Raw genomic sequence first — 144,179 nt, forward strand, 5'->3', positions numbered from 1 at the left:
CCAGAGGTTGATTTACGTTGGTCTAAATCACCACCGCACTCAGCATATGAATAGCCAGCGATACGCAAATCATTTCCCAGATAGCATAAACGATAATCCACAGTGCTTTTTAGATATCTCAATATCCTTTTGATAGCTTTCTAGTGTTTTTTTCTTGGAATCAACTGATATCAACTAACCAACCTAACAACAAAGCATATATCAGGGCAAGTACACATTATTGCATACATGAGACTTCCAACCGCACTTGAATAAGGTACTAGGGACATTTCATTTCTTTTGTTTTGAGTCTTTAAACACAAACCTTGGCTCAACAAATCGTCGTTTGACACAGGATTATTTACAGGTTTACAGTTTGCCATGTTGAATTATTCTAGAATCTTTTGGATATAACGCTTTTGTGACAGAGACAAAAGTCTCTTAGAACGATCCCTTTTGATTTTTATGTCTAAAATATAATCTACTTCACCCATATCCTTTATGTCGAAATTTACAGATAACCAATTTTTAATGATCATCACATATTCCAAATCACTTTTAGTTATCAGTACATCATCCACATAAAGAGATAGAATTACAAATTTGTCATCATACTTTTTCACATAGACACAGTGGTCTTGTTCTAACATTTTAAAATTATAAGACAATACTGCCTTATGAAATTTTAAATACCATTGTCTTAATGACTATTTTAGGCCATATATTGATTTTTGAAGCTTGCATACATTGTGTTCTTGGCGTTTCACCACAAAACCTACAGGCTGATCCATGTAAATTGTTTTATCAAGCTCTCCATTAAGAAAAGTCGTTTTAACATCCATCTGATGCAATTCTAGATATAAGTGTGCTATTATAGCTAGAATGATACGGATTAAAGTAAACCTCACAACAGGTGAAAATGTTTCTTCATAATTTATGTCTTCTTATTGGATATAGTCTTTTGCTACTAAGCAAGCATTGTATCTATCTATTGAGTCATCCATCTTTCGTTTAATTTTGAGAATCCATTTATTCCCAATGGGTTTTCAACTCGGCGGTAAGTCTACTAGACTCCAAACTCGGTTAATTTCTATGGATTTTATTTCTTCCTCTAATGCCTCTCACCACTTTTCTTTATTGAGGGATGATAGAGTTTCTTTGATATTTTTAGGCTCATCGTCTTTAGGAGGAGCAGTTATGAAAACTTTATTTTCAATTTCAAAACGTCTCTTAAGGATTCGAAAACATTTTCTCGTACATAATTGAGGATTTTTGCTCCCACTATCAAAAATAGGTTAGAGCATAATCTCATTGCTCTCGCTATTTGGAACAGGTAAAGAAATCATCTTTTCTGACACAACTAATTGTCATTGAGATTAACCTTCTCCACATTCCTTTTTCATCTCATATAGATGAAGCCTTTTATCAATATCACCATTTTTAGGAAATTCATTTTCTATGAATGTTGTATCTGTAGATTCTATTTCAGTCATTTTTCTATCAGAGTCTTCTCCTATGAACACGTACCCTTTGGAGTGTTTAAAATATCTTGTAAAGATACATTTCTTGCCGCTTGGTCCCTATATGGAATGTGTCATAAATATATGCAACAGATTCCCAAAGGCGCATCATATTTAATTCAAGTTTCCTACTTGTTTATAACTCATAAAGAGTGAAAGTTACTAACTTAATGGGTATACAGTTAAGCATATAAGTCACAGTCAATAAAACATCTCCCCAATACGAAATTAGAATATTCGCTTGCACCATCATAAACTTAGCCATTTCTAACAAAGTTCGGTTCCCTATCTCCCTTATACCATTTTGTTGCGAAGTTTTGGGAATCGTTAATTCCTCATAATTCTTTTTCCACTACATAATTCCTTAAATTCGATAAATAAATATTCATGACCTCAATCAATTCTCAAGGCTTTTATTCTTTTGTTTAACTGATTTTCAACCTCATTTATATAATGTCTAAAACAATCCATTACTTCTAACTTATAGGAGATCAAATAGACATACCCAAAACGTGAATAATCATCTATAAAAGTAATGAAATATAATGGTCCTTTTTCTAGCTCTGACATTCATAGGGCCACAAATATCTGAGTGTACAAGTTGTAAAGAAATTTCAGCTCTAATAGTTTTACCAAAAAGTTTTTTAGTAGTTTTTCCTGCTAGACAATGCTCACAAATAGGTATATCTAATTTTGTGACAAGTCCTAATAAACCTTCACGGGCCAGTTTGTTCATTCTTTCTTGGTCAATATGTCTTAGTCTAGCATGCCATTTATTTCTATTCATATCCAGGCTATTAGGAGTTGCAAATAACGAAAAACTAACAGAATTATCATTATCACAACATAAGGTGTCCAACACCATAAAACCTTTTAATAGAAATCCAGATCTATAAAACACATTATCATAATAATGTTTAATCAAGTTTCCAAAAAAGTTTAGCAATATCCTAGTTTCAATAGAACCATTACAGGGACCGAATTTTGTCAAATTTCTGGAGCATATAAAATATTATATAGGTTAAGGCTGGACTTGAACCGAGCCCATTCGAGCTTAGCTTGAACGAGCCAGCCCTATAGGAGCTCAAGCTACTTGCCAAATTTTTCAATTAAAAATTTTAATACAAAACGACGTTGTTTTGACCAATATGTATTAAAACGACATTGTTTTAATAACAAAAAACAACTCAAATTGAATTCAAACCAAGTTTGAGTTTGGCTTTCATGAACTTGAACTCGAGCTTAGCTATATGTAAATCGAGTTGAGCTTTAGCTCAAGTGAGCTAGAGCTCGGCTCGGCTCAAATCTAGCCCTAATGTAGATACAAGGTTTGACCACTGTGCAAAACCAATTTGCATTTGCCCATTCTTTTTACTTCAACTTTGGTATTATTACCTACATATATCCACTATGTTTCATGGCTCTTGAGTCCACAGTCCACAGTCCACATAGGATGAGATTCATTTAAAAAAATGATACTAGAAATATAAATCTCATAATTTGAAATAAAATAACGTAATATCTTTTTCAGCTCCGTACATTCATGGGCGAAGTGACCTTTATTCCCACAATTATAACAAATCAATCTTGACTTATCTCTTTTCCCAGAGCGTTTGTCTCTTTTGCGTTTGAACCATTTATTCTTATTCACAGGTCCTTGGACGATATCTTTTCCTTTTCTGGATTTTTGTCATTTTCTTTTATAACCAAAAAACTTCCTCGAACTAAACTTAGCAACATATGCATAAACATTTGGTCCAGCTGCTTCTAGGCACTCAACTTCCAGTTCAAGATAACGAGCAATATCATCAAAAGTCCTAATATTGTCATTATGAGTCATTTCACTTTCAAGTGCTTCCAACTCTCAAGTAGAGATCGTATAATAGCCTGCACTTATTGTTCATCAGTCAGTTCATGTCCATCTTTCTTCAGCTCAGTTATCATGGTTTGACATTTCCCTTAGATGTTGCTTCATTGGTTTATCGATAACTTTCTTATATGTATCGAACTTGATGGTCAATTGCCTTAGTTTGGAGATGGTCATTCCTCCAAACTTTTCTTTCAATGCCACCAACATAGCATTTGCAGTTTTAAATTGCTCATTCTAATAAGCAATATCATCATTCATTGAGCTGATAAGAATACCTCTTGCAATCAAATCTTTCTTTTTTCAGGCATTATAAGAATCCATATCACATTTATGTTGCGCATTGTTAGGATTCTGCCCCTCAGCCAACTAGGGCTCTTCCATGACCTAATTAATAGCCTCCAAGGCATCCTATTCACCTAAGATATAGTGCATTATCATTCTCTATATTTTATAATTGTCCCCAATCAGTTTTTCTCCCTTATTCAAATTGAAAATAGTGTTTTTCAAAACAATTTCTATATATAACTACAGAGATATATCAACACAGCACCAATAATAAGATATATACACATTTTATTGTCGCAATTGTGCATTAGAAATTAAAATATTTCACATAATGCATAGAGTCGAAAGTTTACTATATTCCCAATCATCGTTTATGATACAAATGTTCTACATTTTAACAATTAATCTAATCGCGTCAACATATATTCTAGACAAGACTAATTAAATTTTACCAGTCTCAAAATTCCCATAAATAATCATATATATTATATCAACATAGAGTTCAATATATCCATAATTCAAAAAAGTTCAACACAATAACATATTAACAAATTAAACAAATAAGCATGAAATTAAATATAAGCATGAAATTCTAACATTTCAATAACTATGACCATCTTGACTTGAACTAAAATCTAAACTCTCATTGATCCGTGGTTTATAATTGTTAAAATATGACATTTTAACAATCAATCATTCTTCAACTCAATACCAATCTCGGGGACAATAAAACTCTTTTGTTTTTTTTTAACAATCTTTGGAGTAACTTTATCCAATATAAAGTTTCTGCTTTGTTTGCGATAGCCAACATGCTTCGCACTCTGCTGATTTGGGAAAATAGAAAGAGATGTTGATTTTTTTATATTCATAACAATGTTCCACTCTTCTGCCTTTTGTAACTCATACAAACAATCCCAGAAGTTCAATACCTTCTTGTCGTCTCAGATAATATTGGTGATTATATTGGTCCAATGATCAGACAACAACATCAATAGTCCATATATCCTTTCATTATGAGTTAGTATATGCCCTCATTTCTCAATTCTAATATTCTCCCAGTCATGGTCCCAATGTAAGTGAAGAAGTTATGTTTCGGATTCATCTTATAGTTTAGATAGTAGTCTTTAGTCCAAATGTGAGTGACCAACAAATGGACAATAATAAATTACACATGCCTAACAATATAAATAACACATGTTCATATGTTTAGCAATGTCTAATTCAAAACCATGATCAAAATAACACCTATAAGTGTTCAATTCATGCATCAATAGATTACACAAAATAGAATTTGAGTTAATACAAGCTGTCAGACATAAATAGAGGCATGCACGTGCTCTCACTCATCGCAAAACTAGTTTATGCACTAGCACGCACCGGAGAACATTGCTCACATGCCGGGAACATAACTCATGCGTCGCCACATGTCGGAACGCGCCTTCACAAGCTAGTTATAATTCACATGCACTGATCAAACGTCGACCGTTGACTGGTCTACCATTTGACTGTTGACCATTGACCAATCAAATGTTTGACTGGTCTACTATGCATTAGGACCTAGGTTGGGTAGACCCAATTGACCCATTGACCGATAGGTTTTGACCAACCCATTGATTAATCAATTGCAACCCGTGATTGTAGCATGAACCTTAAGTTTTTTATGACAAAATTGGTCATCTTTCGGTCGCCCAATGACAACAATTTCATAGGACTTTTGAAGCCCGTGGCACACAGATTCATATCCATAAAAGTTTCGATGAAAAAGTCACCAAATTTCAACGAATTAGATACATAAGCATCATTGTTTTGGGTGAAAAATAAGCCACTGAAATTCGTCCAATTTCATGCGAATTTGGTGCAATTTTTTCTAACTAAACATGCATCTCATATCCAGAATTCATCCTAACATGATTCTAGGCATCAATTTCACAAAATTCCAACGAATTCATGAATAATCAAAATACGTCCGTACACATTATATATAAAAATATTGTTCACGCAAATTAATTTCTAAACATGCTTCTAAATCATGTTTATATCACCAACATCACAATTGCACAGATAAAACCATGCTCTGATACCAATGTAAGTGGAAATAACATAAATCTAGGATCATAGAAAAATATACCCGATTTAGAAATTTGAAACTTTGGTGATGATTAGTGATGCAATGCGATCGTGTCAGAATCCATTACACATTTTGCTTGATTCACTTTCTTATTTTCTGTAAAATTTCTTCCAGATGACAGAGTATTGGAGAAAAGAGTTTTGTAATTTTTGCATAAAAGGTTATCTCTCAAATAGAAGTTACGCTTATTTATATTAAAAGTGAGAGTGACAGTTAACTTCAATAAATGTCAAGGGTAAAAGGATAATTCTCATATATAAGAGGGTTAATTTTGCTTTTTAACCCGAATAGATTGGATCAACCCATCATGGGTGGACCAAATCCAATATCTCTTAATTAATTAAATTTCAAAAAGTAAACTTTTTTACATTTCTCGTAAAGTGTATATAGGCAATCAAATCACGCATTATATTGTATATCAAAAATTTAATTTTTTATATCATATATAAAATATTGTATCATATTGTATGATACAACTTTTAAAAAATAAAATATTAATGATATATCATCATTTTAGAAAATATTACAAATACCCTTTGAAATTTTAAGATTTTTTATACACACTCTTACTACATCATTATTTTCTCTTAAAAGTATATTGATCTATATTAGTAATATGTATCGTATCACAGGATACGTATCGTATTATTAATTCAATACATTTTATAATATATATCATTTTCTATATGTATCGTATTATATTGTAATATACAAATAACCTTGAGTGTATGCATCATGTATGTGTTTCTCTCCTAGCTTAGATTATTCCATCCCACCCCTAGCATACAATAATTCAGGATTTTTAGAATTTGTGCTACCTTTTGAGATACAATAAAATTATGTGTACACAATTTTAAATACATAATTAAAATTATTATGTAATTTAATAATTTTAAATTAAAAATAAAGTAACATATAATTATATGATATATTATTTGTCTATTCAATTATATACTTAAAATTATATTCAAACATTACTCTTTAAGATAACATTATAGAAAGATTAATGTAATAATTAAACCACAATTGAGATGGTCATAGAAATTCAATTCCCAGCGTATGAGTTTGGGCTAAAGGATTATTTTTCATCTAAGTTTTAGCTCAATCTCAAGCACACCCATGCGTTTTCAAAGACTCAAACACCTACCAATGAACTAATTCCTATTAAAGCTAAAAATAAAATTATTATTTTACCAATAATAATAAAATATATATAATTTTTTTTATCCCCCCCAAATGTTGAAAACTTTATTTCACCCTCAACCTCAACTTTGAAAAATAACTCCCCTTCCCCCCAAATCTCTAAGGTTTTCTCCCTTCTCCGATCTCCATCAACAGTGGCCACCTCTGTCTTCACCTTTAGCTTGGCAGTCCCCTTCCTTAGTAAAGGACGTCGATGGAGACGAGACAAGACAGGAGACAATGAATCTTCTGTCTCCGTCAACAAAGAGAAGGGGACAAATCGTTTCCATCTCTTCCTCAATGAAAAGACAAGCCTACTTCGTCTCATCTCATCTTCGTCGACAAAGGGGAAGTTCTTTGTCTTCATCAACATCCTCTGTCGTGGAAGGGGATGATCAAGCTAAAAATTAAGACGGTGGTGGCCACCGTCGATAGAGACCAAAGAGGGGAAAGTTACTTTTCAAAGTTAGAGATAAAGGTTGAAATGCCAATTTTTAAAATTTAAGAGGGAAAATAAGATTAAATTATATATTTTTTTAATATTATTGATAAAATGACTATTTTACCTTTATCCTTAACGGAAAATTCTAATGGCAATTAATGTATAAATAGATATTTGGATTTTTAAAGAGATGTGAATATGCTTTTAAAATTGAATTAAAACTTAGGTGAGAAATAGTTCTTCAACCTACAAGCTAGTGTCTGTATAGATCAATTTTATGGTTGACCAACAAAATTTTCATAATGGGCCGATGGACACAATTAGCGCACTTAAGCTCGGCCCATGAAGTTGTTCTTTTGGTTTGTGTCTGTTCATTTCCAAAATTTACCGAAAAAAAAAATGTTAGGGTTTACATCTCTTACCAGTTCACTATTTCCAAAACTTGTCCCAATTCTTCACCATAACAATTATAATCCGCTTCTCAAACTCAAAACCCAGAAAGTCCCTTCAAGATTCATCCTTTCTGCGCAAAATCCCAAGAAAAACAACTTAAAAACCAGCGAGAAAGACAAAAAGCAGGGCGATCAACAGCAGCCAAATGGGTCTATTAATGGCGATGATTCGAAGGAAGATCGACGGAGCCTGTTTAATTTAAAGTGGGGAGAGATTTTTGACCCGGACCCGGATAACATATTCGCCGTCGGATTGACGGGAGTGTTGACATGGGCAAGTGTACAAGTGTTGTGGCAATTATTGGTAATATCGTCAGCTATTCTTGTTGCAGCTTTGAAATATTCTTTCATTGCAGCTCTTCTCATCGTCATTCTCATTACTCTTCTCTGATTTAAACAATTCCTGCAATGTATGTTTCTATTATCTTCATTGTATTATTCAAGTTCAAGTAAAATTAAATTCGTGGCTTCCAAGATATCAAGATTGTAAATATGTATGGAAGAATGTACTTTTGAGGGCCTTATTACACGAATGATATGTAGTGCAGTGCTGCCTAAGTCTTAATCATTACTCTCATATTTGAAAACCCCTACCTTTGTCACAACTGAAATAAGAGATTAACAGAGCATTTGGGATATCTTTGACAGCTTGTTCTATTTATTGGAAGAAATGAGAAGGAATCAAAATGTGATTTTGTTTTGTAGGCATGCTATTGCTAGGTGCCAAAGTCTGCTAATTAAACTGAGAAGATTGAGTTTTCCAGCTACAATGTTCTTGTGGAAAGAAATGGAAATGATTGTATTTCAAAAGCATAATCCAAGTGAACCAGACATTAACAATGTTAAATTTGTAGTCAAAGTATAATTTATACAATCCAAGAAGTTAAATTTGTAATCACGAAACTTAATTTACACAATCCTAAATGCTACAGTAGGAAAAAATCTATAGTTTGTCCAAAGCCAGAAAACTGGAAGGTTATAAACTATAGTCTCCGTCTGCCGCCGGCCTTGGTTGTTAATTGTTCAATCTCCAGAGAACTTCATTTTATTACTTTTTATCATATGACAAATCAACCTGGAGGAATCTGGTGCCGATATTGTGCCATAAGGTAGCACCTATTCTTCATCAAACTTTATCTTCTTTGGAGTTGGCTGGGCACTACCCACCTGTAGAACAACATAAAGAATCATTAAAGAATAAATTCTCAAATTCTTCACAGTAATGCCGCAATTGCAACATTAGATTAAAATATTCTTTATTCCAAGGAATAAGAATAACCTCAATGAAAGCTCACTCAAATGAAACAAATAATTGCAAAAAAAAAAAATTAGATGTTAACTATGTGACTGCATATTATTATATAATAAATTATCGTAGAAGAACATATCTGCAAGCCGCACATCCCTGTCCTATTACCGCTATGCAATTTACATTTTTCTTATTAAGAAGAAGCACTATGCAATACACATGACCCACCTGAATATCACACATTGAAGTCAATCAACCAACATGAGTCCATTTACCTTCTATTTGAGCAGTGAACAACCTAGTTTGTCCTCATTTAAAGCTTTTGTTTGGCCCACAAGTTCCTTCTTTGTTAGGTCAACTACACCATTAAAATTTAAAAGACATCTAATCTTAATACTATCTTACTGCAAATAAGCATCAAGACTCTTATTTGATATTCTCCAAAACTAGACCATTAAAATTTAGAAGACATCTAATCTAAATAGAATCTTACTGCAAATAAGCATCAAGACTCTTATTTGATATTTTCCAAAGAGTGATTTTGTGTTCTCTCTTTTTTTTTTTTTTTCAGTCACTGCCCTAATAAATGCAATCTGCCACAGAAAATAAAAATGAAAGAAATTTGCTACTTACAATTTCTGGGCACTCATACTCGATACCAGCATCTTTTATCCTCTTGCGCCGCTTCTGGTCACGCTTTAAAATTTTCTGTACCAACTTGCTGTGCTCTTCCAAAGTTCTTTCCTGAACAATAATTGTAAAAAGTGTTTTTAAAGAGGATTATTTTTCTTACTTCCACTTGTTCATATGACAATTTGCTAGAAAAAATTTCAATTATCTACAATGGATTACCTTGTTTTGTTGCATCCGTTGCAATTGAACCCTATCCACTGGCTTGTATCGATAATTAAAACCTTTCCACCTATATGTCAAATGGGAAAGCAAAGAGGCATATACCATCAGCAGCCCATTTGTAGAATGTACAAGAAGAGTGGCATATGCTTCTCCATGTACATTTTCATAATATAAGTAACACGTGAGGAATTTTAACAATGAAACACACATCTACCTGATGGCATACAAGGCAATTTGGTTATCTTAACATCTTCATACCTACTCTCACCTAATTTCGATGGACACTTGTACCAGGGTCAAGTATGATACGAGATAAACAAATTGAATTAAAGCGAATGTTTTCCATAACCAAGGAGCAACTGAAAGTAGTAAGTAGGTAGAATTCTTGGAGTTCAACATACATACACTTAGGTAAATTGAAATACCCAAGCATAAGATGTGGATATCTTAACTATCAAAGGTGGGCACCAAGGGCTAACACCTTCCACAAGCAAACTCATTCAGTCATTGGGAGAGGCAAATGAATGGAAACATAGGAATATTTGAAAGAAGTTTCCCTCATGGAATGCTCTCCTCCAAGGGGTCAGACATTTTTAAGGAAGAATCACGTGGTCATAAAGATTTGATGGTGAAATTTATTAATTCTAGTTGTATGCATCATTCTGGCAAAAAGGTATAAGCACATCATGATGGACTAAGATTGTTTCAATCACTTGTAGATGATACATACCACCAACCAATACCATACTCCTATCAAACCCATCCCAACACCCGAAAAGAAATCCAAACAAATTAAAATGGATAAAAGATTAAAAACAAGTAATTCACTTCTGCCTCTATATTATCTGTTGTACTCCCACTCAATTTCTAGTATAAGACAACAGTATGCTTTCTTTATTTTTTGAGACCCGATATCCTTCAATCACATATTAAGAAACCTCAAAAACTCACGAGATAATTAAACGCTTACAATTTGGGATGAACATGCTCTGGAGGAATAAGATGCACTTGCAAAAGGTGCTCAAACAAGAGATAACCATGCATAGTATCAGCCACAACTTCTGCTACCTGCACTCAGAAAATATATTTAAGAACAGAGGAACAAAATATCCTAATTACTACAAACATCAAATCCCAGTGTCACGAATATAACCTCAGGATCCTTAAATTCAAGAAAGCCAAAATGCTTTGACTTGCCGGTCTGAAAAACATTAAGTAAGCAGAGTGAGTTGATGCCAACTAAAGAAGACAAACATAACAAAACTACAAAGAAAACATGATTACCAATTTGTTAAAAATTCCTATAATCTGAAACAGAATTTGATTTTAAAAAAAGACAATGGAAAGGAGAGCACAAGAGAGATAAGGCTTATGCACTACTTAAATAACACCCTAATGCACTAACCTTTTTATTCCTTGCAATTCTTAACCTCTTGATTACGCCAAATTGGCCAAAGAAAGCTGTGACAAACAAGTCAAATAGCAATAATCAATGAGCCCATCACTCCTGCATCTCTGACTCTCTTTTCCATCAAAGCTTAAAACATACATACCTTGCATTTCCTTTTCATAGAACCCATGTGGAATCCGACCAATGTACAAAACTGTGGCTTTATTTACTGGTAGTTTTTCCTCAGGAAGCTTAAGCCCAGGCCCTCCCTCAAGTGGCTTTAATAAATACACAAAAGCGTAGTGAAAAAATGAAACACTAAAGTCACATACATAAGGTAAATCAACTAGAATTGAACCATGCGGTACCAAAAGTGCTTTGTGTGCTACAGGAGTGTTGTAAAAAATAGTTTAGTAAAAGCAGTTTTCTCCAAAGCATACAATATTATTCTATGTAAAAAAAACCCACTTACCGAATGTATAGCAAGATGCAGACATTCAAGTATATACAAATACCAGAGCACATTTCGAAAATCATAACCAAGTGAGAAGCACTTAAATTATCCCAAAAATCACTTTCATCTAGAAAACCCTTTGGAATAACTTATAACAGAGCCAAAACTCGTAGTAACCTGTACTCTTTATACCCAAAAAAATCCTTGTCGAAAGCACATTTTCTTATCCAAAAAAAAAAAAAACCAACACATCCTCCTATTTAAGCTTAACTGAAACAACAACATTTATAAAACAATGAAAATTAGCATACCAAGAAATCAGCAGCTTCTTTCGAGTCACTCTGGATTGATAACTGTAAAGAAGCTTTCTTTGAGTTCCTCTTCAAGGCTTTCTTTTCTTTGGCCCCCATTTCACTAACAAAAACAAACCCAGAAACATGTAACTCTCACAAAACGAGGCTAATTAAAACAGTTCAATACTCAACTCTACCAACAAAAACTTAATTCTTATAAACCGTAAACATAGTAAATTGTAGACATCGAAGCAACAAGACACTAAACCCAATTATAAAAAAAAAAAATTATTTCTTCGTCTTGCTCACCTGAAGAGAAAAACAGAGTGGAGGCACTCAGAGTCGCGTGCCGGATTTCGAGGCTAGGGTTTTGTATATAAACCTTTTGCGATTTTTTGCGTTGGGCTTGAGCTGATTGGGCTTTTATTCTTAAATTTGGTGTTTTAAAAAGGCTATTAACAGAGATGGGCTTTTCTGCTTTATTTGATTTTTACTTTTCAAATTCTTACTTGTTTGCATGGTTAAGAATGTCCTCATGTCAATTTTATATTATTTTATGATATAAGAAAATATTTGAAGGGAAGCAAAGGGTCCTATATTCTGGCAACACAATTTCTCGTAACTGAGTCTTTGAAAATGCAAGAGAACTTTTTTGTTAGGATCCCAAATGTAAGGTATAGGATGGGACTTGGATCTCACATTGGAAAGTATAAGCAACTAGTATAGGATTTATATGGTCTTGGGCTCTCCCACCTCAATAGCTAGTTTTTGAGGTGTGATTCTCCTAAGGTTTGTATTATTTGATATCAGAGTCATCACCATATCTTCCAGTTACAATCGTGCAGCGTGGGTGGTGACGCCAGCATTGCAGTGTTCGCCCGAGACTAGCAGGAAGTTAGCGCACAGCCAGTCCGCGTGGGCATCGGGGCTGCGGAGCGTGGTGGTATGTTAAGATCCCAAATATAAGGTATGAGACTTAGATCCCACATTGAAAAGTATGGGCAACTAGTGTGGGGTTTATATGGCCTTGGGCTCTCCCATCTCAATAGTTAGCTTTTGAGGTGTGGTTCTCCTAAGGTTTGTATCATTTTTGCAAGATTTTGTCTCACAATTTTAGGTCATCCTTATGCAAAGGGAAAATACAATGCTATATCATGTTTTCCGGTAGGTCAGCTATTTCCACGTGGTTTTTGCAGGAAGGGCAAATGACTGTTTCCCACCTAAGGTTTAATGCAAACTTAATTTTTTAACTGTTAATTATCGAAAATTTAAATACCCACCTATCTATTAAATTTTATTATTATTGTCAAAGGTAATAAAAATATTTTAAAAACTATAAATTCATCACATCCCCCCCCCCTTACACAGGTTTGAAAACTAATAATTTATCCTACCTTTTCTCACCCAAAGTTTGAAAATTTTACATTCTCTTCTAAGGTTTTTACAGTAGTTACTGACAGCCAAAGACAATGGTGACGACAACATTCTCCCTCTAGCTTCTCTCTCAGCCACAATCCATTTTCGACCATCATCGATTATCCTTTCCCCTTTCCGACTTTTGCACAATGAGATCGAGATCTAGGTCTCTTCATCGCATGACAAAGAGATCTTAGTCTCTTCATGTCACCATTGTGCGACAAAGAGATTTTGGTCTTGTCGTGTAACGAAGGGACCTAAATTTGTTCGTTGTGCGACAAAGAGATCTAGATCTCGGTCTCGTCAAGCGTTCACTGGTAAGGAGAGAAGACGACCAATGATGGTTAGAAATGGACTACAACTAAGAGAAAAGTTGAGAGGGACGAAAAATATTGTTGTCACTGTTGTCTCCAGGTTCCAATAACTATTGCAAAAACTAGAAGGGGAATGTAAATTTTTTAAACTTTGAGTGGGGGAACTTTGTTAGTTTTTAAACCTGGGAGTTAAAAATGTGATAAATTTTTAGTTTTTAAAATATTTTTATTAAATTACAATTTTACTTCTAACAATAATAGTGAAAATTAATAGAATGATAGATATTTGAATTTTTGATAGTTAACAGATCAAAAATTAGGTTTATACTAAATTGTGGGTGGAAAATAGTCATTTGGCCTTTTAAAAATAATATGTTAAAAGGTAATCTCATCAATTTATAGAATTATATTATATGATCAATAAGAATTACACTATTAGTACTTTTATTATAGAATTTTCATTGTAGGCGGTTAAATAAGTTTTGTTAAATGAAAAAAATAAAATTTAAATGTTTATGGTATGTTTTATCCTTGCAATTGCAATTGCTTTTGAGAAAAATAAATAAATTTTAATAATGTACAAATTTTAATTAAATGAAATAAAACATTAAATTAAATAGAGACGTGGAGGAATAATGAGAAAGAACTCGAGAAGCAAGCTGCAACTGCCACGCGGAAGGTCAAGGGGAAGCATTTGGTTGAACTAAAAGATAGAGCTCTAGAGAAGTCCATGATAAAGTTGGATAAGAACGACAATAGGGTTTCGATTCTAGTACCAAAGTTAAAGGAGCCAAAGTTGTTGGTGACAACTGAATGAGTAATGAAGGCAAGCAAGAGAAGGCCAAGGAGGTGAAGGCAAAAACGACTTATTAATGGACCATGGAGAAAATGTTTGTAGCGAATAACTTACCAATGGACCGTTAGGGGTCGTGGGTTCAATTGGTGGGTGGTTTGCAGGGCTATTGTGGCGGGGTGTATTGTTGTTTGTGACAATGTGTATGTACTATTAATCTTGGCTATGACAACATATTAGACTTCAAGAATTAATAAAACTAATGAAATATTAAAACTTTTAAAAAAAATTGCTCGAATTGGAATATCTATCATAACTTATGAAACTTTGACTTATCTAATACAGTGATGATAGATTTTATTACTGTGTTTTAGAGTTTATTCGTCCAACCAATCTAACTAGGGTTTTTGGTTACCCAAAATAAAAACCCATATTAATAATGGGAGAACTATCAACATGTTAATGGAGTGAACTTACAAAAAAAAAAAAAACCATGATAGTGGTGGTAGGGTGTTTGGTGGTGATAGTGTGTGGATGTTGTTGGCTTTAGCCATGGCATGGTGATGGGATGGTGGTGGTGGTAGTTTGTGGGTGGTGTGGCTTTGGCAAGGTTAATGGTAAGGAATTAGTGTGGTGCGGGAGAGAAACGAAGATGAGAGCAAAGAGACACATGATTTCACTTAAGACAAGTTGTAATTTACATCATTTTTTTATTTTAATGTTATCATAAAAGTATAAAAATAATTAAATTCGTTACACTAATATTAAATTTCAAAAATCAACAATTTATTCTTTTTTTTATTTATCTTAACTTAAAATTTAAGGTAATTTACTAAATCATCCTAAAAAATGTAAAACACCGTTGGAAATTAGGGTTTGGAAAAATATTGAGGCAAACATGTCCATGGCCAACCCATGGAATTTTCAAGCCCAACACCAAACCCTATATATATAGAATCAGATCGGACCTTAATCAGGTAAGCTTATTTAAACAAATTTTTTTAAAAAAATTTAAAAGTAAATTATTTTTAAATTATTAAAACCAAAAAGAGTACCACGAACATTTTATTTACAATCTCTCATTTGGGGCGAAGGAATATTGTGGTTACATAATGAAAAATATTATAACATAACACAAATAAATTAATTTATATACCTTATAATTACAAACATAAATAATATATATATATATATATATATATATATATATATATATATCATACAATTTATCTAAATAAACATTTAATATAAGATCTATTTGTAATATTTTGTAATGATAAAAATAAAATTATAAACACAGAGACTTATTATTTGTAAATTTAGACAGTTTCCAAAAGAGAGTTAATGAGAGAAAGTGAATTAAGAATATAATGAAAAAATTGAAATTAAAATATTTGTAAATAAAATTTTAAAATATAGAAAATTTGGATTGTTTATATAAAAAAATTAAAAAAATATTTCTACTTACTGGAAAAGCCAATTGTCATTTACTCATTTTTTTAATTTTTTAAAATTCTTAATAGTGATAGGTTGAGCCAAGCTAACCCATGGGTTTAGACACATAGAGTGTGGGGCTAGGGCCAGGGCCATGCACATGATAAAACCCAACACGATACTGTAGAGTGTCAGGGCAGGCCTATGGGCTTATCGAGCTAGGCTTAGGGCTTTAATTAGATCCATGGGCTAGCCCGGGCCGACCTGATACTGTTTATAAAATTTAAAAAATTTATTTTTAATTTTTTCCTTGCTTCTGCCAGATTCTGCTTCTGCAAAATGGCAAAAGCCGTTGGCAATAGCTACTGGCCCATGACCAGTAGTTGTTGCTTAATTTTTTTTTAATTTTTTAATTAATTTATTTTTTCTCTATAAAAACTTATTCAATTTTTCATTTTCATTTTCAATTACAATTACAAATTTCTCAAACTCTCAATCTCAATTATTTTATTATATCTTTAATCTCATTTTATTTTAATTTTATTATTACAAAATATTACAAATAAATCCAATATCAAATAAATTCAACCATTTGAATATTATCATGATAGTGCTGATGATATTATTGATAATGCACAAGATGGAATAGGTAGAGTACCAACGGGTGAAAGTGGTACAAGTACAAGTTTGTATTATTCGACAAAGAGAAAAAGAAAACAAACGTCAATGGTATGAGAGTACTTCAATAGAATAAAGGAAACAATAGACAGAAAATTAATTCGTCGAGCAATATATAAACATTGTGATTTTTGTTTAATATGTGCAAGTACAAGTGGGACAAGATATCTTCGCCGACATGTGTAACATCTCTCCCTAAAAATACTACCCACCAAAGGAGAAATGTTACGAATTAATATCCGGAACGTCTATTTTTTTTTTAAATACTTTAACATGAACGCATCACTAAAAGTGTTTAAAAATTATTTTAAGAAAATTGAAAATCTGGAAGCGAATAAAAAATGTATATACTCATATGAAAACTCATCTGAAAGTATCTGAAAATGTGGAGTAATCATATACAACTGTACCATCATCTCAAGAACATGCGACTATATGCATGTAATATAAACCAAAGATAACCTGCTCCAGCCAGATCTACCTACGTTGACCTAATTATGCCTCGCAGCTACCTCAATCACCTGTACCTGCAATCATGACAGAAAAGGAAGTGAGAGATAAGAACACTCAGTTAGGGGAAAGAATCCAACAAACTATCTCATTTCCTGTTCTAACTCACTTTTGGGACTCAACCTCATATCCTAACTTCTATAGGAGATTGAAAAGGTAATCTAATTCATTCTTTACTATTTGGGTCATACTTTATCCCATTTTGTGTCTACTTGATACTTTCTAGAAGCTAACTATAGGGATTTGACATTTTTCTAAGTTCGAGCTCTCTTTCTTTCTTTCACTATACCATTTCTGAATTTGAATTAAGATTTACTGCAAGCGGACCCTACTGAGGGTCTATGTCCTACTACAAATGTGTCATACTGCAAACGTGCCCTACTGTGGGCGGTGTAATGTAAAGTGCCCCCTCATAGTTTATAGCATGCATGCGGGTCTTATATCTTACTAATTTTGCTTCCATCTAAATTTATTCATAGCTTACTAGACATTACTTTTTGGGATGACGCTTGAATCTTGAACCCCAAATTCCTTTTTTTGCTTTTCTTTCTTTTCTTCTTTTTTTCTTTTTCTCTCCTTTTTTTCCTTTCCTTTCCTTTCTTTTCTTTCTTTTCCTTTCCAAAACTGTGAAATATTGTTCACAACCCTGTTTATTTGACAGGACAGTATTCATTTTTATACAATTTTACAATCCAAACGGTTTCTACTTCATATAAGCTATATATATTTGAAAAGAGTATTCAAAGAGCTTTCCAACAAGCTATAACAACACTCATAATTCATTAGATAAGGCAATCAAAATGTGAGATGAAATCAGTGGCAAAAATTGCCTCATCTATTTATTTGGTAAAGCAGTCATTGTGGTTCATACAATATTTAATAGTCCAAATGATCTCCAATTCATACAAGTTATATATCACTGAAAAGATAATTCAAAGAGCTTTCCAACAAGATATAATAACACTTATAAATCCTTAGATAAGATAATAAAAAAATAAGATGAAATCAGTGGCAAAAACTGCCTCCTCTGTTTATTTGGTAAAGCACTCCTTGTGGTTCATACAATAGTTTATAGTCCAAATGATCTCTAATTCATACAAGCTATATATCATTGAAAAGATAATTCAAATATCTTTCCAACAAGATATAATAGAACTCACAAAGCATTAGATAAAATAGTCAAAACGTGAGATGAAATCAATGGCAAAAACTGTCTCTTCTGTTTATTTGGTAAAACAGTCCTTATGGTTCATGCAATATTTAACAGTCCAAATGATCTCTAATTCATACAAGTTATATATCCTTAGAAAGATGATTCAAAGAGATTTTCATCAAGCTATAATAGCACTCATAATTCATTAAATAAGACAGCCAAAATATGGGACGAAACCAATGGTAAAACTGTAAATATTATCCAACTCTCTGCCATTAACAAAATCACACACATAGGCACCCCAAATGGCAAAACAACATTTCTCAACTTCAAGATCATCATTTATAACATAGATCCAAGGAACCAAAAGCCTAAAACATGTAACATATCAAAGATGATACCTCTTACCTTGTTTCAAGTCAAATCTTTGCAAGTTAGCTTCCTCTTCTTTGTTTTGCGTCCTTTATCACCAAAACCATTTTAAATCAACACCAAAACACACTAACATATTCACATAACATGCATATAAACATAGATAAAGGGAAAGGAAGGAGATTTTTTGGTTACCAAGGCTTTCAAAGTGCTTCTTTGTTTTCTTTACTTATTTTGTCTTCCAAAACTCCTTCAATTCATTCATTTATCTTCACAAAACAAAAGAAAATGGCATGAAGAGGGCTGCTGCTGGAAGAGGCAGAGAAGATGATGGAAAAAAGGGTGAAAGTTGCTTTTTTTTACTTTTCTCTCTTTATATAATCTTGATCTCTTTTTCTTTTTTTTTTAATTTCTTTATGCATATCTATATATTTATATAGATATATATATATATAAAACACACACACATACATGTGAATATATATATCTATATTTAAAATTAGAAATATCTCAAAACAGGGTCAAAAGACATAAATACCCCTGAAACATACCTGAAGATATCACAACATGTTACTGATTACTATAAAAAAATTTCACGTGAGCTTAGAGGACAAAAATTACTTGCATTCACCAGATCGCAATCTATTGGTCCAGGTGCCACTTCAACAGGAGGTCCGAGTGGTTCCGAACATATGAGAGAAATGTCGACTTTTACGTACGATCAAATGAAGATACAAGATTACATAACCAAGTACGTAGTTACTTCTGGTCAACTTTTTAGTTATGCAAACGATGAAATTTTAAAATAGATGATGCAAAATAGTATTCAACCAACATTTAGAAGAATTCCTAAGTCAATTCTTAGGTCATATGTATTGAGAAATTATGAATTAATGAAAATAAAAATTATTGGAGAATTAAGTAATTTTAATGATGTTATTTCAATAACTTCTAATTTATGGATTGCTATAAATCAACATATAAGGTATCTTTGTGCAACTGCCCATTATATTAATTCTAATTGGCAATTATGCAAAAAAAATTATTGCATTTAGAAATTTAAAATATCTGCATGATGGTCTTACAATTTATCGTGCATTAGCAAATATTTTTTAAGAATATAAAATTAATAATTCTATTTTTCTATTACTTTTGATAATGCTAAAAATAATGATAAAGTTATTGAATATATGTATAATCATTTATCTTCTTTATTTAATGGAAAATTATTTTATGTTAGGTGTGTATGTCATATTATTAATTTAATTGCTCAAAAAGGTTTGAGTTTGGCAAAAAAAATTTAGAAATAATTAAACATGTCATTGCATACATTTCATCATCCCCGTCACGAGTACAAACACATCATAAATTATGTAGATCAATGGGGTTAATAAGAAAAAAATTAAAAATATATATTAGAATTAGGTGAAATTCAACATATCTCATGTTGAAAGTATGCGAAGGGTATAAAGTTTCTATAACACGATATTTCAATACCAAACCAAAAGATTTGCAAGATCCTATTTTTTTGACAGATCAAGATTGGGAAATAGTTATGACTTTAATGAACTTGTTAAAGCCATTAAAGACACCACCGATCATTGCTTAGGTATGTATTATCCAATAACTTGTTCTATAATATATAGTATGATAGAAATAAGTGATATTTTTAAAAAACATAGGTATCATCACTCTCATCATACTTTTCAAAATATATGTATGCAAATGAAACAAAAATTTTAAAAATATTGGAGTGAAATTCCTTTACTATATTCTGCAGCTACTATTTTAGATCATAGGGCAAAAACTAATGGATTACAAAATTTATTTGATGTTATTAATGAAAATTTATCAATTAATAGCAATGTAAATTCTGTTGAATATGTTCAAATTTTTTTACTTGATATGTATAGTATTTATGAACAAAAATATGAAAAAATTGGACAAAGTTCTACATCAGAGGTAAGTTCTGGTAGTTTAGGTAAAAAAAAGTCACGCATATGGTCTCTGTTGTGCAAAGGTAAACAAACTACTAGTCAAAGTACAAATTATAGTCAATTTTATAATTATATCAATATCGACCATTATCCTGAAATTATTCAAAGATATAATGTTAAAAAACTAGATGTTTTGGCATGGTGACAAGACAAGGCAGAAACTTTTTCTATGCTTGCATCCATGACCCAAGATCTACTAACACTTCTGGTGTCAATTGTAGCATCGAAATCCGCTTTTAGTGCGGGTGGATGCGTGCTGAATGATAGACGATCCAATTTACATATGGGCGAAGCAATAATGTGCATGAAGGATTGGGTCAAAGCTGATTTCAAATTACAGAATCGTGTGACAGAAGATGTTGTTGAAGAATTCAAAGATTTGAATGTAGAAGATGAGTAGATAAATGTTATATAGTAGATATATTTTATTTATGTTTTGTAATTTATACAGTGTGTAAATTAATTTATTTGTACTATGCTATCAATTTATAATATTTTTCATTATGTACCCACGATATTTCTTCATCACAAGTGAGAGATTATAAATAAAATATTCGGGGTACTGTCCTCGGTTTTAATAATTTAAAAATAATTTATGTTTAAATTTTTTTTTAAATATTGATTAAATGGGTCGGTCGAGCCCGACATGACCTAATTAAAGCCCAGTCCAATCTAATTAAGATCTGTTATTATATGGGTCGAGCCTTTATATTTCAATAGGTTGACCCAGTCCGAAGACCCATTACTGTTTGGGCCTCCGCCCGACCCGACCCATCAACCCAATGGGCCGAACTGGAGCCAATCCGATCCAGGCCATTGACATCTCTACATGGGTCTAATATTCAATCTAGCACTGGATTTGAGCTAAGTTGAACTCGAGCTAAAACTCAAACTCAAACTTAGTTTGATTTGTATATAACAGAGCTCGAGTTTGAGCTCGAGCTCGTGAAAGTCAAACTTAAACTCGACTCAAATTCGTTTAAACTCATTTTAAGCTCAAATTTTTAACTATTTTGTTATTAAAATAACGTCATTTTAATACATATTAATCAAAACAATGTCGTTTTGTATCAAAATTTTTAATTAAAAAATTGGACGAGTAACTCGAGTTCAAACAGGGTTGGCTTATTACAGACTCATTCGATTCAAACTCGAATGAACTTGGGCTCACAACCCCATCTGAAAGGCCTATGAGTTGAGCTCTGACATTACCATATCAGGCCGAGCCTAAATTTTAGGCTTTAGGCTAGACCCCATGGGCCTAATATTCAGGCTCACAACCCCATCTGAAAGGCCTATGAGTTGAGCCCTAACGTTACCATATTAGGCTGAGCCTAAATTTTAGGCTTTAGGCTAGACCTCCATTTAACACACACACAAAAAGACTATAAAATCATATAAACATCTTTGTTGCCTTTGCAAATGTTACAATGAATTCGAATTAAAAAATTTTCGGATTCAATTTAATAATAAACGTTAAAAAAGAGAAAGAAAAGAAAATACCCTAACAAGAAAATATAATATTTTAAAATTTAATCATGAAAAAAATTGTTAATATATAAATAAAATATTTTTAATATATTTCTAAAGAGTGATTTTACTTTTGAAACTACCTTATTACAAATGAAAGTTTGGATTTTCCATATTTAGTGGATATTAACTAGGGAATATAATAAAACTTGGGTGGGAATAAGTCTTTTGGCCTTTTTTATATTATCTAATTAATTCATATTGATAGTTAAAGCTTAATAGAAATGAAAATAATCCAAATTTGGCTCTTGCACCAGAACCAGACTCGCACTAGAAGAATTTACCGGGCACGGAACCTGCAAAAACTTTCTTATTTTACCATGTTTAGCAAGCCTCACCAAATGTGTCACAATGAATCCTCTTGCACCTTAGAACAGGTAGACTTTGCAGTTAAATACAATGCCATCCCACAGGCAGGACTGAAGCATTCGCAATGACACAAACCCAGAAACAAAATGACCCAACTTTACACCATCTCTCAGTTTATGATGATTTACAGTTCAGGCAAGTTGGATTGAAGATGTATGACTGAGACTGATGGATGCTCTAACAATGGTACGTGAGACCACTGAGCTCTCTGCATCGTGCATTGATATTAAGCTGGGATGGCATATGAAAATGAACATCCTGTGTTAGCTGTCTCACCTTAGATCAATTCACTAAAAAGTAAAATATGCATGGAAAACATACATTAAAGCCTTTGATACTGCTAAAATACTATATTTTGAAAGACGATAAAGAAAGAAAGAGTGATTGTGAACCCACACTAGATAAAAAAATCAGTACATCTGAGAGTACATATAAACATGAGGGCAGTTCACCTGTATAATTAGAGAAGAGAGCCTTAATACCACATGAACAATTATTCATATGGGATTTAGCAATTAGTCAATACGTTTGGGCCAACTGGGCTAAAAAAGGGAACTCATGAGCAATTGCTGCAAAATTTCTATAACACGCAAGAAAGAAGGACGGCTGGTGGGGTCACTGCAGTATGATAAAAGTGCATTTATCAGAGAGGTAAAGCATCAAATTATTGTGTAAAATTGTGTCTAATCCAGAGAAAAAAAAAAATCGAAGATGACAGTTTGGCAGTCAATTCAAGTGGCTGTAAACTTACTCTGCCCAGCAACTCTCAATCAAGGTAGCCAGTGCACGATGCACGCTGTCTGGAATCTCAAGCCTTTGACCCCTGAAGGCAACAGCTCCAATAACCTGAAAAAATGATATGCCATATTTAATGAGCTACATTTCTATGATGAAACAAGTTGACTCTTCTGTATCACCTCACTTTCACAATGCAGTACTTTGAAGAATGGAAAAGCTAGATGCATAACTAATTGATAAGTCAAAGCAGGTAGAGTTGCATCCCTCTCCACTGACAAGCCCGATTTATCAGTTGTTGAGTCAGTTACAGTCGTACTCTTTTGAAATTACATGCTTCCATTTCAGTCTGGGCCAAGATTTATCAGCAAGTTGCGGAAATGGTGTTCTAGTTTATTTTCTGATAAGCCATGTGACATCAAATCTTCATACAGATTGAACCTATTGTTTCTACAGAATCCATTTTTGGCCATCAGCTTCCAACTGCTCCAAAGTAACAGTTAATGACCTTGTAACTAATCTCCCTTTAACTCCAGTGGACTTTGTTTCTTACAGTGCCACATTTATATTACAGTCATCTTCAAAGAGCTTATTTACACTGATTATTGGTTTATGAATCTAAAATCATCAATGGAGATCAATTTCTGCTTGTTTTCCTTTGACCATAATATATTCATTAAGAAATTATGATTAGGAAGCCACACGATAGATGAATGACCTGCATAGGAGTTAAGTTCTTCCAAGGTTGCTGAAGAGTTACAAGTTCCCACAAGATCACGCCAAAGCTGAAGACATCTGATTTTTCATTTGATCTCTCCTCACGGAGAACTTCTGGTGCCATCCACTCCGGCTAATAAAAAAGGCAGGTTTCAGTATCTGAACTCATCCATGCTTCCTTTGTCTAACAATTACAGAAATCTGAGAGTAACATTCCTAAAAGCTTAAAAATAACTTACAGTCCCTACAGCAGTCTTTGATGAGAGATAAGTGTTTGCCTTTGAACGAGAAAGACCAAAATCACAGACCTGGATGATATATTCACCATATTTGAAGATAAGTAAATGCCCAAGTTACCATGTTTCAAAGTTCAGTTTAAAAAGCATTTAAAGTTCTCTATTTTCTACTGAAACAGACAGACTAATTAGTTGACACATAGTAGAGCACCATTTAAGTTTCAGCAGTGAGATTAATGGATTATTTCCTCAGATCATAAAGACAATATTCATGAATGAACTGTAAGCTTTTTCGTCGAAAACTTCTTCAAAGATCCTAAACCCTGTTTTAGAGGCCAAAAGGAAAGTTAACAATTGAATTCTATTTCATGAAATATTAGTAATTTCCTCAGAAACTTCTGCAGTTCTTCCTTTGAATCAATAGACATAGTTGGATGCTTTTAGTGCATTTTCACAAGAACAATATTTTCTCACTTAGCATTAAAACTTCTCAAATTCAAAGCAGAACAAATTTCCCATATTGTGATTCAATCTCACAAACAATAGCAAAAATTACTTTTATAGTTTTTACATTTTAAAAATGAATTTTGGATCCCAAAATTTTTTAAAACTCCCAACCAAATGTATTTTCTAAGAGACAGGTAGACATGCACAGGTTGGATTCCCTGTTGTATTATCAACACAAACAAGAATTGTTTCACCTTATCTACACTGTATTTTGACTTTAAAGAAAAAGATAAAGGTCTGAAGTTAGAATGCTTTTCTAACACTCACCTTAACAGTGTAATTACTGTCAACCAAAAGATTTGGAGACTTTAAATCTCGATGTACAATAGGAGGCCTACACTGATGAAGATAATTCATCCCCTTTGCCTGTACAGAGAAATAACCATTCTCAATTTAAAGGAAACTACATATTCATGTCTAATGTGAAACAGAATTAAACAAATAATATAACATACCACATCATAAGCCATATTTAAGCGAAGCTTCATATCCAACACTTCGGGCATCTGCAATAGATTAAACAAGCTGCCTCTGCAATCCAAAATATAAAATTCAATCAGTGATAAATAAAACCGATAGAGGAGCTTCATTTCTGATGGCATAAATGAAGAAAATATAAAAGAAAATCATTACAAAAAATCTTGATACCTTGATAAATATTCTGTAACTATTGACAAGTTTGGGGGCTGGGTAACAGCACCCATAAAGAGAACAATATTAGGATGTCGTAATCGTTTCATGATAGCAACCTAACAAATAATTGCAGAAATAAATGATATTAAACAACTGGCAAAAGTAAACATTATTAAAAAGAAGAAAAGAACTAGAGTTATATCCACGTTCCAAAGTGTTTCCATATTTCTTATATATTTTCCCAAAGCATAAAGTAGCTTCAGCATACCTCCCTTAAAAATTCCTCAAAACGATCTGCATGGAATTCTTGCTCCACAAGAATTTTGACAGCAACATCCTAAGAGCATGAAATGTAAAATTAAACAAGTGAATTCTCTGCTGCACTATAACCAGGACAAAATCTAAGTCTTATTATTCCACTGTTGAAAAACATCAAAATGCATTGTCTAAACACCTGCATTCATTATTACAGTAAACAGATAGGCAGCATCATGAGAAGGAACATAAAAAGGAAAATCATTTGATAAGCCCAGAACTCTGTAAACTACTCCAAGGATGCAAGCAAATAGAGAATATTCACTACAGTGTTTAATCTCAAATTTAAATGATAAGTAATTTGATATCACCTTAGAATTAACAAAACAAATAAAACAACTGTTACTTAAAGAAAAATAGTTTAAGAAGACATGCAAAGATGGAACCATAAAAACTAGATAAACATTCATGGATGCAAGTAGAGATAGAAAGTGTCGTGTTGTGCCAGCACTGCACTGCCTATACAATTCATCAAACATAATATTAGACATCACAAATAAAAGAAATATATAGTTTGTTTTATGCTTACAAAATTACGCCATTCAGCAAGATGGACAGTTCCATAAGAACCTGAAAAGCATTCCAAAAAAATCAGAATCCTGCATGGGAAGTCTCTTACAATATTTATGCATCCTGAAGCATAGTCATGCATGAAAAGTTATTTGCATGCATCAACTATTTCTATAGCCTAGACTGTTGATGTCAATGTAATAACACAAACCTTTCCCAATTTTCTTCTTTAAAACAAGTTCACTCCATGGGATGTCCAAGCCTTCCTCAAGATAAAGTTCACTATTTGATGTAGACAAGACTGACTGAGTTGCTTCCAAACTTGGCGGAGCAGGACCTCTCTCAAAGTGTGATGACTTAATGGCATTCGAATTAAATAAGTTTAGTACCTGCATATCTCTATTAGGGGTAACATTGCAAGCAGCTCCGTGGAACAGCGGTGACACTGAAGATACAAGATTCTTGCTTGAAGCAGAAACAACATGATTCTTGTCATAAAATTTCAAGTCAAATGTTTTAGCAAACCATGGATGAGTTTTATCATCTTGACCACTAGCAGCACCTGTCATGATGAAAAGAAAGGGCAGAAATATATCACTAGTGGAGCATGTCAACTATAGGTCTCATTGTTCATGTTTCAGTTAAATCTTTGGCTGCTGCCAAGCGTTAACGCTTCAAGCCATAAAACACAGAGACATAGGATATGGCAAAAGCAATCAAAGATTCACCTGACAAAAAATCATCCTGTGCAATGTCAAGTGATTGGTTGTCAGAGAAATACAGTTTGGCTAATGTCCTGAAGTTCCCGGCGGTCTTTACGGCTTTAAACCTTGGATGACATAAGGGTGAAGAAACTAAGACAGAAGCAGAACCGTTGAGAGAGGAATCAGGCTGACTTAAGACTCCAGGCTCCCCAAACAAATCAACCAAATACTCCCTAGAAAGAATATGCATTAATATACTTCCACAAAGAGACAAACTAAAGTTCCTATTAAGTCTAACTACTTCATATGTTTAGCCTTTTCTAGAAATTTGGTAATGGATTTAAAATACACACACACACACATACGTATTATATTACGATTATAGTAGTCAAATCGTGTATCAAAAACCTAATTTTCCATATCGTATATTGTATTGTATCGTATGATACGCCTTTTAAAAAATAAAATGATAAAAAAATTATAACTAACTCGCTATACCTTATGATACGTATGGTTTTTCACCTGTATCATATTGTATCGTAGGATACATTTATATATTGTAAGATAATAATAACTATGATTACAATTGTATTGAATTCTTGTTCATGCACATAATTTGTAACCTTTTATCAGCTAATAGACAATTACTTCAGCAAAATTAAAAACCAGGCAATGTTAACACAGTTCTGAACAGATAGGTCTTTTCACATATATGGTGTATCTTCAATTACTTTCAATAATTAAGTGTTTATTCCCCTTCAATTATCAACCTTTATCCTCCAATATGGTAAACAAGTCAATGAATTAACCTTTATCATCTTATAATATGGCTCGGGTGAAAATAATCACAACCTAATAATCTGTATTGTTAACTTCTCCAAAGCAATATAGCTCTAAATATCACCTATTCAACTTCATAAATTGCCCTTAGATTTTTTTAACCTATGAATTTTTCAACTACTTGCACAGCTGTAAACCTTTGTTGTCATGCATTTTTTATAAGATTTAAATAATATGCACCCTTTTAACTCATCACAGTTTAGTCAATCAAATCGATTTTATAAGTTTTTTTTACTGATTGTCATCCTAATTACCTCTTCATTCCTATATGTTTAAACTTCCTTCTTGCACTTTTGAAGCATCTCTATTTAATGATCAACTTCCCTGCACTGTCTAAGCTTGTTGCTCTGAAATGTTTGGATACTTATGATGAATTTCAACACAACATACCTGTCACAACCAATTTTTACAAGGCAGGAGGAAGCATGATCCCTCCGACAATATTTGCAGCCCGTAGCAATTCGGCAAGGTAAGTTAACTAAGTCAGCTAACACCTGAAAAATTAAAATTACTGGAAAGTTTCATCCCATAAGACCTCTTCTTGAGCTATTAGTCATAAAGAAATTGAAACATAGGGTGATACTCATGAGCCAGTAAATAAAAGTTAGAGATTTACTTTAAATAACAGTGCACGATGGACACAGAGGCCAACCGATAAGCTTCCAATAGGAAGTATTACTGAGCTTAGGCAGTCTTCCAGAGTTTCAGCACGCTCTTTCCACTGTTTCCCAATTTCTTCTTCATTAGACGCTGCACCCCTTATGATAATAATGAAAGCTTGCTCAGAAGAAAAGTAGGATGAAGAATTCAAGATGAAGTCAGTGATAACAGAAAGCAGACAACTTACCCCAGCTGATTACAAACAAGATTTGCAAGGTGATGAACAACATCTTCAGCAGTGATCCAGTTACACGAAGCAGACAGCACTCTGTTATGTATGTCCCTCAAACCGGTATCCCTAGATTTATCGATCAAAACCACTTTTATTGACAAATCGTTACCAGGACGAACAGCATTCAACGATTCATAAGATGGGATAAGACCAATGTCGTGTTGATCAGTACTAATGGTCCATGCATATGGATCCATCCCATGTATCAGGTAAAAACCATCCGGTATTCTGTCAAAATATGACAGACAACCATTCACCTGAAGCAGACGACCATGTAAACAGCATAAATATGAAGCATACAAATTGCCAAATCAAGGCAAATGTTGATCACCAATCATAACCATTGTATGCAAAATCCTGCTGTATCGTTTTCCACACATTATAAGGAAATCTTAAGAACAATATAATAATGGCTATAACTAAATTTAAAAATCATATGTTGAACAATCTGGCGATTCAGCAAATCAATTAGAGCAATGAATACAGTTTATGCTTCTTTGTCTTGCATGACAAAAATCAAGTCTATGACTAACTCCGGTTATCAAACCCAACATTCAGCTGTCCAAAAATTGTAAATTCAAAATTGTGATTCTTCATTTTTTACATTCAATTACTGTCTCTTCCTTCACAACAATTCTCCACAACACTCATTTTCTTAAATGGGACCACTTAAATCAAGAACTAAAGACAAGCAACAATTAATAAATAACTTATTACCACTTGCCAGACAATGGAAATTCAACTCCCCCTCACTTTCCCAGAATTTAAAAAAAAAAAAAAAAATTGGTCTTTCTCACCAATAAAAAATCCAAAACTAGAAACAAAAACACAAAAATCACTTTAAAAAATGTCATTTTCTGAGTCCAAATTTTCTCAACATTCAACATACTAGAAATCGAAAAGTATTCTTGAGTCCTATGCAATAATATCCCACATCTTCTCGGCCAGCCAAATAGCATATTAACCCAAAAAAATTGGGGAAAAACAAAAACAATGACAAAACTTCAAAATTACAGAAAAAAGCAAATACCCAGAAGCGATGAGAGAGAGTCTCAACAGAATCAGTTGCATTTTCAGCGGAATCAAAAACTAAGAAATTAGGATCAACAGCAGAAGCAGCTTGAGAGGAGAGCCGAAGAGCCAGAGCCAACTGCAACTGATAACTCTCTTCAGTCTGCAGAGCCCAGCTCTTAAACGATGACGCGGTAGTCGTCTTCCCAACTCCCTCCAGAGAATCCATCAACAATCAACAATTCAAAATTCAACAATAAGAACCCATTCATTCTTCAGCCAAACCCCAAAGTCAGCCATAATTAAAAAGAAAAAGTGCTTTTGGAAAGTTAAAAAGGAGACTTTAATTAGTGTGGGCGTGTGGTGAGGAACGATAATTTTAGAAGAGGGAAAGAATTTGGCTGAATAAAGTAGCTTTCATTATGATGGATTTCAAATTAAATGTAATGAAGCATATGTCTTGTTTCCGTGTTAAGGTGAGTTGAGTGTGAGTCAAGAGTCCGGTCTGAACGAGTTAGATTGCTGTAACAACTAACGAGTGTCTCAGGGACCCAGCCAGCTTCAAATCTGTCTCGGTGCAGTGCATCAGGATAGCATTTTATCTGCTGCATCTCTCCTCATCTTCCTTTGTTGCTATTAATTTGATATCAGCCGTTTGATGTTGATGCAAAATTTGTTATGGTAAAGTTTGAATGAGATCTGCTTATTACAATTGATTTTGTGTGAATCATAACCCCAAAGTATAATTTTTAAAGAACCAAAGATTATTCTACTTTTTAAATTGTATTTAACGTTGAAAATTTATTTTCAAATTAAAATTAAAAAAATGTAAAAAAAATTATACCCCTAATAAACATTTAAATAATTTTAAATTAATAATAAAATTATATAATAATATTTTATCTAACGATTTAATTAAAAACTCAAAATCAGGCATATAAAATAATGCGAAAATATTAGGAGAACGATTATTATCGTGCTTGTTATAATTAGGAGAATGATTATTGCCCTGTTTTTCTATATTAATTAAATGAATAAATCTGATAATAATTAGATTTACAATCAAATACATTAACAATCACTGTATTAGATAAATTAAAATTTTATAAATATAAAAAAAATTTAAATTTAAATTTTTTTCTTAAAAGTTATAACGTTTTATCAATTTTGCTAACTCAAAGAATCATTTTTATTTCATATTTTAAAAATAACATTTTCTCACCTTTCGTTTAGGTGTGAATTTAAGCAAAATTAAGTTCAAATTTAGATATATTTGAACTCAAATTTGATAAAAAGATGTCGAATTTAAACTTAAATTTAAGCTTGATCAATTTTAAAAATCATGGGTTTGAGTTTAAACTAGACTTAAATACAATAGAAAATATATTTTTTAATTTATTATTTTTAAAAGTTTATATTATTTAATAAAAGAAAATATCATAAAAAAGTTAAAATTGTATAAAAAAATATAATTTCTCATTGGAGTATGAGAAGGTGGATTGAGTTTGACAGAGTGCACTCAAACTTTATATGCAAATAATATATTAATTAAAATAAACAAAAAAAAATATTTGCTTCTAAATTTTTTTAGATAAATTTTTAATAAATGTATATTTTTGAATAAATTCAATATTTATTCTAATAATATCTTTACTATATAATGATTGCTTTTCTTCAGTTATATTTTTTCTTTGATAATGTATTTTTTTAACTTTTTTTAACAATATACTTCAGTATCATCACATTAATTATAAGTTTGACAATTTATAGATCGAAATATTCATAGACTTGTTTTAAAATAGGTCGATTTTTTATTTGATTATTGATATGTCCAAATCAAAACAAAAAACAGAAATAAATACAAATAAAATGCAAGTGCAAGTGTAAGTAAAAGTGTGAACGATAGTAAGAGCAAGAGCAAAAGTGTGAATAAGAGTGAGAGTGGGAGTAACTCACTCTCACCCGCACTCGCACTTTATTTACATCTGTTTTGTTTTTCCTTCTGATTTGGATATATTAACAATCAAACAAAAAATAACCTGTTTAAAATAAGTTTGTAAATATTTCAATTTATAAGTTATCAAACTTACAATTAATGTGATGATGTTGAAGTGTGTTATAAAAAAAAACCTTGTTGAAAAAAAAAAGACTAAAGAAAGGTAATTACCAAAGAGTAAAAACATTATTGAAATAAATACTGAGTTTGCTTAAAAAAGTATGTTCATTAATAGTTTGTCTAAACAGGTTTATACGCAATTTTTTTTATCTATTTTAATTAATATTTCCAAATACTATAATAATATTGTGTGAGTGAAACGATATAAGCAATTATAATTTATTTATATATTTAAGGTCAAAGGACTTATTCCCATCCAAAATTTATTACATTCTCAAATTGATACCTTTTAATTATTAAAAACCTAAACGCCCATTTATGGACGATTAATATTAACGCACAAATTATGTTTTAGAGGTAAAATTATCATTTAATATTAAAAATAATAAAATATTATCCAATTTTAATCTAAGTTTAAAAAATTAATAATTTTTCTGATTTTTTCGTTGTTGTCACCAATCGATTCTCTCTTCCTCCCATTTTTTCCTTTTTTCTAGCAGCTTCTCCTTGTCTTCATTTAGTAACGAAGTGACAATTGTCCACAAGACGAAAATCCAATGACAATGATGAGGAGAAGCCAAAGGAAAAGAGGAAAAAAGGAGAGGGAGAGAGAATCAGCTAATGACGATACTAAAAAAAATGGAGAGAGAAAATTAAAAAAAAACCTTAAAAAAAAATATAATATTTCAAACTTTAATCTAGAAGAAAAATTATTACTTTTCTAAATTTAAAAAAGAATTTGATAATTTTAATTAGTTTTATTAGTTTTATCTTATTATGGATAAATATTTAAATTTTTAATATTTAACGAATATTAATTTAGAAATACAACATATTTTGGGTGTGGAAATAAAACTTTGGCCTATATTTAATGAAATAAACTTGAGTTTCTGCTATAAAACGTCAACATCCGAATCATATCCCATCCCAACAAACGTAACATAGATGTACAAGTTGCCTAAGAATAATTTTCAAAACCAGTATAAGCATTTTCTCTTACCGATGAACTTTTAATTTTGGGAAAATTTTCATCCTCAGATTAAACTTTGTACGAAGCTTAATTTATTTCTAAAAAACCTTATTTAAAATTTATCGAAAACTACCCTCAAAAGATTGCAACATTTATCAATAAACATTATTTCAAGCAACCTATTTATATATTACTGTATCAAATAAATTAAAATTTTATAAATATAACAAAAATTTAAATTCAAGTAAGTGATAAATCAGAATTTTATAAACATAATAAAAGTTTGAACTTAAGTCTTTTTTTTTTTTAATTTTAATGTTCTATCGATTTTGTTACTCTGAAGTCAAATAATTGTTTTCTTGTTCTAGTGAGAAATAAAACATCATAATCTCCACCAAACATTTCTCAGCTTTTATCACATATAATATCAACTCACTCAAAACTGAAACCATATATCGAGTGAAAATCCAACACTAGAAATTTTAATTTTTGACAAAGAAAAGATTACTTCCTTCTCGTTATACATTCCTCTCATCTTACATTCCTCTCGTCCTACCAAACTAGAGGTTAAATTCAGTGTTAAAAAATACTTTTTAGCATAATAGAGAAACTAAAAATTACTCTAATAATCTATTTTTTATTACTTATATTACTTTATTTTATTACCAATGATAATGTGACAAGTAATATAAAAAGTAATCCTCACCCGTAGATATTAAAAAATTACTAAGATAATCTTGATTTTATTATAACTGTAACCTTATTTATTAATTTTTTTGATAAAAATAATCTCATTTTTAATTAATATAACAAATAGCATAAAAAATATTTTAGAATAATTATACTTAAGAAAATTTAAGTAAAATGATATATTAATATTTTTTTATTACCTCTAATCAAATATAATAATTATTTATACTTATCAAATTTATCAAACATAGTAATACTTTATATTCAGTAATCTTCAAAGTAATTTTTTAATTTTAATAATAAAATATTTCCTAAACCGAACACCCTCATAGGGTATTATGTGGGTTTTTTAACACATGCGCACAAAGCACAAATAATATTTACTTATTTCCACTTATTTTATGTGAAAAGAAAAAAAAATCAAATTCCATATTTGAAATCAATAAATCTATGGATGCTTATAATTAGACCAATTTAGGTACTAATAGCGATATATTTCTATATGATTGGACAAATTTAAATAAATAAGAAAATAATTATAATGATATATTATTATTAGTACGTAAATTAATATTCATTTTATGCACTTAACATCATTCATCCTAAATAATACGTGTAATATATTTATCAAGATAAGATCACAAGGTGTACAAAACAAGGATCAAAATCAATTATTGATGCCCCAAAGATAATGTTATCCCTTCCGAAGTATAATAACAATACCACAATCTTGGAAAACCCTAGAAAATGTGAAATCAAAACAAAGATGGGCAAGCACTTTGGTGGGATTATGACTAGTTCCCACCCGAACTATGTCCAATTGACATGTTGCCTCCCTTGAAGTTGAAAATGACATTTCTCCACCTTCCATTAAAAACCAAATATTGGTTTTGATGATCAAAAGGTATTTTTGTCAATCTGTACTATATAAAAAGTATAAGATTAATATTATATACACCATTTAGTGAATTTCATATAAATGACAATCTTATTGTCAATAAAACAAATTTTCTAATAAACAATGGTGTATATAATCTTTAAATTTGAGATCATCAAAGTGTTTTGTTCACCAATTACATAGTTTGATACTATTTAATGTAGTCTTTAAGTTACAATTATAAGAATGATAGTTTTTTACTACATCAATAAGTGTATTAAAATTATAGTAGATCAACATAAGATTCATCACTTACTAGTATAAAATATGATATCTCATTGTTATTTGATGAATGACAATAACCATTTAAATATTTGACCACATTGGAATTGAATTGTAATTCAATCTAACACTATTCTATTGTTGTTCCAAAAATCAAATTATGTAATTCAAAGAAGGCCAAAGGACTTATTCCCACCCAAACTATGTTGAATTATCAAAGTTCTTCCTGTTAACTTTGAAAATCTTGTTTACCTACCCATAAACCGTTAAACTTAACTGAGTCTGTTGGTCATATCATTTTCCCTCCCAAACCCTAAAAACTAACACTTTCCCCCCAACCCAAGTTTCTAAAAATTGCATTCCCCCCCCGTAAGGTTTCCAAATTTCAGATCCAATTTTTTTGACGATGATTGGTGATCTCCAAACACCTACTTTTCCTCTCCGACGGCCCCTCATTCCAGTCGTACACTTTTGACGCTACTAGGCATTATCGTCGACAAAGACGATGTGTCTTTGTCTCTTCGTCTAGATGAAGACTCATCGTCTTTGTCAACAAAGACACCTAAGAGGGGAGGACGTCGCACAATCGAAAAGAGGAGACGTCGGGAAGGAAGAGACGTCACTTGGAGATCATCAGTCATCATCGAATTCAATCCAAAAGTTTGGAAACCCTAAAGGAAAAATGTTGTTTTTGAAAACTTGGGTTGGGGGAAAATTGTTAATTGTTAGGGTTTGGGGATAAAAAAGAAATTAAATTTAAGTTTATTTTTAATATTACAAATAAAATAACGATTTTGCCCCTAGATTCGTTAACCTGACATTTGTTTTAACTGTCTATGGGTACGTAAATGGGCTTTTTAAAGTTAACGGTTGGAAATTTACAGAAAAAGCATACCTTGTGTGGGAAATAGTCCTTTGGCCTTCAAAGAATGTTATGTGGTAGACACTACTTTTATACATTAAGTTTGATGAGATATTGGTTGATGTAACTAGTTATTGATAAGTTCATGTCTTCCACTAACTCTTCATCATTTGAGTGGTTATGAACTTTGTTGGAGGTCAGTCTTAGTATATGAATGAGGGGTTGATTGATTATAGATCAATCATGATTCTGTCCGTTAACAATATGACAAGGAACTTGTGGATCACATAGCTTTGGGTTTGTATAAAGTGAACCATATTTGGTTTCTAGAATAGTGATTTTGATCTAACTTGTTGACACAAAGTGAGATTTACCCTTATTTTTTAGGGTCAAATTATAATCACCCAATATAAGAAGATTGGGATGATGTTACAAGAAGTTGACTAAGTTTTGACCAAAGATTAAACTTGTTTAGGGTTAATGAATGCCCATTCTATTGATTAGAATGTCAATTCCTTTTTGTTATATAATCTAACAATTTTGCCCTAGTCACATATTTTTTTATATCACTCAAAGTACAGTATATAAACCCTCTACTCTTCAATTCTTCCTCTTTAGATCACCCTATTAGATGTTCCTAGTCCTTTCATGGCTTCCTTCTTCATCAAAGATTGTTTTGTTGCTTCCATGTGGTTGAATAGGCATCGTTCTAAGCTTGATCGAACAAGTGAAGATTCCAATAGGACTCTTTTAAAGAGGAAAAGCCATACATTTCAATATGTTATTCCAAACACTTTCATGAATGTTTTAAATGCATTTTTTATTTGATCTTGGATGTATTCAGGTGAATTTTATATTATTTTAGCTGTAATTCAATAAGACTCTGATCCCAAGTACCAACATACTATCACTGAATTCATTTTAAACAAACACCTGGAGAAGTAAGTAAAACAGACAATAGAAAAAACAAAAACATGATTTAACATTTGTGTTCAGCTGATAATAAAAGGTAATATAACGTCACAATCATATGCTATGATCTCATAAACCTTTAAAAGTATATTCTTATCCAAATGGTAACAAGGAACCTTTATAGAGTATAAGAAACAACTTAAGTACTATATTCATTAGGATGTGCAACTTTAGATGATGTGCTTCAGCTTTGTTATGATTAAATTTACATACAAGTAGCGCTGTGGTTCAACCTAAATTATTAAGGCTTTCAAATTATATTACAAAACATGATGAACATTTTGAAATTACATAAAATAAATATTGTCAATAAAAGAATCTCACCAATGATTCTAATTGTTCTGAAAGTAACAGTAGCTCAATAAAGTCATTTACATACTTGGGTCAACATGAAAATGCAGTAGGCCTGAGACAAGGAATCACAACTCTATATCTTTAGTCTAGCTTATTGTTAGAGTGAAAGTGTATACCAAAAAGAAGACCAAGAGAGAGTGAGTAACATGTGGCCGACAAGCTAGAAGAAAGGAAGACAACCAAACAAGTTTAAAGAGTCCTTCAAGTCAGAAACAACAGAGGACAGAAGCAAGGGAATTGTATTTGATCTTGAGAAATTCAAGTGGTGAGATGACAAATCCTAATTAGTAGAAATGAGACAAATGAGTGGGAGAGTAGATATAATCTTGCAGAAAGGAAGTATGGGAGAAGAGTTCTTTTAGGAAAAAATAATAAGTAGGAGAGTACAACCTCTCAAAAGCTGTTGTAGTTCAGCAATTGGTTTGGTGAAACTACTACAGAGTGTGTTTTAGAATGTGTTGATTATTGTTTTGTGTAATTTTTTGGAAATCAATATTGTAACACTGAATTAGAAAAATGCTTCTACAATGAATATATATTAATTTTGGGAATTATGTTACATTGTGTGATTTATATTGCACTGTTACATTGGAGCTATTCCAATTATATTGTGTAGCATACTGGTTCTAAGGGAGCTATAGTCTAGAGTTGGTATCTGGTAAGAGCTTCCTCTTCTTTGGGTTGAAATCTGTCACTTACCAGGTCTGTATCACCCTAGTATCAGAGCATGACTTGGATGGAGACCAGGGTGGACAAAATAGAGGCAGAGTTAATCTCGGTAAAGGAAGGGATGAAGGTCATCCAATCGGAGTTAAAGGACAGTCATATCAGGATAGAAAAAATGGAATCCAATATGGAAACCATCAAAGAATTCTTAAGAGAAATGAGAGAAGCATCCGTTGCACGAGAGAGTAATGATAAGGGAAAAGCCCCAATGGGAACCAATCCATCACCAATCCAAACCCACCTACCAAAGGTGCCAATGATATCGTCCCCTGAAAGAACTGAAGAGGTGAATATGGAGAAATGGAAACCAATAAAGAAGAGAGAGAGGAAAGAGTAAGAGGGGGAGATAGTAAAAGATATCTTCAGTACAAGTGGTTAGAATTGCCTCTCTTCAGTAGTGATGGAGCGTTAGATTGGGTATCCAAGGTTAAACGCTACTTTCAAGTCAATAGATTAACGAAACAAGAGAAGTTAATGACGGTCGATGTCAGTACAGAAGGAGATGCCTTACACTGGTTGTAGTGGCGCAAAAAGCATCAACCGTTTGCCAATTGGGAAATGTTCAAGCAAGAGTTGTTGGAATGATTCCCACCACCTGATGAGCGCTCAGTAGAGGAATAGTTATTCGTCCTCTAACAAACGAGATCGATACAAGAATATCACAGTAGGTTCGAGTTGCTTTTAGCGACCGTCAATGATATTTCTAAAGATACCATGAAAGTCATATTCATGAATGGCCTGTCAAAGGAGATTCAATTCAAAGTGAGGATGTTTCATCCTCGGACGTTGTCAGAGATGATAACAAGGGCATTACAAGTGGAGAAGAAAAACCAGATTATTTATGAAAGGTATATGCTTTGTATTGAAATAAGCTTAAACAGGGGACAAATACAAACGACTCGACCCATATACCCAACACCTTCTAATCCAATTTTCATCTCACCCAACCTAAATCCTTCAGCCATAAATTCCAGACCCAATATTCCAACGAACTTAGCCTCAGCCCCAGCAACATTTCATACCCAGCCCAAAGACTCAGCCAACCTATCATTTAACCCAAATTTTGGCCCAACAAGAGCCCAAATTGAGACTCGCCCACCTTTTTACAACAAAACAATTCAGCCTTCCACACAGACCAACACTTATTCACGTCCAACAGCCAGCACAACTGCGACTTCTTTGTTTCCTTGACGAGAGAGCAATTTTTGACGACTTTCAAACGAAGAATTTAGAGTTAAGGTTGAAAAAAGGGCTTTGTTTCTGATGTGATGAAAAGTTTTCCCCAAGTCATCGCTGTCATTATCTCCAATTGAGAATTATGATAGTTAGAGAAGAAGAAATTGAAGGAGAAATGAAAAAGGTTGTAGAAAAAGAATCTTCTGTAGAAATTTCAGAAGAAGAAACCAATTTGAATAGTAGTTCAGTGGTGGGGTTTAACTCACCCAAAATAATGAAACTTTTGGGAGAAATAAACAACAAAGGGGTAGTCATTCTGGTGGACAATGACACAACTCACAATTTTCTCTCAGATAAATTAGTGCAAGAGTTGGGCTTACAAGTTTAGGTTGCTAAATACTCTATGGTACTTGAGAACGATCAAAAAATTCGAGGAATGGGTTGTTGTGAGGGAGTCGAATTAAGGTTGTAGGGGCTCTCAATGTCACTCAATTTTCTTCCCTTTCCCTTAGGAGGCGTAGATGTCATACTTGGGGTTGAATGGTTAAAACAATTGGGGGAGGTCAAAACCAATTGGAATAATCTTTGTATGAGATTTTGGTGGGATGGTAAAAAGGTGGAATTAAAGGGGGACTCTTCTCTGGCTAGACTGGAATCTTCTCTCAAAACTATGTGTAAACTACTAAGCGACGGAGGATAAGGATTCTGGGTTAAATTGGGAATAATGGCAAAACACAATAAGGCTGAAGAACCTGCAATACCCCCAAAGATTCAAGAGCTTTTGGGACAATTTGAAACTCTGTTTCAGGAGCTTCAAGGACTCTCACCATAAAGAAATCATGACCATGTTATTCGATTATTACCAGGCTCCCAACCTCCGAATCTACGACCCTACCGGTACCTATATTTTCAAAAGAACGAGATTGAGAAAATAGTGAAAAAGATGTTGGCAACAGGGGTGGTTCGACCCAGTGTGAGTCCATTCTCCAGCCCGATGATTTTAGTGCTAAAAAAGGATGGGGGTTGGCGATTCTGCATCGACTACCAAGCTTCCAATCGCATCACTGTTCCTGATAAATTTTTGATTCCCACCATTGATGAATTATTGGATGAATTAAAGGGTGCGAAAGTATTCATTAAACTCGACCTAAAGTCTAGATAACATCAAATAAGAGTTCGTGAAGAGGATGTTGAAAAAATAGCCTTTCAAACCCACGAAGGGCACTATGAATTTCTCGTCATGCCGTTTGGATTAACCAATGCCCTTGCCACATTTCAAAGTTTGATGAACGAGATCTTCAAGCCTCATCTACGAAAATTTGTCCTTATTTTTTTTGATGATGTATTGATCTACAGTCGAATATTTCAAAACCCTTTGGGGCATTTGAGGGCTGTTTTGCAACTACTCTAAGATTATGGTTAGGTGATCAACAAAAAGAAATGCTCGTTTGGACAGAACTGGATCAAATATTTAGGTCACATTGTATCAAAACAAAGAGTAAAAACTTACCCAAAAAAAATAAAAGATATGGAGGTTTGGCCTGTTCCAAGTTATCTGAGGGATTTAAAGGGGTTTTTGGGATTGACAGGTTACTATCGGAGGTTCGTAAGGGGTTATGGAAAAATCATCGAACCCTTAATGAAATTATTAAAGAAAAATGCTTTTCATTGGGGATTGGAAGCACAGCGAGCTTTTAATGCCCTTAAAATTGCCATGGTTTCCGCTCCTGTTTTGGCCATCCCAAACTTTTCTAAATAATTTGTAATCGAGACAGATGCATCCGGAACGGGATTAGGGGTTGTACTTATACAAGACGGTCGACCTATTGCGTATTTAAGCAAAACTCTTTCATTAAGGAATCATAACAAATCTTTGTACGAGAGAGAACTAATGGCAATTGTGTTAGCTTTCCAAAAATGGCGTCATTATCTTCTCAGGCGGTATTTCAAAATTTAAACCGACCAAAAGAGCTTGAAGTTTCTGACAAAGCAAAAGATTACTGGCCATGAGCAGCAAAAATGGTTAGTAAAAATGTTAGGATTCGATTTCAAAATTATATATCATCTTGGATACAAAAATAAGGCTGCAGATGTCTTATCAAGGAACCCCAAATTTGTCTTAGAATGTGGAGCTGTGACGGTAGTCCAATTAGGAGAAGCCAAAGGCCTGCAATAGGAAATGGAGAATGACAAAAAATTAACAGGTATTATTCAAAACCTATTAAACAACCCTACTTCCCACGTTGGCTATTCTTTAAGATAGGGCAAGTTGCTATACAAAGGCAGATTAGTGGTGCCAAAATGTTACAGGTTTATTCTTTCTTTCATTGTTGAGTTTCACTCATCATCTTATGGTGGACATTCTGGTTTTTTCAGAACCTATAAAAGGCTAAATTCTATTCTGTATTGGGAGGGTATGAAGAAAGATGTAAAGAGCTTTGTGGCAGAATGTGATGTGTGTTAAAGGATGAAATATGAGGCATGTCATCAGTGGGCTTACTATAGCCACTACCTGTCCCGTCCAATACGTGGGAGAACTTAACTATTGATTTCATCGAAGGCCTTCTGAAGGTAAAAGGAAAAAGTGTTATTTTGGTGATAGTGGATAGATTAACGAAATACGAGCATTTTATCGCACTACACCACCCGTTCAATGCCAAAGACATGGCAGAGGTGTTTATCAAAGAGGTGGTTCACCTCCATAGGTTCCCATGAAGCATAGTTACAGACCAAGATCGTATTTTTTTGAGTCATTTTTGGATAAAAATTTTCAAGGCTGCTGGAACTATCTTAAAATATAGTACGGCCTACCATCCTCAGACGGATGGTCAAACTGAAGTCGTGAATTAAAATTTAGAAACGTACCTTCACTGCTTTTGTTCAAGGCAGCCCAAAAATTGGCCTCGGTGGCTGGCATGGGCAGAATATTAGTATAACACGTCATTTCATAACTTAACCAGCATGACTCTGTTTAAGGCTGTCTATGGGAGAGATCCCCCTCCCCTTTTGAGATGGGTGGAAGAAGAATACAGGATTGAAGAAGTGAATTTCATGATTAAAGAGAGGAACTTAATTCTGGATGAATTAAAAAGCAATTTACACATGGCTTAAGAGAGAATGAGGAAGGCAGCCAACAAACATCGAAGGGACATCGAATTTCCAATAGGCGATTGGCTTTTCCTTAAGTTACAACCATGCCGTTTTCGTTCATTGGCATCTCGTCCAAATGATAAACTCAACCCCCGTTTTTATGGACCATTTCAAGTGATTAAAAAAATAGGTGCAGTGGCTTATGAATTAAAACTACCTGAGAATGCAAAAATACACTCTGTTTTTCACATTTCTTAGCTGAAGAAGTAAATAGGATCTGCTTTACTACCTCAACCCTTACCTGACTGCCTCAGTGAAGAAATGGAGCTGCAAACTCAACCAGAAACAATATTGGCATATAGATATTCCGAACAAGGGGACTTAGAGCTGCTGACAAAATGGCGAGGATTGTCGGACTGTGAGAATTCTTGGGAGCTATATGATAATCTCAAACACTTTTTTCCCAATTTGCACCTTGAGGACAAGGTGCCTCTTGATAGGAGGGGCAATGTTAGGATGAAGGTGTATACCGAAAAGAAGACCAAGAGAGAGAGAGTGACATGTGGCCGACAAGCTGGAAGAATCCTTCAAGTCAAAAACAGCAGAGGACAGAAGCAAGGGAATTGTATTTGATCCTGGGAAATTTAAGTAATGAGGTGCAAATCCTAATTGGCAGAAAAGAGACAAAGGAGTAGGAGAGTAGATATAATCTTGCAGAAAGGAAGTATGGGAAGAGAGTTTTTTGAGGAAAAAACAATATGTAGGGAGAGTACAACCTCTTTTGCAGGAGTGTATTTTGGAATGTGTTGATTATTGTGGTTCAGCAATTGGTTTGGTGAAACCATTGCAGAAGTGTATTTTGGAATGTGTTGATTATTGTTTTGTGTAATTTTCTGGAAATCAATATTGTAACACTGAATTAGAAAAATGTTTTTGTAATTGTAACTAAATTGCTGAATAAAATGAATATATATTAATTCTAGGAATTCTATTACATTGAGTGATTTACATTGCACTGTTACATTGGAGCTATTCCGACTATATTGTGTAACATACTGGTTCTAAGAGAGTTATAGTCTGGAGCTGGTATCTGGTAGGAGCCTTCTCTTCTCTGGGTTGAAATCTCTCACTCACCAAGTCTGTATCACTTACCCTTTCACTGCAACCAATTCCAATCCATTTTAACTTAAAAAAAATACACTGATAGCATATGATGCATATGTTTATGTTAAAAAATAACACCTTGCACAAGGATACCTGATGTGTCCAATGAGGATTAAAAAAAGTCAATAGCAGAGAAAAAGACGACTTCAAACATTGCTTCCCTATTAATTATTAAAGTTGTATAGGAGATAATATGCCTATGCACTTCATATTTCAGCTTGTATTCAGGATTGCTGTAGAGTTAAACATGTCTTGCAACTGCATCATGGACATGTTCTTTTCTTCCAACAAATGAAAACCTTAGCTGCTTCTTCGGCCTCCTAAAGAAGAATGGAATCAGTGTTGTTGAAGCTCAGGTAAGCAACTCATAACATCTGGTTCAATGAATATACTACCGAGGAAGCCATTTCAACAGTGCAGAAATACAGGCGAACAATATTTGTAGGAATTAGACTGAGCTTTTTTAAGTTTTCAGACTATTAGGGGTCATAATTTTATCAATATAAACTTTTTTTCCTTTTTTCCACCCTGAACAGTGCTCTAAAATTCTACCAGATGCTAAACTTTTTCTCTTCAGCTTGTTCTGACTTCTCCCATTTTTGATAGGTATTTTCACGAACTGAAGATAATGAGAGCAGTGAAAACAGAAATTCTGCAAGAAGATCTTGCACAGGATTGAAAGCTAAAAGGAAACCAGTTCATACCAATTAGGGAACCATCTATTTTTGAAATGGTCAACAGAAGCAGGACCAAAAATTGGTGTGTTGCCGATTACCCTCAGAATTTAAGAACACAAGCTCTGGAATATGTTAACCTCCCACCCAGGAATGCTGCAACACAACAAACCTCTGAAATTCCTGCTGATAACAAATCCTTAACAAAGTTATGCAGCCTAATTTGACCTCATGTCTAAGAGTTATCTATACTTCTAACTTGTTGCTCTACTTTGCATGTCAACTATTATTGACATAGATATCAGCTACAATGAATTCATGTGGGCATATTTTATCACATGCAACGAGCAATTTAAGTGAAATGTATTGTCACCAAATATTTACCCTTCAAACTTCTAGGCTTACTCAAAGTGGAGTGAGAAGATGGCGTCAGGTTCATATCCTGAATCAAACAAGTGTGCTGTCAAACCATGCATAATTTCACACAGGTTAATTCCTTGAAATTGTGCATAATGACTTGCAGAAAAATAATGTATTTTGTTCTTAAGCTCAGTCCAGCTATATCCAGTATCTTTCTTCAATGCTTTTTCTTTCATTATTTTTCTCACTTGGGCAGTTTCATCCCACATTTTAGCTTCTGCATACACATTTGACAGCATGATAAGAGCTGCAGCATCTTCTGGATCAATACTCAAAATCTTCTCTGCAGCATATCTTCCCAGAACTACATCTTTGTGGGTTTTGCAACCTGACAAGAGACATCGCCAAACCACTTTATCAGGTTCTATAGGAAAACTCTTTATAAATTCATAAGCTCTTCCTGTCTGTCCACTACGGGCAAAAAGACTGACCATAACTGCCATATGATCCATCCTTGGGGCAATAAAGTGGTCAGTGATCATGGAATTGAAATGATGCCATCCTTCCTCCACAAGTCCCATGTTTCCACAGGCAGATAATACCCCAATAAATGTAATATCATTGGGTTTGATCTTATTTCTCTGCATCAAGCTATAAATTTCTAATGCTTCCCTCCCTAATCCATGTTGAGCATATCCCACAAGCATAGTATTCCAAGAAACCAAGTTCTTAGAATTTAGAAAATCAAAAACTTTACGAGCGTCAAGCAATTTTCCGCATTTTGCATACATGTCTATGAGAGCAGTTCCAACAACTACATTAGAAACAAATCCGGGTTTTATAATGCAGCAATGGGTTTGCTTGCCCCATCCAATAGCTGGGACATCACTACAAATATTCAAAATGCTAGAATAAGTATAAAGATTAGGATAATGTCCATCAGAAAGCATATTATTCAGATGCTCAATGGCCTCTTCATAATGACCTAATCCAACATGTCCCGATATAAGGGCATTCCATGAGACGATATCATGCTCATCCATTTCTTCAAAGATTTTCATCGACTCCTCAAGAAGTCCGCATTTTGAGTAGAAGTCCAAAACTGCATTATTAACAAATGTAAACGAACTGCATCCTGTTTTAATTATCAAAGAATGAAGTTGTTTCCCAGCTTCAACATCCTTTGTATCTGCAAAGGCTCCAAGCACACATGAAAATGTCCGTTCACTAGGTGTAAGGCCTGAAGAATACAACTTGACAAAAAGATCAATAGCTTCTCCTGCTTTGCCAAATTGAACATATCCTCCTATCAATGTACTCCAAGCTGACAAGTCTGGCTGCTCTAACCCCAAAAACACCCTACAAGCCATTTCCAATTCTCCACACTTTGAATACAAATTAATCAAACCTGTGACAATAAATTTATCAAACTCAAGACAACACTTCAACACTAACGAATGAACTTGTATCCCAACCTTCAAGTTCCCCAATGCAGCACAAGCACCCAATACACTAGCACCAGAAAACTCATTAAAAACCACTCCAGCCTTCCTCGACAACACAAAAAGATTCAAACTATGTACATGTTCTCCATGCTGGCAATAACTTGACAACAGCGAAGTCCAAGAAACCAAATTTGGCTCCAAAGTTGCATCAAAAACAAATTGCGCCGACCTCAACAAACCACATTTCCCATACATATTAACCAAACAGTTACTAACATGACTATTCAACTCCAATCCACTCCGATATAATTTCCCGTGAATCTCCTTACCAGTTCTCCCATCACTTATACTTGCACAAGCAGAAACAGCCCCAACATAAGTGTAATAATTCGGTTCAAACCCATGAAAAACCATCAACCGAAAGTAAAATAACGCTGTATTGGGCATATGCTTTTGAGAAAAGCTGGAAATTAAGGCACTCCAAGATATGACATTTCGTTCAGGCATTCTATCGAACATCTTCTGAGCGTCTTCCATTCGGTTGACTTTAATGTACATCAACAGTAAATGGTTGTTTGCGTAAACATCTGGGTGAAATCCAGATGTGATGATATTGGCGTGAAGTGCTCGGCCTTTGGGAATGCATTTTGTATCGCCCAAGTGGCGCAGAAGACGAGAGAGTGACATTCAGAACAACATGTCTAAACCAAACATTAGAAAATATTGCAGGGCTTCTGGTGATTATGGGCTGTGGGGTTTATGTTAAGCCAAATCACTGTTCCACCCTAACGCCAAAAGTTTACCCCTTTAAGTTTAAAAAGTTTATTTTCCCCCCTCTATCAAAGATTAGCCAATAGTTTCAATAGCCAAATGATTTTTGTCAGTTCGTAATATACGCAAACTACATTTTATCCAATAACTTCTTAAGCGATTTTATTCCTCGCCGTTGAGATATTCCAAAGGTAAATTCTCACTATAATTATGTTCCTCTAATCTTTTTCTTAATGGTAATCTCATCTTCTAATACGACTGAAGATTTATTGAGCGGTGAGCAACTTTAGAAGATGATGATTTAATCCGTCTAAATAATTGGGATATGAGATTGCAGAAGAGTAACATTGCAACAAACATTCTTCACACCCAAAAAAAAAAAAAAAACCTTTATGATAAGGCAAAAATGATAGTAGAAGGGAACAATGCGAAGCTGGAGGTATAGTGGTTCAGGCGAAAGCAAATGATGGAGGTGGAGTGAGGCATTGGTGAGGTTAATGGAGTCAGGTGCTGGTGGTGCGAGGGTGCAGAAGAGCGACGCACGTGAAAAAGAGATAACGTAGAAATTGGAAAAGCGAGGCCCAGCTGCGCATATGAAGAGAGATGGAAAACGATAGAAAATTAGAAATATGGTGAACAAATGAAAAGGAATTCTAGTGGTTGGCAGTTGGCGTCAAACTTCCGATAAAAATGGTCGATGATGGCACCTAGGTGACAAAAATGAGAATCTGAAAAGACAAAAATGTAACTTTATGTTCTGAAAGCTTCATGATTTGAGCTCTCTCGTATCATTCCCAGTGGTTAAAGCACCACCATGGTTACCAGAATGAAGTAGGTGTGATTAAACGGGTTGGTGTTTGTGTATAGCTCCAAATGCAACACAATTGTTAAACTGATGACACAATTACATTCCGTCGATCACACATTCAATAATTTGAGCGGTTAATGACACAGCAAAATCCTGGAGTTCGACCCTCTTTGGGCCCTGCTGTTAAAAAATGATGAAAACTATCTAACTGAAACTGGCTCTACGGTCTACAGACTACTGTGATCTGAAAGATAACTACTTCTTATTCAAATATCTCTTGCAATTCATACTCCCAATAGACCCAAGGGTTCCACCAATCTTTACATGTTGCCCAAATCACAAATTCATCCACATAAAAGAAAAAATACCAAACATTAAATGTTGCACAATGAGAAATACATGAGAATATCACAAGGAATATGTATTTCGTTTCAGATGATAACACAGAAGAAAAACATTCAACAACTTATTGTAGTTTCAAAGTTGACGTGCAGTACATATCTTACAGTCCAAATGATAATCACACTGTATTCCCAGAGAGCAAATGGGTCACCCACATTAAGAAACAACAAGAGCTTCGTGAGGCTTTGGTTATGGTTTTGCTGGTGCTGGTGCTGCTGCGGGTGTCTCATCTCCCCAGAAGGCAGTCTTCTTCCCAGTCTTTGACACAGTCTGGAGAACGGCATCCGGCTGCACATTGCCCTGCACGGTCACTTTTTGCTCCTTCAGATTGATATCAAAATTTTCCACACCTGAAGATAGAAATGGAAAGCACATGGGCAACTGTTATCAAGCCAGATAACATAAGAACAGAAAACCAGCAAAGCACACCAAATCCTATAACAATCACCGGATGCCTAATTGCGATTGCATAGCAACTAATTGAATATAAATAAATAATGAGATGACAACAAAATGCCCAGGTCTGAACCCCAAATTAAACTTTGTAATTGGAACCTTGTTAATATGCATAAAAAAAATATACAAAATAGTAAACTTGAAGTAATGAAATTCGTAGAAGCAATGAAATACAGAAACGGCAGAGGCAATAACACACCCTCCATTTTGCCCAACACTCTCTTGACAGCTCCAACGCAGCCTTCACATGACATGCCAACCTTGAGAACAACGGTCTGCAATCAAACACCAAGTTACTGTGAGGTTCGATATAAAACAAAGCACAAAATTATCAGGGAAAACACTACAAAAATTAGAACATTAAAACTTGATTCTCAATCATACACATATCAAAGATCACATCAAACTTAAAATAAAAAATGCCTAGAACAAATAGATAGAGAATGACTGAATCTAAAATGATTATTGAATTGGTCAAATTTTGATTTCAACCCAGAATAAATTAAGAAACTGCACGGAAGAATCAAACATAAACACAACATATTACAAAAGAAAAACAAGAAATTAAACAACCAAATGGAAAGGCTAAATTAGAGGGATTAATTTGTTTTACAAGAAGAAAAAAAAAAACAAAGGAATTTGTGCGTACCTGAGACATAGCTTTGGAAGTTTGAAATGGCGAGGACCAACAGAGAAAATAGAAATATAAACGGTGACGATATATGAGAATTGAAGAAGGAGTCTTTTTGGCTTTTATAGAAGAGAAAGAGAGAGAGAGAGTAGCGGTAAAAATTCTCTTCGTTCTTAAAGAAGGGTCCCACTTTTAAGTTGCGTGGTGATTATGTTTTCTTTTTCTTTATTTATTTTATAATACGCCAAAGAACTGTTCCCCACCCAACTTTTAATAAAAAATTAAAAAAACTCGAAAACCTATTTATAATAAAATTTTTACTAAAAATATTAATTAAAATTAGAATTAAAATTATTATTTATTAAAAAATTAAAATTTTATTATATTTTACTAAAAAGCTCAAATTTCTCTCATTTAATATTTTTCAAGTTTTAAAAAATAATTATTTTATTTTTTAAATACCTAGATTTTTTTCTCTTCTCATTAATGATCATCTTTTACAACGATGACATCTAAAAATTAGATGAGAGAGCTAATGTCATCTCTGATTGATGATTTTTTTGTTTTAGTTGACTCTTTGTTTCTAACTGAATAGAAAGACAAATATATTTTAGGTAAAAAAGTATAATTTATGCTTTTTTTTTAAGAAATAAAATTTAATTGAAAAAATATAGGGTTAATTTAATATTTAGAAGTATATAAGATATTTCAGGCAAGTTTTTATTTTATTTTATTTTCTTGTGGGTGAAAAGTGAAAAAGAAAACTAAAGTTTGATTCCAACATAATTTCATGTTTCCTTTTGATAAATTCCAACACAAATGAATAAGTCAGCCTAAAATATGATTATTGTTATAAACAGCCCAGTCAATATTGTCCGCTTTGAGCTTCAGGCCCGCACGGTTTTGTTTCTCCACTTTGGGAAAAGGCCTCAACTGGGTTATGGGCTTCTGGCCCCTGCCTAATACACGCTCAGTGAACTGTGCGGGAGTGATGTGGGACTTCAGGTCACAACACACCCCCCCATCGCGAATCGTACTGATAACGTGGTATAAACAGCCCAGTCAATATTATTCGCTTTGGGCTTCAGGCCCGTACGGTTTTGTTTCTCTACTTTGGGAAAAGGCCTCAACTGGGTTAAGGGCTTCTGGCCCCTGTCTATATACACATTCAGTGGACTGCACGAGAGCGATGTGGGACTTCAGGTCACAACAATTATAACAATAAAACTTCAATGGTTTTCGATTATCAACAGCTCCAATTATATTAATAAAAGTTTGAATTGTCATGACCAAAAACTCTCTTAGAAGAAGATGACGTAAGTTGGTGTGTCAAATCTTAGAATTTTTCAATGCTTTAAAGGGAAGCATTTGCAAAATTCGGTTGTACATGAAAACCACCATTTCTTTAAAGAATATTATTATTTTTTTAAAATAGCTCGATTCTAAATTAAAAATTATTTTTCTGTGCAGACTGAGGTCAAATCTTTTTATACACTGATAAATACAAATTTTCTGGTAATTATTATTTCTTTATGATAACTTTGTTTCATTCCAAAAAGACAATATTTATCAACAACAGTAGATGTCACGTGCATCATAAACACCTTTTTTATTTAATTTGGAAGCCACTGTTTTATTTATACGGATGATAAAACACTAACATATATATATATATATATATATATATATATATATATATATATATATATATATATATATATAGATAAAGTATAGGCAAGTATATTTAAGAGTAAAATACAAACTAATAACATTGCTCTGATCTAAAGTCTAGTGATTGAATTTCCTTTGATTTTGGAATGAAGAGTTAATCTTTTTTTGATCATGGTCAATTATGTCAATCTTATCAATTTTGTTAATCTTATCACTAATTCTTTTGATTTTATTATTCTTGTTGTTATTAGTTTTATTTAAGGTTTCTATGTTTGAAGAGTCAATTTTGTCAATTTTATGACTCCCTCTCAAGCTAGGAAAGGGAACTTGATGAACTCCTAGGTTGAACCGAAGAATTTTAAATTGCTGGCAAGATAGTGGTTTTGTAAAGATATCAACTAATTGATAATAATTAGGAACCAAGTGAGTAACCAAGACACCAATGACAACTTTTTCACTAACAAAATGACAATCCAATTCAATGTACTTTGTTTTTGCATGAAAGACTAAATTAATAGATATATGTAAAGCACTCATATTGTCACAAAATAACTAAAGAGGATAATAGAGCGAAATCTCAATCTCATGTAATAGATAAGAAATCTACACTAGTTCAACAATAGTGGAGGCCATAGCCCAATATTCTGCCTCTGTAATAGATCGAGCAATAGTAGTTTATTTCTTAGAAGACCAGGAAATGCAATTAACATATAAGAAAACACAGAAACCCATGGTGTTGTGCCTTGTTATTGGGCAACCTACCCAATTAGTGTTATTAAAAGTAGTAAGAGAAGCCATGCTTTGCGAAAGAAAACGAACACTATAATTAAGTGTTGCTTTAACATATCATAAAATACATTTGACATGCTGAAGATTGGCTATTGTGGGAGTTTGCATAAATTGACACACCCAATTCACAACGTGTGTAATGTCAATGCTTGTGATAGTAAGATACTGTAAAGCACCAACAATACTTCTATAAGTGGTTGCATCAACAAGAGTAGCATCTGAAGATGTATTATTATCCTTAATAGCAAGTGGTGTAGAGATGGATAAAGCTTCTAACATGACAACTCGAAGAAGAATGTCACGAGAATATTTTGCTTGAGATAAGGAAATGCCACTAGGAAAATAAGAAATTTCAATCCCAAGAAAATAATGCAATTTTCTAAGATCTTTCATTGCAAACTCTTTGCTAAGGCTATTAATGATATTGTGCAAGAAAGTCTCATTATTAGTTGTAAGAATAATATCATCAACATAAAGTAAAAGCACAACAATACCTTATGATGAATGCAAAATTAATAAAGTGGAATCCGCTTGACTACAAAAAAATCTCATGCATAAGAGATACAATGTAAATCGATCAAACCAAGCCCAAGGGGCTTGTTTAAGGCCATAAATTGAACAATTTAAATGACAAACATAATTAGGATGCATATGATTCATAAAGCCCGGTGGTTGTGCCATGTATACAACTTCAAATTTCAATGGAGGAAAGCATTTTTCATATCGAGTTGTCACATTGGCCATGATAACATAGTAGATAAAGCAAGAAACAAATAAAGAGTTGTCGGTTTAAGAATAGGGATGAAAGTTTCATCAAAATCAACACTAAGAATTTAAAAAAATCCTTTTACTACTAACTTGGACTTGTATCACTTTATAGATCCATCTAAATTGAGCTTTATTTTGAAAACCCATTTTGATCCTCCTACATTTGCATCTAAAAGGCATGGAACAAGGTCCCATGTGTGATTTTGTTTCAAAGTAGTCAATTCCTTACACATGGTAGCATGCCAATATGGAATTTTAAATGGGGAAATTGAAATTTTTACCACTATTTTTTTTCGTGTATACAAAAATACCACCTATTCTAAAGCTTTCACAAATATACCACAAAAGTAATCACCTTCCCCAAAATACCCCTCTTCAATCTTTCATGCATAAATTCTCTCTCTTCTTCTCTGCAACTTTTTTCTCTCTTTTTCCTCTTCTTCCAAAATGATAAAGGAATCATATAGAAAATAAAATAAATGTTTCAAAAACAAAAGAAAAAAACTAAAAAAAGAAATAGATTTCAGATTAAGAATTTTTTACTGAAAAAAAATAAAAAAGGTTGGTAGAAAAAAAATCTGAAAAAAAAAAAACTGGTTGATAGACCTATGGAAATTTATTCTGTAAATTTTAGATTTCAGCTTTAACAAATAAGATAGGTATTTAATTAAAAAAACTGAAAAAAAAATTAAAAAAGGTTGGCATGGATTGGCCACATGTCAACTCTTTTTTAATTTTTGAAGGTTGGCGTTACCAACCCTAAAAAAAAATTAAAACAAGCAAAGGGTTGGCGTCCTTTGCCTGTTTTAATATAATATAATATAATTATATTATAATATATTATAATTAAAATATAATTATATTACATAATATATAATATAATATAAATTATATTATATAATTATATTATAATTAAAATATATAATATGAAATTTTATATAATATTATATATATTATTAATTATATTATATTATATATTATAATATAAAATATTATATATATATAATATAATATATATATATATATTATATATATAATAAAATATATCAAATAAGTTATATTATAATATAATTATATTATATTATAATATATAAAATATATTATAATAATATAATATATAATATAATATAATTATATAATTATATTATAAAGGGTTGGCGTGGTGACCACGCCAACCCTTTGCCTTTTAATATCTGTGAGGGTTGGCGTCGCCAACCCTCTGCTTGCTTTATTTTTTTTGAAGGTTGGCGTTACCGCCAACCTTTAAAAATAAAAAAACAATTGGCCAAACAATTATATTAAAATATATTATATATTATATTATTATAATAATATATTATATTATTAATAATTATATAATACAAAATATATAATATTATAATTTAATAAAATAATTATATAATATTAAAATAATTATATAATACAAAATATATAATATTATAATTTAATAAAATAATTATATAATATTAAAATAACATATTATATTATTAATAATATAATATTATTATATATATTATATATTATGTAATATATTATAATTATATAATTATATATTATATTTAATATATTATAATATATAATTATATTATATTATATTTTATATAATATATATTAATATAATATATAATTTTGTTACCAAGGGTTGGCGACGCCGCCGACCTTTGGTTTATATATTATGGCACCTTTGGTTTATATATTATATATATATTATATTATAATATAATACTGTAGCATTTTCATTGATATGGGTCCCATCTCTTTATAAAATACAAAATACAAGCATTGAAATACGCACCCTTTTATGAAATAAAATAAAATATATTATATATTATATAAAATGGCAAATAATATATACATATATTATATTATATAATATTTTTCTGGAAAATTCTGGGAATTATTACGCCAACCTTATATGTATATATATTGTTAGATTATATTATTATATTAATATTATTAAATAATATTATATATAATATATTAATATTATATATTATAATATATAAAATAAAATAATAATATTTTATATTATATAATATATAAAATATATATTATATATAACAGTAAAGATTGGCGGATTCCGCCAACCCTTATTAAGTATTATAATATAATATAATATATATATATATATATATATATATATATATATATTATATTATATAATATTATATTATATAATATTATTATAATATTATTAATAATATTATAATATATTTTATATATTGTTAATAATATAATATATTATATATTAATATATAAGATATTATATAATATAATATATTATATAATTTTATATAAATTATATATTATAATTATAAATAATATATTATTATATAATATAATATTATATATTATTTATATAATATTATTATTTGTATATATTATATATAATATTATAATAATAATATATATATATTAATATTATATAATATATATTATATATATATATAATATTAAATATTATATATTATATATATAATATATAATATATAATTACCAAAGGTTAGCGGGGTCGCCAACGCTTGGCGTCGCCAAAGGTTGGCGATGCCGCCAACCTTTGGTATTATATATATATATATATATATATATATAAAATATTTTATTATAAATATTATATATAATTATATATTATAATATATTATATATAATAAAATATATATTAATATATTATAATATATTTTATATATTATTATTAATATTAATATATTATATATAATATTTATATAATATAATATATGTATATATTATTGTCAGGATTGACGGAAACCCTTATCAGTTTATTTTATATATTAAATTATATAATATTATATTATATTATATAATATATATTATATTATAATTAAAATATAATTATATTATATAATATATAATAATATAATATAATTATATTATATTATAATATAATATAATGGGTTGGTGTCTGGTGACGCGAACCATTTGCTTGTAAAAAAATATTTCCGCCAACCCCCAAAAATTATAAAACGCCAACCCCTGCCAACTATTTTTAATTTTTTTTTTCTAGTTTTCTTTTTAATTAAATACCCAATCTATCGATAAGATTTCCAGTTTTATGAACTCTGAAATCTACCGAATAAGATTTGCCAATCAGTTTTTTTCTTCAGTTTTTTTTTTTGACAACCTTTTTTCACTTTTTTTTCAGTTTTTTTTTTAGTAAAGAATTGTTAATCTGAAATCTATTTCCCTTTTCAGTTTTTTCCTTTCTTCTTTTATTTTTGAAACATTTATTCTATTTTCTACATGATTATTTTATCACTTGAAAGATGAGAAAGAGGAGAGAAAAAAGTTGCAGAGAAGAAGAAAGAGAGAATATATGCTTAAAAGATTAAAGAGGGATATTTTGGAGAAGGTGATTACTGTTGTGGTATATTTGTTTAAGTTTTAGGATAGGTGACATTTTTGTATACACGGAATAAAATAGTGGTAAAAATTTCAATATCCCTTTTAAATGCTACTTGTATTTACTTTGGTTTTGCAATATCAAGACCTGGAATGTGATTAATAGTCTTGAGAAGAATTTTTAAAATTTGTTTGAACATGTCTAGTGTGTTTGCCAGTACAAGTTCTAGTAATCATTGGATAAGTAGAAGTAGAGGTGTTGTCGTGTGATAGTGGCTACACTCCAAGAGAATTAAATGTAGTATTGACTTTTTGTATGGTGTCAGGATCATTCAATAGAGAAATTGCAAGAGATGTGATATAGCCAAAAAAAGTGAAGCTTTATTCAATGAGTTTGATAAGATATGCTCAATAGGAATTAAATTAGTAGGCTCAATGGAATGATTTCTTTTGGTCTTTTAAACTTCAATGCCATGTGTAATATTGGTGTCATGAGATGCATTCTCATTTTGAATGAGCCTACCATTATCTTATATGGACACGTTCTTACTATTTTGAGATATCGATATTAGTATTGGTGCCCTAAAGCCAATCCTCATAGTGATACAAGTTTATTAATAAAGGTTACATTTGTAATTTTTTAAAGTTTTCTTTGTCTATTATAGTATATTAATATATGCTCAGATGAATGTCCTAAGAATAGTTAAACCGTAATTAGAGGATTAGTGCATGATACCTGATTGTGAGAATCTTATGTATACATTAGGTGGATTGACTTAAATCCACGTCATCTAATTTGAATTTTAAATTAGAATTACGATAAGATTTTATCTTATCTTCACTAATATAATGATCTTCTAAATTTGGGTTGAATGCCAAAATGGTAAAGAAATAATTGGATATTAATGAGCGGATATACGCATTGAGAATCTTTCCACGCAAGTCGTGTCTACTTGGTACATTCATTTGTGTCAAGCATGCATGGTTATGCCACTTGGGACATATTTAAGTCCCAAGTGGCAGACGTGTGCTCTCTATGTATGTGTGTGTTGATAACAACTTTTTTGTGACCTCTCTCCACTTTCCATCAACGAAAGACAAAGGAATCACCTACACAACTATATCTATTAAACACCCTATGTGTGTTTTGTATATTTGTAAATTAATCGTATTATGAGGATGATATTAAATTAAAATTTTAATTTGTTATTCACTTGTTAAAGACTACAAAACCCTACAATTAATGAACTTGCTTGCTTGGAATGTGTTAACAAACGCCAAGTATCAACAAGAGATGCATTTGGACTAGATGACCATAGTTGAGATGGAGCAAGAGTTTATTCATCAGAATCTAGATATCTTACAAACTCCCCTTACGTATCAAAATTCTTAGATAAATAAGTGATATTAGTATATGGAAAAATGTTTTTATCAAAAACATGTCGAGAAAAACTCTGTGTAAATGAATAAAGATATCAATATCATTTGTGAAGAGTGTTGATTCAAAAAGTCATTATACTCTTATTTTGATGATAATAAACTAATATGTCGCTAAGCATATTGACTAATAACTTTACTAGATTGTGATTTTAGATTGCAAAAATTCATAAAATGCACTTGAAGAAATTTCAAGATGGAAATGAAAGACAAAACTCAAGTAAAAAATTCTTAAATATTTGAAGAAAAACTCAAGTTTAGGTAGATATATTTATAATTTTGAAATATTTGTTTTTATTAGAATATTTATTTGCATGTGAAAGTTTACTTAAAAACTTATTTTCATATTTTTCACATTTTGGGTTAAAATATTGTTTTTTAAACTTCTTGGGTTAAGCAAAATTTTTATCAAAGTTTATTAACTCATTTAAAATGATGAAGTTTTGTGAATTACGATTGCATATTTCAAAGTTGGTTTTGAAGTAATTTTCAAATATGGTTTAAATTGTCACTTCTCAAAGGTTTAAGGGGTAAATAAAGTTTTTAAAAATTCAGGGGGTAAAATATAGTAAAATTTGATTTACCGAATTTGACCAGCCAAATTCTTCGATGGTAGCTTTTGAATTATCCAGAAGCCATGTATTTTGGCTTTCAAAAATTCGATTGACTGAATTCAATTCGATCAACCAAATTTTACATTTTCTGGAAAACTAAAATGACTAGTTTTTGTACATAATAGTAACTTTCTTCTTTTTTCCCTATATAAATCTAATCAAATTCACTTGAGACAATCTTTTGAAACTAAGAACTTTCATATATTTGAGAGCAAATCAATTTTGAGCTATTTATTTACAAATTCTCTTCTCTATTTCAAACTTTTGCTCGCACACTTTTAGATTTCATTTGCATTGGATTGTACTAAACTAAAATTTTCATATATACTCTTTGAGAGAGATTATATTTCAAATTCATAAAAAAATTCGTACTATAAAAAAGTAAGATTCACTCTTGATGAGACAGAGAAATTTTTAGTGAGAGAAATTAAGTTATAGTACTTGTAAAGGTTAATAGCATCTTGGAAGTTATTTTTGTTGTGAAGAAAAGCTTGGTTGGGATTTTGTCAACCAAGGATTAGTAAAATACTTTAAGCGAAATAGTTTGGAGGAGTGGATATAGGTCAAATTGTGCCGAACCACTATATATCTCGTGTTTGATTTTCTCATCCCTTAAATTTATATTTTATATTATGTTATTTTGATTGTGTTGATTATTCAAATATCTCTTATCATTCTTATAAATTGTATTAAAATAGTCAACATTCATTAAATCAAATAAATTAGTTTATTTCTTTAATTTAATAAAGACCGTTTTAGATTGTCTAATTTACCCTTCCTTTTAGCCCATTTGATCCTTCAAAGAGGACTATATCCCATAAAAACACATGACAATGATCGAGGTTGCAATTTATTAGATGTGTAATTTCTAGGATAAGGAAAGCATCAACATCCAAAAACCTTCAAGAACGAATAATCTAGCTGCTTCTCAAATAATCGTTGGAATGGTATCTCTAAATTAAGAGTAGGTGTTGGCAATCTATTAATTAAATAAGTTGCTATAGAAAAATTCTCAACCTAGAAACGCATTGGCATATTACATTAATGAGAATTATGAGACCTGTTTTAACAATATGGTGATGTTTTTTTTCTGTAATACCATTTTGTTTGAGAGTGCCCAAACATGAGATTTGTTGTCTAATATTGCAATGACTTAAATGTTTAAGGAATTCAGTTTTTGTAGATTCACCTCTACCATTACATTGGAAAATTTTGATAGTGCTCTCAAATTGATTCTCTACCATTCTTTGAAATTTTTGAAAACAATTAAAGAGTTAGATTTCCTTTTTAGTGGAAAAAACCAAGTAAACCTAGTGAAACCATCAACAAAGATAACATAGTATTCAAAATGTTGATTGGATCGAATAAATGAAAGACCTCACAAATCACAATGAATCTTTTGGAGAGGAAATTCAGTTATGTCATTATTTGGATAGAAAAGGAGTTTATAGCTTTTTCCCATTTTACAACTAACACATAATCAAGTTAGTCTAATTTAAGAAGAACCTTTGATGATATTTTTTGAAACCATGGTCTCCAAAATACGAGTATAAGGGTGTCCTAGTCATTGATGCCAAATAAAATCTTCCACCTTGCCTACTTTGTACATTGTAAGAGCATGTTTTGCTCCTTCATCCAAAGCATATAGTTTGTCTATTTTAGTCCCCTTTGCTAGAACTCTTTGTGTTGTTGGATCTTTTATCAAAAAACCAGAAAATGAGAACTTAAATACACAAACATTATCTTTAATGAATTGACTGACAGGGAGCAAATTTTCTTTAACTTAGGAATAACCAACATATCATTCAATTTAATAGGTCTAATCAATTTAATAGGTCCAATAGATGTAGTTCCTGTATGAGTAATTAGGAGAGTAGTTCCATCACTAGTATACACTTTCATGTTGACTTGATAAGGAGATATGGAATGAAGAATACCTAGATTTGATGTCATATGTGCTGTTGCAGCAATGCCTACATAAAAGTTTTCTCACCATCGTCATATATAGTCATTGCCATAAAGACTTAAGGCAGATGTTCGCTTTGATAAGCATGATCAAACCTGTACCAACCTTTTAATGTGCCATGACCAATAACACTACAAATTTGACATGGATTTCCAACCTGAGATATTTGTTTAGGTTGTTGATTTTTCCTTTGAACATTTCCTTGTTAAGGACATGGATTATTATTATTGTTTCCACCATTTTGATTATTGTTTATCTTGGTTGAACAGAGCCTCTATCTATTGAACTAAAATTACATCCTCTATTGTTCTTACCATGACCTCTTCGTCCCCTTAGTGCAAAAAAGGCATGAGCATAAGTTGTCACTTTTGCTTTCTCTTCTTCATCATCAAGAATTAGTTGTTGTTCAAATCCTTCTAACCCCATGACATGATGATAACAGGTAGGATATAATGGTTTTGACAACACAACCAGATTATATGCTTGGTAATGAGATCTTGGGACTCTAGACAATTAGAAGACTTTGTCCACATCTCCCAAAGGTTGTTGTATTGCAACAAGACAATCACATGAGTGTTTGAATTTTCTAATAAAATCATCCAAAGGTTGTGTACCATTTTTAAATTACAACTGATTCTTTAGTTGCATCTCTCTTTTCTTGGTAGAGGCAAGAAAATGTTCTTCAAGGTATGTCCAGATTTGTCATGATGTGTTGCAACCAACAACCAAACTAAGAACTTCTTTTAACATGGTTCCTAAGAGCTAGCCAGTGAGAAGCCTATCATTGTTGATCCATATTTTGAATTCTAGATTTTTTATTTTAGTTTCTCCTTGTTGAATGACCTTTGTGGGTGCTTCTCCTTCAATATAGTGAAAAAGTTGTGCACCATGAATAAGGCGATAAACTTGTGATTTCCATAGCAAAAAATTGGTCGAGGATAATTTGATTGATATTAAGCTTGCTAGCTAGTGGAAACTTTAAATTATCAATAAAGAATTTTCTTTTGTCATTTAGAAAAATATTTTTTTTTTGTCTTTGTCACAGATGCAAAGAGCATACTGTTCTGATACCATAAAGAAGACAAGAATATTTGAGGAAAAAAATGCGTGGCTGTGATTATATTTTTTCAATTACAAACACAAATACATATATAATACACACAAGTTTTTTTATAAGGAAAATATAGACTAATGACATTTCTCTAGCCTAAAGTTTAATTATTGAATCTCTTTTGATTGTGGAATATCTTTGATTGTGGAATGAAGAGTCAGTCTTCATTTGATTGTGAAATGAATAGTTAGTCATATCAATTTTATCAATTTTATTATTCTGATCACTAATCCCTTTGATTTTGTTATTCTTTCTGTCATTAGCTTGGTTTAAGGTTTTTTAATTTAAAATGTGTCAATCTTGTCAATCTTATCATATTTACTATTTAAGATTATTTTTTTTTAAATTTTTATGTATGTGTTTCTAGTGGTGTTCTATATATTATAATAGGATTAGATTTGAAGCGAGTTTATTCAGATTTAAAACGAGCTTTGCTCTAGTAAACCCAAACACAAACATGAGATAACGAGTTCAAACTCAAACCTAAACTCAAACCCAAACAGAAACCATGCTCGATTCGCCCAACTTGCAAATTGAGCCCGACTCGCTTTTGTTAATAAATAAGAAAACTGTAAAACGATGTTGTATAGTGTATTCATTAATCTTTACTTTACATAGCAATTTCTTCAAACGCACAAACTAAAAGAAAAGTGAAAACCTAAACCTAAACTCACTCACCACCACCGTCTCTTCTCAGACTCCAATCATCGCATCCTCTCAACTCTAGTGCTGTCGGCGACACAATGCTCCTATTTGCCCTCCGCGCTAGCTAACATTACTCCACCACTACGATTTTCCACATAAACAAATGACACGATTCACATCGTTGTTTCTTCGACGTTGCTCTATCGTTTTTCCAATAATTCTTTGGTAATTTTTATTTCTTCTATTCTTATATTAAAAAAATTATTTGTTAAATTTTATTAAACATGTCATTGTTCCTCGCTTTTATGTTTTGGCATGATTAGTTAGTTTTCATTTATTTTTCAAATGTTGTATTGGAGCCATATGCATAAATGCATATGCTTCTTTCATTTGTTTTTCGAATGCTATAGTATGAAGGATGTAGTAAATTTAAAATGATATACCTGAAATAAAAGCCAATTGTGCCACCTAGTTCTCAAATATAGAGCCTATTCAGACCTGTACAAGATTAACCTAAAACTCCTTCCCACTGATGTATGAAAAATATATAGACGTCATGGAATTCTCTTGAAGTGAGCCTTATAACCGAGTGAATCCAAGCAAGTACACACGAACCCAAGCTAAGTAGAAATAGGGCTTGGCTCGGCGTGTTTCCAGCCCTACATTATGGATTAGTTATCTTCTTGGATGAGATTCAATAGTCTTAAGTTGACATTCAACAGGCAACTGATGTAGTTTTAAAGCAATAATTCGGAAGAAATTTCCAAGGAAATTTGTGTACTCAAAACAATGAGATAATTGCCTCAGAACAGTATCTTTCAGCAAACTACTTGAATTGGATATAACTGTAAGTAGCTTCAACTTAAAATTGGTGTCTCAATATCTTCTTCCTCTTTGTCTCCGGTTAAATGATTTTCTGTTTTGAGCATGCAAGCAAAGACCAATGCAATCATCTGAGAAAATTAAAATGCTCATTCAATTAGCGAACGAGATAGAAGAAAGAGAGACAATGAAGAGGCGAAGAGAAGTCTCGTAAATTCACCATGCATATAGATGCGACGACAATGCTGAAACCTTTGCAGTTGAAAGGGGCATTGCTTGAAAGGAACCATGCTGATGATACACATTTTAAGAGATTAAGCTGTATAGTCCAAATTGGTTTTGTGTTTACTCAAAGAATAAGAAGACAGTAACTTACAAGTCAAGGGACTCATTGCAAGTGGTGATAAAAAACTTGCTATTGCTTCTATGCCAGCAATAAATCCTTGTGACTTTCCCTGTAGCAAAATACATTCATACAACATAAAGAAATGGTAAACATTCGATATATCAATAAAATCAGAAAGGTTGAAGTGCGTTAGAATAATTTTTTAAACTTTCTTTCCCAAAATGCAACAAGGACTATAACTAGATAATAGGAGATAGTTCCACAAACCTGATTGTTTAAACTTGAAGCCTTTGAAATGATGGCATAAGTCTGCATATTCAGAAATTGATCAAGTCGGCCATTAAGATTGGACTTAGGGAATTGCTTTGTTAGAATTGAATACTATTTCTAATGTTCATGGAAATGGAAACAGAAATTTTGGGTTTATATTACTTACAGAAGGTTTCACAAGGACATAAATGACACCAAACGAGGCACTTAGGTATGGTACCTGTAGTATGGCATAACTTGCTGTTATTGATGTTAAACAAACTTACATGGAACTTCAACATCATTTTGATGACAAAACTCTTGAAAAGTTCGTCAGGATGTACTTCTTCTTATCACAAAGTTGAGCAACAATCTAGAAAACGGCCTAGATCCGTCAAATTTATGTAAGATTGCGCAAAGAACAAACCTACCAAGTTTGTATAAGTAAACCATGAAGATGTACCAAAAAAACTGAAACCTAGACTATTTTGCGAAAGCATTCGACAAGTGCTCTTTACTAAACCAATTGTACCCTCATAAGAGAATATAAAATTTTAAAGAATGGAGAATACATACCCAAGATGCCCAAGCCAAGCCATAGAACAATGCCTGTACAGAAAAAGCAAATCAGTAGATTTTTCTTCTCTTAAAAAAAAACTGTTTTCCTCATATTGCTAATAGAGTGAGGATACTTACATAAGCTATTGACGCAAGCAAGGCTATGCATAGTATCACCTTTTCTCCGACCAACGGATTGAGAAGAGGTAGCACCACAATCTAGTGAAAGTCAATGTAGAAGAAACTATGGTAAGCAAGATTTTATTTTATTTTTTTTTGTTGAAGAGAAATAAACAGGAAAACTGATGTTAGTGATGAGAATGAGAAGATAATGACCATAATATTATGTGTCAGACATTTATTAGAGCATGAACAAAAGAAGCTTCATAAAAGCATATACCTGCGATGCAATAGCACCTACTCCGACTATCATTAGGATTTCTGAATATTGATGCTTGCTAAAACCAAAAACTGCCTTCAAATAATACTGCACAATAGTAATACCGAGTCAAACATCAATAGCATACAAGTTAAACAAGTTCCACGCATCACTGTTATTCATTATATTAGCCAGATTGTGTCCAGATCTAGAACACTAACCATGATGTGATCGTAGTGTTCGGTTACACAACAATTGTCATCTCAAAAATTTTCAAGGAAGCAACTCTGGAACAAACTGGAAAATTTCCTTTCTGTAATCTTGTTATTATCACATAGTTAAAGATTATTTTTTTTGTTTGAACAACACTTAAGTTTTACCTATCGGGAAGACTTCACTTCTCAGGAATAATTATTTTTTTCCAAGTGTGGACATTAAGATTGTTCTAGTTAAGTAGCTTAATGCTTTTATTTCAAGGAATGTGTCCCAAGCATACTGTTATGTGTCAATTCATAAGCATCAAATTTATATTACAAGTACCTCTTTATCCATGAAGGAAATCTATGTCAAATTTGAACTAAAGATGAATAAGATAGCATTTACTAAATTGACAGGGAGCTTACAAATAAGACACTGCTGATGCCGGACATTCCCAACTCATAAAAAAAGGAAACAAAAGAAATTCCTTTGAGTGTTGGACTGAAAAGCAGTAGGAAAAGAAATAGAGCTCATTAACCAGAATGCAAAATAAAATTTTTGGCATCATAAGAATCCTTAAAGAAAGAATAAGAAATATACATTAATTTTTGACAAAGATATTGTTATCCAAATGTTATCTGCATAAAACATGAAAGAAGAAGTACCTGCTAATAACTATAAATGCAGCATTTCGCATTGATTTGTATCTTTCTTCGAGGACCATAACTACCTTGTGCAAGAAAGTTGATTCTTGGTCTCTCCTGGGAGCTGATTCAACTGTCTCAACCAGAAAGAAATGCATGTAAACAGGACAAAAGATCAAGAGAGCGGTTGACACCTGGAACAAAACCATAATGAAAAAAGATTAACAATGACCATATTAATTTTAAAAAATAAAGAACATGACTGAGGCCAATGCTAAATTTACAGCAGTAACGTGCCGGGAAAATGCAGTTGTCGGGAAGGAGAAAAGCCAATAAATTTCCTAAGACATGCGATGCGGAAAGCAGGCCTGTAATCCAGCTAAATGCTGCAGCTCTTTTGCTGTCACTCACAAAATCTGCCTGGAAGTAGTGAAAATTGTGAGATTTAACTTTCTTCATCCACAAGTACAATAATTACGATGGATAATTATTACCGCATAAGCAACAGCGACGCAGAAGAGGCTCCCTTGGCTTATAATATTTGATATTGTTCGAAGTGCATAATATGCATAAACAAAATCTCTGGACTGATTAAAAACAAGTAAAGCTGAAAACACACAGAAGTGTAAATACAAAGCACAATCTTGATTGTATCATTTATACAATGCAAAACACAGGAGTAGATGATATAGCATGAAAATGCACTATCAAATTCATTCATTAATATACTTGAATAATTAGAATGAACTTTTAATGAAAAAACATGAGTGAAAAATTCAGGGATCCAAAAATGAAAAACTCCATTCAGTGAAAATGGTCAGAGAAAAAAAGATCACAACAATTGTTATTTCTTATTTTATTTACATGAAGAAAAAAGTGACATTAACTGGTATTCAAACTTTGGACTGTATGTCATCCCCCACCCCCTTCGATCTCCCCTCTCAATAAGAGAGAATTCATTTCCAAATCATTAATTTTAAGTTTACAACAAGTGAATTCTCACAGCATTATGCAAGTTTTATGAATCCTGATAGATGTACTTTGACAACTTACAGAAAGGAATTATAATGGAGGAGACAGTAAGAAGGAGCAGTGGTTTACGGCCATACTCATCTGCAAGCTGACCTATAAGTGGTATTGACACCATTTTGAAAATTCCAACAACCTACAAACAGAAGAATGCGTGAGATTTGTTTCTCCAAATAAAATGAAAGAGGAATTTATAATATAAGTTTATTATTGACATAATTTCACTCACCGTACTTATTCAGTGTCATGAACATCTACCATAATAGCCTATTATCAACTACTTGTTTTATGACACCACCAGTATACTAACTAAAGAGTATACCACAAATACAATCAGAATCAACATAAGGCCTAATGTTTTAATGCAACAGCAAATTCAAGATTAAAGACCAGGTTCATTGTCAATGCAGGAATGACTTGTATCGGAAGAAATGAAAACCCCTCCAATCGTTAAACTCAGTAAACTTGGGAATCCCCACTTTCTATCTATTGATGAGAAAACTATCTGTTATTGATACAACATAAAAAAATCAATATTATCTAATGGGGTCTACATCATACGTAGACCACCCAAGCACTTCCCGGGCCAGCTCAGTTCTCTTATCCAAATGTCCCAATGCATTGGGCTCATCTCATGGAGGGAAAAGAAAAAATGTTGTTGTGTTGTGTTGTTTTTCGACACCTTGACACATCCCCTTGTAGCCCTGGCATCGTCCCCCATAGAAAGAAAGAGCGCAGAGTCACGGCCTGACTTGTAAGCAAGGAGTTGAGCCTAAACTGTTAAAAATGGCATCAGCATGTGAAAAGTCAGTGGGAGAAAAGGAATTAGTGACCTAGAACATTTTATTATTGTATCCATTCCCCCTTGCTGAAAATGTTTACCAAATTCATGTCCTAAATAGTCTGCTGTCCCACATTTTATGACCTGATATGGCCTATTTAACTGTAAAATTAAAGACATAATCATGACTCCCATTCTTTAGTTAATAGCAAAGGGAAAACCTAAAGTTATAGCAACTGAAAAACAAGTTATACGAAAGAAACTTAGCTGGTCACAGGCTTATATCTTTGGGACTCAGCATCAATTATAGTATGTAGTCTCTTTCAAAAAGATATTCCACCCATGGCTCATCTAAATTCTACACAAACACTATAGTGTGCAAAACATTCATTCAGTATCAAGTAACCAGCCCACTTCAGCACATTTACCATTCTTATTTTTTAGCACATATTTAGGAACCAATCCAATGAAAGCCTAAATGGCAGACGAAAGGTACTGAAAGCACTACCTCACTAGACTAAGAAATTCTACCTTGTTAACAAACTTAAAACAGCATAAAATCTCATGCAAACTTCTGAGAATTCGGAATCAAAATCTTATTCTTTTGATGCATTGTCTAACTCTAAAGTTTCTTTATGGCATATATTTGCCAATAATCATACAAATCCACTGTCAGACTTTTGAACTTAATGTCATTAGATATTAATAATTCAGGTAAATCAAACTGCTGTTGTTGAAAAACTAATTCAAGATAAACTTGACCATCAATAATTTTAGTTTATGGGTTGTTTTAATCAGTCTCGTTTCCAAGTCAATTGTCACAAATTATCTTCTAAAAATAAAAATAAAGCTTGATGTCAACAAGTTCAGAAAAGATATTAATACTTTCCTATCTCCAATTCAATTATTGATGGGAAGAACCTGAAGTTGGACACTGCTCTAGAAAAATAAAATGACAGCAAAAAATGCAATAATCATGCAAAAAAATATATCACTCCTTAGCAGAAATTAGAATCTAAAGCTTTATAGAAATTGAACCACAAAAAGAAGAAATAAAATGAAAAAAATGGTTCTCTCACCTCTAAGAAAAGTAAGCAGCTATCATGATCAACTCAATAATTGTGAAAGCAAAAGATGCAGAAACCAGCGAAATTTCAAGAAAATTTTCTCTGTCAAGGAAGAAAAACATAACACTGTTTGGTTTCCTAGAAAACACAAGAAAAAGTAAAATAGAAACCATAAACCTTGAAGCCCACCTCGCCAAAATAGAGCCTAAAAGCTCCATCAGTCCCATCAAGCAATAAATTCTACTGAAACTTTCCATAAACCCAGACAGCAAAACATCTCAAATTTCGAACTTACAAACTAAAAAAGTTCAGAATTCAAAAGTCCCTTACACATTGTGCTCTCTTTCCTCCATCTTCTGACAAAGGAAACTAACACAGGAAAGCTCATGCAAACAACAACATAAATTCAATTCAATCCCTTACCATTTGTTGAAGACCACTAAAGTAAATATCTAACTTTCAAGGAAAAAACACTCTGTCAAGAAGGTAAAACAGAAAACTCTGTTTGGTTTTCAAGATAACACAAGTAAAACAGAAAAACCAGAACCTTGAAGCCCACTTTGCCTAAACAGCTTCACCAGTCTCACTCAAGCAAAAAAGCTTCATTTTTTATTTTTACCATAAAATATCAAATTTCAAACCTTTGCATTCAAATTCCTCCATTTTCTCACAAACCAAACAAAATAGACAATAACATTAACTCAATTCCTTTCCTCACCGTTTGTTGAAGACCACTAATGTAAATAGCCTCAGAACAAGTGGACTCCCCGGGACACAAAGCATTAGTAATAACATCAACAAGAACAGAAACGGTCATCTCCTCAGCAATCCAATGAACGCAAAGTGGGAACAACAAGTGAACCAGAGGTCTTAACTCCAACAACCCACAGCTATCAAAGGCCATTGCAGTCCACCTGGTGGGGAAAAACTCAATCATCAGAATGTTGTTGTCATTTAGATAACTGAAGGAACTGAAGAAGAAGTTAATAAGTTAGAAGGGAAATGAATAAGGAGAGAGAAAGAGTTGAATTTAATGTTGGTTGTTTGATAAGTTCCTTCTGTTGTTGGAGATAAAGAACGTGAGATGAAAATGAATTTGACTGGTTGGTTAAGAGTTCTACCACGGAAATGGAAAAATCGATAAAGCGGCTGTTCATGTGGAGACATGTGTAGGAGACGACAAGTGCAAGTGCTGAAGTGTGTCATGGCTCTTCAATCGTGCTCGTGTTTTGTTTTTGTTTTACCCCTATTGCCACCTCATCTGCTTTCCCAAGATGACGTAGCCTTGGTGCATTTTAATTGAACAATAAAATTATAGGCAAAACGACAATTCCCCACCTAAGTTTTGTTGAAATGATAATATATATAAGGTGAAAAATCTAAATATTTATTTAAAATTTAATTTATTAAGATATATTCATATATTTTCTATTAAGGTTGAATGACAAATTTGTTATTTTATTAATAATATTTAAATAATTAAAAATTTATCTCATTTTTTCTATTTAATTTGAAAAATTAATATTTTTTTTAAAATTAAATTCTAAAAAATTCATTTTTTTTCTTGAAATCCAGTCACTTTCTCCTACAATGGCCAACCAACGATGAAGAAGTCTTCATCCTGTAGACAACGAGCGTTATCCAAGTATGACAACCGTCATCTAGATCTAAATAACGCTTGTTGTTTACCTTTCAACCATGTCGGTCACCAATAGTTAGAGAGAGGGTAAAAAAAAATTAGGGATTTGGGGGGTGGGCGAAATCACTTTTCAAAGTTTAAGTGTGAGGGTTAAATGTTAATTTTTAAAATTTGAAGGGAAATGAGATAAAATTGTATACATTTTAATATTAATATTAAATAACGATTTTACCTTTATATTTAATAAAAAAGTTAATGATAGTTTAAAAGTGAGTGAGTATTTAAGTTTTTCATCTGTCACAAATATATTTTTAAATTGAACTAAAATTTGGGTGGGAAATAGTCTTTTTCCCTAAAATTATATACATAATTTTTGTATATAATTTTTTGTACAAATAATGACATGTTATTATCTAATTGAATATTATTTTATTTTTAATTTTTTAATTCTTCAATTATATAATAACACATCATTATATATATACAAAATTATATATATAACACTAGTCTTAATAAAAAAGGTGGATGATTATTGATTTTATATTGTTTTGAGTTAAGTACATGGCTTAGGTTTAAGGGTTTTTTTTTTTTTTTTTTCAATTAAATACAAAAATTGTTATATAACATATCGACTTAATTTTTAATCTAAAACAGTTACAGCTTATAATTTCTTAGTTTTTAATATTATTTTCCTCACAAATAATATTATTATTTTGCTTATTATATCACATTAATTTTTTAATAAATTTAATTTATTTAATTTTTCAATTTTTTCAATATGAATAAAGTAAATTACTATGCAATATTTCATAAATTAACATATTATTTAACAAATTTTGTGTTAGTCATACTTCTTATCTTAGAAAACTTTCATTCAACCCTTAATATTATTAGTTTAATAATAAATTTATAATATTTTATATTTTATTTTAACGTGTTTATGTAATTTAATATTCTTTTTACTTTATTTTTATTATTAATTTTTTATCATATCCCAATTTGAATATAACATAAATATGAAAAGATTAAAGTGTTTTAAAACTTTATGACCTGAAATTATTATAATAAAATTATATGATTAAAAATTTTTTTGTTAATTAATACATAAAAATAATGTGACATGACAGTGTACAATAACACAAGATGATTTTTATTTTTTTAATTTTAAAATCATTTAAACACAAAATAATTTACATAAATTAATTATTAAAAAATTAATTAGTCTTAGTTCTATTATTCATCTCAACCAAAATTTCTATCCATTAAATTGATTAAAAAAAAAAGTTTTAAAAATTAAAATACATGAGGATGAGAGAGTAAGGAGGGAATGAATAACAAGGGAACTATTTTTTTTATATTTTTATATAAAAATTCCCTCATATAAAAACTACTATAAATTAATATTAATTTGAATTTGTATTAATATTTTAATATCCAATAATATATAATAATAATAATAATTATATTATAATTAAAATAAAAATAAATTGCTTTTGGAGGAAAAATAAACAGAGGCAGGAAAGGAATTTCGCACCCTTCCCCAGTCCTAAATTTGGGAGGAACGGGAGCTGCCCATTCCTTTGAGAAATCTGCGAAGTAAACATGCCATACCATTAAATTTGGGGCCAAGCATAGGGACGAAATAGTAATGAAAGTAGACTTACTCGGTACATCTCTTTCTCTTTTTAAGTTTGACGTGAAATATAATTTGTCTGCTTCAGGAGAAATGCAGTTGGATGACTCTTACCAGAATATTTTGGTGAGAGGAAAGTGACGGATGACTCTTACCAGAATATTCTGTTGAGAGGAAAGTGATGGAGATGGAGACAGAGGTTTAAACAGAAAAATGAAAAAAAAAAAAAAGGGCAGATTCCTTCACTTAACATAATTTATCATGAAACTGATTTTCCCTCGGTTTGTCTTCTTGACCAAATTTTAACAATACATAAAATCAATGTGAAACTTGTAAACCCAAAACGTAAAATTTGTAATTCCCACTTTTCCACAGCATTATAATAGCCCTAACCCCTAAAACTGCTGAATATAACTTGCAATCTATGAGCATTACATAAAAATACACCAAGTCCACCAGCATCCAATAAACTCATGCATATTAGGAATCAAAATATAATCTAACATGAATGCCACTAGCCATGAGATGTTGAAACCAGTATGCAGTGATCATTATATGTTTTCTGACAACATGGGACAGTACAGGAAAGGTCTCATCAATCATGCTAAAAAATTGGCACCAAGTTTAAGGTGGGTCCAACAGATCAAGTAGTTGCAACTACCAATCCATCAAATTATTTCATTCATCTATGTAATATGCATAATGTGAGAACAATTTCAGATCCAAAATTTTGGTAGCTATGTGCCCCAAAAAGATACAAAGTAATCACAGAAAAATCAGACATTTTTTTCACAAGAGATGAAAATCATACAGCACTAATTCCCTATCCATTGCAATTAGCAGCGCAGACAACACAGAATACCTGCACTCGTAATTATTAGCCCACAACCTTTATTTGCTCATGTATAGGAAGGCAGATCAGAGACCTTATCCATCCAGCTGTTAATCAGAGATGCTATACAGGAAACAAAATTTAAATGGCTTGACTACTCCATCCGACCGGTTAGTGCTGCATCTTCAACTTCAGTATCTAATTCTTGCTCTACACCTTTGACCTGCATAAGCAGAAAACTTCTGCAGGTAATAAGAAAAGCCAAGAGCTGAATTTACATGCAATCACCAAACAAAAGTCTAGCTTATGTCACAAATAATGGTTGGCCAAGGAAAATGCGCAGGCTAACCATGACAGTAAGGCAAATCTGCCTAGAAAACAAGGACAAATTATTTCAACTCAGAAATTTTGAGACCCAACTACATCTGCAAACAAAGAAGTTGTTATGCATATAAAGTCATGTGCATGCCTCCAACCAGAACACTATATACATGTCATAATCATAAGGTATGACATGCATAATAAGGAATCAATTGCAAGTACACATATAGATTATCATCCCTAAAATTATGTTTCTGTTTCTGTTTCTATTTCTTTTTTCTATTTTTTATGTTTTGGAATCCCTGATAATTCCCTGGTATTGCACTGGACTAGGACCTAAAATTCTAGGCGGATATTCTTGGTTGGAAACAAATGAGCCATATATTAGATCCATTCCTTGGGTCTATCCACATTTTCTTACCAACATTTTTATCATTATCATTAAAAGTACAGAAAAAAAAGTTGCCCAGTGTTTTTCTTTTCTACACCAGAAAATGATTCATGCATTCACCATATAAAATATTTGCAGAAAAGGTGATCAAAGGTTCACATATAGATTATACAAAAGTACGTCAATATAGCTCAAATGAATAAAAAAATAGATAGGTAAATGCTCAAAAACCCCAAGTTCAAGGGGACTGTGTAATAGATACCTGAATCCTTAAGCTACTCCAAAAATACTACACAAGCATAGACAAGTACGTTTCCCCAACACCAACTCCTTTATAAAAAATCATCTTGTTTAGACCATTTTATTAGTGCTAGGCTCAATCTTAGAACTTTACATAATAACTATACACAGATAAAGCTATGACAAAAAATGCGTAAATTCAGAATACCAAATTAAAGATTTCACATGTTACCTCTGGTACATAATGCATCAGCATATTTTCTATGCCAGATTTCAATGTGACAGATGAACTCGGGCAGCCACTACATGCTCCTTGCATTTTCAATTTGACAATTCCTGTTTCTCTAGGGAACATAAACAGAAACTTCAATCAATGCCAAACAGCAACTATATAAAAAACAATGCATTAAGTTAATTTTCAAATGTTGAATATATTGTTTTAACCAGATGAAGGAACCCCTACGTATCATATCCACAGTATACAATGTCTCCACCATCATCTTGCACTGCAGGCCTAATACGTGTCTCTAGCAATTCTTTGATCATTGCAACAGTTTCTGAGTCATCCTGTAACAGCAAAGATAGCATAATCATTAAAGCAATACACATTCTTGAAAGTTTTAATGTTGATGGTGGTGAAGGTAAAAGCACAGAAAATTATATTCACTTTCACTACAACAACTCAAAGAATCAATTAAAGAAGTTTGAAAATATACTTCATGAATAGCAGTGTCCTTGGCTGCAGCAGTTTCTGAGTCTAGAAACAATGGCTGCCCAGAAGAATAGAAGTCCATGATTGCAGCAAAAATTTCAGGCTTAAGAAAATCCCAAGAAGCATTGTCTGATTTTGTTGCTGTGACAAAATCTGAACCAAAAAACACTCGAGTAATACCTGCATCAAAAGAAAAATAAAAAGGTTTACACTACTGATTATTTCACAATTCAAGTAAATAATCCCCAAATAACAAGACAATATTTTGAATTTTATTAACTAAATTTAATTTACATATATGAAAAACTGGAAAGGTAAAAAAGGTTACATGAAAAATAAGTAGTAATCTGTCTATCTTTTTTGAGTTTGAGGTTCTTTTAACAACAAATATGTTTTGAAATGAAAAACATTTCAAAAAAATCTAATTGAAATCAAGGAAATTCACAAAATAAAAGTACATGTTTTTTGTTTCAATGCATCTCTCCATTCTGCATCACCTTTACATCTGATGGTAATATAGGTGATTCCATATAGAACATATTTATCCAATCTTGATGGATGCAAAACTTTTTCAGCGAAAAGCATAGGGCAAAAAAACTCACTAGCCTTCAAAAATTACCTCCCTCTGTCTCTTGGACATATGCATAAACAAGTCACTCTCTCAAACAAATGTATAGACAACTCTCCGAAAAAAGGTACAAAGAACTCTCTTTCCTATGTAAAGCCACTAAAAACTAGACAATACAATTCCTTTAATGCCTCCAAGCACTATGCTACTGATATTGATCCATGCCAAAAATTCAACATCATTACTATGTTACTCAGGTATAAATTATTGTATTAAGGGAACCAAACATGTATTTTTCAAATTTTTATATTTGATCATATAAAACAGAGTTCTGAAAAGAATTCTAAGACAATGACCCTAAATGAATAAGAATAAAGCTTTAGTTTAATCTACTAAGACTGGGCTTCCTAGGTCATCTATAAAATCTCAGGACTTCCAGAAGGACTCTGTAAAACCTCTTAATATATTAACATGGAAAACTTTGATAATTAACCCTGGACTATGTCTTCACGTGGAAACCAACAAATTAATCATTTATGCCTCTGTCAAGAACTCTTAGAATTCAAATTTATTGAGCATTCTATTCTATTTATGCATATCCGAGTTTGTGTATATATTTGAATTCTAATCCAAACATCAAATGCAAATTCTTAACAGGTAACCAATGCAAGGCATTAATCTTAACACTGATAGAAATAAGGTAAGTGATACAAGGCTTTGGTGAAAACATGTGGACTTTTGTCAAACAGTTTAAGAAAGAAAATATGTGAATGCCACTACTTTCTATGAAAAAAGAGAAACAAACTCCAGTCACTAACTAAAGCACATGAGCATGGTTCAAGGTTACCATCAATCCCATAAAGTGCTTTTGCCAATGGAGAATTCATAGCTGCCCGTGCATTTGCGAAATCAGCACTTCCAACCTCCATAACAGGCTTCCCTGGGTAGAACATGAGAGATGAAGGATTCGGCGTTGACTGTGTCTGTATAAACATTGTCCTTCTCTGCCCTGTTCAATAGCACCATAAATCAATAATTATTTGCAAGCTTCTACATTTCCCATATCTAAACAGTGACATGTGTTCCACTGCCAATTTAATCTTAATACAAAATAGTAAGAAACCATTCTACATTCTCTAAATAATTGCAAAGTCCGAATAGCAAGGGGCCCTTACAGTTACAATTCGGAAACTGTTTTGGAAAATTAGAATATAATGTGAAAAAAAGCACAATCTCAAAGAAAACAACTTCCCATTGTTCCTAGAAATTACATCCCTATCAAACTTGTATTTGAAAATGGCTACTGACCAAAAGAATTCTCTTAGGTTCTTCAGCATCCCTTTAAAATTAACTTTAAAAAACAAGAAGAAGAGAAAACTTCTTTGTAATTACGTGGGAAAGCAATGCAACCTTCTCTAAATCTGATAAATTTAGAAAACAAAAATAAAAATAATAACACAAACATCAAAACAACAACCAAATCGAAACAAAATCCAGAAAAAAAAAATACAACATGCAAACATTACAGCCGCGTTTGGCAACTTGCAATTAATAAATAACAAAAACGAACAAGCCAAATAAAATACCTTGAAAACGGTTCCAATTTCCGTATGGTAAAGTCGAAAGAGGGAAAGGCTTCAAAAGTGAAGAGTCTTGCGAAGCAGCTGAATTGGACAAATACGACAGCGCTTTGGAAGACGAAAAGATAAAACCGACATTTTTCGCTTCGCAAAAACCTAGTCGTCTCTGTTGACACGAAGAAGACAGACCTTGCTTCAATATTCTAACCAATCCCCTCATCACCGCTTCAAACACAAACCTTCTCTCCGTCAAAGTATTATTTTTTTTCTTTTAATAATTATTTTTTCTCTGCATTTTAATGGCGGTTTTGCAATTCTCTGAGGTGGATTGTACTGTAGATGTGTTTCACGAAAAGGGTACGGTAAAACCGACCCGATTCATAAACCTGGACCAGATCCAGGGGCCATCCCAGCCGAACGAAAGAATCCGAGCAACAAAAACGCTCTTTCTGCATGAAAAACAGTAAGCCCAAGTTTAATAAATATAATAAAAATTTGAATTCAGATCTTTTTCTAAAATTTTTAATATTTTATTAATTTTATTAACTGTTGAAATTTGCCGTAAAAATTACTGTATATTCAAATTTTTTAATGTATGATTAATAGGTAAATTTTAATAAATGGCTAAGATACCCCTCTATTAAGTAAAAATGCCCAAATTCACCATTCTTAAGCAAAAATACCCAAATTCCTATTCCTAAGCAAAAATGCCCTAAATTTTTTTAAAATATCAAAATTACCCTTCCCCACATCTATATAAACCCCCCTCACTCACTCTTATTACACACACTTCTCATATCACTCAAACACTCATTCTCACTCTCATTTTTACTCAATATCAATTAATACAAGTTCGTTTGAATAGAAGAAGTTCGTATTTCTGAATTCGATTTGAAAAAAGATTATTAATAAGAAAAAAATATTTATATAAATTTTAACCTAAAAACATAATTTTATTTGTTAAATCTAGTTTATATCTTATATAAAGGGGTACTTGAATATTAGATAATAATATAGGGGTTAAATACAATGTTAGATAAATATGGGGGTATTTTGATATTATACAATATATAAATGATTTAAATAACATGTTAAGAATAGATAGGTATACTTTGATACAAGACAACATGCAAAGGTGTTAAAAAAGAAAGAGATAATTATAAGGGGTCAAATGAAATGTTTTAAAATATGGGGGACATTTTGATATTAAACATTGTAAGAACATTATAAATAAAATTTTAGGAATAGATAGATGTATTTTGATATGAGACAACATAAAAAGGTGATAAATGCAATATTAGGTAATTGTAGAGGGTAAAAAAATATTTAAAAAATATAGGGGGTATTTTGAAATTATATAATACATAAAGGATTTAAATAATAGGTTAAGAGTAGATAGATGTTTTTTGATACAAGAAAACATAAAATGGTATTGAATGAAAGTTTAGATAATTATAGGGGGTTAGATGAAATATTCAGAAAAACATGAGGGTATTTTAATATTTCATAATATCATGAAGGATTTAAAACATATATTAAGAATGAATATATGTATTTTAATAATAGGAAACATACGATGGTATTAAATGAAATATTAGATAAGTATGGGGCTAATAAAATGTTAAAAATATTGGGGGTATTTTGATATTAAACATCGTAAGAACTTTTTAAATGAAATATTAAGAATAGATAAATACATTTTGATACAAGGTTGTATAAAAGGTTGTTAAACAAGTTGTTAGATAAATATAGGGGTTAAATAAAATTTTAAAAAAATATAGGGGATATTTTGATATAAACATTGTAAGAACATTTTTAATAAAATATTAAAAATAGATAGATACATTTTGATACAAAATATTATACAAGGATGTTTAATAAAATATTAGATAATTATAGGGAATTAAATAAAATTTAAAAAAATATATGAGGTATTTTGATATTAAACATTGTAAAAACGTTTTAAATGGAATGTTAAGAACAGATAGATGCATTTTCATACAAGATAACATACGAGGGTGTTATAAAATTGTTAAATAATTATAGGGGGTTAAATAAAATATTAGAAAAATATGAAGGATTTTTTATATTAATAATTGTAAGACTGTTTTACATAGTTATTACAGGTTTTTTTTGTTATAATGAATAATTATTTTTAAAAACTTGTCATTATAGGATTGATAATTAAAATTGATGATTATGCATTAGTTCGTTATCAAGGAGAATGAATTCAAGGTGGAAATAACACAATGAAATATGTTGGAGGATCCAAACAATTAATTAAAATTCCTTACGAAACAATATTTGAGGGATTTATTGAGTTTTTCAAGGAGTCTTGCGGTATTGATCCAATGAAAAACTACCTTCAACTATCAATGAAGCCAAAAAAAATTGAGCTCGACTACCCCGTACAGATCCAAAATAATGAAGATGTTTAGGGTCTTATTAATATGTCTCAGTACTTATAGAAATATATTCCTGTTTTTGTTATATGTACCCCAATTGAAAGGCAGGAGGATGAAGATGAAGATAAAGAAGAAGAAGAAATTAGTGAGGTGAAAAAACAATACGATTTGGGAAACTTGATTGATTTCAATAATGACTTGTTATACATTGTAAACTCATGAGCTCATTGAGAAAAAAATAGATATCACACCTCAGGTATGCTTGAGGGATATTTTAGAAATTTTATAAAATTTTAGTTAATTAATTAATTAGTGGATAGATTTTTTTTTTTTAAAGAAGAGATTAGATAAATATTAAAGGCAGTTAATTCACGTTCTGCGTAATAGGGGGATAATGCTAGTGTTCACTTCATTTAAGCGTAAAGAAAATACAGAAAAACAGAAGTAATTGGGGATTTTTTTTTTTTATATAATTAATCACCTGTCAAACTACACAATCATTCAGTATAGATTTTATATAATAGTACATTTTTAGTGTTGTAAATAAATTATAAATTGTGTTACAAATATTTGTATTATTTTGTAATACAATCTTGTATGAATTTTATAAGTAAATTTTTGACTAAATATAGAATATTGTGTGACACATGATTAGGATGATGGGACAGAGAGTCTTAAGATTGAGAGAATAATTAATCACCTGTTTCATACAATTATTTGAGTTAGAAGGTTGTATTGAGAGGATACCTATGACATAGGTTATGCGCCATTGAGAGAATACGCAATCCATAGTATACACCTATTAGAAGGTGATATCATTGAAATTGATTTATATGTACCATGGACTATGATAGTTGTGAGAGAGAAGTCACATGACTTGGGTGTCGAATCCTCAATACGACCTAGACCGATCAACATTGAGAAATGAAATGAATTGAATTGATAATTATTCTTTGACAAACAAGAATTCTGAAAGACTAAATGCGTGATAAATGAAAATTTCAAAAGATTGATTAATAAAGTAGGATAGAGATTCTTACTTACTGAATGATTTGTCACTCATTCATTTTATATTCGATCTTGCAGGTATAAAATGAGCTTGTGGTGGACTACGGGGTAACTGATCAGTGGTGGAGGCATAGGAATTTGGAATTTTTTTTATGTTATATAATAAATTTATCTCAAGGTTGACATGTGAAACTGGGACACACTATTTCATTATTTGTTTTAAATTTTAGCATGGCTTTTTGTTATTTTATTGTTGGTTGTCAATTAATACTTGATTTGTTTATTTGGTTTCCGCATGAATTATTAATGAAATTAAATTATTTATGGATTTCGAGTAAATAAGGCTTTGGATTTATTTTTAATTTTAACTTTAATTTTTCTCTCAATCCCAAAAAAAAAAAATCCCTTTAAAGGATATAACATTTGAGCTGGATGTTTCAATAGAGTTCCCGACTGGAGTGACTTTGATAGAAATGATATGTCCGATATTCCTTCTGAATATGTAGAGCCTGAGTATATGACATCAGTTACCGAGGGTATAGATAGTTTACAGCTTAAAGATTCTATTTCAGGTGATGGAAATTATTCTGGGCCATTTTTTGATAATGTCCCCATTAATCCGTTTAGGTGGCTTCTTGATTTTCCTTCACAACCATCAACATCATCAGGTGGTTCTAGATCGATTCGATAGGAGAATGGTGTAAAGGTTAGCGATATTTTCTATAATAAAGTTCAATTGAAAGACATTGTGAAACAATTCGCCTTACTTAAAGGATTTCAATTCATGGTCAAAAACTCTTACAATAAACGATGGGAAATTAAGTGCAAGGTTGAAAATTGTGAGTGGCATATACATGCAATCAAGTCCAAAGTCAGTGAAGTGTTTCAAATCAACTATATGAATCCTAACCACACATGTTCAGTTGATCAAATTATGCCACATCACAGACAAGCTGGGGCTCGAGCTTTAGGTTAATTAATGAGGTCAAAGTTTATGATGATTGATCGAATTTATCGGCCTAAGGAAATAATTGTGGACATCGTTGACTGATTTAAAATTGATATTTCATATTCACAGGCATGACGGGCAAGAAACTGGGCTATAAATTCATTGAGGAGCTCACCGGAGGAATCATTTATGATTTTACCAGATTATTGCTACAATTTACATCACACTAATCCAGACACCATTACTGCTATTAAAACGGATGATGAGCATCAATTTAAGAATTTTTTCATAGCATTAGGATGTTTCGTTCGTGTATTCAGAGAATATCTCCAACCTGTTATTTGCATCGACGTTGCTTTCCTTAAAGGTCGATATCTAGGACATTTATTCATTGCGGTGGCTCTTGACAGTAATAACCAAATATATCCTATTGGTTTCGATGTCGACAAAAAAGAAGATCATGACATGTGGTGTTGGTTCCTCACGAGGATTAAATAATGCATTCATGACCTTTCCGAGCTAGTAATAATCTCGAATCAACATCATGCTATATACTCGACAATGGTTGAAGTCTTTCTAGATATCCACCATGGATGTTGTTGTCATCATCTTTTATGTAAGAAGCAGACAAAGTATAAACGAGACTCAAAGGTATAATGTTTAAATAAGTATTAAAATTTGTAAAAGTTTATCTTTTTCATACATTTTGATTATAATCATTTCTCATATTTTTTACTACCTTACAGGTTGCGGGTGCATATTGGAAAGCTGTAAAATCATACACAAAAGCAGAATTTGAGGCGATGATGCAATCTCTTGATTCGATGAACTCTCAAGCTGGAGCTTATCATGCTATATACTCGACAATGGCTGAAGTCTTTTTAGATATCCACCATGGATGTTGTTGTCATCATCTTTTATGTAAGAAGCAGACAAAGTATAAACGAGACTCAAAGGTATAATGTTTAAATAAGTATTAAAATTTGTAAAAGTTTATCTTTTTCATACATTTTGATTATAATCATTTCTCATATTTTTTACTACCTTACAGGTTGCGGGTGCATATTGGAAAGCTGTAAAATCATACACAAAAGCAGAATTTGAGGCGATGATGCAATCTCTTGATTCGATGAACTCTCAAGCTGGAGCTTATCTACGTGATGTCAGATTTGAGCATTGGAGTAGAACATACTTTCCAAGACATCGATACAACATCATGACCACTAATATTGTAGAATCATTTAACGCTCTTGCTAGACATGCACGGGGCCTACCTATCATAATGCTCATTGAGTTCATTCGTGGTACTATACAGCGATGGTTTTATGAGAGAAGAAACCATGCAAGTAAGTATCAAATCGTTAATAATTAAAAAAATTTCTCCTGTACTTTTTCCCCTTAGTTTTGGTTATTACTAAATATGTTGTTAATATTTTTTCAAATTACAGATGAATGTCCTAACTTTGTCACCCCTTGGGCGGAGGAGAAGATCAGTAGTCATTTGTCTAAGTCTGCACGTTTGGAAGTTCAACCAATTACACCAACTCGGTATTAGGTTATCGACTTTGGTGGATACATGGGTATTATAGACTTTGGTGAAATGCCTTGCACGTGTAGAAAGTTTCAATTTTCACGTATTCTGTGCAAGCATGCCATTGTTGTTGCACTATATATGAGACTCACAAATGTCAATGCATGAGTTCATCCATTCTTTTGCATTGATATCTACCGTGTAATATATCAGAAACTTGTCAATCCTCTTGGAAACCAATCTGATTGGTTGCACTCACTTGAATAAATAGTTATTCTGCCCCCCGTCCTCGATACACGTCATCCGAGTCACCCTTCTAACAGAAATCAACGTCCTTCCCAAGGAGAAAATATTACACCTAGGATTTGTGGTCGTTGCCATGAACTAGGACATGTACGAACCCAATGTAAAAGCCCAACACCCGTCTCGAGCTTCGCCCCGCAATGTTCATCTAAAAAAGGCAAAGAAACGAGATCTTGACATGCTTATAATCAGTTTTGTTAGTTATATGATTCATCATTGTTGTACTTCAGTTATATGTAACCGATGTATTTTTATTATTGTTTCAAATGTGTAATTGTATTGATATGTGATGTAATAACTTTAGTGTAAATAATTTCTTCATTTTATATTTGTTAGAATGAGTTGTTTGAGTCACAAATCGATCAATGACATTTCTTAAAAAAACATAACCTCAACTTTCAGGGAAGGTGTTCGAAGAGAACCCTCGATCGATAATATCTCAATGCAGGTTCCCTATATGCATGAAAATGACAAAATGGTAACAAAACATTCATAAAAATAAAATGAATTAATCGATAACAAAACAGTCATAAAAATAAAGTTTCATCAATAAGTGACATACCTCAGCTCGGACAGGTGATGCAATAGAAAGGCCAATCGTTGCTCTCTCCTAACGACTACCCTAAGGTAATAGTAATAATAACTTAATCAGTGACATTTCATATATAACAATATTATAATATAATAACAATATTTAACATTAAATATAATTTTGAAATTACATACGAATCTCATGTGGCTGATGGGATAGTATTGCGGTATCAATAAGGGAGGTCGTCCCTCTCTTGTACGAATATAATTATAGTTGTCAGAAAAATAACGAAATACAATTTTTATAAGTAATAAATTAGAAATGGTTTTATAACCTGAACAACGGGGGTTAGACATGTACGTGTGACGATGTCTTCCAAAAGAGTCATACGATCTTGTAATCGAGCCACATCATCGCGTAATCAAGTCATTTGTGAAGATAAATCGTCGCAAAAACTTAAAATCTCATGTAAAATTGTAGTACCCCAGTGCGCCAATGTAGCATGTAATGTGGAAATACTGGGTGGTACGGATAGGGGACACTCCTCGATAACATGATGGGTAATACGATCCTCCACTCTAGGATGGTCTATGGTCAATGGGCTCTGAACTCCAGGGGGACATAGAGGTTGCTCCATAATAGGAGGCTGAATAGGCTTCTCATGTGTCTCAGAAGTCTCGACGAGTATATCTGAATGTTCTGAGGCTGGAGAAGCCTCGTCTCCTGTCGCGAGAGGAACTGAAGATGATGAGGAGGAATCAGCATCTTGTAAATCGGTGTACTCATGAATGTTAGCATATCATGGTAAACCCTCATTCATTGGTGACGGACGAAGCGGGAATGTGACATCATCCTAATGATGAAGATATATAAGTCAAAATAATTGCAACATTCAATGAATTAATCGACTTATTAATTAATTAGTACATACCGAGTCACCAGTGAAAATAGTGCTTATATGACTGTAACTAGGGACGTTCCTTGTACGCCACCTAAACATCTGTGGGGACGTATAGATATCAATAATGTCAACCCAATCGTGCAAAGTGTCCAACATCTCATATATCTGATATTGCAATATAATCATTTACGATTTAAATAAATCAACTCATATTTTTGTCAATTAATATATAAAATCAATAAATTAAAATTTACCTAAAATGCGAAAGAAAATCCGTAGAGGTCGTATTTATGCATTTCAAGCATCCGTCTAGAACACACTCTATCACTCGCATGAGACATAGACTCGTATGTCATCTGCCACATGGCAACGCCCCAGGGATAGGAATTAAACCCGTCCAGATGATCAACTAACTGTAAGTATTCCGCAGACACCTTCTTTCGTTGATCATTCCCTAACAAAACTATGTGAAGAATATACAACAAGGTCATCTTGATGGCGTCAGTATTGTCATCCCCCCATGGTCTTGACAAGAAAACACACTCTATGTCATGATACTGCACCTTCAGATAACCTCAAAAGTACGTATCTCTGATCTTATGTTCGGAGAAGCGAGAAATATATAAAGAAATATCAGTGTATCGACTAAACGAAAAACCCGTCACTAGAACAAACTCAAACGGGTTTAATCTTACATTAACCCCACTAACCCTAAACCAAAACTTGTCCCTAGCAGAGGGCCAATGTAACTGTCGTAGTAGAAATGCATGAACCAATATCCTAGAGAATTTGGTTTTGGGTAAATGAAGGAGATACCTAAAACATGTCATCTCAAATAGTTGTAGTTGATCCAGGGTCAATGTAGAAGTAATCTTAGATAATGCGATACGCTGTGCACGATATATCACATCTGCCTGAAAATATCTGGACTCATTGGAGATTCACAGCTCATCTTCAACATGTTTTCTTTTGCGAGAAATATCATACAAAAATTTTAAAAATTCGTAAGACATTCATAAAAAGCAAATATGTAAACAAATGTAGTAATGAAAAAAAACATAGAAAGATGAAAAATAGAAAACAATAAAAAAGGAAATGACAAAATTTAAAAAATAAGATTTCAGTATCTTAAAATGGTGAAAATAAAAAAACAGAACTGAAATTCAAATTCTATACGTTGAAATACCCTAGAATGTCAACAATCAAAAAATCGTTCAGAAATCTTAAAAAATACGAGTCAATATATTCTAAAAGTGTTTCAAATAAAAAAATGGAACTGAAATTCGAATTCTATTTATTGAAATTCCTTAGAATGTCAATAATCAAAAAATCGTTTGAAAATATAAAAAATATGAGTCGATATATCCTGAAAGAGCGTAAATCAGAAAAATGAAACTGAAATTCGAATTCTAAACATTGAAATACCCTAGAATGTTAGCAAACGAAAAATCGTTTAAAAATCTGAAAAGTACTAGTTGATATATCCTAAAACGGTGAAGTTCAAAAAAACAAAAATGAAATTTAAATTCTACACGTTAAAATACCATAGAATGTTAACAATAAAAAAATCAGTCAAAAATATGAATCGATATATTCTGAAAGGACGAAAATCGAAAAAACAAAACTAAAATTTGAATTCTATACTTTGAAATACCTTAAAATATCAATAATCAAAAAATTGTTCAGAAATATTTAAAATACGAGTCGATATATCTTAAAACGGTAAAATTCAAAAAAACGAAACTAAAATTCAATTTCTAAACGTTGAAATACCTTAGAATGACAACAATCGAAAAATCTTTCAAAAATCTGGAAAATATGAGTCGATATATTATAAAATGGTGAAATTTGAAAAAACGAAAATGAAATTCGAATTCTGTACGTTGAAATCCTATAGAATGTGAACAATCGAAAAAACAGAATTAAAATTCGAACTTTATCAATTAAAATATGTAAGAATGTCACTAATCATAAAAATCGTTCGAAAATCTGAAAAAGAAGAGTTGATATATCATAAAACGGTGAAATTCGAAAAAAAGAAACTGAAATTAAAAATACGAGTCGATATATCCTATAAATGAGAAAATCGAAATATTGAGTGAAATTACGTTATTACATCGTAAAATATGTCAAAAAGACACAAAAATTGAAAAACTAAATCTCAAATTCGAAAACTACATATTGAAAAACTCTAAAACAGAAAAAACGGATATAAAATTTGAAAACTACACGTTGAGAAACCTTAGATGTGAAAAATATCAATTTACCCCTTGAAAAAATTTCTATTGCAAACATGTCTAATATTTATCCCTTGCCCCTCAGTAATTTTCTAATCTATTAGCGCCCTTGCAGTTTCAAAAAAGTAAATTTTCCCCTCAACCCATAGTATTCATGATAGCCCACTGTCACATGACAAATTTCAGAAACACCTGCCGTGGATTGATCTCTCACAACCAACTCCCTAATGTTTTAAAAAAACTACTTAACCCCCTAACCCACGGTCAATCTCTCCTGACCGTGGGAGTATTCATCCTGGCTGTGGGATACACTGTTCCCACGGTTGGACTGCCAATTACTTCGCACGTATTTTTCGACCAAAAAGTTGTCATTTCGACCTCTAATTTTAACACAAATCAAATCTACATAGGTTATAACACAAAACCCCTTAACAAATTCAACGAAAACAACCAAGAATCAAAACATCTTAAGCATTGTTCAAAATCTAAACCCTAAAGTTTCAAACCGTAAAATCTCAGTCAAATCTTAATAATATGAACAATAACTTGATTCAAACAAGATTACGGAAGATATACTAACCTTCGTTATCATTTTTGGTCATCGAAAAGCATGAAAATTGTTGAAAATTTGTTTGACCATGGGATGACTATGGGACAGTGGAAAAAACACGATTTTTCTTTGGATTTGCATAGTGAGCCGTGGAAGTTTACCGTGGGAAATATGAAAATTTTTGTTGTTTATATATAGGGGCAGTTTGGTCATTTCACAAAAGTTAGACGTTTTTACTTTAACCTGATTGTTTTGACAATTTCGCTTAGAGCCTTTAATTTTGGCCTTTTATTATAATTTTCCTAATAAATAATACAAATTATGTGTTAATAATGAATAAATATTATTTTTTATATTTTTAATTGTATATTAAAAAATTGTAAACATGTAACTTTACCATAGCGTAAAAAAATTTGTGTTCTCATAATTTTTCCAAACATTTAAAATGAAAAATTATTGAAAAATTAAAAAAAAATAAAAATAAGTTGATATGTTTATACAAAAAACAAAAAAAAAAGGAAGATAAATTTTATTCAAAATATCATTTATGATATAATTATATATATCTATATATATTGAATATATAAATAAATATATATTTGATATTCAATTATATAATATATATATATATATATATATATAATATTATTTTATTATTTATTAACATTTTGAAATTAAAATTTTGTTTTATGATAGATGGCAAAAAAATAAAAAATAAATTATTGTATTACTTCATTCTTTTAAGGTATAAATCTTATATTATATTAAAATAAAAAACAAAATCATATAACAAGATATTTTATGAGATGAGAAAAAAAAATTATATAGTAAGTTGTGAAGTCTTAATTAAGATTATGGTAAATTAAATTGAATTAATTCGATTTTGATTTAGTATTTAGTTTGAATTAGTGAAACTCGAATAAGGTAGTTTCAATTCAAATCGAGTTAATTTAACTTGATTAAGTTGTAAAAAATTCATTAAAAAGATTTAATTTTCTTTATAAACTTTTTCTTTTTTTATGATTTTTTATCTTTTTTTCGACGCCAATAATCTTTCTCCTTTTTATTAACTTTTCGTCAATCTCTCCCAACAAATCCATTGCCATCGCCTGTGAACCGAGCTTAAATTAACCATTCTAAATTTGAATAGAGTTTGAATTAATTATTGTTTGGATTTGAATTTAGAGTTTAGGATTTAGAGTTTCTTTGGTTTCAATCAAAAACAAGTCCCAGCTCGTTCTCCGATCCAAAAATCTTCAAAGCTGGTTGTAGGCCAGGCCCGGCCCAGCCCAGCCCAGCCCATCCCATTCCAGCTCCACTTGCTTCCTTGCACCATTGTCAAACTCAAACCCTATCTGCCTTTTTGTCTTCCTGAATGTGTAGATTGAGAGATCATCACGTCTACAAACACTTTCTCTCTCCTCTCCTTCTTTCCCTCTAACACCCGTCATGATATTCTTTTTCCACACAAAACGTCGTCCTATGTTCCTTCCTTCTCCTCCGCGTCCTCTTCCTTAATGAACGATTTTTCCTTCTTCTTCAACAATTTCAACACCCTAATCTCTTCCAGCTCTTTCTAATTGTCGATTAATGGAGGGCTCTGTGTCCGACGATCTCGGAGCGCCGGAATCGTGGGAGGTCGCCGATTTGGACGCCACCATGACCCGATTGGGCCTCTCCTCCTCTTCCTCTTCTAACCTCGATTCCAACTCACGCCGTCAGTTCACTGAATCAGGTTCCGGGTTGAATTCGAATTCCTTGACGTCTTCTTCTTCACTTGACAAAGTCTCCGACGACGTTCTTAATCAAGTTGACCAATTCCTCCGTGAAGCTCTGCAAAACCCTCGCGAACGCCTCTCCAGTAAGTTGCTTTTAACTAGCTTCGTTTTTTGACGAGATTTAGAAATTATGTTCAATTGTAGGTTTCTCTTAGTAATTATTTATTCTTGTGGTTTGTGCTTATGATGTTATTGCACTAGTTGAATTGCGATAATGGTGACTTTTGCTTTTTTATAAAATGGTATTTCTGTGTCTCCATTCGCGATTGGTTCGGTAATTGATGTTGCAAACATGATGCTATGCGTGGTAAATGTTGCGAAGTCTGCCTTGTAGTAGGGCTAATTTGTTGGTGTGTATATTATGTTTGGACCATTCTTGGTACAGGAGCTGGGGTTTTGTATGGGCGACGTTATAATCTTCATTGTGTAAGGTGGCTGCTATTTTGGATTGATGTGCATTACTTTGGGATGGTAATTGCTGTCTGCTTTATTTGTCGTTAGCTCTGTCTTGGGATGGTTGTGAGACCTGTGAGAAATGAGAATGGGTTGATAAAAATAAATTTGGAATAAGAATTTGACATCACATGGGGTATGCACAATCTTTTGATTGAAAATGCAATGACAGGTGGCTTATGCGATGGCTGATGGGGTGGAGGAAATATTAAAGCAATACAAAACAAGACAAGTTGAGCATACTTTTTCGTTGCTGGAGATGGAATTAACATTTGATTCATGGCAATTTATTAAAACAGGAAAAGTTGGTTTTTTGGAAAGTCTATTGGGATAGGGCAATTTATTAAAAACAGCAAGGTGTTGAGAGATATTAGTGCTCATGGTAGGGAATTATTTACTGTTACATTGTATAAGTGAATTGGATTGAGCATAGCATACAAAACTTAGATAAAGTAAATTAGGATTAATTAAGGCTTATGATTTTCTTCTTGATCTACATGATGGAGAGAATAACATATAGAAATAGATGGACTAAATCTGAAAAAATATATGTATAATCCTGGGATGGGCTAGTAAGTAGATTTTTAGGAAGATTTCTTATTTTTACATCTCTTAATTTTATTATGGGTATCATGGGAAGAGTTTGTCTGTGCTATAAGTGTGAAAGTTAAAGAAAGTGGAAAGAAAAGTTGAAAATTATGCAATGGCCTCAGTTGCCATGAATTTTCTTTTCCCCCTTTCGCACATGACTCACCCCATGTAGTTAACCTGTGAATGCATTGATTCTGAATTGTTGGATCAGTGGCATGCAAGATGATTAATTGTTTTTTTTTAACCTGTTGTGAAAGGTGATTAAATTTTTGTTGAGTATAATCTTTTGACTACAATGGCTTTTGGACCTGGGATGCAGTCAAGAAAGAGCAAGTTCATAAAGCAATGATACTATGTGTTCTGATTGTAATGTATAGTTTGATTGTCTGCTTGTTATAGAAATTATTACATGTTTGTTAGCTCAAATATGATTTTCACTTATGCTTTCTTTGGATGAACAAGAATTTGTTTCTGTCATTCATAGATATTGTGTTCATTAGCAAAGTAGTATTGATTTTTCTCTATTTATGATAAAGAATCTAATCTCTTTTGTTCAGTTCTGCGGATGGAGCAAGATGTTGAAAAGTTCGTTCGCAATCCTACTCAGCAGCAATTAGAGTTTCAGCAGCTGCCTACTTCATATTTACGCTTGGCTGCTCACCGGGTGGCACAACATTACTCATTGCAGTCAATGGTTTTGTTAGACAATAATTTTCCTGATGGTTCTAATTCTAGAATCATTGTCCGAAAGACTGCTGAGCTCACTCTTCCTGTGATTCGCTTGGCTGACATCCCTGTAAATTTACCATCAGATGAAAGTGTTGGGGCTGTAAAAGTTGCAATCAAGCAAAGGCCACAAAAGAAATCACAAACTGCCAGTAATTCGAGTTCAAATTTGATAAAGTCAAATAGTTCCAAGAGTGTGGAGGAAAGAAAAGAAGAATACAATAGGGCCCGTGCGCGGATATTTAACTCTAATAATTTTAGTGGTGGTGAAAGTAGAATATTGGACAATGAAACTAAGTTTCCGGATGGTCCCTTGGGAGTGTCTAAGATGGAAGAAAAGTCCGTTTCTGGAGCTTCTGGTTTAAATTCTGGTAGAGGTTCAGCTGATTCTTCTACTGGTAGGGGTTCGGTTGATTCTTCTACAAGTAGCAGTAGACCAGCTAGAAGTAGAGTAGAGAAGGATCCAGTTGGTAGGTATAGACCTAATAATAATAGGGTAGCTATCTTTCGGGATCGCGAAATTGACCGCAAGGACCCTGATTATGACAGAAGCTATGACAGGTATTTTTTTTAAATTTATTTTTAAGTTTATAGTATGTTTGGTTGAACTTTCTGTTTAATTCCTGAATAGAACAATGAAAGAATAGCATTTGCCAAATTCTTTCCACATCTGTTTTTACCTTCAAATTGGTATGTGTTTATTTATGGATTAGTACAATCAACAAGGGCATTTGCTTGACTGTCCATCGTGACAATGATCTCTCAAACTATATCTGCTGTGAATGTTCTAAGAGTGATGCTACACTTACAAAGTTGAGATCTCAATTATTGTGGTTGCTGACATGACAACATCGTATTCACTGTAGGATAATATGAAGCAATGTTATCCTATAAGTAATACCGTGTCTTTACATCTACAACTACATTACATTGAGATTCAAAGTTGGGATCATAACTTTATATATTTAGCATTACTGATGTTGTTAAGGTGTGATAGTGTTGCCTTCTGGTCGTTCTCTCTCTTTTATTCTTGTCGATCTTTCTTTTTGCTTTTTGTCAACTGAATATGTGGCTTTGTATTGATATATATGTTTCAAAAATCAGGTCTAGGCTCCCAGTATGCTGTTGATTTGCAAGTTGCAAGTGTCCACTTAGAAGCACGACATAGTCAATTTTGCCTTGAAAATTCTGTCTTATTATTCATTCTATGATTTTCTGACTACAATAAATTTTAAGTCCTGCTCTTGGACTTATATCTTTACCTAACTGTTTGCTCATCTTTCAGCCTTTTGGTCTTTGATTTTTCATTGGTTTTTGGTGAGATAAATTTTTGAATATTCAATATTGTTATCAAGCAAAAACTATGAAAGGTAGTGACTCAGAGCTATTATTTAAACATGAATTCCTAGAAAAGGGGATGGCTCATTGTTTGCATGGCAATAGTTTGATTAATTGTAACTCTATCAAAATTGCAAAAAAGAGAACATAATAGTGTTTGATGAAAATCCTAAGCTTCATGCATGTTTATGAATTTTCATATTATATTGCTGGAGTTTGTCCTCAACTTTTTAATGGAGTATCATTTTGAAAACCGTGTTTTTTGGGATGGATTAGTCAAACAATTGTGAGCAATTTTTTTTTTTAAACTCAGCATACATATTATTTCTTATCTGTTTTTCTTAATTGTTCAGGTATATGCAAAGATTTGATCCTGGGTTTGGATTCAATAGTGCGCCATACTCTATACAGCCTATGTACTCCCCTGCTATGACCTATAACACTGAATTTCCTCAGCTTGGATCTGCCCATAGGCCACAGATTTCTACTGAGCACCAACCTCATCCACTTCCTCAACATCTTCCTGGGCCATGGGCTGCACCTTCAACCCCTGCTGGACTTAGTTATGGTCATCCAGAAACAATGATGACACCATTTAGTCCAAATCATGTTGGTGCACACTCTGGATCTGCCATATATATGCATTCTACACAATATCCTTCTCAACGCCCTGGAATGCCTTTTATCCATCCTCATGATCATGTTCATCAACCTTTTTCACAGGTATGACAACTTCTGGAGCTTTCTTTTTCTTGTGAGATGACAACTATTGGATTCTTTATAGGGGACCGGACATCTTTGTTCTCTCTTTTTTATGAGAAACACTGAAATTTTATATATGCCAAGAATGACTTGCATGTAAGTGAACATGCTGTACACACTAAAACTGGGGTGTATAGACGACAAAAGCACTTAGATTGCTAGTCAGGAAAAGGATCTCATCAATTATCCAAGCCCTACTAAAATCTTTAAGTTACAGAACCTTACTGTGCTAAAAATTGGAGGGGGGCACAAAATTGAAATTTTTCTCACAAAAGCAGAACCTCTTTCCAGTGTAGACTCCAAAAGTTTTTTCTATTTGTTTCCAAATAACACAATAAATAGCTCATCACTTGGCAATCCCACAACATGATGGCCTCATTTCTCCAGCCCGAGTTGAAAACAATGCGAATCGAAGAACAATTTGCCTAGGATGCACCCTTGAGGGTCTAAGAGCAGCATTGATCTCTTTGTTTGGATGATGTTGTCGGCACATACATACATAAATACATACGTGTGTATATACACATATTTGGTTGTGCAATGGTGCAAGCTATGAATTTCGCATTACAAGGACCTTTAGTGTCTTTTGTTGATTACTCAAAGAAAGGAGCATTGGGCTCATCAGTCACCACCTTTTTGGCAAGCTGTCTGTGATCCACATGTGCTAGCATGGTGCAAGAGTTCTAGCCCTGCACAGTGGAGTAGAATTTGGTTGGCAGTAAATGTTGATTATGTTCTCCATAAAGTAACTACGTATAGTTGTGTTAACAAAAGAATGCATCCTATTTATGTAACTTTCCTTTGAATATATCTTTTTCTTCAGCTAGTAAATGAATTCTTTTATGTGCCATCTTTGAAACTGAACTGATCCTTTGAATAGTCTTTCAGATCTTGAATCATAATTAACTGTTGTCGTGCTTGTGCAGTCTCAAGTACAACCCGATGCAACTTTTGGATTAGCCCGGCCCCGATGAGGGGCTTGGGCGATGCCTGCGCCCTGCCAACCAGTATGTGAGCTTGGGTTTTGATGGGCAGACACTGGAAAAGGATATCCCAGTTGGCAGAAGCGCAGGCATAGAGAACCGAGGTGGACTGTGTAGAATTTAAATGGACTGGCATTGATACACTCCACCATTCTCGGTTTCTCACCTGCAGGTGTCATCCTTACAGAAGGATGAAGAAGCTCCATGGCTTGAAAGATCCATTATTTTGGATCTGTCGATAGCTCTATTTTCCCCATTGATGATGGTGAATGGAGCTTTGATCGAAATGTGGTAGCTGGTAACACGTGCAGTGATTTGAAATTAAGGTATGACCACCAATTTAATTCAGCGTTTGTATTTTTCCAGTTATTTTCTTATAATATAAACGAATATTCTAGTTTCACCCCATTGCAGCATCAGGAGGAGCAGAAAAGAGAATATGGTTGAAGGATCATTGTCTGGGAGTTGAGATTTGGATTTGGTGCCATATTCGAATGGTGAGATGCTTGCTCAATATGCTTTGGCAGAAACATTTCAGTTTCTTGAAGGAAATATTAATGATAAATTGGTTGGAAGTTCATTGCAAAAACATTGTGATTCTTGATTAATCTGTATGAGTTTTGGGGGTTAACGGATATCCTTATTGACAACATATCAACAATCGTTTAAAGAAAAATGCATAACACTTGAAAGGGTAACAAACAATTGTGTTTAAAAAATCAAGATTAATATGTGACACTTCTTTAGACAATCCATTTGGTTTTGCAATGAGACAAATGTTTAACTCTAGATATAGTCAACAAATAATGCAACGCCATATGGTGAGGTATGTTATAACGGTTGATCCACCTTTTTTTTTTTTTTTTATATATAGATGATATAATATTAAAATTGTTTATACAAAATAATGTTTAACTATCATTTAAAAGAGTTTTTGGGACTACATTAAAATCTGATATAATTAGAAATTTTGAAAGATATTGATAAATAAATTAAGTAATTTTAATAGTGTTATTTCAATGATATCATATTTATGGACATCTAATAATTAAGTTTTAGGGTATATTTTTGCTACAACTCATTTTATTAATTTAGATTGTTAATTAAAAAATGTATAATATGTTTAGAGTATTAAAATATTTTTAACCATCTAGCTAACATTTTTAATGAATATAAAATTAAAAAAATTTGATAATGTCGATAGAGTTAATTGGTTTAACCATGTATTATTCAAGTTTACCTTTTGATGGAAAATAATTTCATGTTAGATGTGTTTATCATATTATGAATTTAATTGTACAGATGAAATGAGTTTAATACGTAACAAAGTTTTTGGATCTATTTTGAGAAAAAGGAAGTTAAATTTTAAAAATATTAGAAAAATATATATTTGATTGTATTTTGCATTTATTATTTTTGATTATTAGACTAAATTATTTAGAGTTGAAAATTTGTTAAAAATTATCGAAGAAAATTTGTTATCATGAACAACAAAAGGTATTATTTGAACTATATTATTTATGAAGTTATATATAGAAATATTACACACTTCATATGCACCAATAAGTTCAATAAGTTCTTTTAAGGCAAAATATATTTATAGCTTATCATGACGAAAAGCTGGTTAGACTTAAATTCTAATTTTTAGTGAACTTACTAATTATATTAATATCAATAATTTAGTTGGAGCTATAAGCGACAATAATGATTTTGATATATCGGCATGAAGGAAAACACATAAAAAACTTATTTTTTATTTTCCGCTATGACACGTGATTTTCTAACGTCTTTAGTGTTTATTGTAGCATTAGATTTAATTTTTAGTGTGGATAGATATGTCTTGATTGAAAGAAAGTTAACTTATTTTCCTTTAACTTAAAATCTTCTTTAACTTATTTTCCTAAATGATTCTTCTTCTTCTGTTTAATAATTTAAATGAGTTGAATTCGATTTTGAATTGATCAATTTAGATTTTAACCAAGTTAGAATTGATCATTATTTGAGTTTAAATTGATTTAATTCGAATTCATCCGGGCCTGTATGGGTAACATTATAACTCTTATCTTCATCTGTACAAAATTGCAATAAACATTCTCAATCTTTGAATCCAGAAAAACTTCATATAAAAAATTACATAGAATATTCTGTTAAAAACATTTTAAAAAAATAGTCATACTCCTTTCTAGAACAATCAAATCAAGGACAAGAATTCTTATTTAGAATTGAAGAAAAGTAAAGAAAATATGGAAAAAATAATTTTCATCCCTCTTATTTAAAATAAGAAATTATTGTGGCTAGTTGTATAACTCTAACATTAAAAAAAGACAATAAAGGAGAAAATAAAGGATAAAAATATGAAGAGTTAATAAAAGATAAAAATAGAGAGAGAATAAAGATAATTAATACTATCCTAATTTATGACTCTAATCTTGGCCATTGACTTGAGTTATTAATTCATTTTCACTGTTTAAATGGTTGAATATATTCCTAGCTTGTCATGAAAATGCTGAAACGGTAGCTTGGGTAGTGGTTTAGTAAAAATATCGGCTATCAAGTGACTTGATGAAACATATCTAGTAATAAGTGATCTCACAACAACTTTCTCACTCACAAAGTGGTAGTCTATCTCAATGTGTTTTGTTCTTACATGAAACGTAGGTTGTATTGTTATATGTAATGCACTCATGTTGTTACAAAATAATTGTGGTGCTTCAGTGAGTTGAATTCCAATATCTTTGAGAAAAAAAAGTTATTTATGTGATCTTTGCTGTTGTAATTGTCAGATCTCTATATTCTGCCTCTGCACTTGATCTTGAGATGGTTGTTTCTTTGATGACCATGAAATGCAATTTGCTCATAAGTATACACAATACCCCATTGTGCTTCTTTTAATTGTAGGACATCCTGCCCAATCTACATCACAAAAAGTATATAATTTTAGTGGATTTTGAGATATAAATTTAATACCATAGTTTATCGTCCCTTTGAGGTATTGTAATATCCTCTTAATAGCTTGCATGTCCCCTTCATTTGGTTCTTGAAGTTTCTAGCATACTTTGTTTATAGCTTGCACAATGTCTAGTCAAGTATAGGTTAAGTATTGTAGTGCACCAACTAGATTTCTATTTTCTTAAGTATTTACTCTTTTTGAGTCTCCAGACATTGATTGAGATTTGAGTGTCATTGGGGTGTTGAAGTGTCAACATTCTACCATATGAGCACAGAAAGAAGACAAGATCGACGTCAGTTCGGTTTTAGACAAAAGATGATGTCAAAGAAGGAGGGAGAGGTTACCAGATTTTTGAATAATCTGAAGTTGAAGAAGGGTGGTTAAATTGAAGTTTCAAAAGTTTGGGGGTGGCTAAAATGACAAAAAGATGAAAACCCCAGGTTTGAGGGAAGGGGAAAATGTGACTTTTCAAAGTTAAAAAACTTTAGATAGAAGTGAAGTTGTTAGTTTTTAAAACATGAGGGAAAAATATAAGGAATTATATTTTTTTTAAATGTTATTATTAAAATGACAATTTACCCTTAACTTTAACTGAAAATTTTAATAGATTTTGGTTTATTGGTAAGATTTTGGGTTTTTGAAATCTGGTGAATGTGTATTGTCTTTGCATTAAACCTTGGGTGAAAAATAGTGCTTTGGCCTTTCAAAAAATCAAATAAAAAGATGCACAATCTTGAACCACTAACTCCGCCATTAATTGCTTTTCCTTAATACAATTTATCAGTGAAAGATTTGTGTTTCTGGTACAAATAGTTAAACATGTAAATGAAGAGAAAAAGAGTTGATATGTACAGTTGGACTCCCTGAATTTGCTAGTAGATTTCTTGGGATATTTCAGTCTTTATAGTTGCCACTCGCCAAAGTGAGTAATTAAGCATCCATTTCAATAGCCAAAAGTGACAGTAGGGGTGTGAGTGATAATTTCGAAAAGTCATTTATATATCTATTGAACTTTTGCCATTGTGAAATTTTGCAGCATGACCACACATGGACTCTCAAAGAGAAGCTAAGCTAGCTAATAGGAAATTGATCTACACATTTTAACTAGAATTGATCAGGATTAAATTACTTTACCACTCCTGTTAAAGTCTCAGTTTTTCATAGATAAAAGGACAAGGTTCACAAAACCTGGAAGAACCTAAGATGTCCAAAAGCTATAGTTCACTTAATGTAAGCGAAAATAATACCAATTCCAAGATTACAGGAAAACATACCCGGTTTACTAAATCTGACAATTGATGATGATTTGGTGATTCGATGCACTCCTGAGAGTATTCACAACACACTTTTCTGATTTGCTTCCTTGTTTCTGTAAAATTCTTCCAGAAAATATAATAGAAAAGTATTGTGCTTTTTGTAATTTTTGGCGTAAGAGTTCTTTATTTTTTTCCAATAGAAGTTACGCTAGTTTAAATGAAGAGGGAGAGTGACAGTTATTTTTAATAACTGTCAAGGGCAAAATTGAAATATTGCATATCATGGGTTAATATTGTATTTGTAACCTTAATGGATCGAGTCAACCCATCATAGGTGGACTAGATCCAATATCTCCCACTCATACATGATGGGGTGATCCGAATCATAATACTCTTCCATAGAAATCTTACAGAACAGAGCAATTCATACTAGCAAATGTGTCATTCGACCTTACGAGCAACCTGTACTTAAGAGCTTATTTACTATGTATTTGTTAGGAATATCATAGTCGCTTCAACTCAAAATAAAAATAAAGCGTTAGTCTCGTAGCACCCCAGACTTACTCGATAACATTAGCTCCTATTGATCTCTAATTTATTATTGTGTTATATTCCTATGTATCCATAATCAAGTCTAATCTCCTGTATGAGTGACATGACCGGCTAACCAATAGACACACGTAATATATAAGTCTTCCTCTTCTACTTGAAATTCTCAATTTAAACTTAGCTGTTTTTTTAGTCATGTTTCATAAACCGAATCATTCATGGCCATAGGTTTCAAGCTAAGATAGCAACACTGAAAATAAATATCAAATAATAACAAAGAGTCGAAAGGTACCATTATGAGGTAATCTTCATAAAGTCTCACACAGTGAAGCAGCAAGGATTCATCCTTCCACTACTTTCAATGGTCGTCTTATTTATGCACACATGGTATGAATCATGTGCTACAATGTGTATCTTTTCAAAAATGTCATTACCAACATTGTACAGATCTTAGTTCAGTCGCTGCACTCAGTGCTAAACTTGAGTTCTTAATCATCTCTCTAATCTTGCAGGTATCTTTATCAATTAAGAACTCATATTTGACATTTACAAGTTATTTGGATGTAGGGAATCCAAATTGGTCATTTTCAAATTTATCAAGTCATGACCTCATCTTGATTAATCATCAATGCGACATATCAAATAACTCATTTTTTGAGTAATTCTCATTTTCTAAGTGTGCTCTTTTAACGACATCAATCTCAAGAAACATGTCTCATCTTTGAATGCTCTCTTCAGCGTCAAAGGCGATTGCTCGTGTGAGAGAGCCAATCAAACTTATGTGACATTATCATCTTGTTAAGTTTTAAAAAACAATGTGTATATCCATAAACACCATGAATTCAAACACATAAAATAAATTTAAATCCTTTGATATTCGAACGTTGTGTTACAACTACAATATATACTTAACAAGTCAACTATTATATTCTACACAAGCTAAAAGACTTAACATGTGCAAGATGTACATTTCTTGAGATCAGTTTAGTTAGAGGATCAACAATCATATTAAGCGTAGAAATATATTGTACCATCACTTTTTTCTTCAAAATGATGTTTTTGACAAAGTTATATCTGGTGTCGATATGTTTGGTTTTATTGTGGAATTTGTGATCTTTTGTGAAAGCTATTGTAGTTTGATTATCACAATGTATAACTATAGGACCAACTGCTACGTCTAGTACACCTAAATTCTCAAAAAATCTTTTGAACTAAACAACTTCTTGTATAACAACAAAATATGCTACAAATTCTACTTCGATTGTGGACAAAGCTATGTACATTTGTTTCTTATTGCTCCAAGATATAGCGTCATTTTGGAGTAAGAAAACATAACCTGAAATTGATTTGCGTTGGTCTAAATCACCACCCTAGTCAATATCCGAATAACCAACAATATGCAAATCCTTTTTTTGATAACATAAACAATAATCCATAGTGTCTTTCAGATATCTCAATATCCTCTCAATAGCCTTCTAATGTTCTCTTCTTGGATTCGATAGATATCGACTAACTAATATGACAGCGAATCATATATCAGGATGAGTACACATCATCACGTACATGAGACTTCCAACCATATTTGAATAAGGTACTAGGGACATTTCATTTCTTTCATTTGAGTCTTTGGACACAAATCTTGGCTCAATGAATTGCCTTTTGACACAAGATTATCTACGGGCTTGCAGTTTCCTATGTTGAATCTACGCTCTTGTGACAGAGCCAAAAGTCTCTTTGAACGATCATTTTTTATTTTTATACATAAAATATAATCTGTTTTACCCATATCCTTCATGTCAAAATTTACAGATAACCAACTTTTTATAATCATCACATATTCCAAATCACTCCCAACTATCAACACATCATCCACATAAAGAGATAGAATTATAAATTTATCATTAGACCTTTTCACATGGACACAATGATCTTGTTCTAACATCTTAAAATTTTAAGACAATATCGCCATATGAAATTTTAAGTACCATTGTCTTGATGACTGTTTTAGGCCATATATAGATTTTTGGAGCTTGCATACTTTGCGCTCTTGCCTTTTACCATAAAACCTATAGGCTGATCTATGTAGATTTCTTCGTCAAACTCTCTATTAAGAAAAGTTGTTTTGACATCTATCTAATGCAATTCTAGATTTAAGTGTGCTACTACACCCAAAATGACACGAATTGAAGTAAACCTCATAATAGGCGAAAACGTTTCTTCATAATCTATACTTTCTTATTGGGTATAAACTTTTGCCACTAAGTGAGCTTTGTATCTATCTATTGAGCCATCTGTCTTTCGTTTAATTTTGAGAATTCATTTATTCCCAATGGGTTTTCGATCCGATGGTAAGTCCATTAGACTCCAAACTTGGTCAAGTTCCATAGATTTTATTTTTTCCTCTAATGTTTATTACTAATTTTCTTTATTGAGGGATGATAGAACTTCTTTGATATTTATCGTCTTCTAGAGGTATCGATGCCCCGGGCCGGGCTGGTTCAGGCTCGACCATCGGGCTAACGGGTCGGGCCGAGCCTAAAGCCCAAACAGTGATGGACTTTCAGGCCAGGCCGACCCATTAATATATGAAGGCCCAAGGCCCGACCCATATATAAATGGGCCTTAAATAGGTTGGGTCGGGCCGGACTTTGAATATTTTTTTTAAAATTATTTAAAATTTTTAAACAAATTATAAAACATAAATAAATATATATTATAATAATATTCAAATGGATTGAATTCATTTGATACTTGATCTATTTGTAATATTTTGTAATGATAAAATTAAAATAAAAATAAAATTATAAACACAAAGAATTATTATTTATGAATTTAGATATCTTCTGAAAGATAATTAATGAGAGAAAATGAGATTGAAAATATAATAAAATAATTAAGATTAGAGATTTGTAAATAAAAGTGAAAATGAAGAAAAATTAAATAGGTTTATATAAAAAAAATAAATTAATTAAAAAATTTAAAAAAAAAATAAAGGCCAAGGCTTCTGCTACAAGGCAGAAGCCTTGTTTGGCTTCTGCCTTGCGACAGAAGGCAGAAACACAAGGCAAAGGCAGAAGGTAAAAGGCAGAATTCTACCAGCTAAAATTAAAAAAAAAATCTAAACAGTATCGGGCTGGGCCGGGCCAGCCCACGGGCTTAATATTAAAGCCCGAGACCCGACCCAGTAGGCCCATGGGTCTAGCCCGACACGCTACAGTACCAGGTTGGGTTTTCTCGTGTCGTGCCTCCATTCAACCTGTCCCAATTGACGTGTCTATCGTCTTCTGAAGGAGCAGTTATGACAACTTCATTTTTTATTTCGAAACGTCTCTTAGGGATTCAAGAATGTTTACTCCTATGTAATTGAGGATCTTCGCTCTTACTATCCGAAATAAGTTGGAGCTTAACTTCACTGCTTTTACTATCTATAACAGGTAGAGATATTGTCTCTTGTGATACAACTAATGGTCATTGGGATGAATCTTCTCTACATTCCTCTTCCGTTTCATACAGATGAAGACTTTTACCAATATCACCATTTTTAGGGAATTCATCTTCTATGAATGTCGCATCTTGAGATTCTATTTTAGTTATTCTTCCATCAGAGTTTTCTCTTATGAATACGTACCCTTTGGAGTGTTTGAAGTATCTTATAAAGATACATTTCTTACCTCTTGGACCCAATTTTCCGAATTTATAGAATGTGTCATAGATATATGCAGCAAACCCCTAAGGGTGCATCATGTTTAATTTAGGTTTCTTACATGTCCATAACTCATAAGGTGTGGAAGTTACTGACTTAGTGGACACACGGTTGAGTATATAAATCGCAGTCAATAAAACATCTCCCCAATACGAAATTGGAAGATTTGCTTACGCCATTATAGACCTAACCATTTCTAACAGTGTTCGATTCCGTCTTTCCACTACACCATTTTGTTACAGAGTTCTAGGAATCGTTAATTGCCTCAAAATTCCTTTTTCACTATATAATTTCTTAAATTCGGTAGATAAATATTCACGACCTCAATCAGTTCTCAAGGTTTTTATTATTTTTTCTAACTGATTTTCAACCTCATTCATATAGTGTTTAAAACAATCTATTGCTTCTGACTTATGGGAAATCAAATAGACATAACCTAAATGTGAATAATCATCTATGAAAGTGATGAAATAGAATGCTCATTTTCTAGCTCTAACATTCATAGGACCACAAATATTTGAGTGTATAAGTTACAGAAGCACATAAGCTCTAACTGCTTTGCCAAAAGGTTTTCTAGTAGTTTTTCTTGCTAGACAATGCTCACAAATAGACAAATCTAATTTCGCGACACGTCCTAATAAACCTTCATGGGCTAGTCTGTTCATTCTCTCTTGGCCAATATGCCTTAATCTAGCATGTCATTTATTTACATCTACATTTAAACTATTAGGAGTTGCAAATAATGAAAAACTAACAGTATTATCATTAATACAATGTAAGGTGTCCAACACCATAAAACCTTCAAATAGAAATCCACATCCATAAAACACATCATTATAATAAAGTTTAACCAAGTTTCTAGAAAAATAAAACAATATCCTAGTTTTAACAGAACCATTACAGAGACCAGATTTTGTTGAATTTCTAGAGCATATAAAACTTCATGTAGGTACAAGGTTTGACCACCATGTAAAACCAATTTGCATGTGCCCATTCATTTTATTTAAACTTTGGTATTATTACCTACATATGTCCACTGTGTTTCCCTCGGTATTTGAAGAAATTCTACGAAAGTGTCTCTGTCATGAGTTACATGTTCTATGGCTCCTAAGTCTACAGTTCACATAGGATGAGATTCAGTTATGAAAACGGTACTGAAAATATAAATCTCACAATTTGAGATAAAATAAGGTAATACCTTTTTCGGCTTCATGCATTCACGAGCAAAATGACCCTTGTTACCATAGTTACAATAAGTCAGTTTTAACTTATCTTTTTTCCCAGAATGCTTACCTCTTTTGTGCTTGAACCATTTATTCTTGTTCATAGGTCCTTAGACGATCTCTTTCCCTTTTCCAGATTTTTGCCATTTTCTTTTATAGCCAAAAAATTTCTTCAAACTGGACTCAACAACATATGCACGAGTATTTGGTCTAACATCCTCTAGACGCTCAACTTCCAGTTCAAGATGGCGAGCAATATTATCAAGAGTCCTAATATTGTCATTATGGGTCATATTCACTTTCATATGCTCCTAACTATCAGGAAGAAATCGTATAACAACCTGCACTTGTTGTTCATCAGTCAGTTCATGCCCAGCTTTCTTCAGCGCAGTTATCATGTTCAACATTTCCCTCAGATATTGCTTCATCGGTTTATTGAGAGCTTTCTTATATGTATCAAATTTGATGGTCAACCATCTTAGTTTAGAGACAGTCGTTTCTCCAAACTTTTCTTTCAATGCCACCCACATAACATTTGCAATTTCAAATTGCTTATACTGATAAGCAGTATCATCATTCATTGAGCTGATGAGTATACCTCTGGTAGTCGAATCTTTCTTTTTCCAGGAATTATAAGCGTCCATATCATGCTTATGTTGAGCATTGTTAGGATTCAACCCCTCAGCCAGCTAGGGCTCTTCCATTACCTGATTAACAGCTTCCAAGGCATCCTGTTCATCTAGGATATAGTGCATTTTCATTCTCTATATTTTATAATTGTCCCCATTCAGTCTTTCTCCTTTATTCAAATCGGTAATTATGTTTTTCGAAGCAATTTCTATATATAACTACAAAGATACGCAACACAACACCAACAATAAGATATATACACATTTTATTGTCGCAATTGTGCATTAAAAATTAAAATATGTCACATAAGGTATCGAATCGAAAATTCACTATATTCCTAATCATCGTCTATGATATAAATGTTTCACATTTTAACAATTAATCCAATTGCATCAATGTATATTCTAGACGAGAATAATTAAATTCTACCAATTTCAGAAATCCCACAAATACCCATAAAATATATTATATTATATCATCATGAAGTTCAACATAGCCATAATTAATAAATAAACAAATACGCATGAAAATAAATATGGACATGAAATTCAATAACTATGATTATTCTTGACTTAAACTAGAATCTGAACTCTCTTTGATCCGTGGTTTATAATTGTTAAAACATGACATTTTAACAATCAATCAATCTTCAACTCGATACCAATTCCAGAGACGATAAACATCTTCTATTTTTTCAACAATCCTCGGAGTAACTTTATCAAATATAAAGTTTTTGCACTATTTGCGATAGCTAACATACCTCGCACTCCGCTGATTTGGGAATATAGAAAGAGCTATTGTATTTCTTATATTCATAACAATGTTCCGCTCTTCTATCTTTTGTAACTCATACAAGCAATCCCAAAAATTCAATACATTCTTGTCATCCTGGATAATATTAGTGATTATATTGGTCCAATAATCAGACAATGACATCAATAGACCATAAATCCTTTCATTATAAGTTAGGGATATGCCCTCATTTCTCAATTCTAATATACTTTCAATCATAGTCCAAATGTGAGTGAAGAAGTTATGCTCCGAATTCCTCTTATAGTTCAGATAGTGGTCTTTAATCAATATGTTCACCCTATTATGACCAACAAATGGATAATAATAAATTATACGTGCAAAACAATATAAACAACACATGTTCACATGTTTAGCAATGTATAATTCAAAATCATGATCAAAATAACACTTATAAATGTTCCATTCATGTATAAACAGATCATACAGAATAGAATTTGAATTAATATTAGCTTTCAGACATAAGTTGAAGCATGCACGCGCTCCCACTCGCCAAAACACTAGCTCATGCGCCTCTACACGTCGGAACTAGGTCATCACGCGCCTTCACGTGCTGGTTCAATTTCTCACGCATCAGTCAAATGCTGACCATTGATCGATTAACATTTGACTCGGTTTCCTATGGGTCAGGACCCGAGTTAGGTCAACACAATTGACTAAACGGGTTGACCCGTTGACTATCAGGTTTGAACATACTGTTGACCAATCAGGTCGGGCAATCGGGTTTTCCCAACCCGATTGTGACCCGCAATGCAGTATGAACCCTAATATTTGGACAGCAAAATTGGCCATCTTTCGGCCACCCTACGATGACAATTTCATAAGGCTTTTGAAGCCCATGAGGTGTAGATTAAGTTCCATGAAATTTCCGATGACGAAGTCGCCGAATTTCGATGAATTAAATGCAAGAAAGTCATGGTTTCGGGTGAAAAATAGGCCACTAAATTTAGTCCAATTTCATGCGATTTCGGTGCAATTTTTTTTAATTAAACATGCATCTCATATCTAGAATTCATCCTAATATGATTCTAAACATCAATTTCACAAAATTGCAATGAATCCATCAATAAACATAAACGTCTGTACGCATTATTTAAAAGAAAATTTACTATTCACGTAAATTAATTTCTAAACATGTTTTCTAATCATGTTTATATCACCAGCATTACAATTGCACATATATAATATTGCTCTGATATCAATTTAAGCGAAAATAATACCAATTCTAGGATCACAAGAAAACATACTCGGTTTACTGAATTTGACAATTGATGATGATTTAGTGATTTGATGCACTTCTGGGAGTATCCACAACACACTTTACTGATTTACTTCCTTGTTTTTGTAAAATTCTTCCAGAAAAAAGAATAGAAAAGTACTGTGCTTTCTGTAATTTTTGGCGTAAGAGTTCTCTATTTTTTTCCAATGGAAGTTACGCCAGTTTAAATAAAGAGGGAGAGTGGCAGTTATTTTTAATAACTACCAAGGGCAAAATTAGAATATTACATATCATGGGTTAATATTGTATTTGTAACCCTAATGGATTGGATCAACCTGTAACCTCTCATAACTATTGGGTGTGTTACAGAAAAACGTCAAAAGTTCCCCTATTTTAGAGGGCCCAGGGAATATTTTCTCTTTTTAATTATACTTTGTAACACTCCCAATTAGCAATTCACATAAATTAGTCCTACCAACCGACTGAATTTTTATCAACTTAATCACAATTAATTAAATAAGTACATAATAATAACCATTATAAAAATTATCACCCACAGAACTTTATAATCAATTTTCATAACTAGCCATATATATATACATATATAAATATAGCTATACAAAATCATATACATAAATAGATATAAGAAACAACATATACACATATCCACCAATATCTACATCAAGTATATATATATATATATACATATATTCACATATACATCAAAACATATAAATCAACAACAATATGGTGCCTTCCTCCCCTAGCCTCATGTCTCACTAGTGTTCCCCAGGAACCTTTGCTGTATCTCTTTACCTGTAAAATATTAAATTAAACGGAGTGAACGACTATGACTCAATAAGAAAATCATACTCAACACTTAAAGTATTTCATACCAGTACTAATCTCTTCCATACTCAGCGTGTCTGAGTTATTTACAACTAAATAATTGACACAGAACACGTATTAAACACATATCATAATTCTTTTCTTTCACCCATTTATTTATTTCTTGACTATACAAATATGATTCACTCGTTACGATTTATGCATATATAAGTGTCATGACTTTTTTATTTTCTAATCGTAAATCTTTCTCAACTCTTTATCAGCCACATAGGCTTGCATGTATGGTTCTAATGCAATTTACTTTCATAAAATATTTTCTGACCGGTCTAGACTACATATGACAGTACTTGTAGTTATCATAAAAGGTACAATTCTCTCTTACACGCATATTTTATTTTTTTCTTTGCTGTCCACACAGTATAACTAATATTTTTCTTTGCTGTCCACACAGTACAACTAATATTTTTTTCTTTACTGTTCACACAGTATAGCTAATATTTTTTTCTTTGTTGTTCACACAGTACAACTAATATTTTTATTTGTTGTCCACATAGTACAGTTGGTTGTCCACACAGTACAATCGATATTTTTCTTTGCTGTCCACACAGTACAACTACGTGTAAGGATTTTAAGTAGGTTTTCTGCTTTCCTGTATCATATGAGTCATTATAAAACCAAAAATACTTATTTTTTATTTTCTGAAAACATGCATAACTTAGAAAATGTTTTTCCTCTTTCTTTATTTTTTTTTTCCGAATCATGCATATGTTATGATTCCTCATGTATGCATGTATAACCATAATATGAAATATGTCCAGTCATTATTTTCCTTTATTCTTTTCATTCCTTCTCAAACATCATATTATTTTCTCATGCATTTATATATATATCATGCCTCAAATTAATTTCAATTATACAATATAAACTTAATATAAGGGTTATTCCATATATCATGCATATAATTAAACAAAATTAACCTATATCACATAAAATGATATTTTTGCCCTTATGGCCAAACATTACATCATGAATCCTAATGAATTTCTGTATCTTTTTAAGCATAAATCACCTTAATTTTAATACCTTACACCCTTATATAAATAAAAGTTATTTAAATAACCTAACTCAAATTACTTCAAGTATATAAAGTATGAAATTCTTACATTTTCTTTGTTAATTTGGTGATTTAAGTTTATCCTCATTATTTTCTTCTTTCTAGCAACCTTAATCAATCAAAAATATAATCATCCATCAAAACCCTAAATTTGACATATCTTAAAAATTAAATTTTTTATCTTAGAACTGACCAGAATTGATAGATCTACACTTTTTATAACTGGAGGCTTTGGAAATTAGGTGGTTTAGCTAGGTTTTTGGATGAATTTTGATTAAGGGAAAATTTTAGCAAAAATGGAAGGCTCTTGGCTAAAATGAAGAAGAAAATGAATAGGGTATATGTTTTATAAGCCTTTTGGACCATTTTGCCCTTAATCTTTTCCCTAAATGACTATTTTATCCTTAGCCAATTACCAAAAACCCTTAGCACCACCATATAATTTCAAGTGTGCCATTCAATTTTAATTCCCACTTTGTCCCTTAAATCCTTCTAAAATGATCATTTTACCATCTTTGAAAATTATTGCTCATTTAGTAGTTTTCTATAATTCTTTTGCAATTTCTTTAGACAATAAGTTATAAAATCAACTCTAGGGGTAATTTTGGAAGTGGAGTTTACTGACACACCTGAATTCGGATGTTACACAACCCATCATGGATCGACCGGATCCAATACTTAATCGAGTTCAAATGATCACGGGCTGTCAAGCCTCCTATATGGAAAGTTAAGAGAGGTTGACGTAATTGGAAAATCCAAAAAATCTTAGGTCAAACTGATCAGTAGACATGACAGTGGGTTGTGTCAAAAAGTGGCCCACCGTGCCAAGCCTAAGGCTTGCATAGTCACAAACCTTTGTGTCTGGCTGGTTTGCAAAATTATATAGGCCTACAACACGACCCATGATACAATGGTTGTGCTATGCCAAACCCCTAACGGGTCATCCACGAACTTTTGGCAAGTCGGCCAGATAATTATATATACTTTTTTATTTTTTTCAATTTTTTATTATTTTTTGTTATGTTTTTTAGATTTTTCATACTAATCTTTTAGTTTTTTTTTTTCATAAAACTAATAACAAATAATTAATAAATTTAGATTCCTAACATTATCGTTTGGTTTTCTTATAAAATTAATAATAAATTTATTATTACTTTTTAATTTTTCATAATATTATTGAATACTTTTGGATTTTTTATATAGTAATAAATAAATAATAATTTTTTTAAATAATTAATAAAATTTTTAAAAAATTGTATGTAGTGCCATGCTAGGTCGGGCTTCATGGCCTGCAGGCCCATTCATGGGCTACTATAATGCGTGTTGGGCCCTCACAAGTTGTGCCAAAAAATAAGTTCGTATTGGGTTGACCTTTTAATGTGTTTATCGATTGGGTATAAAGAGAGAGATGACATGACCAAAAAGAAAATGGGTCGAATGAAGTCACATTGATAAAGTTTCCTTTCGATAAGAAAGTCTTTTAACTTTATTATAACCTAAATTTTTGTGTCTTTACAACTTATATTCTCCTACCATGTACATATATGTCTAACAACTTTTATGTATTTTATCAATATAGAATTTATATAAAGATGATACAATTTTTTCATACATACAAAATATTCTTCTTCAATATAGTAAGAGAGAGACAATAGTTATAGAGAATTTCAAATACACCAACAGATTTTAGTTTAATTATGCATTTAGGACTTTTTCCCTATGAATTAAAAATTTAAAACATTTTTTTTTAATCTATCCAATGGATATGAGATTCCATGGCCCAGAAACAAAATTTAGAAGAAGCATGTAAGTTTATTGGAAGTGAGAAGGAAGATCAAAACTCTGTGATTCAATCCTTTGTAAGTTATGACTTCATATCTATATATAAAAAAATAAAATAGATTTTTACGAGGACAAATTATGCAATAAAATTATGTATATACAATTAATATATCTTCATATGATTGAATAATTTTAAATTAAAGATAAAATAATACATAATCGTATAACTTAATTTTGTAATAAAAAATGTTTACTCATGACACAAAAGGTGGGATAGGATAGTGACGAAAATTAAAGTAATATTATATATATCTATTTTAAGTATATAAATATATATATATATTTACATATGATATCACATAATTAGATATTATTTTATCCTTAATTTAAAAATTTTAACGATAATGGCTAAAATCTCATCCGAACCGTAATAAAAGAAGTATAAATATTCTTATCGTAAGTGGAATGTGGTGGGAAGTTGAGCTTATGCAACAGTAGAATGTCGAAAGAAGTAACTAAGACCAATAATTAAGATATATAATTGAATTGAAAAGCTTCTGTTTCAGATTATAGAACATAATACATGTATTTATTACTATTATAGCAAATTATGATAGTTTTAATGGCTTAAACAGAAACCTAGACTGATATGTTGAACAAAATATGTCTCTTAGAAGGGGATATTGCAGCATAACAAAGAGAGTAACCGGTACAGAAGCTAGTACAGCAGTAAGAATGGTGAAGCAGTTTAATCTGTCATGATAAGCTAAGAAGAATGTTGTGCTAAAACCCACCATCATGCTAATTATAGATACGAACAGTGTTGAGAGTCCAACCATCAGCTTAAGGGGCAAGGACTTGACAAAATCATCTTCTGCATAGCGTGATGTAAGGATATACAGAAACATCAGAATCGAGATTGTGGAGGAGGATAATGCGATTGCATCTGACAAAGCGAAAACCTGAAACAAAGACTCTCTTAGATAAATCGGAGTTCCTATATTATTATCGTTACCACCCGGAACACTGAAGGCTGCTGCGAACATCATAGTGGTAATCAGTGTTGCCACAACCATGCAAGAATCAGCTGTCTTTTTCATCCACAATTCTCCATTTTTCAATAACTCTTTGTGCTCTTCGGTGAAAATCTCTTGAGGTGTTTTGCCTTCTGAATTTTTTTTCTCTCTAAGCGAGGGTTGAACTATCTTTTCAATCTCCTATCATCATTAACAAAAAGAAATTTTTATATGGCAGAAGTATTATGGAGAATAGTTTTGATCTACGGAAGAGTACCTTAAACCATAACAGTTCTCGCTGCATCTGTAGAGCTGCTCCGGATACGATGCTGACTCGGTTGGAGTCTGGGTATTTTGCAATCAAATGCAATATGTTATTCTGGTTATTATCTTCAAAGTTGCCCATTAATTCCTTTGTGAAGGCTGTCTCGTATATTAGATTGAATATATTGGCATGACGGTGCAAAATAGCAATGTGAAATATGCTATGATTATTGTCATCCAGTTCATATACCACATCAGGATAACGGCAAATGAGCTCTGCCAGGAATTCGAAGTTCCCCAATTTAGCTGCATCAAACAGCAATTGTGAAGGTGTTCCGATTAGTTTCGTAAGCTCCGAGTCGTCTCGTTTTAATATTTCTTCCCAAAGACATCTGACTATTTGAAGAGCTTGAGTTGATATCAACTCCTTGCGAGACATGAATTTCAATCCTGGTACTAAAAGGAAGAATCAAATTGTGTAATTAAATTAAGGTGACAATAAGAAGCACGAATCAATGTAATCAAATGTATGAATATATTAAGCATTATCATGTATTGGAGAAACTAACTTAAGGTGATAAGCCCCTTCAAGAATCCTCCATTTCTGCCGGCAAAAGTTGAAGGCATTCGAGCCAAAACATGCAAAGCTGTTTCAGAATTCCTGTCACGACCCACAGCAAGTTCTGGATGATCTTTGAGCATTTCCAACGCTAGATCTGGACAACACTCACACTATATCTTTTGATATCATAAATAAAATTGTTGATTATGTGATGTGATGCTATCAAACATGTTGATTAGAGAATAAGATTTGGATGTAAACTTACCGAAGAAACCAGTATTGATAAAGGTGAACAATACAGCAATTCGGTCCTTTTCTTTCAACATATCTTTAGTTTCATCGTATAAAAAAGACGCCATATCTCCCTGAGCAAACACAGCGGCTATATGAAGTGGGATCATATTTTCACAGCCTCGGATTGTTAGAAGACGAGGATTTTTCATCAACATTATCTTGGCAATTTGTATCGCTCCAACTGCAGCAGCAAAACAAAACGCAGAGTTTCCATTTTCATCTTGCAGCATCAATTCTTCTGGTTCCATCAGTTTTACCAACTCCTCTACAAAGCTAGTTTGTCTTGCTGCTGTTGCAATATGGAGAACAGTTTGGTTTCCCTTTGTTATACTGGCACACAAAATTGATCGAGGATATTGTCCAAAAATATGCTTAGCCATTCCCCAGTCACCTTTTAATGCAGCCTTATGAAGGGCCACACATGTGCTGAGATATTTGCTTCGGTTTTCTCCTGTGTATATTAAGAAAAAAAAAGTTAATTTATTTCTTCAATCGACACATTTATATGGGAAAATCTGCATCATCTCATTTTTTTTTTTATAACTTAGAGAGAATATTGTTGAATAAAAATTATATGGAAAGGAAAATTCACTTGAAAGATCATAGCTTACTTGACAGTAGATTCAATGAAGGCCACATAGTTTGAATTGAGCCACCATTTGGGATCTCATTTGGAGCTACGGGAGCATTGGCTGATGAATCAATATTGATTATTACTGCATCTTGCATCATAATTTATGATGGTGGTACCCCTTTATCACCTTTATATATGCGCATGCACAAAGGGAAAAAATTGAAGAAGGAAATGGAAACATGAATGTGTAATCTTGGTGACAGAATAGAGATAATGTAAGCAAACTAAAATCATTAAGTTATGAACATTAACCTGAAAAGAGTTAACGTTTGGTCACCACAGAGAGAGCAAAGAGAACTTGAGAAAACTAGTCTCTTTAATTTCTACAATGCACTGTGTATTTCGGATGTGTATATAAATAGTAACTCCTAGTCAATGGGAAATAGATTTAATAAGAATAAGTGGAAGAAAATTGTGATCAAGCAAATGCCAGGAAGGCTTCCACAACTTCAAAGGAAGATTATTTATATTTATGGAATCAAACTTTAAATAGGAGTTATTATCACTATAGGAATAGTTTTATTTTTAGAGATAGCATAGGACAAGTTACAAAAGTTATTGGACATGAAATACTATGATGGGCAACCATCAAAGTGCAATGTGGTCTTTCCCATTCCAAAAGCTAGCAAATAGAGATTAAGACATAGACCCTTCACTCAACTAAGAATTTTGAGTTATTGGATTGGAATTCCAAACCTTAAACTCTGATACTATTTGTCGTGCCACTGCAAAGATACTATTAGGTTTCTGCCACTCTCAAACTATAGTTTTACTCACGCATTCCAAATCATTCCAAAACAAAATTAAGCAATTGTAAATTAATTATTAACAACTTAAACATTTAGCTCGCAAAAGAATGCATCATTCATAATTGGTTTAAATGATTATGTTGTAAAAAAAAATGATATTGCTAGACATGATTTTATTGGGAAGATAAAGAAAAGATCATAATATTTTGTCCCTTAAAAGAGAATGTAATCATAAAAAGAAATAAAGAGGTGGGGGAGGACTATGGTTGGAATTTTTTAAAAGAAATAAATATTTAAGTTGACAAGAAAATTTGAAATAGAAAAATAATACATTGTATAGAAGGATATTTAATTAAGGTAATTTAGTGTTATTCTATTATTAAAAGTATAAACTCTTTTTATAATTTTTTTTTTTTTTGGTAATGAGAAATTCCGTTGCATTAGAATCAAATTAACAATATCAGATAAAACAAATTTCAAATTTGGTGACCGATTTTATAATCCGATAAGTTAAGAGTTTGAACTTCTTATATTACTAAAAGAAATTTAAATTTATATTTTCTTTTGTCACTCAAATGACCTAATGAGGGTTTCTTTTTATAATACCTTTTAATCAAGTTGATATTATACAAATATTTAATTAATATAAATGAACAATGTAACGATAAAATTAAAATGCAAACGTATCATAAGATTCTTTTAAACTTGAGTCAAATTTAGGTCCAGGAAAATAATCCTAATTCAACTTTTATAACTTTGCACAGCTGGGATGCATACAAAGATGAATTTAGCATTACATAACAAACATTCCATGGATCCTGTACTAAATTCTCATCACTATCTTTTAAATTTTTCTGAAAAAGAGGTGGGCATCTCTGGATTTCTATAAAGGAATACACGTAATAGGGACAGACAAATTATTAGAATCTCTCTTTCTAGCATAAAGCCGAGGCGGCTTCATATAAAATTTCATCTTCGAGAAGTATTCAAGAAAAGTGGAATCAGTGAGAATATTATCCATGTTCTATATGTAAGTCAAGCATATAAAAAAAAAAAAGAAAAAATTATTGGTCGAACGAATGAATCGTCAGATATCGATGTGTAATGTATTGAACAACTTTTCGGAAATTCCACCACTAAAGGACTGATCTTTCAGGATGTTGCAGAGAAGTTTATATAAAGCTGGAAAGCTGAAGGACGAAATTCCAGTTGAGTGCTGAAAGTAAGGTTACCAACAACTGGGATAAAGAATTCGGGATGAGGAATTTAAAGGAGGGCTGGGATTTATTTAGGGTCCACGGCATCTTGAATTGTCTTTTTCAGGGATTAATGCGATGGCTTGACTGTCCAATCGCGTATACATATATAAAGACTTTGCGTTGACTTGCTTTTCCCGTATAATGCTTTGCGTTAATTCCCTAGCTATTGCAATAATAAAATTCATTAATATTTCCGGTTTAGTAGATGCAATTACATTCAACTTAATTCCATGGAAAACCCAGCATTATAGATTTGACTTCCAAGATATTTTGGTTCGAGCAATATCAGAGTGAAAAAGAAAGAAACAATAACAATACAATATCCTCAGGTTATTTCTTAGTTTTGTCCCGTCATTAATATCTTTATTACTTTTAGATAATGATAGATATAAACAATACTCATAGGGATCTAATTGAAGCCGATAAATGTAGGCTTGTCTGCTATGCAAACCTCAATAAATTTTCTGTGGCAGTGGCAAATTTAGAGTGTGTTTATAGCTTAAATGATATGGGAATCTCCTTGGTTTCAACTTACTGGGGTTGCCTTCTTGCTTAAATAACATAGAAATTGCCTGGTTTAATTCCTGTTATTAGTTGTCAGAGATTAAACTGAAGTAGGGAATATAAAAGAATGTGTTTGTTGATCTATATTTGAGATTGAATTGAAGATACAGATTGTTATAGCCATTTGCAAGTTTTCAATTATCACATCAGATAATTCTTCAACTTCATCGTCAAAAATGACAGTATCACGAACACCAACGTGTCCCCCATGTGGAGCACCATGATCTGCTGCGGCAAAAACTTCCTCAGGATTGGCTGTGTGGAGAACAATGTGAACTGCTGTACGGGCACTAGCAACGAAAATTGGAATTTTTTCTCTTGTTGTTTTTAAATTGCCTCGTGTAAATTCTTCAAAATGTGAAACCTGATCACCATTTCAGATACAGAGGTGATAGTAGGGCCTAAAAAATCCCTTATTGAGTAAGTTGGGTAGGTGATATTTAACACAATTCCCATTGCCGAATGGTTAGAAGTAGCTGGAACTTTAAGAACAATGTCGAGATTATGTCTCATGTGCAAGAGATGAAGACTGTTGAACTTATTGAACACATTCACAAAGTCTGAGTTTCCAACCTTGGGACTTGAAAAGGCAAAGACTGTTACCATGGCATCGGGCAGTGAAGAAAAACCAGAGTTAGAATTATAGCCATTGGCAACGCCAGCTACAGTTAATGTAGCAAGAGCACTTCCCAGAAAATGGCCTGCTACTGCGATGCTGATCTCCTCATGTTGGTACTGCTTCACCAGTTTCTTAACTGCCGTAAGAACCCATATATAATAAAATAAATACGTTGGATTTTGTATAGAATATATGGAAAACAAAATAACTTCTGGGGTTTTATATTAAATATAAATTATTTACCTAATCTCAAGAGAAAAACCATGCATGTACATAAGCATTTCCAGTTTGCTTGCCTAAAATTGATGAAAATGGAGATCTTTTACCCAATCCAAGATTGTCACTGTTCCTCTCCAGCAAATAAGAATCTCTCTCCTCCCTAAGTGTTTCTTCCCTTCATCTGTGGCCATGGCCACGAAGCCAAACCATGAACGTGGGGATAGCTTTATCAATGAAATCAAGTGTCGACTCACCATAGACATAGTTGTTCATGGTGCAATCCTCTAAGCCAACCTTAGAAAAGAAGTCTTTTTCTTCACATATGGGTTGCCCATAGCTAAGAGGATTTGTTATACTCCACCCGACTGTGCCGTAAACAGCCTCAGTGCTTTTATTATAATGAATTAAATTGTTGCATAGACTTTTGTTGAGAGATTTCAGGAGACTTGACCAATTATTCTCCCCGTTACCATAAACATAATTGTTCATGGTGTAAATTGCATGGTCAACCTTAGAAAATAACTATTCATTTTCATAACCATGCTGATTTGTCTAAGCTGAACCTGTTGGCTACTGCAAATTGTTCATTTAATTCGTGGAAAATGCAGCTGAAAACCTTATTCATTCTTTGATACTTCAGCTTTTATATCAAGAATACATACAGCTGCAGAACACAACATAGTCATGACAGAGAAAGCATCCTTACCTGCTTTTCACCCCAGCTAATATTTGAAACTTAACATATAATAAAAACTAAGTCTGCTGACCTTCTGCCAATCTGAAATTAGCAGCAACTGCTTCTGCACTTCAGCTTTCACACCACAGAAGAACCTGTGGTGAGCAAGAAAAAGTCCAGATTTCATACTAATTATCTTAAATCTTGAGCTTAAACAATATTAGAGTATATTTTTTGCTTAAATGACATGGAAATTACCTTGGTTTCAACTTTCAAGGTTGCTTTGTTACTCAAGTGGATACCAAAATTCTTTCTTGGACAAGTGATTACACGTTTTAATAATTTTTTTTTCATTTATTGAAATATAATGGGACACATAGCCAACAACACATAGAGTAAACCCCAAGGTGACTCCGTGCTCGGAGGAACTTTATTGGCCAAAGGACTATTTCCCACCCAAGGATTACTGTTTTTTCAAGTATCCCCTCTTTAACTTTGAAAATCTCAAATACCTACTCATAAGCAGTTAAAATTAACAGAACCCTAACCCCTTAAAATTTTATCTCTTCCCCCCCCCCCCCCCCCCCAAACTTTAAAAACTAAAAGTTTTCCTCCAACCTAAGTTTTAAAAAATGACAGTTTCTCCCTAGGGTTTGGTTTTCAAATCTTCGAATCCAAATCCGACGCTATTGCCGATCATATATCCCTCCCGAAGTTTCCTCTCCTTCTGACGGTCTTTTTTCACCCATTTGGACGCCCGATTGACATCGAATGAGGCTTGGAAGACGACGGGAGACGAAGAGCTTCGTCGGGGAAGACGAAGCTCTTTGTCTTTCCGAAGAAGATCGATGTCAAACGAACGTCCAAACGGATGAAGAGAGACCGCTGGAGAAAGAGAAAGCTTCAAGAGGGATAGACGGCTAGCAATATTACCAGATTTAACGCCAGAGATCTAGAAACCAAACCTTAGGGGAAAACTGTCATTTTTTAAAACTTCGGTTAGAGAAAACCTTTTAGTTTTCAAAGTTTAGGGAAGGAAAAATAGATTATATTTTAGTTCTTTTTTAATATTATAGATAAATGACAATTTTACCTTTATTACCGTTAATTTTAACTATTCATAGATGAGTATTTGAGATTTTCAAAGTTAAAAGGAGGATACTTGGGAAAACAACAATCCTTGGGTAGGAAATAGTCCTTTGGCCAACTTTATTCTCAATAATATTATTAGTGCTTGTGCAAACTGGAAGCACAGACTTTTTTAAGTAATACATATAATTAATTTTTTCCCAAGATTATTAAGCAGTTTAAAATTGGGGAGTTCGCAGATACAGCTTGTGATTGCCATTTGTCAGATTTTCCATCACCATATTTGACTTATCAGTCTCATCATCAAGAATAACAGCATTGTTAACGGCAAATTTTGCACCAGGAAGACCAACAAGCTGCGGAGAACCCTGAGGTGCTGTGGCAAAATTTGCCCCAGGAAGACTTGCAAATTGCAGAGCACCGTGAGGGGCTACAGCAAAATTTGCCCCAGGAAGACCTGCAAACTGCAGAACACTGTGGGGTACTACAACAAAATTTGCCCCTAGACCTGCAAACTGTGGAGCACACTGAGGTGCAGCAGCAAAATTTGCCCCTTGATGACTTGCAAGTTGTGGAGCACTGAAAACTGCTACCTTAAGGGCAGTTGACACGAAAAGGAGGCGTTTCTTTTCTTCTTGTATTTCAATTGCCATGAGTAAATTCTTCAGATGGTGAAACCTGATTAGAATTTCGTAGACGGTGTGGACAGGGCAGAGTAGAAGATCTCATACTGTAAAATTGGTCCAGGTGATTGTAACAGAGTTCTCATCTTTGTATAATTAGCAGTTGGTGGAAGTCCAGGTTCAATGTCAAGAAAATGCCTCGTGCGCAAGAGATGAAGATTGTTGAATTTATCAAACACTTTGACGAAGTCTAAGTTTCCAACCTGGGGACTTGCAAAGGCAAAAATTGTGACCATGGCTTTGGGCATGCAAGAACAATTGGACTTACTGTTATATCCGTTGACAACCATGTTAGCTGTGTTCAATATAGCCAAAAAACCTCCCGGACCATGACTTGTTAATGTTATACTAATTTCCTCACCATGGTATTGATTCACCAGTTTCTTAACTTCGTTAAGAACTTGCGTATATAACAACAATAAAAAAAAAAAAAAAAAGCAGATAATTTTTGTTCATAACCATAGCTCGGCTAAATCAAATAGGTTCAATGATCTCTTTCTTCGATAGACCGATCTGGCGCTCTGTGTGGTTATATCATACATATTCTGAATCAGTGGTGACTAGGGATAAAGTGGCATGGTGAGGCAAATATTATACCCCATGTATATGTATTATGACTAGAAACAAAAACAAATGGTATGTTCCATTTTTTTTATGGTGAGGAACCTCCTCCGGTCAGCCCGCCGACATTAGGCTTAACCCTTCACATCGAACAAATAAAACCCTAATACTAGAAACAATAACAGATGGCAACAGGTCTCAAACTCTTACCCTCTCTTAAACTTTGTAAAGAGATTTCACTAACTCTTGCAATCAAGCTAGCCCTTGGGGCAGCATCTCTCTTTTAGTTTCTTAATAAACTTGATCACTACATGACTTTTTTCCTGCAATCCTCTAGCCTGTGCGTTTTTTTGCTATTCTAACTATGTGTTGTCTCTTCTTATCTCTATTTTTCGACGGTTAAAGATTTATGTAATCATCCTCTTCAACTTGAAAAAGGCAGACAAGATGGCTTTGCACCTGTTTTTATGGACAACCTTTTTCCTTTTTAACATTTCACAACACACATTTGCTTCTATTTCCAAATTAAACTCCTCTTCACTCACAAAACAATGTTTCAGGGTAAAAGCCTTATTTCTCACCCATTTCTCAAATTATCATCACTATTATTATTTCATAGCTAATTATTATTCTCTTGTCGAGTTTTGTTAGCCTCACCTGCCTAACTTCTTAATTTCAGACTTGTCAAATGGGCAAAAATGTTATCCATGCATGCATACATTTACCATGCACATCAATTCATGTTTGGATAATTTTGTTTTGGAAGAACATTTAACCAGACTGCATAACATTTTCAGTTTTTGAGATGTTCATCAAAATTTTTTGTTCATTTTCTACGTGCAATTTCAGTGCAGAAAATGAAGCTGCACACAAAGCTATATTTGCAGAATTTTCACATGATTCAAGAAATTAGAGGCTGAGGAAGAAAGCTCACCAACTCAACCAGGAGAACCAAGTTTTGTTGTCCGAGCTGAAGCAGAAAATGTCCAAAGGGTACCCGAAATCCAAGCATAATGGTTAGAGGAATCATGGCTTGAGTTCGTCTGAGAATTCTGTAAAAACCAACAAACCTTGATCACAGATATATGTTGGTTTGGCTACATCCTTCTCGACTTCCTCATGCCAATATTAATGTCCATACAAAATATTCAAATTAGATCAGATTTGTCATCAACCAAAAGTCATGTTATATTCCAAATCCAATTTGTTGGGAAAGAAGAAAACGGAATAAAAATTTTTATTTTTGAAATCCATATTGCAATTGTGAGTTAAAAAGATGCATTATGAAAAAAAGCTAAAAATATCTATCCCCCTTTCACATACAACAAAAATATGACTCATCCAATATTTGTGGTAATTAAAAACTCACTAGTAATCCACGATTAGCTTCTTGTCTATGCTGGAGAAAGTTTTGTAAAAAGCCTTGAAATGTTTGTAAGCAATGTCTACATCTTCCTTCCCACATATCTCCCTCACGCTGCAAGTCAAAAAAATTAAACAAAAAGAATTACTTCAATAGCATTTTGAATTTAAAAATAAAATGACTGGTGCTGAAGTTTATTGGCACCATAAAAAACACAATTCTAACAGATATATATATTATCACAGTTCTAAAAGATAAAGAGAAACTCAACTAGATTCTGCAGAAGGGGATTGATAGAATTTATCTCTAATGTTACATATAATAACATATTCCCAAATCAACTCCATAAAGAATGTAATATGCATGTATGATAATTTATTTTGTATTCTTAATTAGCCATCTAATATACCTGATATATAATGAAGTTACGAAGTACGAAACCTTGTACATCCCTACTCATGCCACAGACCAATTAAAAAGAATATCTACAAATTAGAAATTGCACATCCTTTACAGAAGTGCACATAAAATGAGCTCAATAATATTACTACTTCCACTTCAATTTATTGAAAAATCCCAAAAACCTTAACCGGCCTGATTCCAAATTATTTTTCTCCTTTACTCACATGAAAAGATACAAATTAATTAAATACCTGTGCATGGAAAGCTGAGGTATGCCGCAATCAACAGTTCGAATGCCAACGCCTGAAGCAAGAATGGGCCCAATTGTGGACCCACATCCCATATCATTTCTTACCACAAATTCCTAAACAGAGACATATATCAAATAAAAAATTAGAAGATCTGAAGTTTCAATGCTGAAACAATTTCTCAGTTTACTCTTTTCATTGAGAAGGTAAAGGTTAATCTGCAAAACAATGTGCTTTTTGAAACAAAATTAACTGCACTTATACATCATCAACAAAGGGGGCAATCTATTCACTCCATCTGCCCTCATAGCACAGGAACCTAACTGGACTTGACCCAATTTGATAAGGCATAAACTGAGTTCTATAATTGACAACCTAGTCCAGTGGTGATTAGAACATTAAAGATTTTTATATTGAACTTTTGTCACCTTAAGTGTTGACATCTCAAAATCTCCCTAAATGGATTTCAGATTGTATAGTTTATATGCCTGTCCAGACATGGTACTTCAAAAATGTTAGTAATAAACACTCTCAACAGTACGAATATGAGATCACTGGGATTGGAGTACTCGATTATAACCTTATATCAAAAACATGAGACCAAAGAGTTCAACAAGAAAATGTCATAGGATGACTCAAAGATGGCACCAAAGCAAGATCACTAGCAAACGAGGAGAAGCGTGAGTGAATTGGGATCACCTCCAATTGATGTTTTAACATAACCTTTATGTGATTAAGTACAAAGAATTAAACCCTAAAATTGATAGAGAAAGAAGTCTTATTAGAATTAGAGTTTAATTAATAATTTAAGTGTTGGACTGCAAATTCACTGTAACAAGAGCTTGAATATGTCAAAAATTTTTACATATAAGGTTTATATTACTGTGTCATAAAGACCCAAGCTTAAGCTGCAGAAACTTCAATAATGTACCCAAGAGATTATCTTCATAATTAAGAAGGAAAATAGTAAAAGCAAGAAATCAAAATTACATTCCCCATCTTTGCTACAAGAACTCAGCTGGCAGTTACCTGAGTAGGAAGATTATGAATTTTTGCAATCTCTTTAAACAGAAAAGCTGTCACTCCACTGGTAGCATAGCGCTGATTTGCGTTGTGCTTTATCACTAGACCCTTATGCATTTCTGGGCGATGGTTTTCTTCGTGTTTCTCAGAAAAATTTGGGTGAACTCCATGTGCCATGTCTGCAGATACTATATATACAAAGAGCAAGTCCGATAGAAGGATTAACGGTTATGCTGATAGAAAAAAATGCAGATTGGTAAAATATAAGTTTATCTACCAAGCCATAATTAATAGGGAACCTAATCCAAGTGTTTTTTTTTAATCTCATATCCATGCAATAGATGAAACCATATCAGGAAAAATTAATCAACAATCAGTAGAAAACCAGAATTAAGGCAAAGGAGCAAAAAATTGCAAGTTATCATGAATAAAGTTAAATCGATTGGGTGGAAATCAGATAATGCATAACTTGCCAAGAAATCATATATTTAACGGTAAGGATAAAACAAGATTCATAATAAAAACATGCAAAATCTATCCATAATCTTCAACGATACAATATTAATGACCAAGTGTCTAGAAACACCGAGAAAAAGATTCTTAGCTCTTTATAATTGTTGTCATATCTTTCTAACGAGATTGGTACTATTGTCCACCTCAAAGAATTATCCATAAATGCCAAAATTAACTTAAGGAGATGTTGATCAGCTACAATAATAATACTACTCCATAATTTAGTTTGTCAACAGCCTTACTGTGAAATGGGGAAAAAAAAAAGTTTCCTTGTTACTTGTTAAAGAATTAAAGTTTCCTAAATAGAATCAATAGGTTACATCTGGATTCTCAAATTCAATGTTGTCTAATTGTTTTCACCTTATGCAAAAAAGTTCTTCTTCTATTACTCAACTTGAAACCTGCTAAAAAACCAAAATGTCTTATTATAGCCTTATAATGGATGTATTTAAAGCTTACCAAGAAATGACTGGCGAATTGAACGGTCATAAGCACTCTCACCAGTGTACTCTTGTGCTAAGGAACCAACAATGCGTCTTATAGCCTGAAACATGGTTGGTGCACCAGCTCCTTGGTATGAATCTGAGCCTACCTGTTGAAAGAAGTTAAAACTTAGAGAACTTTGCTTATATAAGCAGTCCAGCCAAGTATGCCAAAGACTACCTTCACAAAAATGCTGAACTGAACTTGAAACTGATGCAAGAATGTCCAACAACATCTATTTTTGACAGCCACTTTAGGAAAGTATGGCATTTCTTAGAATATAACAAGCAAGTCAAGCATGCAGTACCCGTCTTCCATTATCTTCAATATATTGAAACAAAACTTACTGAAATTATTCTTAATGTGATTTTGGCCTTCTAACTCCCTCTGTACATTAATGATACCCTCTAATATAAAATAAAAAAAATATGTACTCATTTTTAAGACAGAAAGTACAAAAGTGGAACCAATATTCACAAAAGAAGCGAAAACCTGACAGAGGGATGACTTTCGTGATAAGAAACAGCAAATTAAAAAGCACCAAAAGCTAAGGCGTTTACAAGTAAGAATTCCTTCAATTATAATATTTTAATAAGCTTATTAACAACCTAACCATTGTGCCCAATATCTTTTTACTAAAAAATGTATAAAAAAGGGGAACTGCATGTCCACATGTAAAGCATACAAAGAAGGAATAAAGTTCATTTCATTTGATGTTACAAACAATGGCAAAATTAGTTACCTCCTCATTGTCAAATAAAGCAACCATACGAATAGCGTGTTCACTTGATAAGTCACTAGGTGATCCACATGAATCAATAAGAGCTCTCAAAGCACAATAACTTGAAGCAAGATTATCTAATCTTCCAGAGAATATAAATTCGTTATTTGCACCTCCAAGACAGCTAGGTTGGGTATCACAAATATTTAGCTCAATGCTCACTATGTCATCAATTTCACAACTCAGCTCTTCTGACAAAATCTGCAAATTAATATCACAAATATATTTAAATAGAAGTTCTAGAACACTTTCACTTTTCACATGGAATAAACCATTAGTGACACCATTCTCACAAACAAGTGGAAAGCTAATAATTACATTGCAGCTATGTGCAGAACAAGATCAACAATCTGAAATAGATTAACTAAGTAAAGTACATATAATTTTAATGATTAAATAAAGACAGACGAGTGCATTTATTCACTCAAACAGATTAATTTTCACTTCCTCACAGAAGCTAATTGATGTTCATTTATTTCATATTATATAAAATTTTTACAAATAAAAAAGTTTCAATCAATCAGAGATCTTTCTTTGCCATTATTGGTGCAGGAAAAAAACACCAAAGATAAGGCAAGCTTGGTTTCCAGTCATGTCAAAAGCACTCTCATGCCATTACCATAAATGTTCCTACACATACCTTTACTTGTCAACTGACAGTAGAGATATGGAAAAACACACCTGCATAAGTACAGGATGATGAGCAGCTTTAGAAGATGACGAACTTTTCTCTTTCAGCTCTGGTGATGCTTCCTCTGATTTGGTTGCAAGTAATGGAATGAGGTGAGTCTCCAGATTTGGCTTGAATCCATCCTTGTTCACAGCACTGTGCTAAACAACCCAAGAAAGAGAAATGAAAGAAATACATAAGTGAGCATACAGGAATATTCCCAATCCATCAGAAAAAAGCAAATTATTTCAATGCATATGATGAGAACCTATTACAGAATCAAAATTAATGGGAAAAAACCTTATCATAACTGCAAATCTACAAAAAATCCTCCCAATATATGAGAAAGAATATAATTATAGTTAAAGGATTCTGAACTTTTGACTATCCATGATTTCAACAGCCACAAAACATTACTTTTAGTACATTTGGTAAACCTGAATTTTTCCTTCTTATAAGTAGGAAGTTAAAATTATAATATTGAAGCAGATTCAATTTATTTCAGGTCACTGTGAAATTAGCATATGAAGTACAAGCAGATTGTTCTGCTATTAATAAATATGACTTGAAATACTTCTAAAAATCCAATCAGTGATTCAGCACACAACTGAAAGATTTAATGACTCAATGTTTCACTACCATAAGTGTGATAGCATACTGCATGATACTTATAGTCTGAATTTCTACAATTTCTTGCCTTGAAATAGTTGATTTTAGATGCTTTCAGTAATTTAGGGGGAAGTTAAAAAGTGTTAACATGAGGTTGGAAGATGTTTTAATAACTATAGACAAGAAGGTCTCAAATTTTGCAGAAAAATAAACCAAATTCACTTGATATTTTATTTATCTTTCTCTTAATTATTTCTTTATGCTTTCATCGCAGATCAGTATATGGAACTTAAGCATCCTCTATGAAGACAAAATTCCATTTGTTAATATTGGGGAAAAAGTGAAAAGTTACTACAAACAATACATGTAATAAGATCTCAATCAGAAAGAATATAAAATGCTTATAAAAAAAGGATACACAAGTACATTTAGATATAATTAATATGATCTTTCATTATATTTTTTAAGCCATCATACTCTACAATGCCACACAAATTAATTCTTCAAAGGAAATAGAAGCAAACCGATCAAGATGAATGGCCAATGTAGGAACTCGTAGTAGAGGTCTTTCCACTTTGACGAGCTTGTGCAGAAAAGAACCATCACTACCTCTAACTATAACCCTTCCTGCTACACTTAAGTCTCTATCAAACCAAGTATGCCACAAACCACCTCCATAGGTCTGCACATTCACCATCAAATAACCAGACTTGGATGACGCAGACTTGGGTTTAATCTTAAGACAGGGGCTGTCAGTGTGTGCAGCTATAACATGAAAAGCATCACCAACAGAGTACCTGCAAAAGCATATAGAATGAAAACCTTTTAAAACTCTTCCCAATACTTATAAGCAGATCTGACTTGTGTTTGAAAGTGTAGAGTCCTTTTAAACAACAATAAAACTATGCATACACACTTTTGGTACATAATTTGGGTATATAAATGATATGTCATTATGTGATTGAATGATTTTGAATTAAAGATAAAGTAACACCTAACCACATAACGACAAATCATCTGTGTACCCAAATTATGTACCAAAAATATATACACGTAGTATTGTTCTTTGAACAAAAGCACTCCATAGACATCAAAATGTATATTAAAACAGTCCTGAAAAATTTTCTAGAATTACTTTCCTAAATGTCTTTCCCTAATTTAAATGTACAAAGAACTAATAATTTTAACAATACACTATAAAATTTGGATAAATGCATAAGCAATTAAAAAGGCTAGTTTTATTCTAACATTGTTAGCAGTAGAAGTATATCATTAAACAAAATAACAACAATGAAGTTATTCAAATCGGATCCATAATGTAGCATTTCCCCAAATTCACACGAAAAAGAAAGGAAACCAAAGAAGAAATAGATTGATTAAACTCACTTTTCTCCCACAGCAAAGGCAACCAAAGAAGACATATTCCTTGTAAAAAAATATCGCCCACCAGGCTTGAGCTCCCACTCCTCATTTTCATTAAGCAAATTAAAACCAGCATCAATCAGTAATCGTTTCGCTTCAGCTGCAAAGAACAAACAAAATCGCTGTCAAATTCAAAATCTAAAAATTCGAAAGAACCACAATAACGAAACGACAAACGTTTTGGAGGTACCAGTAGCGTGAAACGGCGTCCAAGACTCGTTTAAATAGTCGAGAAAATGGCCAACTATGGAGCCGCTCGTCGAAGAAGCTTGAGACGCTGTTCTGATTGAGTCAGAGCGTGAACAGTGAGTTGTTGTGGAGAAATTGTGGAGGGAACAAGGAAAAGAGCGCGTGTTTCTACTAGGAGTGATTTTCGCACGATATATGGAAGGTCGAGCGATGATTGGAGAGGGAATGTGAAGAAGTTGCAGACGATTTAGCGTTATAGCGGCAGTAGCCATTTGTATTTCTGTTTTGTGTATGTGGATGCTATCTGCTGTGCACTAGCTTCTTTGCTTTCTCTCTGCAGATTTGATTTGAATTTCAGAAAATGATAAAGTTGGAAAATTTCCATTTTACCCTCATCCTTTCTCTGATTCAGGGGGTGAGGAAAAAAACTGATCCCGATCCGAAACCGAAATCGAAACCGTCGAGTATCCGAAACAAATATTGGAATTAGTTTCACTGATGTTGTTACTTTATTTAGTTATTTATCAAATGTTCCACAAGTATAGGATGAATGGAAAGCAAATGAAATCTAAATTCAGGTACCTTTTATTTTTTACTTTTTCAACCAAAAGGATTAGTTCTTTCAATTGAAACCCTGTGGCGTCAACCATTTTTTATCCGCAGAGATATTCAAACTTCAACATGGTGAAGTATTAAATTTATTCAAGTTTTCAAATCAGGAAGATATGCTTTTAAAAAAATTCAGTTTTTTTTAGTAAGTTACATGTTCTCGATAGGAACCAGAACCTACAAGGTTAGTTTCAAGTAGGAATCAACCTTGTAGATTCTAGGGTTCAATTCGTATTTTTAAAAACTGATCAGTTTGGGTTCCTTAAATTTTCACAAGATATCCGAAACCACTCACCCGTACTTGTTCAATCTATCACCTGACTGTCAACCCGAACTGACCCAGTAAATTACCAATTATACCCTTGATGACCCCAGTATTATGGTTTTTTAAGTAATTTTAATTCTTTATATAGGGATTTTTGTATCTTAATTTTTAAGGAGTTTAAATTAAGTAAATTAACTATTAGAGATGTGCACGATATGCTTTAATGTGGTTTGAGAGTTTTTTCAAATTAAACTAAAAAACGGTTTGAAAAATTTACAAACCAAACCAAGTCATTAAATTTCAAATCAAACCAAACCAGATTAAAAAAAATATGGTTTGAATTACAATTTAAATATTTTAAAATCATTCACTTCTAAATATATAAATCATTTAATAAAATTAATTGAATTATAGTTGTTTAGAACATAATATAAATATGTAAAATAAATATGAAATATATATATATATGTAAAGAAAATTAAAAAAAAAAAGAAAAAAGTTATAAACCTAATTGTTTATTAGAAAATTAAGTCAAAGATAGTTATATATATATGTATTTTAAAAACTACAGTTTACAGTTTGATTCAGTTTGAAAATTCTTCAAACCATAAACCAAACTGATATAGCAGTTTGAAAATTTTTTAACTCAAACCAAACAATACTTTTAAGTAATTCAGTTCGGTTTTATAATTTGAACCGAATTATAAACACCTCGATTAACTTTTGTGTAGAAGCTAGTTATTGAAATGTGTTAATCAGATTTCTCATTACTAACAAATGCACCAAATTTTAAACTTTACACAAGTTAGGTTATGATAACAATAATGAGAATCTAGTAAAACCTTGGTGTCAACTTCAATGTAATATTGACAGAGTAAACAAACAATAATTGAGACACAAAATTTTTAACATGGTTTACTTCGATAATCAAAATGCTTACATCTATAGTGTAACTATCAATTATTGCTTATAAAATATATATAAAAGGGAGTGTATACAATTAGCTTTCTCTTTCTCTCTCCCTAGGTTAAGACTTGAGAAGAGATGTTACATTCAAATAAGAGGTCTCTAATTTAAATATGATTTTAAGAATTTAATTTTATTCTAATTAACCTAAAAGAGAGCATTTATAATAATAGAATTATCTCAACTTTCCCTTCTTGTTATGGAATAGAGTAGGAAAATCATTTTGAAAGATTATGAAAGTTTACAATAAAAAAAGGATGATGAAAAGCAAATGCATATTCATAACATATATTTGAATTGTATAAAAAAGAAAAAAAAACAAACATAAAATGGAAGAAGTTGGTGTAAATTACCTACTCACTTATTAATTTTTGCCTTATTTTTCTAGTATGAATAGAGTTGAGTCTTTCAAACCACTAAAAAAAGGGAAAAGGACTATTTTTCATCCAAATTTTAACCTTACTTTAAAAATATATCCACCCCTAATGAAAAACTCAAATACTCACCTAAAGTTTAATTTGTTTGGATCCATCCACATATTTTCTATTAGGGTTAAAGAGTAAATTCGTTATTTTATCAATAATATTAAATAATTAAAATTTTATCTCATTATCCCCCCTTTAATTTGAAAAACTAACATTTGTCTCCTGAATTAAGTTCTAAAAAATTTACTTTTCTCCCCTAAAATGCAGCCACTTTCTCCGACGATAGTGGAGAAATTTTCGTCCAGAGGTCGACCACCTCTAGACGACAATGACCTCTGGACGACGAAGCATCGTTTATTCTGGACGAAGTTTTGTTGTCCATTTTAGACGATCGTCCAGAGAATGGACGGCGAAACATTGTCCAGAATGGACGACACTCTTCACTTTCCTTCCAGCCACGTCGTAGTTGGTAGCTGGAAGAAAAGTGAAAAAAAAAATTAGGGATTTGGGGAGGGGGGCTGAAAGTCATTTTTCAAAGTTCAAGGATGGGGGTAAAAATTAATTTTTAAAATCGGAGGAAAAAAATACGATAAAATTATATAACTTGAATGTAAACATTAAAATGATGGTTTTACCCCTCTATTTAACAGAAAACTTAACGACAGTTTAGAGATAGGTGGGTGTTTATGTTTTTTATCAAGCGTGGGTATACTTTTGAAATACGATTAAAACTTTAATGGGAAATAGTCTTTTTCCCCACTAAAAAAATGCACACCCTGGCAAACTAGAAAGAAAGCCAAATTTGAGAGGTTTTTTGTGAGAGATTTTTTTTTGTTTGTTCAAAATGAAACTTAGTGTATTAAATAAGATAATATTTGCCTTTTTATACATAAGGTTTATGAAACAATTTATAAATAGTTTATATGTCTCTTATGTAGAGTATTAATTATTTAGAAGCTCTTGATATAAATCTTACTCATATAATTGGCTTGTGTATTATACCATTTAACATTTAAACACCTCAAAATGTTATATTTATATTTATGGAACAATATTACATGAAATAAGTTTATTACCCTTGAAAAGTTCTTGTCATCCTCGAATCATCAATTTTCTCTCTATGTTCTCTCTAATCACTTAGGTTTTTGTTTGTGACATTTTAACTTCATTGTGGTTTAGCTGTGAGTTCAAAATCAACTCTTTCAAAAATATGTTGGAAGTTCATCAACTGTGATAAACATTTAAAAATGGGTCATAACCTTCAAACCATAATAAAGGCGAACTTCATAAAACCTTTTTTTTTTTTTTCCAATCATACATGTCGTGTAATAAAGTCTCTCTATTGTGGAATTCTAATCAAGGATGGGTTCATGGTAGACCTGGCCACGGTTCATGAACCGCCGGTTCACGGTTCGAAAATATAAGGACCCTGAACCGAAACCGTAACAGGACGGTTCGTCCACGGTTCAGAACCACCGGTTCCGGTTCATGGCCCCGGTTCGGAACCGACGGTTTCAGTTCGAAACCTATATTGAACAGTCAATTATAATACATGATCTTGATTTAATTTTTAAATTATTAATTACAATAATTGAAAATTAAAAGAAAGGTTTGGACTTAATTACAATAAATAAAATAAATTATATAAATAAATTACATGATTAATTATAAAAAAATAATAAATAAATAATAAATAAAATTAATTATAGAAATAAATTCTATAATTAATTATGAATTGTATAAAAAAAATTAAAATTGAAATTGAAATTAATAAAAAATTAAGAAAGAATTTAATTAAATTTAAGAAAATTTGATTGAATTGAAAGATTGAAAGAGTATTAAGAGTTTAAAGAATGAGAATGAGAGTTTGAAGGATTGAGTGAGAGAGTAGAAAGATTGAAATTTGAGAGTATGGAATTTGGAGGAGTATATATAGGAAAAAACTTTTTTGAAAAAAATTAAAAATAAGGGGGGTGAATTGAGATTCAGAGAAATTGCAAGGGACCAAGTCCCCTGATTTTCTCTGAAAATTGCAGGGGATTGGTCCCCTGCAATTTTTCTTTCAAAAGGCAACGGTTCCCTGTGCAGGGAACCGTTGCCTTTTTAAATAAAATTAAAAAAAAAATCAAAAAAATTTCAAAAAAATTTCAAATTTTGTTCGGTTCAGCACAGTAAACCGCCGGTTCATAAACCGGTGTGAACCGGCGGTTCCACGGTTCCACGGTTCCAATTTATGTGAACCGGAATCGAACCGTAGAGCCACGGTTTCGATTCCGGTTCAGTCCGGTTCCGGGTCTGCCAGTTCCGGTTTCGGGTTTATCCGGGCCGGTTTCGGTCCGGTTCACGGGCCAAACCGGCCCGTGGCCAGGTCTAGTTCATGGTATGCCAAAACTCATCCTTAATTGTTTGTTAAATCATCTATCAATATATTCAAAATGTGTTACCACAAACAACCTTTCGTGTGACTTTCTTTATACTTTAGCTAGATATTTATGTTTCCAGTATTTATTGAAATTTGTCTAAGAACTTGAAATCAAATTATTTCGAGTCAATAGATTCCTTTTTGACTATCACTTATTTCCATATACGAACAACGTATGACCAATCTGATTTATTATGCTTGACATGAATACCCTAGTACTTATACACCATACGAAATATATGTATACTTATCAAATCTAATTGTGTCATCTCAGGTTTAAGGATCAATGGTAGGCTAGTACGATCATACAACGAATCATTGACTACATTTAAATGTCTTGTGATTCATTGTAATTAATCATGTTAAAAAAATAGTTCACTAATTATTAATTCACACTAATGCTCTAATAATATGACTTTTATAATTACTCGTACTACAAGAGTTCTAAATAAAGTCATAATAATCAGTGTGCATAACAAAGTAAACAAATCCCAAAATATAACAATGTTATTATCCAACAAGTGTAATGACTAAATTGCCCCTGCCCTTATGCGTTGCCACAAACTAATCTGTTGGCTCCCTCATCATCACCCCGCTGCTTCACAATCTTACCTACCAAACCAAAAAGGAATACTTGAGTGAAACAATAATTCATATACACCACAATAAGTAGATGATCTCACAACACCCAATAAATATACATATACATCACAATAATTCATAACATCATGTATCCTTTATTTAATCTCCTCATGGTATCACGAATATTTTTCTAGCATCCTAGATGTCCATCTGAATCATTTCAATGCCCAACGTCTAATTCTCAATGACAGTGTCATTGAGAATGACTAGTGTTAAATGATATATATTGACATTCAAATGTTTGATAAAAGCATGAGACATCTTAGATGTCAATCATAAGGTGTATCTAGTATATGTGTCGACCAAGCTTTGGGCTATGAATGCCATATAATAAAAGGAGTAAGGCCTTGAGCCCCTCACAAGATTGCACAAGCATCCTAGATGCTAAGACACCCAACATCAGTGCATAATCATCTAAAGGTATCAAGGTCACGCAAACTAATTTTAAAACTTTCATGACCACACTACACACAACTCGATGGCCTAAATAATAAAATATATTATTTCTAGTTTTTTATTCGAAATTGCTCTGATTTGGGTTCGTGTTGTCATGCACGCAATCAGTTACACCCAAATTACCATTCATGTTGTCTTTCACATAATAGGGGTAAAACTAACACGTTTAATCCAAATTAACACATTTAGTCTATACTTGACTTATATTTCCTTCATTAGGGTCTTATTATTTGTCTTCTCATAATTATTCCAATGGAGGTAAAATAGTTTTTTTTTTTTTATAATCTCATACAAACATAACAACTCTACACTAATATTGTCCCTTTCATGCACCTTCATTCTAAATTTCTCTAATTATACACGGGGGTGTACTGTTTAACCTACATGATGTGTAACATAAGCACATGGGCATGTAACTTTAGGGTAGGATACATGATCGTGTGTCTCATACCACATGGGCATATACCTAATCCCAAATTTACACACCTATAAGCTAACCTAACACAGGGATAATTGCACCTAAACATACACAGTCGTGTATGTAGCATACATTGGCATGCAATGTCTTTTCTACATATTGTTGTTTACTTGATTCTGCAAATTCTCAATCAACCAAACCCATCTACCACACTTTTTAATTCATGTCAAACCATTTCATAACCATACTTCATACGTTCATATCAACTATACTTTAAAAATCACTACCAAATTTTGCACACCATATGGTTATGGCCATCATTAATTCATCGCTATAAAACCACCACACACATGAACATTTTCACAAGTTAAATCTCAACCATATCATGATCATTCATCACTAAATAAGCATACACACACACACATATATATGAAGCACCGCACAATTCAATTAACCATTGCATCTAGCTCCTTAATCCATGAATACATCCATGTAGAATTTACATCACCACATAAATAATAATTGGAATTATACACTGCTCAAGATAGGGTTAATTTTCATCCATTGATCGCTAATCTTCCAGTGGTTTTTGATGGCTTCTTCCAATGATCCTTCACACTTCTAGGATCCAAAAGTACTCAAACTCACTCTTCACACTGTGCTTTTATGTGAAAAATGAAGTAACATGCTCAGCCAAATGCAATTGCATTCTTTTTATTTTGCATATAACACATGATACATGGTAATGTATCTCATCATACATGGGCATGTATGTTGTTACCCAGTAATGATAATTTCTGAAATAATTGCAAAATAAATCTTTATCCAATATTCAAACATGTTGACTGCACAAGCGTGTATATTAATATACATAGACATGCATATCAACTATACTTAGCTAATTCACACACATCACACAAGAAAAAACTATTATACCCTTGCCATCACATATACAGGTGTGTGGCCTTCCCACACGCCTATGCAACCCCAAAAATCACATGCACATTATTATTCAAGCATAAATAATCACACATAGAAGCCAAAAGATAAAAATAACCTTGGACACACTTGCGAGTATTATAGTGTTCTTTTGTTTATATACGTAAACTATTTCATTCATTTATACAAATATAAAGTATATATATGAACTGTTTAAATAATTTGTTTAATTAGTAAAATAGAATTATCAAATTGTTCCCTATAGATGTGATATCAGTTAGATAATAATATCACACAGTAGACATACTTAATGACTCCGTTAAATATCATGAGATGACATTAGTATGGATGGCGATGATAGTCATGTCACTAGGACATTAATATGGATTAACAGTTAGTGAATCATTTTTTTGAATGTGACCAATTATGATAAATAATATGGTCATTGTAATGTAGTCAATGATTTATCAAATGATTGTATTAATTTACAAAATAATCTTTTGACCTGAAATATCATGGGTAGATCCCATAGGATGTGTGTGGTTTATACAATGTATAAATACGAAGCCAATTATATTTCATATGATAAAGCCAAGTTGGTCATACATTGTTCATATATAAAGATAAATGATGATCAAGAGGGGATCCATTGACTCAGAGTTATTAAATTCAAAGTATTTGCTAACTCAAGAATTATCCGATTTTGAGTTTTTATACAAATATCGATAAATATTAAAAACAAAATTTTTTGACTAAAGTATAATATAAGTTATATGAAAGATGTTCATGATAACATGTTTTGAATATATTGATCAACATTTTATAGAATATCGAGATTAAGGTTTTGATGAACCACGAACCTATACTCAATAAGGATTTGACAATGGAAGGATCTTAGTTACATGGAATATACGATCGAAAAATAGGTTTGATGGAGTGTGTCCTCATTATGGTTTAGAGACTATAGCACATTGCTAAATGTTGCGTATAGTCATTGAGTTTTTGAACACGTTTTTGCATCATCTGAAAATGGCTCACGGCTATGCTACGGTGAACCTAAAAGGTTACACAACTAAGCCAAACATTTTAAAGAGTGAAAATTGATTATCTAGGGTTGGTTAACACCTTCTGAAGGATAATAAAGATAATATCATATAAAGTATTATATGAATGTGAAAGTAATATTTTAAGAGTTAGATGTTTGTGAGATAAAATTAGAGTGACTAATGTATATAAAAAATATAAATGCATAACTATTATGTAAATAGAGAATTTTTCAAAGTGTCATGCCATAATCAAGAAATTGCTAACTAGGTCCACCGATATATAAAATTGAAGTTAGTTCATTTTAGATAACATGACCTCATTTTTCCTGAAAGATTTAGCTCAATGAAGTTCTCTCTCTACCTCTTGGCCAAGAACACTTTTAGCTTGGTTTGGTGCAATTTTTTAAAGGCTTTGCATTTAGGAAGCTCCACTTCATCATCTCCCTCAAAGAAAGTTGCTTAGAGAAGGTGAAAACTCAAACCATTCTTCCATTTATTTGAATGTCACTGATTCTTGCTATCACCATGCATGCATGTGGTTTTCTGCAATACCCTTGGATGAGTATAAAGGGTATTTCAATCATTTTTCTATTATTCGATACTATATGTTATTGCTCAAATTTGGCTTAAGTATGGGCATGTGCTCATGTTCATATATTTTGCATGCCCGTGTGTGTGTATGTGTATGTGTATATATATACATATACACACACACACACACACACACACACACACACACACATATATATATATATATATATATATATATATATATATTTATTTATTTGTCATTTAGGGAATTGAAGAGCATTTATGCATATCCATATATATATCCTTGCATATATGTATATAATTTATATGCTTTAATTAATTTGGGAATTTAAATATCCCAATCCCATAAACCATGCCTCGGAAGATAATAACTCTCAAGATTTGCGCCAAATATCTATGAGTAAACTTGCTGCCATGGAGAACGCCACCTGCAAGATATATCCAGAAATAAAAACATTGGGAGAACTAAGGAAATTTTTGGGGGATTCATAGCGCTATCCAAACAGAGAGCAAGAGGGCTGAAGCCGTTGCTCACCGACCCGGGGAAGGAAATCGCTGGGGAAAATCTTGCCACCTAAAGACCATCGTAGTTGCCAGAGGACAGGTAGGTTTTCAATTCTGGTTTCTTCTTGCGCCTCTGTAGTTTGAACTTTCGTATATAAGTTTGTATAAACTCCGTCGTATGATGTAATATTATTAATAATATATATAATATAATATTATTAATAATATATATAAGATTTTATATTGTAATATAATATATATATATATATTATATTATATTATAATATTATAATATAATTATAATATATAATATTAATATATTATATATTATATTAATATAATAATATTATTTGATAATATTAATATTAATATAATAATATAATTTAATAATATATATATATATAGCCAACCCTTATATGTATATATCTTCAGGGGTTGGCGTTACGCCAACCCCTAGAAACCCAGCAATTTTAACTTTTTTTTTTTTCCGTTAACGTAAAATTTTTTTTTTTAGATTTAATCCTTAAATGTTAATTTTTTTTTCAATTAAAACATACTAAATGATTTTTTCCATTGTCATTTCTTTCATGGTATAAAATGGATATGGTTGAGTTTTTTTTTAGGTTGCTTTTTTTTTTTTAAATCCTTACTTTGGAGAATTCTTAATCTGAAAATTTTAGTATTTTCTTTCCTGCTTTTGTTTTTGAAGATGAGGAAGAAGAGAAAGTGATTCCTTTATCACTTTGGAAGAAGAGGAAGAAGAGAGAAAAAAGTTACAGAGAAGAAGAGAGAGAATTTGTGCATGAAATATTGAAGAGGGGTATTTTGGAGAAGGTGAGTACTGTTATGGTATATTTGTGAAAACTTTAGGATAGGTGACAATTTTGTATACACGAAATAAAATAGTACTAAAAATTTCAATTTTCCTTTTATATATATTGTGTATATTTGACGTGAGGACTCCATGCTTGGCGCATCTGGGTATGAGTTTATTTAATATCAGATGATCACGTATGCGGACGACCTGTAACTTACATGCTTGGATGATTTGTTGGCTGCCATGAGGATTGGATATGGTGGTGTTGTGATTAAACGTTTATATAAAGTAAAATGGGTGAATCTGTATGGGCCTTTCAAAATCACCATTTCCTTTTGGCTCTAAATTCTGCAAATTAGAAAGTTGTATGCAGTGGCTGTGTTTTCCTTTTGTTTCTTTTAAATGCATAATGAATGTGGTTGCCGCCGGTGTAGATTTCATCATGGGAATGTTAGCATGAGCATGTTTATATATATATATATATACACACACACACACTATGCTGAGGTTGGATCATCGCCGGCGCCGCCAAAGTTCAGCAGCGTGGCGCACGTTCCAAAACAGCACGGTGCCCGTCAGGCAGGTTTCCTGCTGTCGAAGTGCAGCGCGTACGCTGGACAGGCAGTGAACCTGCCAGTCGCCCGGCGTGCACACTGGACGTACTGCGAGCATGTCATACCTGTGGCGTACACGTTTGGAGGAGACGATGTTTGCGGTAGCCTTCCAAACGAAGAACCTGCATGCAAAATGTGAATCGTGTTTTGGGCTAGGATTCCATGTGCGCAACTACATAAAATAGGGTGCCAATGAACCACTTATATTGAATTTCTACAGTTGGGATCCAGTGTGCGCACCCACGTGAATTAAGGTGCACCTGCACCAATCAAAATGTATTTCTATATGTTGAGATCCAGTATGCGCATCTGCACACATTCAGGTGCACCTACAGCAATTAAAATGCATTTCTATAGGCTGGAATCCAGTGTGCACATCCACACATGTGAGGGTGTACTTGTACCATTTTATAACAGATTATGACAACCCATAATACACTCGTACCAAATATTTCGAATTTGAGTCAAATCCCAGAAGATAATGTTAGCACTATTCATAAACTTGGGGATATATTTGGTATTCGTAAGGGTTCATAAAGGGTCAAGCTTGAACACATAAGACATAATTACGAGTGGTATTGATAGTACATTGATGAGATATCCTAATATTAAAATTACACAGAGCAGTTGATGAGACATCCTAGTATTTAGAGTGCATGGGTCAATCGATGAAACATCTCGGTATTGAGAGTGCACAATCAATTGATAAGACGTCTGGGTATTATAAATATACAGGTTGATTGATAAGAGGTCTCAATTCTTAGAAGTGAAATAAAAATAATTCGTTACTTTAAGGGGAGGTAAGCAAAACCTGAGATGGGTGTTCATCCTGGTTATGGTTATAGGAGGCACTTGAGATGATTTTTTATCCTAGTTATAATTATAAGAGATACCTAAGATAGGTATTCAATTCGGTATGCATATGAAACGGATGCCCATAAAAGGTACTTGAGATGAGTATCCAATTGTTGCCCCTAGGGCGTGTTTGATAGTGAGACTCTATCGAAGAAAAAGGTTAATAGGGAATTCCATCAAAATGATAAGAATCTATTGAGTTTCTGTACTCATTGTATTCTTTATCTTATATTTGTAGGTAGGAGAGAAAACAGGACAAGCAGAGAGGCGAGTGGATAGACACGTTGAACAAAAATTTTGGCTACTATTATTTCATTGTCTTAATTAATATTTTTTATGAAATTATGCACATTGGGAATAATAAATTTATTTGAAATTGTTAAACTCATTTTCAAGATACCTTTTGACACACTGATTTAATTCTAATAAATATATAATATTACTGATTTATCTATAATTAATAAGTGTTTTAATTTAACTATTTATTTATGTGTGACACATTTTTTCAGAATAATTATCACTAGGGGTATGCTTTTGAAAAGGGGTGTTATTTTTTCTATAATCATTTTTACCTCGTTTTTACTCTCATGATCAATTGACATGCATTAAACCCTATGACATAGTTCAACAATTCTAAAGATATTTATTTGATTGTACAAATAATATAAGATAAAAAATTATCATTTATTATTAATTGAAAATACAGTTACAAATTACTTCAAAATATGCTGATAAAAATTGGCTTTAAGACAAACCTTACCGAATCTTAAATTTAGCCCTGTTTACTACCATCTTTTGAATCCAAACCATCACTAACACTTTAAAATGGTAGGCATCATAGTAATTTTTTGTGCAAATGCCATGTTTTGCAAAAATTTCCCAAAAATAATTTGGTTAGGACTATTAAAAACTAAACAAATTCAAATGCAACCCAAACACGTATGTAAGATTATTGAAACTTCAAAAAAAAAAAAAAGTTTTCTTTAATTTCACGCTGCAATTAGCAAATTTGACATGTATGTGTAAATTACAAGCCCCTTCATTTATACCCCTAAGATCTTATAGTTAACTCTAAATCTTACTTTTTCCATGCGCTAATCTTTTTCATAAAACCCTAAAAGTCACACCATTGGCTCTTCGGTTTTTGATAGCTTGGTTAGAAAATTTTTTGATGCCATCTTAGCTTTTATAATTCGTAAATACACCCTAGCATCAAACTTCAAGAGAGGGGGTAATTGGCAAATATATAAACTACAGGGTCTTATTTAATTGTCACTCGGTACACCAAATCTTAACCCTTTGAGCTTTTAAACTTTTCACACACACCTCACACCAAACTTTAAATATGTGGATATATATATGTGTGTGTGTGTGTGTAAGCTATGAGATCTTTTTTGTCATTTTCCCCTAATAATATTTTTTTGTCCCCTTAACTTTTTAAATTTTCACACACCTAACCATACTATATTTTAAATATGGAGATAATTGATAAATACATAAAGTATAAAGTTTTATTATCATTTTCTTTTTGCCCCTTGGCTTTCAGTTTTACCTTATACTTCATGGTTACATTTACTATCTCTCTCTCTTTATATATATATTCCCAAATAGAGCAAGCTTGACATACAGGCCAAACTTTTTTATGTCAAAATCTTATATTTAACCCTAAAAATTATTGTAATAATATTTTACCCTTAATTTTTAAATTTTACACATGCACTCCAATTCTTATTGTTGGAATATCTTAAATACATGATCAAATTGGTGTATCCAAAATAGAATATGAGCAAATTGATTATGAAACCGAATTGGTGATAATCCGAGATGTTTCCACAACACAATTTGCTTCTTGATGTACTAGATTTTTTGTGCTTAATTTCTTCAATGAAAATAGAGAAAGTAGAGGAGAAGCAAGAGTGTTTGGTTGCCTTTTACATAAAAATGCTTTGCTATTAATTATGCGGTAATTTTGTAGTATTTTATATAATGTCAATGGGTTGGGGCGTACTAGACCAGATTGGCTCTGGTATAGCCCATTAGGCCTATGAGTCATGTCGAGTGCAAGACCCACACAATTACAGGCCTTTAGGACAAGTAGCTCGAAAAATATATAAGACCCATAACCTAACCCTATGTATATAGGGTCAGGGAGATCTATTAATTTTAATAAAAAATAATTTTTTATATTAATTAATTTTTAATTTTTTAATTATTATGTGAATAGAAATAGGCAAAGCGAGATCGACCCATGAGCTTGATGTCCAAGCCCATGGCATAACCCAAAATGCCTATGGGTTAGCCCACGAGCTGCTATAGTTCATGTTAGACGTTTTTGGATTAGGCCATTTTTTCATGCATTGTGCTAGGTTATGGGTCAGCCTGACCCATTTGATATGTTTAATTTTGTATTGAGGTAACTACTTACACAATTGCTATGGGCAGTATTATAACTCAACATTATATTGGACATAAGTCAAGTTAACCCATCATAATGGATCAAATCTAATATCTCCTCCCCACACATGATGGGTGATTTGAACTAAACACTCATATACAGAAATCTCACACAATAGTATATTTCATACTTGAAAATATGTCGTGCGACTTTGTGAACAACTTGCGCTTAAGAGTTAATTATCGTGCATCTGTTAGGAATAATATAGCGCTTCAATTTGAATAAAAATATAATTAATCGTTAGTCTTGATATACCTCTGACTTACTTGATAACACTAGCTATTTTTAATCCTTCAAAATATTATTGTGTTAGTTTCCTATATATCCATGATCAAGTCATATTTCATATATGATTGACAAGATCAGTTAACCAATGGATACGCGTAATATATAAGTCTTCTTCTGTTACTCAAAATTCTCAATTTAAATTTAGTTGATTTTTTAGTCATATTTTATAGATCGAATCGTGTGTAACTATAAGTGCTCAGATAAGATAGCAAATACTAAGAATAAATATCAAATAATAGTAAAAAGTCTAAGAGTATAATTATGAGGTAAACCTTATAAAGTCTCACAAAATAAGGAAGTAGAGATTCATTCATTCACTGATTTTATATTGGTCGTCTTACTTATGCACATATAATATGAAATATGTGCTACAATATGTATTCTCTAGAAATGTCATTACATCAATACTGTATAGATCTTAGTTCAATTGCTACACCTAGCGTTTAACTTGAGTTCTTAAACATCTCCAAACTTGCAGGTATTTATATTTATTAAGAATTTGCATATAACATTTACAAGTTATTTGGATATAGATAATCCAAACCAGTCATTATCAAATATATTTATCCATAACCTCATCTTAATTAATCATCAAAACGACATTTTGACTTTAATTATTATTTTCTCAAAAAGCATTTTTCTTTTTTGCACATTCTCTCAACGCCACTTTTATTAAGAAATATGTTTCATCTTTGCACGCTTTCTTAACGTCAAAGACAATTACTTGCGTGAGTGAGTTAATCTCTAATTTGTGTAACATTATTATCTTGTTAAGCTTCTAAACAAAATGATATGTATATAGTGAAACACAAATAATTTAGATATGCAAATTCAAAAATGAAATAAAATAAACTTGAATTTTACGGTTTTCAAAAATTGTGTTACAAGTACAATGTATGCTCAACAATTCATCTATCATAATCTACGCAATCCAAGAGATTTAACATGTGCAAGATAGACATCTCTCAAAATAGATTTGGTTAAAAGATCAACAATTATGTAATGTATAGAGATATATTGTACAGTCACTTCTTTCTTTGAAATGATATCTCTAACGAAATTATATCTGGTGTTGACATATTTGGTTCTATTATGAAATTTGAGATCTTTTGTGAAAGATATCACAGTTCGATTATCTCAATGAACAATTATTGGACTGATGACATCATCCTATATACCCAAATTTATAAAAAAATATTTCTAACCAAACAACTTATTATACAACCATTGAATAGGCTACAAAGTTAGCATTTATTGTGGATAAAGTTATGCACGTCTGTTTCTTACTACTATAAAATATGATGTCTTTTTGGAATGAGAAAACATAATTAGAAGTTGATTTATGTTAGTCTAAATCACCATCTTAGTCAGCATTTAAATAGCTAAAAATATACAAATCTCATCCTTAATAGCATAAATAGTAATTTACAGTATCTTTCAGATATCTCAGTATCCTCTTGACAACCTTCTAATGTTCCTTTCCAGGGTTTAATTGATATCAACTAGAGATGGCAACGGGGAGGGGCGGGGAGGGGATATCAATCCCCGTCCCCGTCCCCGTAGAGGATATCAATCCCCGTCCCCGGCCCATCCCCATTACGGGGATAACAAAAAATCCCCGTCCCTTCCCCGCGAAGAAAAATCCCCTCCCCGTCCCCCCGGGGAAAAATCCCCTCCCCATCCTTAAGGGGAAAAATCCCGTCCCCATACCCTAGCCAATAAATTTTAATTTCTCAATATTTTATGAATATACACTCTTCAATGGTGCATTATTAATAATTCTAATAATCAATAAATAAATTTTACGAAACTACAAAAAAGTACATTTTTTATTAGAATGAAATTAATTAAACAAAAATATATCAAAGAGATCTCACAACTTCTGTATAATATTTCACCTTTTATAGAAAATATTTTAATCTTTCAAGCACATTTTCCTGTAATATAAAATAAAATATGTATAATTAAATGTCCAAATCATTGCTTCATAAATTGACATTGCCAATTCCATCACACTATGAAGTTTGAAGAAATAAGAAAACAATTAGACAATATCTGACACTTTTAATGCATTGAAAATCATCATACTCAAAAACATAGGTATTAGCAATAACTGGAATAGACAATGCTGTTACAACATCAACAATCTCACTCCACTTAGCTGGATCCCCTGGCCTATCTGCTACTTTTCTGCAAAATTTTTCAAGAAAAATATATGTCATAACTGAAAAATTGCTGATGTTGTAGACTAATTAAATTTTGCTGGAGCCAATTTTGCTGATGTTATAAACTCCAACGCTGAGCTGCATATAAGCATGTCAGCAGAAAAAAAATCATACGTAAAAGGATTGAGTGTGTAAAAACACATAAAAATTTAGTCCTCATAATTGACACGGATACCATCACACAAGGAATAAAACAACTTTACTCTATCACAAGGATCATATCTAAAGCAGAACATCACATACACTATGTTAAACAATATCAATATAGGCTTTCTCCTAATGAATTGTGGAAAATAGAAAACTAACTAACTCAAGAAAAGTTTTGTTAAATAGAAAACAACAATCCAAACCCAAAGTGACTAATTTATTCTACTTAAGCACACACTCAAAAATAAATTTAAAAATAAAATCTTAATATCATTAATTAAATCTGAGAATTAGTAATGGAATGGAGAATTTGTAATTAAAAATATTAAACTAATTAAAATATAATAGAAAATCGAAATTCACTTACATGTCAAACATCAAGGTTGGACAGTGAAAATCAAATCTATGTCATCAATTATCAACTACAATACAACACGTAAAAAAATAAGTAATAAACTCTTGCAATATTTTAAAAACCAATATTTTAGAGATTAATGAAAAATACTTACTATCTTCTGAATCATTATTATTGTAGATTGTCGAACAAGACTCTTCACCTTTCAAGAAAATTAAAAAAATTAAAGACAAAATCTAATAATGATTAACTTTATATTAAAGTTGATAAAAATTCATTTAATTACCTTTTAGGTCAGAGCATAACCAATTTTGAGAACACATTAATGCCTCCAATGTACCTGAATGAAGTCTATTGTGATGTGGACTTATTACCTTTCCAGCAGTGCTAAAAGCAGACTCAGAAGCAACAGTAGAGACTGGAATAGCAAGAATATCTCGAGCAATCCTCTGCAAGGTTGGATATTTAGGCCCATTTAACTTCCACCAAGTCAATATATCAAAGTCTAGACTCCTAAGTAGAAGTTGCTCCTCTAAATAACATTCCAGTTCTGACTTTCTCAAGATATTACTTGATTCTTGTTCAATAAACATATCAAAATCTGCTAGATACTCTTCATCACCACAAAAACTAGATTGAGAAGGAGATGAAACAAACAAAGTTTGACTTGTACTACTTCCATGCTCCGGTTGATATTCATAAAGCAAATCATGACAATACTGTTGAATTCTAATTATTTCATCTTTGTCATCATCTCCATATATCAAAGGAAAGAAATAATCTAACAATTTCATTTTGAATCTAGGGTCCAAAACAATGGCCACCCCCATAACACCATGAATCACACTCTAATATTTGTTAAATTTTTCAATCATTTGTGCAGCCATCTTCTTTATCATGACATTCTCACACATGAGCCATTTTGTCAAATGAATTTTGATTTGACAAATTTTAGGAAAATATTCATTTGCAGTCGGAAATTTAGTACCAGAGAATAGTAGAGTGACATTGTAAAATACTTCCAATTTCCCACAAATATCTTATGCCAAATCCCATTCTTCTTCCGTTGGTAAACATTTATATTGTGACTCACGAAGCCTTAACCGAAAAAAAACTTCTTTGTAAATCAAAGCAGTATTAAGCATAAGATAAGTTGAGTTCCAACGAGTCTTACAATCAAGAGACAACTTCTTTGTACTTTGAATGCCCAACTGATTGACTGCTTCCTCAAATTTTTGCTCCCTTTTAGGTGATGCTCTCTAAAAGGAAACACTCTCTCGAATCTTTGCAATTCCATCACTAATTACAGATAAACCATCTTGAACAATTAAATTGAGAATGTGAGCAAAACAACGCATATGAAACAATGAACCATAAAGCATAAGTGCTGAACGTGGCAATTTATTCAAGATATCATCAATAATTGCATCATTAGTGGAACAATTGTCCATAGTTAATGTGGACAATTTTCTATCAATATTTCACTCATAAAAACAATCAATCAATACCTCAGAAATTACATCTTTTGTATGTGGGGTAGGAACATAAACAAACCTACAATTCAAATAAAAAATTGTTTACTGAATACATATATATGTATGAATGTATATATTAACAAAATATATTAAAAGACATTAAACATAAAAAAAAAATTACCTTATAAGTTTATTTTGTAACTCCCATTTGTTATCAATAAAGTGGGTTGTAATAGTCATGTACCCTTTGTTTTGGTTGCTTGCAGTCCACAAATCACAAGTGATTGCAATTCTCCCTAAATTTTTGTTTAACAATTTCATTGTCTTGCCCTTTTCAACATCATAAATATTCATTAAATCCTTCTTAATGGTGTTTCTAGAGACCATCTTGAACAAAGGTTGAATAGTATTACAAAATCTCCTAAACCCACAATAATCTACTATGCTTAAAGGATATTCATGCAATATAATCATATTTGCAAGGTCTTTTCTACCTGCCTCTTGATTAAATTGATAAGTGGATAATGTCAACTTATTATTCTCTCTATGGGATCCCACCAGCAACTTCTATGATACATCATGGTATTTTCTCTTTGGACAAATTTTATGATGATCATGTAAATGTCTAGTGCCATTTTTTCCCCCACTAACCAATTGTTTATGGCAATAGTTAGACTCCGCCTTGTCTTTTCCATCAACCTTTACTTTCTTGAAATGTTGCCATACAATTGATTTACACCTT

The 144,179-nt window shown here is 32.2% G+C and overlaps 11 protein-coding genes and 1 long non-coding RNA gene across 37 annotated transcripts; 3 read left to right on the plus strand and 9 right to left on the minus strand.

Moving 5' to 3' along the window:
- Positions 1-7,772: 7,772 nt before the first annotated feature.
- Positions 7,773-8,429, plus strand: LOC123193441. Its single transcript, XM_044606438.1, has one exon. The coding sequence runs from the start codon at positions 7,806-7,808 to the stop codon at positions 8,247-8,249; it is 444 nt and encodes a 147-aa protein (XP_044462373.1). The 5' UTR covers positions 7,773-7,805; the 3' UTR covers positions 8,250-8,429.
- A 204-nt stretch (positions 8,430-8,633) lies between these two features.
- Positions 8,634-12,520, minus strand: LOC123193440 (uncharacterized RNA-binding protein C1827.05c-like). The gene is made up of 9 exons (XM_044606437.1): positions 12,409-12,520; positions 12,118-12,220; positions 11,516-11,630; positions 11,368-11,423; positions 11,116-11,163; positions 10,933-11,030; positions 9,960-10,029; positions 9,741-9,851; positions 8,634-9,025 (listed from the first exon to the last, which is right to left on the minus strand). Exons 2-9 carry the CDS (start codon positions 12,214-12,216, stop codon positions 8,975-8,977), a joined length of 648 nt encoding a protein of 215 aa, XP_044462372.1. The 5' UTR covers positions 12,217-12,220; positions 12,409-12,520; the 3' UTR covers positions 8,634-8,974.
- Positions 12,521-22,593: 10,073 nt separating this feature from the next.
- LOC123193257 (serine/threonine-protein kinase CTR1-like) lies at positions 22,594-30,269 on the minus strand. 2 transcript variants are annotated; one of them, XM_044606116.1, is made up of 16 exons: positions 29,785-30,269; positions 28,710-29,011; positions 28,479-28,620; positions 28,253-28,356; positions 27,047-27,255; positions 26,530-26,880; positions 26,338-26,378; positions 25,762-25,830; positions 25,509-25,609; positions 25,316-25,391; positions 25,128-25,226; positions 24,357-24,425; positions 24,119-24,250; positions 23,417-23,511; positions 23,118-23,283; positions 22,594-22,896 (listed from the first exon to the last, which is right to left on the minus strand). In XM_044606116.1, the coding sequence occupies exons 1-15, from the start codon at positions 29,992-29,994 to the stop codon at positions 23,208-23,210; spliced, it is 2,076 nt and encodes a 691-aa protein (XP_044462051.1). In that variant the 5' UTR covers positions 29,995-30,269; the 3' UTR covers positions 22,594-22,896; positions 23,118-23,207. The 2 variants fall into 2 exon arrangements, with proteins under 2 accessions (XP_044462051.1, XP_044462052.1); XM_044606117.1 differs by having other exon boundaries at positions 28,710-28,820; positions 29,785-29,977.
- Positions 30,270-42,750: 12,481 nt separating this feature from the next.
- LOC123192584 (pentatricopeptide repeat-containing protein At2g27610-like) lies at positions 42,751-46,329 on the minus strand. Of its 2 annotated transcripts, none has more exons than XM_044605183.1 (2): positions 44,103-46,329; positions 42,751-43,874 (listed from the first exon to the last, which is right to left on the minus strand). In XM_044605183.1, exon 1 carries the CDS (start codon positions 46,208-46,210, stop codon positions 44,120-44,122), a length of 2,091 nt encoding a protein of 696 aa, XP_044461118.1. In that variant the 5' UTR covers positions 46,211-46,329; the 3' UTR covers positions 42,751-43,874; positions 44,103-44,119. The 2 variants fall into 2 exon arrangements, 1 of the variants encoding a protein (XP_044461118.1); XR_006496902.1 differs by having other exon boundaries at positions 42,751-43,039; positions 43,138-46,328.
- A 1,169-nt stretch (positions 46,330-47,498) lies between these two features.
- Positions 47,499-48,781, minus strand: LOC123192304 (copper transport protein ATX1-like). The gene is made up of 3 exons (XM_044604800.1): positions 48,610-48,781; positions 48,160-48,235; positions 47,499-47,854 (listed from the first exon to the last, which is right to left on the minus strand). The coding sequence occupies exons 1-3, from the start codon at positions 48,616-48,618 to the stop codon at positions 47,694-47,696; spliced, it is 246 nt and encodes an 81-aa protein (XP_044460735.1). The 5' UTR covers positions 48,619-48,781; the 3' UTR covers positions 47,499-47,693.
- Positions 48,782-60,853: 12,072 nt separating this feature from the next.
- On the plus strand, positions 60,854-62,309 carry LOC123193348. The gene is made up of 2 exons (XR_006497060.1): positions 60,854-61,174; positions 61,933-62,309. It is a non-coding gene; the product is annotated as an uncharacterized LOC123193348 (long non-coding RNA).
- On the minus strand, positions 61,369-68,174 carry LOC123193346 (hippocampus abundant transcript-like protein 1). Of its 16 annotated transcripts, none has more exons than XM_044606255.1 (16): positions 67,741-68,158; positions 67,035-67,124; positions 65,857-65,946; positions 65,199-65,310; positions 64,640-64,752; positions 64,443-64,565; positions 64,167-64,339; positions 63,927-64,002; positions 63,325-63,411; positions 63,063-63,143; positions 62,943-62,975; positions 62,554-62,607; positions 62,385-62,426; positions 62,148-62,226; positions 61,992-62,062; positions 61,369-61,902 (listed from the first exon to the last, which is right to left on the minus strand). In XM_044606255.1, exons 3-16 carry the CDS (start codon positions 65,893-65,895, stop codon positions 61,807-61,809), a joined length of 1,179 nt encoding a protein of 392 aa, XP_044462190.1. In that variant the 5' UTR covers positions 65,896-65,946; positions 67,035-67,124; positions 67,741-68,158; the 3' UTR covers positions 61,369-61,806. The 16 variants fall into 16 exon arrangements, 14 of the variants coding, with proteins under 14 accessions (XP_044462190.1, XP_044462187.1, XP_044462193.1 ...); XM_044606252.1 differs by having other exon boundaries at positions 65,857-65,951; positions 67,741-68,157; XM_044606258.1 differs by having other exon boundaries at positions 65,404-65,946; positions 67,741-68,156.
- A 2,743-nt stretch (positions 68,175-70,917) lies between these two features.
- LOC123192286 (nifU-like protein 4, mitochondrial) lies at positions 70,918-75,241 on the minus strand. Of its 2 annotated transcripts, none has more exons than XM_044604772.1 (6): positions 74,945-75,233; positions 74,206-74,367; positions 72,795-72,970; positions 72,542-72,645; positions 72,311-72,422; positions 70,918-71,349 (listed from the first exon to the last, which is right to left on the minus strand). In XM_044604772.1, exons 1-6 carry the CDS (start codon positions 75,156-75,158, stop codon positions 71,281-71,283), a joined length of 837 nt encoding a protein of 278 aa, XP_044460707.1. In that variant the 5' UTR covers positions 75,159-75,233; the 3' UTR covers positions 70,918-71,280. The 2 variants fall into 2 exon arrangements, with proteins under 2 accessions (XP_044460707.1, XP_044460708.1); XM_044604773.1 differs by lacking the exon at positions 70,918-71,349 and adding an exon at positions 71,396-72,168 and having other exon boundaries at positions 74,945-75,241.
- Positions 75,242-86,696: 11,455 nt separating this feature from the next.
- On the plus strand, positions 86,697-92,637 carry LOC123192287 (R3H domain-containing protein 1-like). 2 transcript variants are annotated; one of them, XM_044604775.1, is made up of 5 exons: positions 86,697-87,215; positions 88,734-89,463; positions 90,594-90,963; positions 91,929-92,311; positions 92,384-92,637. In XM_044604775.1, exons 1-4 carry the CDS (start codon positions 86,945-86,947, stop codon positions 91,974-91,976), a joined length of 1,419 nt encoding a protein of 472 aa, XP_044460710.1. In that variant the 5' UTR covers positions 86,697-86,944; the 3' UTR covers positions 91,977-92,311; positions 92,384-92,637. The 2 variants fall into 2 exon arrangements, with proteins under 2 accessions (XP_044460710.1, XP_044460709.1); XM_044604774.1 differs by having other exon boundaries at positions 92,400-92,637.
- A 16,041-nt stretch (positions 92,638-108,678) lies between these two features.
- LOC123193154 (ankyrin repeat-containing protein NPR4-like) lies at positions 108,679-110,938 on the minus strand. Its single transcript, XM_044605948.1, has 5 exons — positions 110,818-110,938; positions 110,178-110,657; positions 109,920-110,066; positions 109,364-109,806; positions 108,679-109,287 (listed from the first exon to the last, which is right to left on the minus strand). The coding sequence occupies exons 1-5, from the start codon at positions 110,936-110,938 to the stop codon at positions 108,679-108,681; spliced, it is 1,800 nt and encodes a 599-aa protein (XP_044461883.1).
- A 2,534-nt stretch (positions 110,939-113,472) lies between these two features.
- On the minus strand, positions 113,473-115,474 carry LOC123192288 (phospholipase A1-IIgamma-like). The gene is made up of 2 exons (XM_044604777.1): positions 114,275-115,474; positions 113,473-114,167 (listed from the first exon to the last, which is right to left on the minus strand). The coding sequence occupies exons 1-2, from the start codon at positions 114,294-114,296 to the stop codon at positions 113,740-113,742; spliced, it is 450 nt and encodes a 149-aa protein (XP_044460712.1). The 5' UTR covers positions 114,297-115,474; the 3' UTR covers positions 113,473-113,739.
- Positions 115,475-116,247: 773 nt separating this feature from the next.
- Positions 116,248-125,371, minus strand: LOC123192289 (probable aspartyl aminopeptidase). Of its 7 annotated transcripts, none has more exons than XR_006496848.1 (11): positions 124,964-125,368; positions 124,738-124,873; positions 123,876-124,148; positions 122,754-122,898; positions 122,034-122,273; positions 121,268-121,400; positions 120,302-120,483; positions 119,276-119,388; positions 118,629-118,736; positions 118,194-118,371; positions 116,248-116,901 (listed from the first exon to the last, which is right to left on the minus strand). XR_006496848.1 is itself a non-coding variant. In XM_044604779.1 (11 exons), exons 1-10 carry the CDS (start codon positions 125,232-125,234, stop codon positions 118,335-118,337), a joined length of 1,638 nt encoding a protein of 545 aa, XP_044460714.1. In that variant the 5' UTR covers positions 125,235-125,368; the 3' UTR covers positions 118,154-118,256; positions 118,330-118,334. The 7 variants fall into 7 exon arrangements, 6 of the variants coding, with proteins under 6 accessions (XP_044460714.1, XP_044460717.1, XP_044460715.1 ...); XM_044604779.1 differs by lacking the exon at positions 116,248-116,901 and having other exon boundaries at positions 118,154-118,256; positions 118,330-118,371; XM_044604782.1 differs by lacking the exon at positions 116,248-116,901 and having other exon boundaries at positions 118,154-118,256; positions 118,330-118,375.
- Between the last annotated feature and the right edge of the window lie 18,808 nt (positions 125,372-144,179).

The sequence above is a fragment of the Mangifera indica genome, chromosome 12 (genome assembly GCF_011075055.1).
Source record: "Mangifera indica cultivar Alphonso chromosome 12, CATAS_Mindica_2.1, whole genome shotgun sequence".
Taxonomy (NCBI): Eukaryota; Viridiplantae; Streptophyta; class Magnoliopsida; order Sapindales; family Anacardiaceae; genus Mangifera; species Mangifera indica.

Coding starts and splice junctions, on each gene's coding strand:
- LOC123193441 (XM_044606438.1), top strand. CDS start 7,806: ATGTTAGGGTTTACATCTCTTACCAGTTCACTATTTCCAAAACTTGTC.
- LOC123193440 (XM_044606437.1), bottom strand. CDS start 12,216: ATGGGGGCCAAAGAAAAGAAAGCCTTGAAGAGGAACTCAAAGAAAGCT. Junction 11,631..12,117: donor AAGAAGCTGCTGATTTCTTG/GTATGCTAATTT, acceptor TATTTATTAAAG/CCACTTGAGGGAGGGCCTGG. Junction 11,164..11,367: donor GAATTGCAAGGAATAAAAAG/GTTAGTGCATTA, acceptor AATGTTTTTCAG/ACCGGCAAGTCAAAGCATTT.
- LOC123193257 (XM_044606116.1), bottom strand. CDS start 29,994: ATGGATTCTCTGGAGGGAGTTGGGAAGACGACTACCGCGTCATCGTTT. Junction 27,256..28,252: donor GTAAAAATTGGTTGTGACAG/GTATGTTGTGTT, acceptor TATTCTTTCTAG/GGAGTATTTGGTTGATTTGT. Junction 25,227..25,315: donor TAAATATGGCTTATGATGTG/GTATGTTATATT, acceptor TTCTCTGTACAG/GCAAAGGGGATGAATTATCT.
- LOC123192584 (XM_044605183.1), bottom strand. CDS start 46,210: ATGTCACTCTCTCGTCTTCTGCGCCACTTGGGCGATACAAAATGCATT.
- LOC123192304 (XM_044604800.1), bottom strand. Junction 47,855..48,159: donor AGTGTTGGGCAAAATGGAGG/GTGTGTTATTGC, acceptor TTCTATCTTCAG/GTGTGGAAAATTTTGATATC.
- LOC123193346 (XM_044606247.1), bottom strand. CDS start 67,959: ATGATTGAGTTTTTCCCCACCAGGTGGACTGCAATGGCCTTTGATAGC. Junction 64,753..65,198: donor CTCCATTATAATTCCTTTCT/GTAAGTTGTCAA, acceptor GTGTGTTTTCAG/CTTTACTTGTTTTTAATCAG. Junction 62,976..63,062: donor TGCTTGCGTCAATAGCTTAT/GTAAGTATCCTC, acceptor TTTTCTGTACAG/GCATTGTTCTATGGCTTGGC.
- LOC123192286 (XM_044604772.1), bottom strand. CDS start 75,158: ATGAGGGGATTGGTTAGAATATTGAAGCAAGGTCTGTCTTCTTCGTGT. Junction 72,646..72,794: donor AGGACACTGCTATTCATGAA/GTATATTTTCAA, acceptor TTGCTGTTACAG/GATGACTCAGAAACTGTTGC. Junction 71,350..72,310: donor TGATGCATTATGTACCAGAG/GTAACATGTGAA, acceptor CTGCTTATGCAG/GTCAAAGGTGTAGAGCAAGA.
- LOC123192287 (XM_044604775.1), top strand. CDS start 86,945: ATGGAGGGCTCTGTGTCCGACGATCTCGGAGCGCCGGAATCGTGGGAG. Junction 89,464..90,593: donor TATGACAGAAGCTATGACAG/GTATTTTTTTTA, acceptor TTAATTGTTCAG/GTATATGCAAAGATTTGATC. Junction 90,964..91,928: donor TTCATCAACCTTTTTCACAG/GTATGACAACTT, acceptor GTGCTTGTGCAG/TCTCAAGTACAACCCGATGC.
- LOC123193154 (XM_044605948.1), bottom strand. CDS start 110,938: ATGATGCAAGATGCAGTAATAATCAATATTGATTCATCAGCCAATGCT. Junction 110,067..110,177: donor TATCAATACTGGTTTCTTCG/GTAAGTTTACAT, acceptor AGTGTTGTCCAG/ATCTAGCGTTGGAAATGCTC. Junction 109,288..109,363: donor GAGAACTGTTATGGTTTAAG/GTACTCTTCCGT, acceptor TAATGATGATAG/GAGATTGAAAAGATAGTTCA.
- LOC123192288 (XM_044604777.1), bottom strand. CDS start 114,296: ATGGTTTTTCTCTTGAGATTAG. Junction 114,168..114,274: donor GGTTTTTCTCTTGAGATTAG/GTAAATAATTTA, acceptor TTCTTACGGCAG/TTAAGAAACTGGTGAAGCAG.
- LOC123192289 (XM_044604779.1), bottom strand. CDS start 125,234: ATGGCTACTGCCGCTATAACGCTAAATCGTCTGCAACTTCTTCACATT. Junction 122,274..122,753: donor ATCATCCTGTACTTATGCAG/GTGTGTTTTTCC, acceptor ATTAATTTGCAG/ATTTTGTCAGAAGAGCTGAG. Junction 120,484..121,267: donor AATTCGCCAGTCATTTCTTG/GTAAGCTTTAAA, acceptor TTGTATATATAG/TATCTGCAGACATGGCACAT.